At 51.6% G+C, this 141,337-nt stretch overlaps 3 protein-coding genes across 5 annotated transcripts; 1 reads left to right on the forward strand and 2 right to left on the reverse strand.

Moving 5' to 3' along the window:
- Positions 1-17,788: 17,788 nt before the first annotated feature.
- Spesp1 (sperm equatorial segment protein 1) lies at positions 17,789-24,025 on the reverse strand. Of its 2 annotated transcripts, none has more exons than XM_090321595.1 (2): positions 23,823-24,025; positions 17,789-18,897 (listed from the first exon to the last, which is right to left on the reverse strand). In XM_090321595.1, exons 1-2 carry the CDS (start codon positions 23,884-23,886, stop codon positions 17,966-17,968), a joined length of 996 nt encoding a protein of 331 aa, XP_090177721.1. In that variant the 5' UTR covers positions 23,887-24,025; the 3' UTR covers positions 17,789-17,965. The 2 variants fall into 2 exon arrangements, with proteins under 2 accessions (XP_090177721.1, XP_090177720.1); XM_090321594.1 differs by having other exon boundaries at positions 17,789-19,035.
- A 14,274-nt stretch (positions 24,026-38,299) lies between these two features.
- Positions 38,300-61,681, forward strand: Anp32a (acidic nuclear phosphoprotein 32 family member A). Of its 2 annotated transcripts, none has more exons than XM_090321596.1 (7): positions 38,300-38,518; positions 58,316-58,465; positions 58,657-58,779; positions 60,036-60,234; positions 60,731-60,828; positions 61,229-61,292; positions 61,424-61,681. In XM_090321596.1, the coding sequence occupies exons 1-7, from the start codon at positions 38,465-38,467 to the stop codon at positions 61,483-61,485; spliced, it is 750 nt and encodes a 249-aa protein (XP_090177722.1). In that variant the 5' UTR covers positions 38,300-38,464; the 3' UTR covers positions 61,486-61,681. The 2 variants fall into 2 exon arrangements, with proteins under 2 accessions (XP_090177722.1, XP_090177723.1); XM_090321597.1 differs by lacking the exon at positions 38,300-38,518 and adding an exon at positions 57,727-57,756.
- A 13,916-nt stretch (positions 61,682-75,597) lies between these two features.
- Coro2b (coronin 2B) lies at positions 75,598-104,933 on the reverse strand. The gene is made up of 12 exons (XM_090321728.1): positions 104,795-104,933; positions 103,378-103,578; positions 90,681-90,797; positions 84,836-84,985; positions 83,954-84,118; positions 82,376-82,492; positions 81,581-81,685; positions 80,891-80,987; positions 80,280-80,392; positions 79,960-80,050; positions 79,597-79,736; positions 75,598-77,385 (listed from the first exon to the last, which is right to left on the reverse strand). The coding sequence occupies exons 1-12, from the start codon at positions 104,849-104,851 to the stop codon at positions 77,254-77,256; spliced, it is 1,485 nt and encodes a 494-aa protein (XP_090177854.1). The 5' UTR covers positions 104,852-104,933; the 3' UTR covers positions 75,598-77,253.
- Between the last annotated feature and the right edge of the window lie 36,404 nt (positions 104,934-141,337).

Genomic DNA, 141,337 nt, shown 5'->3' on the forward strand with positions numbered 1-141,337 from the left:
CGTATTGTCATGCTCAGATGGGAAACACAGGTTCTAATGGCGGCTGCCTTGTCTGTCCGCCCCCACTCATCTCTGCTACCTGCTTCTAACTCCCTCTGACTCCCCTCCCTGTACCACAAACCAGGCTGTTGTCATGCTCTACTCTGCACAATCCTGGCTTTGTGTTTTATCTAAAGCTTTCCCTGGCGTGATGCCAACTCATCCAACAATGTGGTGCTCTTTGTTTAAGCCCTATCTAGAATCCTACATGCTTTTAACGTCCTCACTTGATCTAACACCGAATGTGATGGAGGCATCTGCACCACATTGGGTGGAGACCCCAGGACCTGGACCTTCTCAGTACCTCAGGTCAGAGCTCAATTACCAATGCCGCCATGCCTGGATTGCAGAAGGCAGCTCTGAACGTGGAGCTGTGCTCACAAAGCAGTGCTCTACCACGCGTGGACTGAGACTCATGGTAGAGTCCTTGGGAAAGCTGGAGGGCAGTGGTTCTCTGGGTGTGGTTTCTGGTCTTGCAGGCCAGCAGGAAAGCAATGGTTGACCCCACCCTGGCCTGAGGATCTGAATAGTGGGCACGGTTATCTGCATTCACGGGCAGTTCCAGGGGTTCCTATATAGGCTTGCATCTGAGTGGTGCTGGTGGCCAGCCAGGCTTCCCTTCCCCCAGGCTTCCTGTGCTTCCAATGAGAGCTAAGCTGAGCCAAGTGAACACCTCTCCGGGGTGCTGGTATTGGTGTCTTTTGGCTACGTGTCCCAGAGTCCCTTGCACCTGCAGATCAGGGGTTCCCAAAGGGGAGAGGCACTAGTCCCCCCCACACACACATGAGAATGGCTCCTAGCACCCCCCCACCCCCACCATGGGATGGCGCCAAAAGTGTGCAGCTCTTACTGGCTCCACTGGCAATGCCCGCAGCCAGGCAGGCTGGCCTCCCTTCTGCTCCGACTCCATTTCTTCCAGCCCCCAGTGAACACGGTGTGGGTATGTGGCCACATGAGCTCCTGCAAGCCTGCTGATTCTGCCACTAGTGCTGCGGGCGGGGGCTCCTAAGAGGCAAAGGGAGGGGGTTCCATGGAGTGACACAGTCTACTCCCCTCCCCTGCAGGGCAAAGTGTAACCTCATTTCCTCCTTGTCCCCGGCCCCCTCCAGTCCCATCTTCTGCTGCACAAACACCTACATGACTCAATCCTTGGTGGACCTGCCCTCTGGGGCTTTCACTAAGGCACTTGACCCAGAACCTGGCTTTCCTCTTGGCCACAGAGGTTTGTTTGCAGACCTTCAGGAGGGTTAATAAATAAATGATGGGCTTCCTTCTGGCCACAGGAAACCATCTCAAGGTCAACAGTGCTACAAAGCAGGACTTTCCAGGGCTTTCGAAGATTAAAATCTCATCAGCTTCCCTAACCCCATCCCCTGTCTTCTGAAACTTTGGGTCTTTACTGCTGGGGGAGGGGGGTGGGAAGAAGAACACAATTAAAGCCTCGATAAAATTTTAATAGCAGGAATTATGCACTCGGCAAGCAGCCTACAATTAGCCGTTGCTATGCTACAGGCAGAATCTAATCACGATAATGAGGCAAACAAAGGGAGGGAATTAATCAGGTCTGTAAGGTTAGAGCACAGTGGTTCTATCTCAGAGCACTGATGTCTGACACACAGCAGTTGGGCCCCTGGGAAATCTCAGGTCTGTGCAAGGTTAGATTAGCTGGTGTATATATGGGGTGTGTGTGTGTGTGTGTGTGTGTGTGTGTGGAGAGATAACACCCTGGAGGAAGGCTGTGTTCAATTCATTCCTATCAACACCCTCTATAAAAGAGATTGCCATGTAGGAGGCGATGCAAATTCTGCCCTGTAAGAATTTGCTGGAACCCTAAGGACTACCTGAAGCTTCATTAGAGCTACATCTCGGGCTCACCTCCAAGCTTCCTGGATTGGTCCCCAATTTTCACCTAATCATCAAGTAGTCTGCACAACCAACTTGACATGTTCTGAAAATCAGCCTACTCGCAGTTTTTTGTTGGTTGGTTGGTTTTTGCTGTTTTTATTAGAACCATTATTTACATCTGCCAGGTGCTGGAAAGGGCTTGTAGCATGGTTGACCATCCCTCTTGGTCTGTAACGTATCTGTAGGAGTTGCCTTTCGTGGACAAGAACCAGGGACCATTCAGAGATGTTGAAGAATTTGCTCAAGGTCACTCAGCTGGTAACAGGAGGATCTGGAATTTCACCATCCCAGTGTTTCTTAGCTTCTCTGCTAGTCTGGAATGGCTCCTAAGACTCTCCGGTCTGGCCACATTCTGATAGAACATCACAAGTAAGTTGACTTTTTGTCAGCGATGGGGGTTTTGAACTCTGGACCTGGGTGTTGCCCCTGAGCCCAAGGCTACCGCCCTACCTCTTGAGCCTTAATATCACTTCCCATTTTCTGGTGTTTCCATTGGAGATAAGAGTCTCATGGACTTTTCTGCCCTGGCTGGCTTAGAACTGCAATCCTCAGACCTTAGCCTTCTGAGTCGCTAGGATGGCAGGCGTGCGCCTTCGTGGTTGTCCACTCTTGCACACTCCAGGCAGACACTGGAGATGGCAGGGATCTCTCCCCTCAGCTCCTGCAGCCCTCCGCACCAACTGAGCCATGAAGGAAGTGACACTAGGCCGCCTCATTCCTTCTTCAAATGAACTCCTGGCTCCAAAGTCTTCCTGTGAGAAGCACACTGGCCACGTGGCTCAGGCTGTTTGGTTCCAATCTCATCTGTCACCTGTCACTTAGGCACACGGCCCAGCTAGATCATCACGGGTCAATCCATCCCTACAGGCTGGGGGGGAGGAGAGGTGCCTTTGTGGTCCCCAGAAGCTGGTGTTATGCAGTCTGCCTGTAGCACCTGGTGACCCCAAAATGGACCCCAGTCCTCTGAACCCCAGTCACCTATGCTCAGCCTCACTGTGTCCTTGCTCCCCAATTTATGGCACCCCCCACACACAAAGCTGGCAGTTGGAGCGATCCACTTAAAATGCAAATGAGATCCAGCCTGACTGTTAAAAGGCCTTCAATAATTTTCCAATTTATCCAGAATGCAATTCACATCTATGCCAGTATCTAGAAGTCACAGTAATGTGGCCTCTGGCACCTCTCCCTCCTCCACCTGCCTCCTTCTAGTCCATGCTAACTAAGCTCCAGACAATACTGGTCTGTTCACTCCACTTTCCCCACACACAAGCTCTTTCTAGCCTCAGGGCCTTGGCACCTGCTCTGGCCTTTGCCCTCCTCACCCTCAGCCTCACCTTCAGATGCTCCTCCCATGCTGTAGCCAAATGGCCGTGGAGTGAAATTTCTGCCAACATGGATCAAAATAAGCCTTTTCTCCTTTTTTGGTTTTGTTTTTCCTAGGGTTTAGAACTCAGGACCTTGCACTTGCTAAGCAGGTGTTCTACCACTTGAGCCACTCCAATAGTGTTCTTTTTTGCTTTGATTATATTCGAGATAGGCTCTTACATTCTGCCCTGGATGGTCTGGCCTTTCATTCATGCCCAACTATTGGTTAAGATGGAGTCTTGCAAACTTTTGTGCCCTAGTCTGGCATTGGAATTTGATCCCCTGATTGCAGAGAATCTACTTGTGAAGTAGATTCCCAGATGCCTAGATTACAGGCTTGAGCCATGTTACCTGGCTCTTTCCTCATTTTGGTTTCCACGGGTGCTTGGTTTCAGCAACAGAAAGCTAATGGAAATCACCAGCTCTTTTTTTTTTTTTTAACCAATCAAGGCTGTCTTTCTAATCCTAGGAACTGGATCCTGGAGAGGAGAGAGAGAAAGGTGGAAGGACTATCAACCTGTCAGGTAGCACTGACACAGGTGCATCTAGATGCCATGAAAAGGAAGTCTGTCTGTGTCCAGGCTTGCTTCTTCCCTTGTCCACTTTCCAGTCCCTGCAGCCTCCGGAGTGGATATTGCTTTTCTGGATAGCTCTCTCTCTCAGGCTCCTCCTTTCTCCTTCCTCATTGTCTACAGAAACTTCTGAGCTAAAACCCATCATGCTTTTAGAGCTTGGCCTGCCAGGTATCTGTTCCCTTTACTTCTGGAAAGAGCTCCGCAATTTATCCCTGGACACCCGCCCTATCCCCATGGACTTAGGCTTGGAGGACTGTGGGGCACATTAGTGGGCGCTCTTCCCAGCCACAGAGGCCGTGAGCCCAGGATCGCTTCACCAAGGCCCAGATCCTGATAGAGAGATGAGACGGAGGGTGGGAATGCAGACAATGTGGTGGCCCAGGACGCTGCCCTGCTTCCTGCCCTTTCGTGCATTTGCAGCCGTCCCCTGTGATATACACTGTGCCCTTTCCATACAGTCTCTCATCCTTAGCCCGGCTGTCTAATTGCCAGTGCTGGCCCCGTTCTCTTGTGTATTTCACTGGGGAAACATGGCCTAGTAAAGAAAAAAAAAAAAGTCCAGCCAACACTAGCACATCGTCCCCCCAGGGCTGTGAGGATTTACAGGCTTTGAACTGTGCATTTGTGAGAGCCTAGAAGGCCCCTCCCCTCCATTTCTCCCCAAGTCCAGGAAAGGAGATGTGGCAAAGCAGGTCCCACAGGGGTTGCTATGGAAACCCCATCCACATGTGCTCAGCAGCTGCTGGAGCCTGGCTGCCATGACTCCGCCTTGCCTAGCTGAAAGCCTCAGCTGCTCCAGGGCCCCACACCCCAATTCAGTTTGGCACCCAACTCTAAGTGGAGGGCGGTTCAGCTTCAGAGACCAGAGAAGGAACTGCTCTGCAGGGCCTTCAGCTTCCTGTCTTGTCTCAGGGGGAAAGCGGGGAGGGAGGAGAAGCAGTAAGTTACTCAGTCCAAGGACCCTCGAAGCCATTTAGCCAATCAATCCCACAACCACCGTTTCAGTGAGCCAGTTCTGGAAGCCAAGAGCTAAACTGGAAGGCAGTGAGGAAAATGAAGAACGGGAAACACTGGGGGACGGCCTTCAGTGAAAATACAGATCTAAATTAAAAGTGAATCCCGGGGCCGGGAGTTTGGCCTAGTGGTTAAAGTGCTTGCCTAGCATGCATGAAGACCCAGGTTCGATTCCTCGGTACCACATACATAGAAAAAAGCCAGAAGTCGTGCTGAGGCTCAAGTGGTAGAGCTCTACCTTGAGAAAGTCCAAGGACAGTGCTCAGGCCCTGAGCTCAAGCCCAGGACTGGCAAAAAAAAAAAAAAAGTGAATCCCACATGGCCATAAAGGAAATGCAAATCCAAAAGACTCCAAGGCTCCTTCTCACTCCAGTCAGAAAGGCAAACATGGAGAAAACAAACAACAATGGCAGGCGACTTTTAAGTGGGAAGTGATGAGGTCAAATTTGCCCGAAGGCAAGATGATCCCAGCCCCAAAAGTCAGACGTGGGGCCAAAACCCACCAGCAGTCCGGCAGCCTATGCTCTCCTCAAAGGAGGTATGGGTGACAGTGAAAGACATTCGGAGGCACCCTTCAGAGATCAGCTCTCATGGCGGTAATTAAGGAGCACACTGTGCCCCTGGCAGAACCCCTGCAGCGTGTGTGGGAAGAGAAATGCCACCATCATCATCCGTATCACCTTGACACATATGCATCCGTCCATCATCCTCCATGCCACCCGCAAGCATGCTCATGTCTGGCTTCCATCACTCTCCATGTTCCATGTGTGCACGCTCATAGCTGGATGCGTCGCCATCCACGTCACATGTATGCATGTCACCTGCGTGCAGGCCATGTCTGATGTGCTTACAGACCTTCCTGTTCTTTCTGGAGTTCAGCATCAGCTTCAGCTTCGCCTGAGGCTCTGCACACTCTGCCCCAGCTGCCACCTCGAGTAGCCTGCAGGTTGAATTGCTCTGCTTCTTGTTGAAAGTCATTAGAAACCTGCACGTTACAAAGGACGCTTTGGGACAAAGTGTGGCTCTTGTGTCTGCCCTGTCACGGCTGCCCTGCCACAGCTGCCCCGTCATGGCTGGTGGACAAGCAGGTAAAGGACGTCTGGGGTCTTGCTGTGGCAGTGGCAGTAACAAGAAGGAGAAGGGGAAATTTGCCTGCCTAAAATGAGCTTTTAGGAGCCCAGAGACATGATAAAGCCTCTGTGGTTAGGCAAAGAGCAATCTGGAAAGAAATACCCAAATGTGGAAAGAGTTAAGTGGCTCTATGGCTTGGGGTTTTTTTTGTTATTGTTGCTGTTTTGTCCTCTGTGTGTGTGTGTGTGTGTGTGTGTGTGTGTGTGTGTGTGTGCGTGTGTGTGTGTGATTATATGCCTGCCGGTACTGGGGCTTGAACTCAGGGCCTAGGTACTATCCCTGAGCTTCTTAGTACTCTATTATTTGGGCCACGGTGCCACTCCCAGATTTTTCTGAGTAGTTTATCGGAGATGAGAGTCTCACAGACTTTCCTTTCCCAGGCTGGCTTTGAATCATAATCCTCACGTCTCAGTCTCCTGTATAGCTAGGATTACAGGCCTGAGCCACGGATACTAGACAGTTTCTGTACTTTTATGGCAAATACTTGCTCTGACCTCTCTCCTGGGTGAACAGAGCCCCCTTCATCTCTGATGAGCTTAGAATTCAGCAGAAAAAAAAGAGAGGAAAGTTTGGTCCTGCCATGGTCCAGCTTGGCCATTCCTGTGTGGGCATCCAGCCAATAATCTCTTACCACCACCTCATCCTAACCCTGAAACAAACCATCTCACCATGTTAGCGCTGTTGAGGAGACAAACCCAGAGAAGCCCCTTGCTTGCCCAAGGCAGAACAGTTTGTTGAGCAGCTCAACATAGTCAGTGTTTGAGTTCCAGGCCCTGGGCCCAGCCGTGCTTCTGAGCACAGGGAAACGGGGGCATTGACATTCACAGAAAGCTTGATTTCAAGCTCAGTTTCACACACTGCGCATCAAATTCTGCTGGTGTCACACCCATTGGTGTACTTCAGTGGCCACAACAGTCACAACAGTTCAGTTAGACACCGGGGAAGGGTCAGTGGACTTTCAGGGATTCAGAACAGTGAGGCAGAGACAAGTCCATTTTAGTTTGGGGGGAGCTGTCTGGCCTCGGGCAACTCTGGGAAAGATGAACCCCCACCGAGGATGTCATGGAACACATCTTCTTCCTCTGATTGCTGATTGGCCATTTCTCAATGTTGATGTGTTTGTTTGGGATAAAGCTCTGCCCACATCCACTCACATCCGCCTAGGCTTCTCTGTGGACCAGTTGAGACCTCAGCACAGAGCCAGCAGGCAACAGAAAGGAACCTGAGCTACAGTGTGATAAGCCCCAGGAAAGCATTGCGACCCGGTCAGCAGCCTGGATGCCAGGTGGGACGGGAAAGGCTAGCTGGGAGGGCTGTGCAGGCGTAGCCTGGCTCTGCTGCTGCTTGCCAAAGTCAGCTGTCACCACATAGGGGTGCAAGGAGGGGCAGACAGCCATGAGCACCCCTAGTTTCTTGTCTCTGCCTGCTAGTACCTCACCAGTGACCCTCTGTCCCCACTCCTGTAACCAGCTTCCCCATCAAACCTTACAGAAGTTCCTCTGTAGAAGTTTTGTGTTTAAAGCTGAGCTAGAAAGCCGAAAGGTCGAATAGTCAGTGCATTTTCCATGCCCAGGGTCTCTCACTGTCTTTGCCTTATAATGAGATGTATAATTGGGGTGCCTCACTCTGCTCCTGAAGTCGTTTGAGGGAGCTGTCCTGTTTCTCTCTCCCTTCTCTCCCATCATCCTGTTTTTTTTTTCTTTCTCTTCTCTCTTCTCCTCCTCTGCTCCCCACCTTGGCTCCTTTCTCCCTCCCCGGTTCCCCCCTATCTTTTCCTTGTTCAAATGGCCATCTAAGTCCCCAGTGACTTGATGGGACTGCTTCCCCTAAGCAGGTGTGCATTCTGTGTAGTCACATTAAAAATAAATCACTTGGCCACACACAGTCAAGGCTTCAATCTGTTACTTCCCTGTGCTTTCCAGGAACAGATTGCTCAAAAAAAGAAAAGAAAAACATCAACTGTGGTTGAGTGAAAGGGAAGAGAGGAGATGCTGTGAAGGTCTCAGCAGCACACCCTCAGGCTTCCGTCTACCCCGAAAGGGGGTGGGGTCTTGTCCAAGGTCATATCAATGTCACCAGATCAGGTTTTGTCCAAGGTAATGCCAATGTCATTAGATCAGGTGTTGGACTAAGGACGGAGCTGTGAGAGGAAGCTGGCTTGGAAAGGGAGAGAAGAGGTTCATAGCTTCGAACACCTGCCGAGAACCAGACCTGGGTCTTCTGTTGCTTCTTCTAAAAAGATCTCAGGATCCTGGCTGAGGGATCCTAACTGGAAGTTAACCTTTCCACAGCCCCGTGTCTAAAGATAAACACAGCAGATCACTTTCTAATACTCGGCACCAACGAGAAGGTCTTGAAGTTAAGACAGATCTCTACACAGAGTACTGACATCTCCCAGCTCCTTTCAAATGAGACCAAATCATGAGGACACCTTTTCAAAATAGACAGCTAAAGCCAAGCACCCGTGGTTCATGCCTGTGTTCCCAGCCACTCTGGAGGCTGAGATCTGAGGCTCCAGGTTCAAAGCCAGCCTAGGCAGGAAAGTCTATGAGACTCCTATCTCCAACAAACTCAGAAAAAAGTCAGAAGTGGTACCCTGGCTCAAGTGGTGGAGTGCTAGCCTTGAGCAAAAAGAAGCTCAGGGACAGTGCCCAGGCACAGAGTGCTTGGTTCGTTGTGAGCAATTCACTGGCTGTCATGAGAGAGGCCGGGAATAGAACTTAATCTGACCATAAAGACTGTGTGGCTTGGGGCCGAGAGTTTGACCTAGTGGTAGAGTGCTTGCCTAGCATGCACGAAGACCCGGGTTTGATTCCTCAGTACCACATACATAGAAAAAGCCTGAAGTGGTGCTGTGTACACATGTGTGTGTGTAGAGATGTGATGATGGCGTGCCCAAGGGTAAGGAGGAGTTGGGGTACACTTCCCAAAAGAGAAGTCTTCCTTCTGCTGAGTTTTGAAGGACAGGGCAGGTGACCCTGCCAAGGATGGCTGGGGTGGGGACACGGATGGCAGCACAGCAGGAAGCTAGGTGTGAGCTAGGTATCAAGAGCCATGAGGGGCTTGCTAAATGGCTCCCAGTCCTGCAGCAAAGGCCTCTGGGAAGCTGGTGGTTTCATAATGTTTTCTTTCTTCTTCCATCTGGTAAAAACAACGTGCTAATGGCTGCACGCATTGCCACGATGGCAATTGCACTGTCTTTTTAGCCGTTGATAGGGGCTGAAGGTGATGAGCGAGTCCATTCTCAGGGGGGCCCCTCCTTTGTCTCCACACCCCCACCCCAAAACACTGAGAGGAGGGGGTGGGGATCAAGGCTCCCCCAAGGAGGAGGAGGCTGACAGGAGCTGACATGAAGGCGGTGGAGGCAGCAGCCGAAATCAGAGCTAATTGGTTGGTAATTAGCAGGTTAATGGCTCACATCTGGGATGATGCAAGGCCATCCCCATATGGCAGGGAGTGACTTTCCAGTGCTCTGCTCTTTGCTTCTCTCTCTTTCCCATGTCTCCTTCAAGGGAAGCCTGGGAGTCAGGTGAAGGCCTGCTATAAGAAGCTCAGATGCAGACAGAAGTGAGACTGCCAGTCCCATGGGGCCGCTGCCCAGGGCAGGAGAAAGCTGACGGTCAAGGTCAGCACCACCTGTCCTCATCTTGATCTATGCTTCTATCCAGCCTCCTCCATTTAAAAATCCTAACAAGCCCTGGTCCTTTTTTCCCCTCATAGTTAACTGAGCTGCTTAATTATAAATTATAAGTAACAGTGGTAGACCACCACCCCAGTGGCTTCTCCTTATGGCGGTTCAAGGCTCACCAACTCACCAGTATTCCTCTCCCTACTATCTCCCGATCTGACCTCAACTGCCCATGATACATAGAACCCACTGTACACATGTCCCCTTCCCCCACTCCGCTGGAGAGTCACATTCCTCTCCAGGACCATAGTGGGGGTCACTGGGGGTCATCAGGGGTCACAAGACCCTGCTGTGACCTTGCTTCCTGCTCCCTCTGCACACAGGACCAGGCTGGATCGTGGTATTGGCTCCTGGGCCTGTGTGTTTCTCTCAATGGGTCTGAGCCAGGCTGGGCTTCCATGTGGTACCGTGAGGTCCTGCTGCCTGGACCACTGCGTGTAAGGCGGGTGAGCCAGTGGGTGAGCTTCCCCTCGTGGGCATCTCAGCCATGGAAGGGGTTGTGGGGCCAGGGAGGTGGAGAGGGGCCTTCCTCTCTGGGACAGGAGCCTCAGCGCAGGGTGGAAGGGGCAGCCCCATGCATTTGGAGTTCTTTCTCCTTCCTGTTCCTGTCCATCTTGGCTCATCCCTAGAGCAGAAATCCTTCAAGTATTTCCTTGTTTTCCTTTCTTTTTTTCTTTTCTTTTTTTTTTTTTTTTGAGACTAGGAGCCAAGCCAGAGCACAGAGTCTGTGAAGTATGGCCTGAATTTGATAAACAGTCAGGAGATTTCAGTGGCTCTCAAGAGAAAAAAAGAGTATACATTGTCCCCAGAATCCATAATCCAAGAGGCCTGGAGTCTGACTCTCCAGCCTCTTGCAACTCCAGATTAGCATTGGCAGAACAAAACTTTCCATTGCATGCCTCAGCCTTCCTAGGGCTGGGATTGCAGGCATGCACTGGAATTGGTGGGGATATGCTAGGATGGCGGGCATGTGCTTGGATTGCAGGCCTGGGCTTGCATTACAGGCATGAGCTGGCATTCAGATCTGTGCTGAGATTACACATGTGTGCTGGTGGTACAGGCGTGGCCTCTGTGTCAAGCTCCTTCATGCTGTTTAACCAGGGTGTCTTGTGAACTTGGTACATCAGATTTAAGTCTTTTTTGTGTTTTTTTTTGCCAGTCATGGGGACTGAACTCAGGGCCTAAGCACTGTCCTTGGGCTTTTTCCTCAAGGCTAGCACTCTGCCACTTGAGCCATAGTACCATTTCTGGCTTTTTCTATGTATGTGGTACCAAGGAATTGAACCTGGGTCTTCTTGCATGCTAGGTAAACACTCTACCACTAGGCCAAACTCCTGGGCCCAATCAGATTTAATTCTTATCCCCAGGTAGACTAGAGCTGCAATTTAGTGAGCAAGGATAAATTATACGTCAAGTCAGTGTAAAGTAAGGGTCAAAGTGTTACAAAAGTGCCCACAGAAGTAAATGTGGCATCCATAATTCCATCATCCATTCAAACCACTCAAGGCACAATCACAGGATGGAGGCCTGAGCTGCAGGGATGAGGATTTCCTGGGCTCCATCTGGTCAGATGGCTCCCCCAGGGTTAAAGCTTGGGCTCTCAGTCTGGCTTTATCTCTCCTCCCTGCTTTTGGCCTGCCCACAGTGGGGTTCCTGGGACTCTGGGCTGTGGAGGGAAGTGGGCCAAGTCTCCTGCTGCCTTGAGCTGGCTTCCCCTTCCAGCAGCCTTCAGTCTCCCTCCCTTCTCTTCCTCCTCCTCTCCCTCATCTCCCTGCCGTCTGAGGCAGTTGGGTTGGGGTTGGGGGGTGTCAGGACCTGTCCTGGTCACTCCCTTGCTAGCGACACACAGGCACTGCCCACTGCGTCCCCACTGGTTGATTGATGGACCGGCTCTTACTCGCAGCCCAGATTGCTCCTCTGAATAATGACTTGGCAAAATGACTCTCTTTTTTCTGCTTTCCTTATTTCTGATTCATTTGCTCTTTCTAAGTCATCCATCTCTTTAGGGTTAGAAGAAGGAAGAGGAGAGGAAGAGGAGGAGGAGGAGGAGGGAAAGGAGAAGGGGGAAAGGGAGAGAAGGAGGGAAAGGAGGAGGAGGAAGAGAAGGAGGAGGAAGAGAAAGAGGAGAAGTGAGAGAGAGGAGAAGGAAGGGGCGAAAGAAGGAGGAAGCAGAAGAGGAGAAAGAGGAAGAAGAAAAGGAGGAAGGGAAGAAAGAAGGAAGAAGGGGAAGAGGAAGAGAGAAAAAGGAAGGGGAGGAAGAGGAAGGGAAGGGAAGAGGAGACACTGAAATTAGGGAACATGACCCCCACCTCCTCATTTTTCAGAGAGGGGTTTCTTCAGCCCCCTCTCTGGCCCAGGAAAGTTGCGGTAAGGGGCACCTCTGCCAGTCACATTAGAAATGGAACCTGATCTCTGGCCAATGGAGGCAGGACAATCTCCATGGCCCAAAGCTGCCTGGGGAAAGACAAGTGCCTGCCTCCCCTCTCCTGTCATGAGACAGGGAGGGGAGGACTTGTCACCCCCACAGGAGGGGTAGGTAGGCAGGAGACGGCATCCCGCTTCTGTGGGTCTAAATAGGACCCAGTCCCTGGAATTCACACACAAGGGGCACAAACACAGTGCCACGTGTATGTTGGGAGAAGCAGGTGCTCACAGTGCAGCTCCTGGACCAGCTGTGGAGTGGACACTGAGAGACACTGGCAGTGAGGCCTTGGCAGCTGGCTGGTGGTGAAGTGGCCAGATATGGGGGGTGAAGGGACTCCCCATGCCAGACTCCACTGAGGCAAAGGCTTGCCAGGGAAAGAGGGAAGCAAGGGCGGTGGTTAGAGAACGGAAACTGAGATGGACCTGGGTGGGTCAGGATGGTTGTCACACTAATCGATCTCAATCAGTGCCTGTGGGGGTGGGAGGGGCAGGAGCTGATCGCTGCAAGCATCAACCAATAGGAAGGCAGCTAGTGTAGGATGCATCAGAGCTGGGCAAGGCTGTGGACCGGAGCCAGCCGACAAGCCACTGTACCACATCCTAGTAGAAAGGCCATTTTAAAGGCAAGGCCATTGGGAAGGGGGTGGGTGTTTGAGATGGCAGAGCTTGGAGATTGGCTGAAGGAGGAGGAAGAGGGAGAGGGAGGTGTCAGGGAAAGCTCTGGTGCCCTCTATAGACATGGGGTCCCAGCAATGGCATAAACCATCATTAGGAGCCTGGTCCATGGAGGTAGCTCTGGGGACACACAAGCCGTTCACTTCCCTTCACCGTGTGCGGTCAAAGTTGGGTGATTCTGGGGCTGACAGTTTCTGGGACAGCACAGGGAAGTCCACTTGGGGCCACCACCGGCCACATGGACATAGAGAACCTGGAACTTCTCTGCGAGTCCAGCCTCTGTCCAGTCATTTCTGTCATCAGCTTGAGTATTTCCTCTCCGGGGAAGGATTTTTTTTTCCTCATAAAAGAAATGTCTTGTCTGAATGAATCTTAATTTTAAAAGGAGAGAGTCATCATAAAGGCAGATCATAAAAGAGCTACATCAACCTGTCGGAAGCCTAGTTGATTGTCTGTTCAGTGCAGATAGAGCCCGGCGTGTCTGGATTTCAGATGGGGCTGGTGGTAGGCTCCCCCACCCTGAGAACAAAATGCCTCATTTCTGCCCTGGTCTCTTGCCAACTCTGTACCAGCCTCAGGCCGTCGTGGGATCTTTTCTTTTTGTTTTTTTTTGGTCGGTCATGGGGCTTGAACTCAGGGCCTGGGCGCTGGGTGATAAAGAACCCAGCAACTGAGAAGAGAAGCAAAAGTTCATTCACAGGTTCCTGTAAGGTGCTGGCCCAGAGCATTCTCCACCGAGTCTCAACCCATCCCCACCCAGAATCCCATCCACAGGCTGGTGACACTTCATAGTATGGCTCGTGCCACCCTCTCACACTGGGTGGGACCCAGCCCAGCCCCACTCAGCTGCTTGGCTCCCTCCAGCATCACAGCTGACACAGAACCATTCAGCCTATGTTTGTGCCTTTGTCTCCAAATCACTGAACGTGACGAGGTCCAGAGCCCTTTCTAGATAATTCCATCTCCTTTATCCCTTGAGTACTCACATCCAATGAACCAGTCTGGACACATTAGTCTCCCCCCTCCCTCTGCCACATCCCAGGGTCACAGGCCTGACCACAGGGTGCTTACAGCTTGATGGGGGTAGAACTGGTGCACAACCCCCAAATCCACCCATCCGTGGTCTGCTGCCAGCTGGTGTGCCTCAGCCTTGTCTGCCTTGGGTCCAGATGTGTCAGCCTTGCTAACATCTGGGGGAGAGAAGATAAGTCGGTCAGCCGTAAGGATGCAGAGTGAGGTCTATCTCTCATCTGGACGCACCAGAGGGCTGGACAGGCACATGGCTGACCCTACTGTGTGAGCCCGCATGGCTTTCTAGGGCCTAGAAACTCCCCCAAGCCAGGCCTGCTGCTGGGCAGAGTAAAGCGGGGGAAGAGACACTGAGGCCCATGGCAGTGAAGGAAGGAGGTGAAAGCTGGGCTGCAGCATGGTGTTGCTGGAGACTGAGCTTGGCGGGTGACTCAGGGTGAGGTGAGAAGGGGTCCAGGGTGATGCGCTGGGGTGTGGCAGGGTATAATGGGGTCCAGTTTCCTTTCACCCTGTCTGCTGGGAAACCAGCCCTCCTGTCTCTCTAGCTGTGCAGCACCCTCTGGTGGACAGCTGACGCCATTGGAGAGAGAAGTGGAAGTTGGTGGCTTGGTCCCAGGTGGGGTGTGGCACTGGCTAGGCATGGGGACTGCTTGTAGATTAGAGTCCAGTCAGTCCACCTGCTGTCCCAGGCGCCCTTGCGAAAACTGGGCACCACCCGCTGGCTGCTTCACACATGCGCAGGAGGCAGTGGGACTGGGCCTGGAGCAAAAGTCTGCTCCGATCTCCAGTGACCACCTAAAAGCCCAACGTGGAACTGTGGCTGAAGTGGTAAAGCGCCAGTATTGAGCAGCTCAGGGTGTTCAAGTCCCAGTGCTAGCACATGTGCACACACACACACACACACACACACACCATTATAAACAAAGACCTCTTTGACACATAAACATCAGAGCCCTGCAATTGAGATGCAGTTGATGAGCAACTTGCAGACATTTGATGTAATGAAGTTATTGACTCCTGCAACTTTGAGGGTGCAAGCCTGGAGTTTAGCTGTTACTATTTGTTTACATAGATTAGGGAAGAGGCAAAGTGCAAATATTTATATACCAGCAACTAGACATCTTTAAATCTAAACTTCTCTGCTAGCTTGTCATTATGACATCGAGTTCCTGATGAATTAACGTACGTAGACAGTCAATATTTGCTGTGATTGCTTTTTCTCATCTCCCAAAGCCATGAGCTTGAACTTCTAAGGCTTTCGATGAATGTTATTATGAGCTACATCTGCATATTTTTTAGGAAAAAAAAAACATGTTTATGTGAACCTTTTTTATTTGCACAAGTACTCTAATGTAATTTTATTGTTATTAAGGTGCTGTTCGAAGGGCTTACCATTTCGTAAGTGAGGTAATGAGTACATTTCTTTTGGGGGGGACATTGTCACTCCTTTTACTTTCCCCCAATTTTCCCTTCTGTCCCTGCCCACAAGTTACATAGTTTATTTTCCACATACTACGACTGCATTTTCTCACCCCTCCTCCCTCTTTGCTTTCCTCAAGAAAGAAACAAAAGCAGAAACAAACTACAACACTGACCTTCTAAATAAATCATGTTTATCAACCAGATTTGAAGGAGATTTGAGTTCACTGTGATCAGCAATGCCCATGTAAGACCTGCTTCCAATGAATTTATTGTGTGAAAAAATCACACCAATTCTCTCTCTCTCTCTCTCTCTCTCTCTCTCTCTCTCTCTCTCTCTCTCTCTCTCTCTCTCTTTCTCTCTTCTCTTTCTCTCTCTCTCTCTCTCCTCTTTCTCTGTTTTCTAACCTGGATTTCTCTTCCAATATGGCTTCCTCCTCTTGACCTGTACCCAAAGCCACTTTTTGTACCTATGCAGGGGCCAGGTTTCAGGGCTTCTATTTCTTGGCTTCATTTATGACCTCACCCACCCACTCCACATATCCGAGGCTCCTAATTGCATTTTCCTGGCATAGCTCTAAGACTTCCCTATTTTTATCCAGTTGCTCTGAAGCTCTAATTGGGTAGAACTTCCTTCAGACTTCCTTGCAGTCCTTCTTCTCTTCCCTGTGAAATCTGCGCAGCATCTCTTTACTTTCAAGTTTGTTTCTATTTCTGCAGATGTGTTTACAGCTAGCTTTCTCAAAAGCACCAGACAAATATATCTAACTGGGATACGGCTCATGGGCATTTAAAATTAAATGTATCAAAAATAACATTTCTTTCTTTTTTTGTAAGTCGTGGGATTTGAACTGAGGGCCAGGACCCTCTCCCTAAGCATTTTTGCTTTATCTTGAGTCTTAATTCCTACACCCAAGAATGCAGGCTTACCAGAATCCACTCAGAATTCAAAGAACGACTCAGCCAGATGGGACAGCAGAAAGCCATCTTATAGGAAAGAAGGAATGAGGGAGGGAGGAAAGTAGGAAGGAAGCAAGAAAGAGGAGGAGGGAGAAGGGAAATGAGGAAAGACAGAGGGAGGGGAGGCAGGAAGGAGGGGAGGAGGAAAGGCCCAGGTGTGACTTTATCCAGCAATCACCTTTCGAAGAAGGGTTATATCATCCAGAAAAGTACGTCAGTGAATGGATACAAGCCCCAAGTATGCCACTCAGACAAGAGAGAGTAATAAAGACTGAAAACTTTACACTCATGTGAAAACTATTTTTCTTTTTGCCAGTCCTGGGCTTGGGCCCAGGGCCTGAGCCCTGTCCTTGGACTTTCTCAAGGCTTGAGCTCTACCATTTGAGCCTCAGCACCACTTCCGGCTTTTTGCTATGTATGTGGTACCGAGGAATTGAACCCAGGTCTTCGTGCATGCTAGGCAAGCACTCTACCACCAGGCCAAACTCCCGGCCCCATGAAAACTATTTCTAACTGGTTGCCTAGAGAGTTCAATCCATGCACCAAGTGATCTGATCAAGTAAAATCAAAGCTTGCCAGGCACTGTGGCTCACAACTATAAACTTAGCTACTGAGGAAGCTGAGACCTGAGGATCACAGTTCGAAGCCAGCTCAAGCAGACAAATCTGAGAGACATTTTATCTCCTATTAATCAACAACAACAACAACAAAAAAAAAAGAAATAGAGGTGAAGTTCAAGCGGTAGAGCACTAGCTTTGAGTGAAACACTAAGGGATAGAACCCAGGTTCTGAGTTTAAGCCCCAGCACACACACACACACACACACACACACACACACACACACACAACCAAAGGTTAACATTCAATCACACATACACATACAAAGACAAACTTAAGACTCACTCTCACATATACACATGCATACATACACACCAAGACAAAGCTTAAGCATCAATCACACACACACACACACACACACACACACACACACACACAACCAAAGGTTAACATTCAATCACACATACACATACAAAGACAAACTTAAGATTCACTTTCACATATACACATGCATCCATACACACCAAGACAAAGCTTAAGAGTCAATCACACAGACACACATACACACACACACACACAACCAAAGGTTAACATTCAATCACACATACACATACAAAGACAAACTTAAGACTCACTCTCACATATACACACGCATACATACACACCAAGACAAAGCTTAAGCGTCAATCACACACACACACACACACACACACAAAGTTTAAGATTATATCTTTTTTTTTTCTGTTTATTGTGGGAGGTTTGGACTCTGGGCCTGGTCAATGTGCCTGAATTTTTCAGCTCAAGGCTACCGCCCTACCCTTGAGCCACAGCACCATTTCTGGTTAATTGGAGATAAGAGTCTCATGGACTTTAGTGCTAGGGCTGGCTTTGAACCTTGATCCTCAGATCTCAGCCTCCTGAGTAGCTAGGATTACAGGCTTGAGCCACTGTGCTTGGCCTCAACTTTTAAAACTAATGAGAAAAAAAAACCAAAAGCACAACAAACTCCTGAAGCAAAATTTTATTTTAAACTATTCTGTTTCTCAGCATGTATGAAAATTTTCATGACACTCGACATACAGAGATGTTAGCACATTGCATTATCCTCAAAACTCTGACGCGCCACTCGTGAAATCACAAATATGCTTATTTTCTTCCCCTGAATGAATTCAGTTTGCTTAAATCAGTGTCGTCCTGGAACATTAAGTAGGTTTAGAATTTTTATATTATTGCTTAATAGTTTCCTAATGAGGGTTTGGCTGTCGGCTTGGCCTGCACACAATATGCTTTTCAGCGTGCTCACCACGGCTGTGGCCTTCCACCGCATCTCTGGGGGTACATACTTCACATCCAGATACTCCCACAGTCTAGGTCTAGAGTTGTACAGCGTGTTGATGACCGTGTCGAGGTCAGCCGCGCCATCGCCAGCCCGTCCTCCTGTGAAGATGGGCGAGCGGTACATTTTCTCCAGCCTGCGTTCTGCAGCTGCAGCCAGGGCCAGGCTGCGCTTCAGGTACTCCCTGGAAGCCCGGATGTACTCCCTGCGCTCAGGGCTGCTGCGGTCACCCAGGGGGATATGCTGCACCAGGTAGCGCATATCTGTTATCTTCCTCAAAATGTCTTCATTCCCCATAATCTGCGGGTGGCTGAGCCTCTCCAAGCCGTACTCCCCTGAGAGCTGGGGGACATCCTCTGGCTCTGGGGTTATCTCCAACTCTGTGTTCCTAGCTGTCGTGGTAAACTGAGTCGTGGTCCACGTGTGCGTGGTTAGGAGTGTGGTTGATGGTGGCTTGCTTTGCCTGGGAGTTGGCTCGAGCTCAACTTCAGGCTGTGGCTGTGGCTGTGGCTGTGGCTGTGGCTGTGGCTGTGGTGGTGATGGCTGCGACTCCGGCTCCGGCTCCTCCTTTTCGATAAAAGGTTCATTTGTCCGTAAGACGACAGAAATATTGTTTGGCTTGATGGACCAGAAGGCTGTGGTTGTGGTGTCAGTCTTCTTCTTCTTCTGGGGGGGTGGTGAGACCCCCCCTGTGGCCAAAGGCACCTTATCCGGGCTCACAGAACCGATGGCAGTGTTTTGCTCAGTTGGAGACTCGGGTGTGCTCGCCTGCTTCGATCCTGTAGAATAAACATTTTGGGGAGACGTTGATTTTGTCTCTGTGTCTGGCTCCCTAGTGGGGACACTTAGTAGCAGGTTCTCTAAGATTTGTACATAATGATGCAAGTTTTGCTCTTCGTCAGGTGACACAGTTAGGCCTTAAAGGGTGTGAGGGGGGAGAAAAACCAAATGAAGAATAAATGACCATTGCTGCAATCATGCCGTGAGGGACTCTACTGACTTAAATGCATCCCCTGGTTATCACTTGGAAGTTGAAATAAAGAACCAAGGAGCAAAGCTTCTTTGACAAAGGATTCCTGATCAATTTAAAAAACAAAACAAAAATAAAACGAAGTTGCAGGGCACCCATGGCTCACACCTGTAATCTCAGCTATTTAGGAGAATGAGATCAGAGGATCGTGGTTCAAAGCCAGCTTGAGCAGGAAAGTCCAAGACTCTTATTGCCAACTCAACACACACACACACACACACACACACACACACACACACACACACACACAAAACAGAAGTGGAGCTGTGGCTCCAGTGGTAGAATGCCAGTCTAAAATGAAAAAAAAAAACCTCAGGGGCAGCGTCTGGGTGCTAAGTTCAAGTTCCAGGACCAATCCAATACACACACACACACACACACACACACACACACACACACACACACACACACAAAACCACCTTGCTATGTATACTTGAATTTACAATGTATGCCGCTCTGAATCTAGAATTTCCAGAAGGAAAATAGTGAGAAAAATGAATAGGTAGCCTTAGCAAAGTAGGTCCAGAATCTCTGAATCATTTACTGATAAAACTATATGATACCTAGAATTTGCTTCTAAATAACCCAAGTCCTATAGATGGGGGTGGAAGGGAGGTAAGGAGAAACAGGGTGTGGGTGGAAGCATAGAGACACAGGATTGTTCCAGAGTTGATTGTGGTTAGAGCTGCTTATAGCTAGATGAGAATTACATGCCATTTTCTACTTGGGTTTGTCTCTACATTTGCCTAAAAGGAAATGTTTGAACAATCTGTTTGGGAAAGTGGTAAGCAAGACTAAAATGTGCAGTCAACATGTAAGAAAATGCTGCCTCTACCTCTCTGGGTCACCTGATTTTCACATCATTTTGTCTTGTTTCTTCAGGGCACCCAGGTTAGTTAAGTCTGGTGTCAAACAGCAGGAAAGGGGTGCTTATGGAGAGTTGCTTTCTTTTATCTCCTTTATTATCCCCCTCTTCGGTTACCCAGCAACACCAGAAAAGTCTGTTCCTGGCTGCCTAGCAACAAGGCAAGTTTCCTCCCACCTTGCTTTTCCTCCCTTCTCAAGGTCCTCTTGGCCTCCATCTTGTTCTGTTCTGAAGTCCATCCTCTCCCATACGCTTCGGCCTCCTACCTTTATCCCCTAGAACAACTGTGAACTTTTTCATGATCTCAGTGCTGCTAAAGGTAGTAAAAATAGCCTTAAATCTGTACTCCTGGCCCTGGCTCCCTCTCTTCAGGAGCTGCTAGAAAGCTGGACAAAATTCAGACACTTACAGACTATCCTGCTAGCAGTGGGTTACTTTTAGGCCACACTAATCCAAGCTCTGTTCTTATACCAGCTAGGGATTCTGGCAAGTGGAGAAGCCCCAGAACCAACTCTGGGAGGAGCCCCAGCCCCACCTCCCAGCTTGGGGCAGAGGCACAGTGCTGTCCTCCTGCACCCCCTGCAGACAGTGCGGTGTGGCCCCGCCTGCACCCATTGCAGTGGTTGCAAGCCTACTTCATGGTGGGCTTGAGGTTTTATTGGAATTGCCTAAACTTGTCTTCTGGAAGCAGGACAAGGAAACCCATTATATGATGGACATGAGACGTAAGAGGAGGGGTTTATGTTTTCTGTTCTGTTTTGTGACATGACTGGGGCTTAAACTTAGGGCCTGGGTGCTGTTCCTTAGTTTTGTTTTTCTTCCCCCCCCCCCCCACTTAAAGCTGGTGCTCTGTCAGTTGAGCCACAACGCCACTTCTAACTTTTTTTGTGATTCATTGGAGATAAGCATCTCATGAATTTTCCCACTTAGACTGGCTTTGAACCACAGTCCCCAGATCTCAGCTTCCTGAGTAGCTGAGATTACAGGTATGAACCATCACCTGGCATTCATTTTATTAAAAGAATTAAACTGTTGTGACTGTAATCCTTGATCTTCAGGAGACTGAGATCTGAGAATCATTGTTCTAAAACCACTGTGAGACAGTCTATGAGATTCTCATCTCCAAAGAATCACCAAAAAGCCACAAGTGGAACTTTGGCTCAAGTGGTAGAGCACTAGCATTGAGAAAAAATAAAATAAAACTCAGGGACAGCATCCAGACCCTGAGATCTAGCCCCAGAACCAACACTCACTCTCACACACACAGACACACACACACATACTACAACTAAAGTTCACATGGAAAATTAAAATCCAAGAAGTATCAGGGTGCCAGTGGCCCCATACCTATAATCCTAGCTACTCAGGAGGCTGAGATCTGGGAATCACAGTTCAAAGCCAACCCCAGGCACAGAAGTCCGTGAGACTCTTACCTCCAATTAACCACCAGAAAGTGGTGCCATGGCTCAAGTGGTAGAGCAATAGCCTTGAGCTGAAAGAGCTCACCGACAGTGCCCAGGCCCAGAGTTCAAGCCTCACAACTGACAAAAAAAGAAAAAAGAAAAAGTACAAGTAGTATGATTAGTAATAAATAAATAAATAAACGAGTATGATTAGTAATATTAAAATATAATTGGAACCAAAAATAAACTATTTGCTTGATGTCTTCTGGGAGTGCACTCAAATTTTAATAAAGGCTATATAGGAAAAACCTACAGCCAACATCATATTAAATGGGGGGAAAACCAAAATCATATCCCCTAAAGTCAAAAATAAGATAAGGATGTCCAGTCTTATTCAGTTTGGTTCCAGAGTTTCTACCCATGGCAATAAAGCAAGAGAAAGAAACTATTCTTACTCAAATAGGACTTCATGAGATCATATCGTTCCTATTTGCCAATGTTATGATCCTATACCTGACTTTACCTACAGACTTTACCAAGAAATCGTCTAGCCCTCATGAACAGCTTTGGCAACATAACAGGGTATAAAATCAACACTCAAAAAGCATGATCAATTATGAATAGGCCAAGCCGGGTGCCAGCGGCTCACACCTGTAATCCTAGCTTCTCAGGAGTATGAATCTGTGGCTCTCGGTTCAAAGCCAGCCAGGGTAGAAAAGTCCCCATGAGATTTTTTTTTTTTGTATCCCCAATAAACCACCCAGAAAACCAGAAGTTTCACTTTGGCTCAAGTGGTAGAGTGCTAGCCAGAGACAATGCCTAGATCTTGAGTTCAAGCCGCACAACTGACAAAATAATGATGATGATGATGATGATGATGATGATGATGATGAAGAAGAAGAAGAATAGGCCAAGAAAGAAATCAAGAGAACAGTTCCATTCACAATTGTCAAAAACAAGAGAAGCTTTAACTTAACCAAGGAGATGAGACATTTTGTCAATAAAAAAAAAAAACTCAAAACCTTGGAGAAAGAAGTTGAAGAAGACCTAAGATGTCGGAAAGACCACCCATGCTCATGAACTGGCAGAAGTTGACGTCATGGAAGTCTCCACAGTGCCAGAAGAGGATCTTCGGATTCAATGCAGTACCCATTCATGTTGTGATGTCATTCTTCCCAAAAATAGGGGGGGAAATGTGTACATGAAAGACATGAGATAGCAAAAGCAATCCCGGGCAAAAGAGCAAGACCGGAGGCAAATCACAGAACCAGACTTCATATTATACTACAGAGCCATAGAAACAAAAACATCCTAGTACTGGCACAAAGCAGACTCGAAAGCCAAAGGCCCAGAAGAAAAGATCCAGGACTAAAATCCTACAGCTACAAACCAGGTAATCTTCAACCAAGGAACAAACAACATGCACTGGAGAAAAGACAGCCTCTTCAACAAACAGTGCTGGGACAACTAACCTATCCACCTATAGGGAGTTTGAAGCTAGCCTTGGCACACAACGCTGAGAGACCCTTTATCTCCAATTAAACATCAAAAATCCAGAAGTGGAGGTGTGGCTCAAGTGGTAGAACACCAGCCATGAGCCATTTGATGATGTGAGACACTTCACTCAGAACTATTTTAACTTTTTCCTATACTTTTCCTGATCATTAGGGTTATGTTGTATTTTCTTCTCTTTTCTTTTGCCAGTCCTGGGCCTTGAACTCAGGACCTGGACACTGTCTTTGGGCTTCCTTAAGGCTAAGACTCTACCAGGTGAGCCACAGCACCACTTCCAGCCTTTTCTGAGTCTGTAGTACCAAGGAATCGAACCTAGGGCTTCATGCGTGCTAGGCAAGCACTCTACCACTAGGCCGCACTCCCAGCCCTTATGTTGTACTTTATTTTTAAAATCTGAATTCTAGCAATTCTGAAACACAGCTCAGTGTAAGTTACAACGCCCTGTGTTACTTTTTCACACGTTCCTACTCAATCTTATTGATCGGCTTGGCTAAACCAATCTCCAACAGCATTCTTTTCCAGTGAGCAACTTCCAACTACGGTTAGGCTGGACAGCAGCCCCTTTGGGAGGTGGAAAGTTGGAGAGTCCCGTCTACCTACCCAGACACAAGGATGCTGTCTGGCCAGCCAGAGTCCTGATCTTGCTTCTCAACCTTCTGACAGATCAAGACCACCCTGTGCCAGCCCTGCGGGGCCCGGAGCCCTGAGCGGTGGGAGCAGGGCGCGTGGCGAGTCCAGCGCGGGAGCCGAAGGCCCCAGGCACGAGGACAAGAGGAAGGGCTGCCCTGTCCTGGGTGCGCCTGGGCCAACACCCCCGATAGTGAGTCTCCCGGGCCCGAAGGGCCCGACCTGGGGCGCCCCGGAGCCCGGGCTCCCCGGCTGGACACTCACTTGAATGGACCGAAAGGGGCGCAGGCCACAGCAACAGCGCGACCAGAAGGACGGCGGGCGTCATGGGAGTCGTCCGCAGCACTCCGCCATGCGACGGAGACGTCCTGGGGCCACCGGGGCGGGTACCCCGGGGCCGGAAGGGGGTGTCAGCGGCCGACAGTCCCACTCAGGGCCCGGGCACCCCGCAACGGTTGTCCCCCGTGGGTGGCGCGGGGCTCGGGTGTTCCACAAGGCGCGCGTGGAATCTGAGTGGGCGCGGGCTCCATGGAGGCGCCCGGCTGCGCTGCAGGCACGCTGGAGGGGTGCACGGTGGCGTTTGGGGGTGCACGGTGGACTGTGGGGTGTGCATTGGAGTTTGGGGTGCACAACTGCTCTCGGGGGTGCGTGGTAGAGTGGGGGGTGCATACTGGAGTTTGGGGGTGCACGGTGGCATTTGGGGGTGCATACTGGAGTTTGGTGAGCACGGTGGAGTTTGGGGTACATACTGGAGTTTAGGGGTACACGGTGGAGTGTGGGGTGCATGCTGGAGTTTGGTGAGCACGGTGGAGTTTGGGGATGCATACTGGAGTTTAGGGGTACGGGTGGAGTTTGAGGGTGACCGGTGGAGTGTGGGGTGTATACTGGAGTTTGGTGAGCACAGTGGAGTGTGGGGTGCATGCTGGAGTTTGGGGGTGCATGGCAGAGTTTGGGGGTGCATACTGGAGTTTAGGGGTGCACGGTGGAGTTTGGGGGTGCACAGTGGAGTGTGGGGTGCACACTGGAGTTTGGTGAGCACCTGTCCCGGTGCCTGGAGAAGCCATTGAAATTCAATATGAACTCAAATTCTTGACCATCCAATTTGTTCACTAAAAGAGAGAACCTCTGCCTGTGGCTCTGTCAGAGGAGGGCTTTGGCCACGAGGCGGCAGCAGAGGCTCACAGATGGCTGGGGGGACTTGGCTAAGGTACGTGGTGTGTTCATTTCACTGGCACACTTGACATAACACAACATACCAAATAGCATGTGCTAGTGTGTAAAATCGCTTAATAAGAATAGTCATTGTGCTCTAAAAGATTTTCTTCCGTGAAGGCCAACTAGAGTCTTTCCCCAGCTCTTGAAGGCCACCCCTATCTAGGTATCTTGCAAATAGTCCCAGACAGAGGTCAGTTTGTAGATCTCGAAGGCCTGCTGTCTCAGAGAGTGCCCTCTTCTAGAAGCTTCTGGCCCACTTCAGGTAGAAAGTGGTTTTTTTCAGCACTAAGGTTTGAACTCCAGGCTTCCTATACTTGGTTGGCCTTTTCACTCAAGGCTGGTGATTCACCGCAGCTCCACTTCCAGCTTTTTGATCATGAATTAGAGATAAGAGTCTCATGGACTTTTCTGTCCAGGCTGGCTTGAAAACCATGATCCTCAGATCGCAGTATCTTGAATAGCAAGCTTGCTAAAGTATTGTTTCTTTTTTCCCTTTCTTTCCTTCCTTCCTTCTCCTTCCCCTTCCCTTTCCCCTCCCCTTCCCCTTCCCTTTTTTCTTCTTCTTCCTCCTCCTCCTCTTCTTCCTCTTCTTCTTCTTCTTCTTCTTCTTCTTCTTCTTCTTCCTCTTCCTTTTCTTCCTCTTCCTCTTCCTCTTCTTCCTCTTCCTCTTCCTCTTCTTGCCAATCAGTCCTGGGGCTTAAACTCAGGGCCTGGGCACTGTCCTTGAGCTTTCCCAAGACAAGCACTCTACCATTTGAGCCACAACACCACTTGTGGCTTTTTCTGTATATATGGTACCTAGAATGGAACCACTAAACCAAACTCCCCACCCAAAGTATTGTTTCTTCATGTGACACAAATCATGTCTGAAAACACTTTGGAAAAAGAAAACTCAATAAAAGGACAACAATTTCTCTTCACTCAACAGTTTCTCTTCCCTCACAACTCCCCACCCTCCAGGTCCTCACCTCTCCCCCAGGCCAGTGGTCAGCTCAGAGTGGGTTCCTGGGATTCCAGTCTGCCGGCTGAATCAGAGAGTTGTGTTCCAACTTTCATGTGAAGCAGAATGCTCTGTCTAAACCTCCTGTCCTCATCTCATACACCTGCCTTCCCCTACCCAACCACCCCCACAAAAAAAATCCAGAACCCCTCTCTTATCTACCTGCAATCTCTCAGATGCCATCAGTACCAAGGTACAGGACAATGACCTTGGCTGACCCGCGGGAGGAGCACAAACTCCACCACAGGCCAGAGGAACGCAGTGGCCTCCTGGATGGGGCTCCTGTCTTCAGTGGCAATTTCAGACAGGGTCTGTTTTTCAAGTTTCAGTTTTAAAGGACACACACACACACACACACACACACACACACACACACAGAGTGCACACATACTTTAGTGCTTTGAACAGCAATTACATAGAAGATCATGATGGTTATATAAATAATGATTCAAAAATAATAAAGATGGGCCGGGAATTTGGCCTAGTGGTAAAGTGCTTGCCTAGCATGCACGAAGACCCAGGTTCGATTCCTCAGTACCACATACATAGAAAAAAAAAAAAGAAGTGGTGCTGTGGCTCAAGTGGATAGAGCTCTAGCCTTGAGAAAGCCCAAGGATAAGTGTTCAGCCCCTGAGTTCAAGCCCTAGGACTGGCAAAAAATAAAAAACTAATAATAAAGATGCCAGGGGCTTGTGGCTCACATCTGTCATCCTATCTACTCAGGAGGCTGAGATCTGAGGATCATGGTTCAAAGCCAGCGTGGGCAAGAAAGTTGGTGAGATTCTTATCTTCAGAAAAAGCTGGAAGTGGTGCTGTGGTTCAAGTGGTAGAGTGGTAGCTTTGAGTCCAAAGAGGCTCAGAGACAGTTGCCAGACCCTGAGTTCAGGACCCTAGGACAGAAATAATAATTATTATTTTTAATATAAAGATTAAATTTCAGGGGCTGGGAAGGTGGCTTAGTGGTAGAGTGCTTGCCTAACATGCATAAAGCCCTGGGTTCGATTCCTCAGTGACACATAAACCAAAGGGGGGAAAAAGGAAAAGATTAGGCTTTGGGTTGCAAGTGAGATGTGCCTCTAACCAGCTTGCCTATTCTCTAGGTTCAGTCAGAGTTTTATTGGCTAGTTTTATCCGGAGTGAGGTACAGAAGGTGGAGGTAATGAATACTCAGATTGGTTGTAAAATGAATTGTTGCTGGGCACCAGTAAGCCTACATACCTGTAGTCCTAGCTACTCAAGAAGCTGAGCGCTGATGATTCTGGTTCAAAGCTGCCTGGGCAGAAAAGGCTGGGGGACTCTTATCTCCAATTAACCAACCAAAAGCAGGAAGTAGAGCTGTGATTCAAGAGTATCAGCCTCAAGTGAAAAAGCTAAGGGGCAATGCCTAGACCCTAAATTCAAGCCCTAGTTCCAGCACCAAAACAACAAAAAAAAGAATAAATAAAAGTTAATTGTTCAATTCTGGAAAGTTACAAATACCAAAACAATTTAAAATATTAATCATTCGCTATCCCCTTTATTAACTCAACAACTTATAATAATTTATAAGACGCTTGGATTACTTTTGGGCCTGTTTACAAATTTAATTTAATGCCATAATTATTTCAAATCAATTTTTGAAAATCAGTGTAGTCAGTATCTTTTTAAAAGTATTTCAATTATCCCATTAACAAAGAAACCCTTTCCAATTATTCCTTAATATTTGCAAATCTAATAAGTTCACCACAAATATGTTTTAAATGCATTTAATTATTCCACTACCATTTATAAAATGAGCAAGATTTAGACAAAATAAAATAAGCTTAAACCAATTATTCACTGACATGGTGTAAGGTAGAATTGTAAGTCAAGCTTAGCCAAGTCCAATAAGCCTTACAAGTTTCAAATGTACATAATACAAATTCATTCATACACACAAATATTAATACTGCTTGCTCAACTTCTATATCAGTATACTTAATTCTCATGTGAGTGTGCGTGTGTGTGCACACCCAGTTCTGGGTCTTTTTTTGCCCCTCAAGGCTGGAGTTCTTCCATTTGAGCCATGGCTCTCCCCTTTCAGCTTTTGGTGATTAATTGAAGATGAGAGTCTCATGGACTTTCCTGCCAAGGCTGACTTTGAATTGCAGTCTTCAGATCTCAGCCTCCTGAATAGCTAGGATTACAGGTACCTAGCATTCTTTGGGTAATTTTTAAAAAAATTATTGGGCTGGGAGTGCAGCCTAGTGGTAGAGTGTTTACCCAGCATGCACAAAGCCCTGGGTTCAATTCCCCCATACTACATAGAAAAAGCGTGAAGTAGTGCTGTGGCTCAAGTGGAAGAGAGCTAGCCTTAAGAATGCCCAAGGACAGGCCCTGAGTTCAAGCTCCAGAACTGGCAAAAAAAAAATTATTTTCTTTGCTTTTCCATTGAAGACAGGGATTTGAACTCGCTGATTCTTTACACTCAGAGACCAGCATCCTACCACCTTCTACATTTCCAACCCCTGTATTTTTTAAGGCCATACAGATAGTATGAAAGCATTTCAACCTGTTCAGCAGAGGCTGGGGAGAAGGAGGGCTGGAGTTTGGGATCACACATCTCTCCTGTGCCAACACTTGCTCACTGCAGGCTGGATTCTAGGATCATTCTGTGTTCAGTTTCTTTATTATTGTTGGTTGGTTTTTTGTTTTGCTAGGTCAAGAGCCCAGACCCAGAGCTCAAGCCCCATGCCCTACAAAAACAAAAACAAAAAACAAATAAAAAACAGAAAAACAACAAAAAAAACCTTCTTTAATCATTTTATACTATTTATCCAAATGGCAATATTTTGACATACTGATGGCATTCTTGAGATAAATAAAATATATAACCAAAACTAATTTGACTTGCTTCCTTTTTTTTTTTTTTTGATCAGTACTGGTACTGGGATTTGAATTCAAGATATCACACTAGACAGGTGTTCTATCACTTGAGCCATGTCCTTAGTCCTTTAATGCTTTGGTTACTTTTTTAAAGCATCGCCTGGTTTTGGCTAAGGCAAGCCTCTAACCCTGATTCTCCTGTGTCTCCTTCACAGCTGAGATTATAGGTAAAAACCATCATATCCATCTTTCTGTTGTTGAGGGGGTGTCTTGCTATTTTTTGTTTTGGGTATCCTAGAACTGGGACTCTTCCACCTCCTGATTAAATGGAATTACAGGAGTCTGCTGCCAGGTCTGACTCTTTTTACACTTACAAGATGACTCGTAAACATCCATGTGTAAAATTATATTTAGGTTCACATTTGGGGCTCACACCTTTCCATTAAACAGGGCCATTTGAAAAACTTGCATTTAGTCTAGGCATATCGTATTCTGCCTATAATCCAGTCCATGTTGTTAACTAGGGAAGGTTTGGCATATCCAGTGATATGAAAGGGGGCTCTGCACATTTCTATCTCCTTATTAGGCTGAAATCTGTGATTCAGAAAGAAATCCCACCAACACATTGAAGTGTGGGCCTTCAAAGACAGTCATGGGATTGAGTTCTCCTCTGTGAGGGGACACAAAGGAGAGTTGCAATCACAATTTCCATGTTCAGCCAGGTGCCAGTGGCCTGTCATCTGAGCTACTCAAGAGCCTGAGATCTGAGGATCGCAGTTCAGAGCCAGCCTGTGCAGGATGGTCCATGAGACCTTCCAGTGAACCACCCGAAAATGGGTAGTGGCTCTGTGGTTCAAAGTGGTAGAGTGCTAGCCTGGAGTGTAAAAGCTCAGGACAGTACCCAGACCCCGAGTTCAAGCCCTATGACTGACAATTTAAAAAAAAAATCAGGACAAAGTTTGGATCATAAATGTTTTACTAAGGCATTTCAAATTAAAGTGCCTGCCTCACAAAGCTTTAATTCATAAGATCCAGAGGCCTTGAACAGGAATTCCTGCCAGTCAGTTGAGAATTGCAAGTGTCTGGTATGGTTTCCATCAAGTAAACATCTTATCCTATAATGAACACAACATAGGCATTTGGGGGTGTTTCCATTATTTTGATTATTCCGAATAATCCTGAAAAGAGTGATATTTTTATTATTTCCTTTAGACAGATTCCAAAACTTGGTATTACTAGTTAAAAATATAGCCCAGTGCCAGTGGCTCATGCTTATAATCCAAGCTGAGATATGAGGATCATGGTTCCTGGACAGAAAAGTCTGTGAGACTCTTATCTCCAATAAACTATTCAGAAAAAGAAGTGCCACTGTGGCTCAAACTGGTAGAGGGCTAGCCTGGAACAAAAGGCTCAGGGACAGAGCCCAGGCCCAGAGTTCAAGCCCCAGGACCTGCAAAATAAAGAAATACATAGATGCATGCATGCATGCATGCATACACACACACACACCCACTACACACCCACTACACATGGTATTGTGATTCGGAAGGTTGGTGCACATTAGCTGTGCTGCTAAGAGGCAAGTGGGTCAAGAATGGGTTAATCCACTGATGTTCTGTTTAAACTGAGTGGTAGGCTAGTATAGGAGGAAACCAAAGAGGAGGAGGAAGGTGAGGAAGAGGAGGGGGATAGAGAAGGAGGAGAGCTTTGACGTCAGAACAATGGGACTGGCTCTAGTGTTGAAGACTTGCCTAGGTGGGAGGAACCCGGAGGATACTTGTGGTCTCCGGAGAGAACTCCCTGGATGAATTTATGGGCTGCGAGGGGGCACTGATTGAAGGCCCAGCTCTGAAGACATGTGATCCTTGCTCCTGGTCCCCTTTCTGTTTCCTGGCTTCCAGGAGGTATTTTGTCACAGTCACAGAAAGCACCTAACACATTCACGGCTAGGTTAAGTACAGCAGCACACACCCCCACGTGTCCTCAACAGGGGCTCATTCTGCCACTCTGGGGGCCGTGAGTGCTGTCACTCCACAGTAAGGTTTGCTGTTTTGATAGGGAAGTGATGTGGAAAAATCTAGGTTTGCTGTTTACTTGCCTGCTGATTAGCTATCTGCCTCTCCTCTGGCTTCCCCTCCCCTCTTCCGTTGGCTTTCTCCTTGTCCTTTTGCTTCCTTTTTCCTTCCTCTTTTCCTTGCTAGAATTCATATCCTGACCTTACAACCCTATTTCACTGTTTTCTAAGTGCTAACTTCCTGTTGGATTTCATTCTGTGTATATTTTATTGTACATTCCAACATTCTTGCCTGGCAAAACCCAACATTGCTACAATCTTTGAACATTTCTTTGCCATTCAGAAAAGGGATAAATCTTAATTTCTATTTTTCTATTAGTTGCCACTTGATTTCATTTACATTTATGGAGTGATTTTACACATTAGCTCTTTGACTCACCTGAACATTTTTGAGTATATAAACAATACTGTCAGAAAAGTGTCTTTTCTATCCAAGTATTTTGCTTCCTTTCTGTTCAATATTGAGACAATAGTTTTTCTGAGGGGTTTCTTTTTCGACTAAATGGCTCAGCCCTTGTTAATTACATTTTAGATATATGCAACCTTTTCCTGAGCACTTTAATGAAGACATCCCGCAAGAAACTCCTTGAATTGTAGTTATATTGTTAATGAAGCCACATACTTTTGCAGATTTTGAACCTGAGCTCAGCCAATGGGAACAGAAGGGTGGGGCCTGCTAGGTTAGTGATAAAAAAAGAGCAGCCTGCCTGCTCTGTGTACTTGGTTGCCAGAATTTTGGCTAATGGCATTCCCTGCATCAGTAAACTTTGCCTTGCCCAGTTCCTTTCAAGTCATTGTCTTTACTGCTATTCAACACCCCAAAATTCTGAGCTGTTTCTAATAATACCCTAACCTGAAAACAACTAGATATTCAAGGACTCTTTGGACAAATCCTTTATGTCATTAAACTTTTAGATCTTTAGCTCTCTTTTCATTACTAAGATATACTTGGTTAAAAAAAATTTAAAAACTTAAGTGGGCTTGCCAGTGACTCATGCCTATAATCCTAGCATTGCAGGAGGTTGAGATGGTTCAAAGCCAGCCATGGCAGGAGAGTCTATGTGATTCTATTTACAACTAATCACCAAAATGCCAAAAGGGGAGCTGTGGCTCAACTGGTAAAGTGCCAGCCTTAAGCAAAAGAAAAACTCAGGGACAATACCCAGGTCCCAAGATCAAGCTTCAGGATCAGCACAAAAATGAATGAATGAATGAATGAATGAATGAATGAATGGAGACATTAATCATTTCCATTTCTGAGTCTCTAACCCTTCCGATGGCAGTAATTTTCCAGTTTCACCTGTGGTTTCATTTTGCTGCACCTGAACTTTATATAAATATGTCATACACAGTAACCCAGCCTTGTCCGACTTCTTTCATTCAATATCAAGTATCTGCGGTTTGAATATCATTCTGGGCACCGGTGGTTTATCCTGTTGCTTGCCAAATAGTATTTCATTGCAAAGATAATCCATTTTATTTACCCATTAACTTATTTATGGACCCTTTGGGTTCTCTCCAGTACATTACCATGTTGAATAAATCTAAAAACACACTGTTTTGTGTGAATTTCTAGGTATGGAATTACTGAGCCACAGGGAAGCAATCTTACCAAAAAGTAGTTGCACAATTTAACTTCTGTTCCAGCGTGTAATAGCAGTTCCACACCTTCAGCAACACAATCAAGTAACCTTTATTGCATACGAATGTTAACATGTTGCCTTTTTGTTTTTAATAACTGAGATAAACGCACAAGTTTAAAGAAAGCTCACCCCAGGCCATTTTGGAAGAAGTTGTCACCCTTGTGTCTTTCTGACCTGTGTGTTTGTACAATGCTCAGGTGCGAGCAGCAGTGGCAAGGCGCTGAGCTGTCAGGCGTAGGAGCTGCTGTGCCAGCTTTGCTGTGCTCAAAAGGGCCAGCATCCCATTTCTGCATGTTTTTTTCTTTTTTTCGGTTGGTTGTGGAACTTAAAACTCAGCCTGGGCGTTGTCCCTGAGCTGTTGAGCTACTGGGCCACTTCCAGTTTTCTGGAGGTCAATTGGGGATGAGTCTCATGGGCTTTAATGCCCAAGCTGGCTTTGAACCATGATCCTCAGATCTCAGCCTCCTGAGTAGCTAGGATGACAGGCGTGAGCCACCGCACCTGGCTATTTTTTTATTTATTTTATTTTTTTGCCAATCCTGGGCTTGAACTCGGGGCCTGAGCACTGCCCTTGGACTTTCTCAAGGCTAGAGCTCTACCACTTGAGCTTCAGCGCCACTTCCAGCTTTTTTCTATGTATGTGGTGCCAAGGAATCGAACCAGGGTCTTTGTGCATGCTAGGCAAGCACTCTACCACTAGGCCAAACTCACGGCCTTATGTTATTCTTTTAGTATTTTATTTATGTGGTCAGAGGACTTGAACTAGGGCCTCATGCATGTTAGGCAAACACTCCACCACTAAGCCACCTTCCCAACCCTGCATGTTGTTATTTAGGGAGTGTTTTCTGCGTGTGTTGGTCATGACAGACTCCTGCTGTCTTCCTCCAAGAATTCTGACCAGCACAAGCAGCCCAAATACCAGTCACATCTACTTCCTACTAAAGACAACGGTTTTTTGAGTGCAAAAATGATTTGACTGAAAAGCTATAAAAATATAGAACAGTGCACCTTGAAAGCAACACACCTATTCTTTCCTAGGGAACCACTGTTAAACAATTCACTTCCGTGCCCCTCCCCCCCATCCTGGGGCTTGAACTTTTGAACTCTGGGCCTGGGCACTGTCCCTGAGCTCCTCAGCTCAAGGCCACTGCCCTATCTCTGGGTCTGAGTGTTGTCCCTAAGCTCTTCAACTCACAGCTACAACCCTATTCCTGGAGTTACAACCCCACTTCCTGTTTTCTAGTGATTAATTGGAGATAAGAGTCTCACCTTCTTTAATATCCGGGTTGACTTTGAACCGAGATCCTCAACTCTCAGCCTCCGGAGTAGCTAGGATTAAACAATTCATTTTTTTTTCTTTTTTTTTTTTTTGCCAGTCCTGGGCTTGAGCTCAGGGCCTGAGCACTGTCCTTGGACTTTCTCAAGGCTAGAGCTCTACCACTTGAGCCTCAGCACCACTTCCGGCTTTTTTTTTGTATGTGGTACCCAGGTCTTCGTGCATGCTAGGCAAGCACTTTAACCACTAGGACAAACTCCCAGCCCTAAACAATTCACTTTTAAACAGGTCTCACTAGCGTTGGTTCAGGCTGCCCTCATATTCCAGATCCTCTTGCTTCCATTTTGGAGTTCTGGGATAACAGAGGTGTACCACACAGCACAGCAAAAAGCAACGGTCAGTCTGCGTGTTCCCCACCTCCCTGGGTTTCTACTGGGCCACATCAATGTCTTTTCTTTCTTTGGCTTTTATAAACAGTGCCAAGATTCCACTGGAAACATCTCCACACACCTTCTGTCCTGAGTTTGTCTCCTACACCTTCTCCATGAGTCCAGCCTAGTGCCTGCCTTTGAATAAATATGTGTGGGCTGACCTCATCCTCCAATACAAGACAGTGCACAGAATGGGTCCAGGTACATTGTGAGGCCCTGCCAGAAAATGGTGCCAATGCCCATTATGGCTACTCCCTTGCTCACATGCAAACTAATTCAAATTTTTTATATTCAACTTACTGGAATCCAAAATTTGAAGAGAAGGTTAAGTATATTTTCCTGAAATAACCAGCCAATAATACAAACAAAATTAACTATCTCAGAAGACATTGACTCCCAATTCAAGGGGATATATATATATATATATATTTATTTAAATAAATACGTTTAAGTGGATCATTAATTGTAAATACAAGTGACTATTGCCACCATAGATCAGAGACTGGGAGGAAACTTTGAATGCTAAAGATTAGGATAGCATTGGTAAAAGAAAGCAGGATTTGAATCCTTTCTTAACGTTTTCATTATATTAAAAAGTATATAGGGCCCAGGAGTTTGGCCTAGTGGTAAGAGTGCTTGCCTAGCATGCACAAAGACCTGGGTTTGATTCCTTGGTACCACATATATAGAAAAAGCCAGAAGTGGCACTATGGCTCAAGAGGTAGGGAGGTAGCCTTGAGAAAGCCCAAGGACAGTGCTCAGGCCCTGAGTTCAAGCCCCAGGACTTGCAAAAAAAAAAAAAAAAAAGTACATATTTTCTTGGTACTGGTCCTGGGACGTGAAGTCAGGGCTTGGCACTGTCCCGGAGCTTTTTCACACAAGGTTTGTACTCCACCACTTGAGTCACACCTCCACGTCTAGCATTTTTGGTGGTTAATTGGAAATGACTCAAGGTTTCCATTCCTAGCTGGCTTTGAACGGAGATCCTCAGATCTTAACTTCCTCAATAGCTAGGATTACAGGCTTGAGCCACCAGAACCCAGCTTTCACCCTTAAGAGTTTTAAAGTCACATACGATTATTTCCATCTACTAGTGCTTTTTCTCCAGGATGGGTCCACAGACTCCGTAACTTTTCACTTAAAAATATTTTTAAAACATTACTTTATTTAGAAAAAAAAGAAACTCAGAAGTTTTAGACCTCAACATTCCTTTGCTATTCAAATCCAAATGCAGTAGTCTCCACATTTGTGTCTGTGGATTTCAAAAGAAGAATCTGCATTTGTAAAAAAAAAAAAAAAGCTATTTATATAGGAAGACAAAAGGGACAGTAATTAAGCTGGAGTCTTTCCAAATCTTTTGTCTCTGGGTAGGTGGAGTGCCTTGGCCAGGTCACAGCTTCAGGCTGGGGAACTAAAAGTTGCACTGAGGACCTAAGAGCATCTAGACCAAGCAAGGGCAAACGCTGGCAGCAAAGGCAAGGGTATTCATAAAGCTGTTCTTCCCTACAATCAGAAGCAAAGGACTCCCATTGCTCATGTCTTTGAGGACAAAGTGAGCTGCTGGAAGGATTCTTGATGGAAGACAATGTGGAGGGCATCTTTAGCTAAGCGTCATCTTTCTCTGTGAGGGTTCAGGTCTTTGCAGCCCATCTCAATTATTCTCAATGGGGACCAAATTCAGTTCCAGGGCCAGGAAACTCCATCTTTCATAATCTTATTCCTATCATAGAGCCCCTCAGCAGTCCACTTATTCCCATTAGGATGGACACAGCCACCCCTCCCTTTCCTCATTCTATTTCCCAAAATACAGATCCTAGAGAGTAAGGGCTCACCACTGCAATGTGCAATAATACGTGATTTAAAAAACAGTGTAAAGTAAGTGCCTTTTTGATGTTTGTCATCTTCTAGGACAAATGGCTCAGCTATCCTATTTTCCTCACATAATAACCCAAAATCATATGTTTATATTTTAAACTTTCTTAGAAATAAAGTACAAGCAGGAGGAAAGCGTTTTTTGATTGAAAAAGGAGGGGCAATGCCAAAAAAAAAAAAAAAAAAAAAAGCAAGCTTTTGGCATTTCCTGTGGAGATGGACGTGGAACAAAGACATCTTTCAATTTACTAACATGTCACACAAAAAGCGGTCAACGAAGTGGTGTCAAGGCAAAAGGGTTCTCAAACCGAGAGGTGGCCAACGTTCAGGACCCCGTGCCCAGGCTGTGATTTTTTTCCCCATTGTAATTTTACTTGTCTCTAGTACTCCGGGTTGTGGCGAGATCTTTCACCTCTGACAACGTATCTGCCCCCAGCAGGGCTTGGAATTTGCAGGGGCTGCGGGGCACAGCTGGACCGCACAGCTGGACAGGACGGCTGGACTGGATTGGCTGGATCGAAGGGTTTACTCTTGTGGAAAGGCACCGCCCCACATCACGTGGCTAGCAAGATGCCTGCAACCGAGGCTGAAACTTCTGAAAAGTTGCAAGAGAGCATTTACCATCTAGAAGCATTTCAGGACCCGTGTGTGACACCCGTTTTTACACCCCGTCTGACAAGGAATCCCGGAGGAACAGCTGCTGCAAAACAACCTTCCATCCCAAATTTGCTCACTGGCACAGGATTTAAAAAACAAAAAACACCAATACAATTGGCGGGGAGGGAGGAGAGAGGAAGAAATTCCAATTATCCAAACACTCTTCATCAAAATTCACAAAGAACTGAGGATGAGATGCTAGCTAAACAGACCTAATGCACACCATTTATATTCAGATTAAATAAAACATCGGTTCATTTTCATTTTCCATCCCCCAGTTACCGAGAGGAAAACATCTATTGGCAGCCAACGTCCATATATTTGCTTTTATTTGAAAAAATAAAAAAAAAGAAACTCTGGAGTAAAACGCTTGTTTTCAAGACTTGAGTTGGGCAGGCCATGAGCTGGCGCTGGCAGCCTCTTACTCCCGGCAAGCATTCCTTTCCTATGTGTGTATTTTATTTAAGTCCTGTAGCTCTTTTATTTTCTCCTAGACTTCGGTGTTATGTAACTGTACTTTAAATTCCTGGTATGCACACAGGTTTATCTTCTAAGTCCTTCAAAAACAAACAAACAAACCCAAAAGAAAAAGAATAGAGAAGAAAGCACCCTGGGGTTGGGGTGGTGTGGAAGAGGGGGTGAGGATGAACCTGACCCCCTTGGGGAGCCCAGCATGCACACGGGGCCCTTTTAAGGCGTCTCACGGCAAAACAAAGCAAGCAAAGCCCCAAACCTGGAGGGAGCTCGGATCGCTCCGAGGGCGCGGACCGGGACAGCCGGGCTCGAGTTCCCCCCGCCTAACGGGCTACAGCAGTCCCGGCCCGCCTCCTTCGTTCCTTTATCCCTAAGCAAGGTGTCGGGGGCCGGTGGACATCGAAGCCTCCGAGTGCCCCGGCGCGGGGGTCCGCAAAGTCCTCCCCCACCCCCCCTTCCCGGAGGAGGCGTCCGGCCCGCGAGGGGCGGCGAAGGGGACCCCGGCCCGGGCGGAGGGAGGACGCGCCCGGCCGCGCGCCCCGGCCCGGGCCCGCGGACCCCCACGCCCTCCATCCCCGCGCCCCTTTCAAGCCCCTGCCCGTGCCCCGCGAGCCCCCCAGTCTCTCCATCCCCGCGGACGCCGTGACCTTCCTCCAGGTCCCCCCATCGCCCCCAGGCCCCGTGAGCCCAGCGGCCTCCCCACCCCCGGGCCTCCTATTCCCTGCGGACCCCACGGACTCCCTCCAAACGCCGCGACCACCCCTACCCCGGGCCTCCATCCCCGGCTCCCGAGAGAGCCCCCTCTCAGGCTCGCATCCTCCGCGACGCCCCCCCACCTCGTGGCGGCCCCCAGCCGCCCGCCCCGCCGGGCGGGGATCCCGACCCGACCCCGCGGCCGCGCCCCTCCCCGCGCACACGCACCTGCGGCCCCGCCCCCGGCCAGACGCCCAGGCGGCGGCGGGCTGGCGGCGGTGCGGTCACCTTCCCTTCCCCCGCCATCCCGCCCACCCCCCTCGCCGGGCCGCGGAGCAGCCGCCGCGCTCCACGGCCGCCCCGAAATCTAAAGGGTCCGTCTCGGGCGCCGCAACCAAATGGCCGAGCCTCCCCGTCCGGCGGCGCAGCCCGCCCATTGGGCCCTTCCCCCCGCCGCGGCCGCCGCCATTGGCTGGCTCCCGGAGACCCTCCGCGCCGATTGGCTGCCGCTGCTGCCACTCGCGCTCGAAGCCGCGGCTCCCGCCTCCCCGGCGATCAGGTTCGTGTGCGCCGCGGTGCTGGGGGCTCGAGGACCGAGCGGAGCTGGTTGAGCCTTCAAAGTCCTAAAACGCGCGGCCGCGGGTTCGGGGTTTATTGATTGAATTCCGCTGGCGCGGGAGCCTCTGCAGAGAGAGAGAGAAATAGAGCGAGCGAGCGAGCGCGGAAGATGGATATAGACAAGCGGATTCATTTAGAGCTGCGGAACAGGACGCCCTCGGATGTGAGCATTTGCCAAAAATACCCCCCGGCGGCCCATTCTCCGTACTTTGTGTGCGTGTGCGTCGCGGGCGGCACTTTTTTATTTTGGAGGGGGCGCCCGGGAGGTGTGGGCTTCGGGGGTCGGGCTGCAAATGAATTGCCAAGCTGTGGGGGCATCGCCGCGCCGCCGAGCGTGTTCGGCCGCCGCCGCTGCCCTTGGTGTGCGGCTACCTGTGCGTGCGCTCCCGCGTGTGCGGGCGCGGGTGCGGTGCGGGGGGCGGGCGGGCGCCCCCCGGGGCCCGCGGCGCACGCGTCCGGGCCCGGAGAGAATGGGGCGACCTCCTCCCCCCACCCCGGAGCTCGCGGCTCCCACGGCCCCGCGGGGAGGGGGAGGATTCACAGGGGACGAAGGGGGGGGCTGCCTCCCTGGTTTCACAACAAAAGGGGGGGCTGCGTTCTAGAAACGGGCGCCCCCCGCCCCCTCCCCCGCCCGCCCGCGCACACAATAAGTTTTGGGCTCCGAGAGTCCACCTTAGTTTCCGATCCATGCGGGCCGCGGCCCCGGGGCCGCGTGGGGAGGGGGCGCCGCGGAGCCCGGCCGGGCTCGGGTCTGAAGTGCGTCTTGGTTTCTGTGCAGAGAGGAGGCGAGGGACGGGGGAGCCATATTTGTAACTTTGTAGTGTTCGTGAACGCGCCCTTTCTCTCCTCCTCCCTCCACGCCACCCTCCTCTGCTCTTCGTCCTCCCTCACTTTGCACCCCACCGGGGGCCACACGCGGTCGTGTGCCCTTCCCCGCGAGGGGAGGCTCTGTACGGGGGGAGGGAGTCTCGAACGTGCGAAGGCCCCGGTGGTCCCCGCGCCTCCCCACCGCCGGCGGCCGCGACTCCAAGTTGCTCCAAGGCTGCGTCCGCCCGGATCCCGGGCCCGGCGCTCTTCCCTGGACGCCGGCCCTAGACCCCGGGGCGCGCGCCCTTCCCGCGGAGGCGCCCCGCGGCCCCTCGGCGCCCAGTGAATACGCGGGCTCGGGGAAACTTTGTCAGGACGCTCGGAGCCGGGGCGCGGCGGGGCCGGCCGCGGCCTCGTCCACGCGGGCGCGGAGGGCGCACAGCCCTGGGGTGAGAGTTCGCCCCGTCGCCGCCGTGGATTGGGCAGCGGCGGGGGCTCGGCTGGAGGAACCCGAGGCGGGGAGCCCCGTGCAGGGAGCGGCGACCGGGACGCCCTTGTTTATCTTTCGCCCCTCGCTTCCAGAAAAGCGGGTGTTTTCCCGCGAGTTGGAGCCGGGCCCGGGGCTGCGCTGGGGTGGGGGCTTGGGCAGCCCCGGGCGCTGACCCGTCGCCCCTGCAGCCCGTTAGACCGAAGCTCCGCGCGGACCGGCCTCGCGTCCCGGTAGTCCGGCTCCTCCCCGAACCCCAACGAGACTTGGGAGGTGGGGGTCCGGCTGCCGCGCCCCACCCCACCCGCCTCAGCCGAGGGCGCGCGGGGCGGGAGAGGCCGGAGCCCGCCGACCTCCGGCGGGGCCTCCCCGCTGGCCGGGAGCGGGGCTGGGGCTCAGGGTGTGGTGGCGCCGCGGTCCGCCAGCTGACTTTCTGGGGGACCCCCGCGTGGAAGGGGCGCCCGCCGGGTACGGGCGGAGGGGGGGTCACCGCTGCCGGTAGAAACGGAGCCGAACGGGCCCCTTAAACTTCCCGGGCGCGGTGGGAGGGGGGTAGCGCCCCACACCGGGAGCGGCTTCTGCCGCCGAGCCCGCGGTCTCCGGGACGGCCCGGTCCGCGGCGGGGCGCGGCGGGCGGGGGAGGGGAGGAGGCCGGCGGCGAGGGACAAAAGGGGCGGGGGAGGAGGGACCGGAGGACGCCCCGCCCGCCCGCCGCGCCCCGCGGGGGCCCCGCGCACCCACCTTCGACACCTCCCGACTCGGGTCCGGGTCGGCGGGTCCCCGCCGGCGCCGCGCTCGGAGGAGCAGCCATGTTTCCCGGGCTCCGCGGCCGCCCGCCCCTCCCCCACGGCGCGGGCCCGGGGCTCCGGGGCCCGGGAGGGCGCGCGGGATCGTGCGGGGGGCCGGCCCTGGCTCCGGACGTTTTCGTTTATTCTTCCGTTTCAGCGGCCAGGCCTGGGGGTGGGGGGGCCGAGCCCCAGGGCGCCCGGGCGCTGCTGGGGGGCGGGGGCCGCGCGCGCCGCTGGCACGACTGCTGGGCACCGGGCTGCCATTTTGTCACCGCGGCCGCCGGCGCTGGGGGTGGGGGAGCGGAGTCTGCGCCATGGCCCCGACGGCCTGGGGCTCGAGGGGCGGCCGGGGGCCCACACCGGTGCCCCGGCCGCGGCGAGGGTCTCCCCCAAGCCCCCCGCGGGTGCCTCGAGCCGAGGCGAGGGTTTCCACCCAGCCTCCCGGGGCGGGGTCCCCCGTGATAGTCCTCCGCCCGGTCCCCCCGTCCCTCCGCCGGTGCGCAGCGCAGCCCCCCGGCTCGGGACGCAGCCCCAGCCCGGAGCCGATCCCGGCGGAAGTGGCGGGGCGAGGGGAAATGGAGCTCGAGGCCTCCCCGGGTTCATCCGGGCCAGCGGGCGGGGCTGGAGCGGGACTTGAGGCCCGGGCCTGGCCGAGGACCGTGGCTTCTGCCCCGGAGGGCCGAGCGGCGGGGTCGCGGCGGGGGAAACGCCCTCCGGGGCAGGGCGCCCCCCGAAGGTAGGTCGGACCCGGTGCCCGGTAGGTGTCGTGGCACCCGCGGGCTGGGAGAGCACCCGTGATCGCAGCCGCCCCCCCACGCCTGCCCACTTCGGATCTGCTGGTTGTTCCTGCTCCTCACCCAGGTGGCCAGGCCCTGGCGAGATCCAGCCGGTCCTCTGACCTTTGCTAGGCATCCATGGCTTCACCAAGTGGACTCAGTGCCAGGTGGACAAGTGGCCTGAGGATGCCAAGCGCAGGTCAGCCGGCCAGACCTCTTTCAGGACTGGTCATAAGTTTGGTGGTTGCCCCTGCCTGCTGTGTGTGGTTTGGGTTCTGGGAGATGGGGGCCAGGGGACGGCTTGGGAACCACATGGGTCTGGGTGTGAGGCCCTGCCATCTGGAACAGGTTACCTTATCTTACCTCACAGGAGCTTTTTTTACTGTTTCCTGTAAACTGGGGACAGTAATCCTGTGTAATCAGTCAGGGACAAAACTGGTTTGATCGGGCCCCTGGTGGGTGCTCAGTGTATGTTCTCAGGACCGTGAGGGGTGGGGGGAGGCCAGCTGGACCCTCTCCTGACTCAGAATAACAACGTGTCTGGCCCAGGCTGAGTGGGTTGCATCACTTGTCCTTTTTTTGCCACACAACAGCACTTGTGACATCACAGGATATTGAGACAGGGAAGGGTTGAGGGCATGACCAGGAAATAGCAGAACCCCTGTGCAAACTCAGCGTTAGCCCTTGGCCTCCCTAATGCACCTGCTTCTGTGAGCATGGCTGAGCTTTTCCGCTCCCTCCCGGCTTTGGGGTGATGTTGCCTCTGAAGAGAAAGATTTCCCTGTTAGCCACAGCTTCCAAGGAAAGCCTGGATAGCCCTTTGGGTGTTTAGGGGTCACATTTTATGTGACCAGACAGTCAGGAGCCATGCCTGGGCCAGGGTTTACATGAAGTTTTGATGTGATATATTCTCTGTATTCTTCTCTGTCTGCAGTCAGAACACTGGCAGAACTGGCATGTCCCCAGTATCTGGGACATAGTATACTAATAACACCTCCTGGGTCACCTCACTTAATCCCCAGCATCTCCTCCAGGGGAGGCCAAGCCATGAGCCCCACTGTCCCTGCTGGGGGTGAGTCAGCCAGGGTCTCACAAGATTGAACCTGTGGTACACAGTGGAGCACCGGAGATGAAAACCGGAAACGTAGACAGTATAGACTGCCAGGATTGTGTTGTCTGTTAGGATCCCTTAGGGCCCTGAGACCTGGGGACCAGATTCCTGGCATCTACTGATGGTCAATCACAAGGTCACTCACCAGCGTATCCCTGAGCTGCCTAAATTTCAGTCCCAATTAAGCAAACTGTTATCTGACCATCCCCACTCCCAACTGGTCTCATTAGCAGATACCTTATAAAAAATAAAATATGCTCTTTTTATTTTGAAGTTCACCAATAAAAGGACTGTGGAAATTTGTTTTCACTCTGTGTTTAAACCACCTGTGGGTAGTTTCAGTTTTGTGTCTTGGTAAAAGTTTGCTGTCTGGCCCTTTAACAGAAGAAAGTTTGTTGCATTGAGGAGGGGCCCGGGATCTGTTGTTTCCTTTCCATAAGTACTGTAGTCTGATGTGCTGCAGATGAAAGTAAGTGGTTTTATTTCAACATATCCTCTTGATCAGTGTCACCCCTTTTGTCATTGTCCCCATTTCTCCCATCCTCCTATTCCCCCGTTATAAAAGTTCAAAGCTGAGACCTGAAGGCAGAACCCAGGTCAAGCTCAGGGCACTGGAGCTTGCTTTGCTTGCATTTTCTCCACTGGCAACCAAGTGGCTTTGGGGGTTTTGAGCCCTTGTTTTCCGTCTAGCCTCTTGTCTCTGAGCTACAGCAGAGAAAGAATGTGAAGAAGAATGGCCAGGCTGAGGGAAGGAAAAGTTCAAGGGGACAAAGTCTAGTCCTCAGAACCCTTAAGGAGAGCACACCACACAGGTCAGGTCTTGGCCTGTGTCCTTTCAACAGCTTCACAGAGTGGCTTACTGTGGGTTTGCAGTGCCATGGGAATAAACCTGGTGGGGATTTCAGGAGTCCAGGTCCCAAGCTTCACTGTCCTAAGGAAGTAAAAAGCTGGGCATGTGAGGACTGTAAGTCAGTTTGGAAAGCAACTGGGAGTGTTATGAGTGGTGATTAGAGCCTGATTGAATGAATTTGGAGCTCCCCCTTTGAAAGGACCCTCCAGAGATGTTTGCCCCAACCCCCTCCTCCCCATCTCAGCCTGTTCCTCTCAGCTCTAACTAGTCATATATAGTCTGAGTAGACCCAGGACTCACTCAGCACCCACAAACAGAGATACAAAGCCCTGACTTTGAATCTTAATTGTATGTTGAGATAGAAAGATATAATAGCAAATGCTAAACACCCAGCAATGATGTTTTCATTAAAGAACTGGAGTCTGGCAGGGGTGGAGATTTGCAAAGGAATCTGTTTTGTTACTCCAAACTCACTGGGTAAGATTGGTAGGAGCTAGGTGAGCCAGGCACCCATGTCTGAAAACCACCTCCCTGCCCCTCCTACAAAACCAGCTCCCCTGACGGTGCTTATGAGTGCAAAATCCTGGGTACGGTGGTGGTATTGGTGGTATTGTGTGCTCCTGAGGCCCCCCCATCAATTTATTTTAATTCCATGCTGCTGTCTACTCCTCTTCACCATCCCTTTACCCAAACTTGCTCCAGGCAGCAGATCTAAAAACTCCCGGGACTGTAACTCTGACAGGATCAAAGTCCCTGTTTGTGTTTCCCAGACGTATTTAAGTTTTGAGATTCCGGTTTGGTGAGGAAATTATCAGAGCACTATTAAAGGCACTATTCTAAGCCATTGCTATTAGCTCAAGTTGGGCAAGTTGTTTGGCCTCTTGTCTTCTTATCTCCAAAGGAGATGTTGATTAGGTCTGTCTTCAGACTCTGATCTTAATGAGCAAGTACATTCCACTTGAGATGCAGGTTCCACTGTATGAACTTCAAAAGAACTGACCACCTGTTCCCTGACGAGGTATAGGATGCTTTTGGATTCATTAAAACAATTCGTTGGCTTGGACTCATGCATTGATTCCAATCCTCATTAATGATGGAAAGATACTAAAAGATGGGAATGAAGGTTCTTTCGTGTTCGGGTGCTTGGCAGTGTGACTTGGGAGTGGGTGTACCTTTCACAACCTCGTGAGGGTGGAAGATGGCCAGGCCACTGCTGGGCCTGGTTTCCAGCTGCTCTGCTTACTCTCAGCTCCTTCTGTCCCAGATATCCCCGCACTGGGCAGCATTGGTATGCTCCCACGCCAGACAAATGCCTTGAAAACGTCCTGGGCGTGCCAGTGGCTCACTGCCACTCCACACTCCCCCCCCCCATGTGCTCACCCTCCCTTCCCCATCCCTCAGTGCTGCACCCACACCTTCCAGCACCAAAGAAGACTTGCTTGGGGGTGCATCTGTCGCCTCCAGCTTCAGCCAGGGCACCCAGGCAAGTCCTTCAGCACACGCACGCGCACACACACACACACATCACAGGACCTAACAACAACTAACAGCAGTGTGCTATACATTGACAATGCAGTCAGTGAGCGAATTCAGCAGCCACAGTTGCTGTTGTGGTGTGTTATGTGAGAGTGTGGGAACAGGAAAAGATTACATTATCAATAGACATTACTTAAAAAAAAAAGTAGCATTGGAAAATGGAAAATGAAGCTGGAAACTTGGGAGAAGTTCAGTAGCCCTGTGCTGTTTGTAGATCTGGGAACAGCTGTAGCAGTCGGCTAGACATTCCCAGTAGACCAGCCCTGCCCTCTCTGTTACTTGCCCCCTTCCCCTCTGGAGAGCTCACCCTAGCCTGGGACGCTGTCACAGAAAATCGGCCTGGTATCCTGAAAAGTTCTACCAAACCTCCTTGCTCTTTCAGACTCAGTGGTCCTTTGCCCCACCCCCACCCCCACCCTTTGTCCCTTCTTCCCTGTGGGTCCCTCGTGAGGGATTCCTCTCCCATCTGGAAGCTGGTGTGGCGACCTGTACATGGAATCCCTGCACACAGAAGGCTGAGGCAGGAGATAGAGTTTGAGACCCTGTCTCAAAACAAAATAGGAAACTCCTTTATTGTCCTGTGTCCCAGCAGTGTTTGGACAGTCTCTCCTCCTCCCCCTCCCTGTCTGCTTGGCTTCCTAAGTGGCTCTGAGAAGGCCAGAGCCTCCTTTCTTCTTACCTAGCTCAGCCCCATGGCTCAGCACCCTTGACCTGAGTGAACTATCTCCTGGATCCTCCCTCCCCAGTCTCTATGCCTATGTCTGGGCTGCCCGGCTTCTGAGGGCTCTTTGCCCTGTGGGCACCCATGAGATTGGGACTCAGGTGAGCTTAAGATCCTTGTAGGTGCTCAGTGTGGTGAGCTGTCTGGGAGGGGATGTTTGCCTCCTGGCTTGACTGCTCCTGTTCATCCCCAGAGCACCCTCACTCAGATCCAGAGGGACCAGGGGCTGCTGCCTTCTGTCCAGGGCTCTTGAAACCAAGCCTGCATTCCGGCCACCATAGGTGAATCTGATCATTGCTCCCAGGATATGAACTCCTTGGTCCGCAGAGCCACGAGGTCCTGCACACCCCAGATGCTTCCTCACCTCTCTTCTTTCCTTCATCCTGCACTCTGGCCTCCCCAGCTATCTTCCATTTACTCCAGTCTACTCCCAGCTGTCCTTTGTATATAATAGTCTGAATTTTGCTTTTATTGGTAAACAAGTTGAACCCAAGCCTATGTCTACTTCTACTTTTTTTTTTTAATTTGGTTAGTCCTTGGGCTTGAACTCAAGACCTGGGCACTGTCCTTGAGCTTATTTTTTTTTCTCAAGGCTCTACCACTTGAGCCACAGTACCACTTCCAGCTTTTTCTATATATGTGGCACTGAGTTGAACCTAGGTCTCTGTGCATGCTAGGCAAGCATCCTACCACTATGCCACACTCCCGGCCCCGGCTCCCTGTGTCTATTTCTTGTTTTGTTTTTTTGTTTGTTTTTGTTTTCGGGGATTTTTCTCTTTTTTTCTTTTTGTTGGTTGTGGGACTTGAACTCTGGGCCTGGATGCTGTCGCTGAGCTTTTCAGCTCAAGGCCACTGCCCTTGAGCCACATGTCATATTCCCCACTGTCTATTTTTTATTTGTTGTTTGGGACAATGCACTTGCCTCCGCTGCTAGTACTGGAACAACAGACACGTGCCCCACCTCTCCTTTGTTTATTTGAGGCTAGACCTTGCTCTGTTGACCAGGCTGGCCTTGAACTCCTGCCTCATCCTTGTGAGTAGCAATAACTATGTGTGTGTACACCACTGTGCCCAGTTATTTGTCCACCTTTGAACGGATGGCCTATGCCGTACACCAACGTGTACACTGGAAAATGTAAATGGAAGAGGTAAGTTAACAAATGATCGAGGTAGTAATTTCTTCTGACACTCAGTGGATTGCCCTGAGCCTTTTAGTCGGGAGACCACTGCTATAAATACTTGTCTTGCTTTTAATTTGGTTGTGAGAATCCATGCTATAAAGGAGAGTCCTCCATATGGTCCAAAACCCTATATCCAGGCGAGGTCTTCACCCTGGCACAGGATGTGTCCAGTCCAGGCCTCCTTTGGTGACCTTTGCCTGTCCAAGGTGACTCCTACAGATGTGTGCACACCCATAAAGTACTGTCAGTTCAGCAGCCATTGCCCGGCTGTGGCCAGGTACCAGTGTCAGGGATATGGCAGGTAGTCAAGCCAGCGCGCTCAAGTGTTTATAGAGGCAAGCTGTGTTCTAAGTGGGTCCTTGCTGGGAGTTGAGGCCACAGGGGGAGCTGTGGGGTTGGTGCCCCAGCTAGGGCAGCCACCAGGGGAACATTGAAGAACTGTGTGTCCTGCGTGGAGAGAGAGTTAAGGCTGCCTGGCCATCTTCAGTCTCCAGGGGACCAAGACCAGGGGATCTTTTGGAAGAATGTGTGGGCCCAGGCTCAAGCCATCAGTGTAGTGGGTAGGGCCTGGGGCAGCTGGATTTGAGAGTACAGCGTGGTGAGTGACAGCGGTGTCACTTTGTCAGGCAGGTTTGTAGACAGACTCTGTAGACTGGACACACCTGCTTGGAAAGGGGCCGGGCCCCTGCGGGCTACGCTGGGGGCCTGGGAGTTGTGAAGATGTGCAGGGAGCTGGCCTTTGCTCTTGAGGGCCTCCTAGGGGACTGTGAAAGTGGAAGACCCTGCCAAGGACAGGACCCCCCCTTCTCCTCCCTGCACTGTGGTTTGTTTCTAGCTTTTGAGACTGGAGGGATCTCAGACAAGCTGAACGCTCCTCCCCTCGCCTTGGAGTAGAACCCTGCTGGCTCTCAGTTCTTCCTTGTCCTCTCAGCGCAGGGCTGGCTGCTGAGCTATGGCTCCCCATCTCCCAGCCTTCCTCCTGCTCACAGCTCCCAAGAGGCCGCAGAGCTCTGTGGAATTCTAGTTGGGGACTCTGGAAGGTGGATAGTGGCAGGCAGTTTCCAGGTATCCTGCGTGGCTGCTGTGGAAGGAGCTGTCCGTCCCTGCACAGAGCCAGAACTGACATCACCCCCAGAAGCTCCTTTCACTTCTGCGTATCTCCCCTGACTGCGGGGATTGGGTGAACCGTGCTGTGTCCTGGGAAGGGTAGGCAGATTGGGCCTGGTGCCCTCCAGCTGTCTCTGCAGAGGTGAGCCTCACCAACACATGCGCTTCTGCTCCTGTGAGTCCCGTGGAAATGGCAACTCTTCAAGAAGCACTTGTGTGTGTCTGGCTGTGTGCTGAGCCCCGTGCCTCCCCTGGAGGAGAGCCCTCAGCCTGTTGGGGGAGACAGCAGGAGCTGAGCTGGGATGCTGGCCATCTTAAAAGCCACAGGGCCCTCGGTTTCTTCAAGGCACTGTCGTCAGCCCCGGTAGCCAGTGTGAGTCATTCGGAGTGGCACGAGACAACTCACATGTGGAATCGACCAGAGGCCAAAGAGTCCAGCAAAGCATGGACACTGGTCTGGGAGACACCCACTGCAGCAGGAAGCTACCTGTACCCAGCAAATACCTTGTTAGCCAGGCAGGCCAGTGCTTGGCCAGCTGTGTCTGCGTTAAACAGGTTTCTAAGGTCATTTTCTGCAGATAGAAAACACTCCAGAGGGGTTGCCTAGCCTGCCCAGAGTCCCTGAGGAGAGGCCTGGCCCACGGAAGCTCAGATGTATCCTTGAGGAGATGAGATGACATGAAGGAAGGGGCAGGCATGGCCTCTGTCCAGTGCCACCCTGAACGGTGTAAACTCGACCATAGACATAGACCTCTGCTTTGTCATCGCAGAGTAACACTTCAATGGCCTTCTCCGGCTCGGCCTTGAGTGACTTGAACTTTTGAATTGTGTCTGTTAACAATGTGGACGTATTTTCTGGACCACAGATCCCGATTGCAGTCCATGCTTCTGAGGTGCTACTGCCCGCATCCTTCTCCGATCTGTCACCTGCTTCCTCTCTGCTCCTCAGGTCTGGGTGCTTGGGGTGGGCTGGGAAACACCCCAGTGCATCTGATGACAGGGTCTACACAGGGCTTAATCGCATCCTGGTTTATTTGAGTGGGGGAGAAGTGGAGATTACAGATTATGACCACTGATCCACTGTCCCAGGCCAGCGGCTGTGATTAGGAGCTTCATTCCTTATCTCCCCCAGTAAGCACAGCACTGCCCAGTGCCATGGGCTTTCCCTTGGAGAGGACAGTGCCCAGGGTAATGGGTGCTGTTTGATCTGATGTCTGCTGGTTGAGTTCCAAATGGAATGTGCTAAAATCCCATTTTTCTATTAAGAGAAAAAGGTAAACTTTTAAAAAGTTTCATTTTTAACTCTTCTGTACCTGTATGCTATACACCATATATTTTTTATTTAAATTGTACAGAAAGCCAGGTATGGTAGGGTACACACACACACACACAAATACACGTAATACAACTCTTGGAAGGCTGGGCTTACCAGGCTCATGAAGTCAGAGCCACACTACATATTGAGACATTATCTCAAAAACAAATAGCCAAGTGTGACGGCCCAAGTCTATAGTCCAGCCTCTTCCAGGAATAGAAATTGGGGGGATTGAAGTTCAAAACCAGCCCCAGTCCCCCCTCCCCCCAAAAAAGTTGCTGTTGTATCACTAAAAACAAGCAGGGAATGAAAGGGCAGGACATGCCTTTAATCCCAGCTAAGGAGATCAGAATCCAAGGTCAGCTGGAGCAAGACACTCAAGAGTGTTATCTGGAAAAATAACTAAAGCAAAAAGAACTGGGGCATTGGCTTTCGTGGTAGAGCACTAGCGTAGGAAAGCGCAGACTCCGGTACTGCTACATTATCTACAAAAGTGCTGCTGAAGGGATTGGGTTATTCCCACTACAGATACGCGCTGAGGCTCAGGAAGGCTGTGCCAGGCATCTGGGACCTTAGCTCTGACCTCTGGTTCCTCCCAGATACTTTGGGGTCCCTGGGAAACAGCTAAGCCTTTCTTTCCTAAATCACAACCTGCTACATTGTCTCCTGGGACATTGAGACCAATTCCACCCATTCCCCCCTCCCCAATTTTGGAATATTTTAGAAAACAAACCAAATGTGAAGTGTGACTTGGATAATACCAGGTGAACTACCAAGGAAATAACTTCCATGTGTTCCCCGGGGCCCTCCCTTGCTGGGGTCCATGTTTGGTTTTAGTTTGTTTTGTTTTGAGATAGGGTCTCACTGTGTGTCTTCAGCTGGACTTGAACTCATGACCCTCCTATAGTACCCTGCCTATTGCTGGGACTCAGGTGTGGCCACCACACCTCCACATGCTAGGCAGGGCTACAGAAAATATCCAAGTTTCTCCTGGGGTTTTCCCTGAACCTCTGACACTCTTGATTTCCTGGCTTTTTTTTTCCTTCCTGCAGGCGAGAAGCAACATGCCTAGAGGTCCCAAATGGGTTTTCCAGCAGATGATAGCAAAATTAGGGGCTTTATGGGAGCCCCACCCCTCACCCCCAGAAAAGGACAGAAATACGCTGCTGCCTTGGTAACCAGTCCACTCCCCGCCTCATTCCCTTCTGGGACAACAGAACCCTGGGCTGGAGTGTGGCCACTCATTTTGAAACATGCTCTGAGCAGTCACATGGTTTTGGGGGTGCACCTAGCTCACAACCCCTACATGTGGCCGCCCTCCCGTTGTGCCTCCCAGATTAGACTGGGACAGGGGGCAGGAGAACCTTTCTCACTGCTGTGTCCCCAGTACCTAGTGTTCAGAGGGTCCTGCTTGGCATTTGTGGGGTGGAGAGAGTAGGGGACTCACTCACAGGGGACCCTGTGAAGGCCTTATAGGACCCCAAGACTGCTGTCTATAACCAGTGGGTCTGGTTTCAGCATGTCTGTCTGGTGCTGGGAGGCTAGCATGGCTATACTGCAGGGTTATTCATTCTGGTAGATTGACGCTCCCCAGATAGACAGCAACAGAAACCGGATTATGGGAAACACTGATTCCTCCCCACCTCCAAGACTGAATACTCCTCAGCCACAAATAAGAAACAAGGGGAGGGGTCTGTGGTACAAAAAAAGGCAAGCGAAGGACAGTGGATGTGCTAGGTGAAGAATGGTGAGTGTATTCATTTGGAGTAAAAAGGAAGAAAAGATTGTGAATCCCTTCATGATAAGGGGAAGCAGAAACTGGACCCACAGAATGGATGAGAGGGAGAGCTGACTGACTACATGTCACGCTGTTGGAACCAGGCTGGTGTGGGACCTTTGGAGAAGATCCGAGCCAGGGAGATTGCAACACCTTAAGTTCAAGTGCCAAGATTGTTTCCCCCACCCACCCACCCACCCCACCAAAAAAATAAAACCATAACTTTTTTTAGCTGGTCCTGGTGGGGATTGAACTCAGGGCCTGGGTACTGTCACTCTTTGTGCTTAAGGCTACCTTTCTACCACTTAAGCCACAATACCACTTCCAACTTTTTCCCAAGTAGTTTATTGGAGTTAAGAGTCTCACAGACTAGCCGGGCACAGTTGCTCACACCTGTATTCCTAGCTACTCAGGAGGCTGAGATCTGATGATCAAGTTCAGAGCCAGCCCCCGGGCACAAAAGGACCTGGGACTCTTATCTCCAGTGAACCTCTAGAAAATGGGAAGTGGGGCCTGGCTTAAGTGTAGGTTAGTAGCCTTGAGCTGAAGAGCTCTGGGGTAGGAGGCAGAGCTCAAGGACAGCACCCAGGCTGAGTTCAAGCTCCGTGACCCACAAAGAAAAAATCTCACGGACTTGCCTGCTTGGGCTGGCTTTGATCCGTGATCCTCAGATCTCAGCCTCCTGAGTAGCTAGGATAATAGGTGCGAACTGCCAGCCCCTGGCTTTCAAATGATAGTATTTTAAGAGATGGAAAGAGCCAGAGCTCATCTTTATACAAGGCTTCATCATATATGGCATTAAATAATCGTGGCCCATTTGAGGCATGGCCCCCAGAGACCCTCTTTGGTTGTCCTATGGACAGAAAGCCCACCACGTCATTCTTGCTGAGCACCAAAGCTAGAGAGAGGTGGCTATGTCATCTCTGCTTCCTACAATTGTTTCACGGCTCCCCACCCTGCTCGCCTTCTTCCAATGTGTCCTTCCTGCCTAGCTTTGGGATTTGAAGATCGGTCCTTGCCAGTGCAGGAACCCATGGTCTGTCTATTTGTTGCCGTCAGTGGGGCCTGGAATGGCCTGGTCTGTGCTAGCTGCTGTGGTGTGCCGCCTTCAGAGTGCTGCCAAAGACTCAGTCAGCTGAGGTTCCTGCCCCGTCCCCCGTCCCCCGTCATCGAGCCCTCTTCCAGAGGCCAGGAGGTTGTCTGGTTTAGGTTTTCAGTATTTTCAAATTTGAGCAGGTGTAGACCTGTGAGCAGTTAACCTGTATTCTATTTTGAAAGCTAATTAAATAGAGGCAAATTGTATTATTGCCAGCTTGGACAGTGAGGATGGACTCTGGATATTACGCCTCATCTACAGAACCTGCGTTTTTTTCCCCTTTTCTCCATATCCCCCCTTGACTGCTGCCTCTGTGTGTGCCCCTCCCCACATTGCTTCCTGGCTTCCCCCAGTCCCTTGCTGCTATGTATCCCTGTCTCCATTAGCAGAAACCTGCAACTCTTCTACTTGTAGCATTTCTTGCCTTCTTTGCCAATAGCTTTACCATCAACACTTTTCTGACTTTATGCAGGAGAAAGAACTGAGATTGACTTGCTTCCTATACCGAATAACCCTGCGCTGGTTTGTAGGGATCTTCTGTCCATTTTTTCACTGGTGATTGGACACCCGCCTGGACTCCCAGGTGGAAGATGATGACTTGTCTGCAAGTCCCTGGTAGAGGCTGAGGTGGGGAAGGGGAGCTGCGTCCCCCCAGATGGTTAGTCTGTCCTTCCTAGGTGGCTGAGAAGCCACCTAGGCCCCTTTATTATTTCCTGTGACTTAGAGTGGGGGCCCTGGGCCCAAGGTTTGACTCCACAGTGGCTGATATTGACATCCAGTGGGCCCATGATTACTTCCACTTTAACTGCCAGAGTTTGAGTTAGACACAGCCTAGGTGGCATTGACAGTGCCCTCTAATTGATTCCTGCCCCTTCCTGAAAGCTGAGGGATAGTAGAGTTTGAACTCACTGAGGCCAGCACTCTACCACTTGAGCCTCGAAGGTATTTTTCTTTTTAATGCCAACCGGAAGTAGGGCAGAGCAGGGTCCTGGCCTGAGCTTGATGGAGAGGAGCCAGGCTGGGACTGGAGAGGCACAGCTCTTGGGTCTCACACCAGGCCGTGTCCTTGGGCTCTGGTGGGATTTCTCCAGCAGACTGCCCCACTGAGCTTAAACCTCCTGTCCGACATCAGCAGCCAGGAGCACCGCTTCAGTCCATGGGGGTTAGAGCTGGCCAGAGGTGGGTGCAGACTGGAGTGGCTGCATGCCAGGAGTGAGAGGGGGCAGCCCTGTAGATGCAGGATCTTTCCCAGCACCGATGCTTACCTGCCCCTGCCCTTTCCTTAGGCCACAGAGGCCTGCGCTCATATAGCCAACTCAGCCAGCATTTGGTGAAACCTCAGACCCGAGGCTGGAGGTGGGAGGGAGATAAAAGGAAGTGGGGGAGTCATTCAGCTGGCAATAGAGGGTTAGAGGGACAGGTGGAAAGGTGAGGGGCAGAATTCCACTCCTGTGTGGTGTAGTGGTGAGGGAGTAAGCAGAGCTGAGAAGGAAGCTGTCTGCCTGGGGTGGGGGCTCTGCGGAGAGTGCTGCTAGATGCTGTGGGTTTATACTTCATCTCTGGCCATTAAAGGCTTTGGGAGCAGGCAGGAGTCCAGGAGTCGTGGAACCCGATGGGATGTGGTCAGAGTTTACCACCTGGCTCTGTGTGCCTCCAGCCACGTTGTCAGGGTCAGCGTGTGGCACTTTCACAAGGTCACCCAGACAGCTGTGGGTTTTACTGTGGACCTCATGAGCTGGAGAGCTTGGGGGTTCCTTGGTGCCCAGGCCGGATATCCATGGGATACTGACTGACCCCCTGGCCTGTGGTCCTGAGGTGTTCACAGGGACTAGCTGATCCGTTTGAGGTCCCTTCTCTTGTCCCAAATTGTCCTCCTGACATCCATCAGTGAGGGTGCTTAGGTCCGTGAAATGGCCCACTGTCTTCAGGGGGATGGTTGAGTTAGACATGGGGTGGACCGCAGGGTCAGGGCTGTATGGTCTGGAAGCGGGCTGCCAGGGAGTGGAGATCCCTCCCTTCCTGCCCCCCACACATGGTGCTGCTTGTGCCCCTTTCCTCTCCCCCTCTGCCCCCACGAGTTGGTGCTCACTGGTGCTCATGGACTCTGGTTCCAGATTTGCCTCTAGGAGCGTTCCAGCGCCACAGGAAATTGGGCCTTACTAGATTTTAGCATGCAGTGTCTCCTGCCAATTCCCAGCCCACAGCAAAGCCAGAGACCCCCTCCCCCTCCCCCCCCCTCTCTCTCTCTCCCTCTCTCCTCTTTGCTGTTCTTCAAATACTTCCCTATAGATGGGGGCCTGGTAATTAGAGAAGGCTGCCTGTAGGAGGGGCAGCTGGCGGGTGGGTGGAGATAAGAATGAGGCTGAAGGGGGATAGAAGGGGACAAGGAGGCTTTGCCGGGCTCACAGATAGGCTACCTATTCTACAAGCCCAAGTTTCCCTGAACTGTCCTTCCTTTCGAGGCACTGCCTGCCCCCTAGCTGGAGGAAGGCTCCTCTGTGGAACCAGCTCCTCTGCCAGGCAAGACCAAGTCTTCCCCATACCCTGGGGAGGAGGTGGAGTCACCGTCGTGTTTCCTCAGCCAGCCTATGAGCCCACAAGGCCGACAACTTAATCAACCGCTGTGCCCTCCCTTTGCCCGCCCTCCCTGTTCTGAAAATAATCAGGATGGCGTCACCGCCTCAATGCCACGCGCTCTTCCTATTGTAGCCGCACACAAGAAATCAGATACACCCATGGCTGCTCCCTTGGACAGACTGTTGAATTGGTTTATTTTTTTGTTTTTTTTAAGTCTGGTGGGCCCTTGCCCCTAGCTACAATTACGACTCCAAAACAGTTTGGAGCCCCAAGCAAGGCTAAGGAATGGCCCCGTTAACGGAGACCTGGAAGCCCCACGGCCAGGCTGTGGAGTCCACTGGAGACTGCATCTCTGGCCCAGGGTGGCCACGTGTGGTGTGGCAAAAAGACAAGGGAAAGAGGAGGGAAGAAAAAAAAAAGAACGCCAGCATTGGGGGAGGGGTTCCTGGCTCTCTGCCCAACTCTGAAGGTTGTTCCTTGCTCTGGAAAGAAGGGGAAAAAAAAAAAGGTTGAACTAGATCAGCATTTTGCAATCCATGGCTCACATTTTTTTTTTTAAAGATGAGTTTTGTTTCAGTTGTGTGTGATCACACAAAAACATGTGCTATAGACATACTTACATGCTTCTTAGAATGAGTATGTATTTCTTCCTCTGTGCAGCCTCGATCGTCCCTAAGGGCCTTGGGGCTTTCAGAATGTCTTAGCTTTTCTCCCAGAGCCTGAGTTCTTCCTCCATGAAACCTGCCTGAGTTTGCTACCTGGATGGGTCATCAAAACTGTGGATTGCACGGTAAAAACAGCAATGTCACAAGCATATTGCCTAAATGCCCTGTCTAAAGCCTGGGTGTCTCCAACAATTTGGCCTTCTAGCTAGAAATGGGATTTGCAACAGGGGATGGCCCATTTAAAAGCTGACCTATTTAAAACCCATGAGCACCAAAAAAACACGGGGTCAGTTTGATTCGAGTCTTCTCTTCCGTGCAAAGACTGGAACCTGAAAACTAAATTGGTCAGGAACTGCCAAGGTTGAGGCCAAAGTTAGAAATATTTATTGAATTCTTACTCAATGAAGGAAAAGAAAAATCAAGGGTGGGGGAGGGGGTGGGTAGAGGTTGGTGTGAACAACAGCCAGACACACTGTCATGTAAAATCCAGAATGACATTTCAACTTAGAGGGCGGGCACTGCTGGCTTTAGGGAGACATGGAAGCCCTCGGGACGTAGTGCGGGGTGGGAGGTAGACAGATTACAGAACTGCCTAGCTGCCTCGGCAGGTCTGCAAGACTGAGAGGACCATTCCCAGCCCCAGTTTCCTTCTTCCGGGTTCCATTCTGGACAGGGTGGCCTTAGGCCCTTTTGGTCAGGGCCAGCCACGAACCATGCACACGTATGTGCTGCTGTCCGCCTTCGACTCTCCACCACATCCTTGTTTCGTGCTGGACCTGGGGGTGTGCCACCACCCCAGTTGTGAGCTGCACCTTCTTCCTCCCTCTCGTTCTGGATCTCTTGTGTCAGCCCACACTGCCTGTCTTATCTGGCTGGAAGCAGCTCCCAGCCTGGGTTCTGCTGCCTGGCACCCTGGGGCAGGACAAGGACCCTGGGCTCCTCTCAGGAGGAGGCCTCCACGGAGAGGCCTGGAAGCTCGTTTTGCAGAGCCCTGGGTTGTGTCGGGAGTGTCAGCCACGAGTTTACACACCCAGTGTTGCTGCCCTTGACCAGTGGTGGGCTTTGGGTGGCTTCTCCCTGCCTCGAATGCCTGGAACATGGGCAGGGTGCCTTAGGTAGCCTGGACTGCTGCTGGTGGTACCCAGTATGGTGCCTGGCTCGGTAAGCAGGACGTTTGCTCTGGAGCCCCATCCCATTACACTGATTATAGGGGACAGTGCTTGACCTCCAAGAGTGTCACATAGCTTAGTAGAGATTAAAGGATTCACTCAGCAGCTGCCCTACCAGCCTGGGATGCTCAGAGCTGGGGGTGGGAAGGCCTGTGGGTGGAGGCAGTGAAACTGATTTGCAGAGGGAAGGGAACACAGGATTTGGGGGAGGGAGAGAGAGATGGGAGGGAAGGAGGGAGGGCAGACCTGGCAGGTCCTGTTTAGAATCTTGACTGCTTAGAAACTTGTTCAGAGGCCCATTCTTTCTAAGGTGCCATTTGAACTTTATGGCTTAACAGTTGTCACCACTTCCATTTTCCAGAGGCAAAAGCCTGGGGTCCCAGGGACAGAGATGGGGCCAGTCACCGTGTCCTTGGCCTCCGTGGTAAGGCTTGTTCCCAGTAGGCCAGGCTCCTCCTAACATCTTGTCCCTGAGACCACAGAGACCTCATTTCCAAGCCAGGGCAAGGCTTGAATGTAACTTGAGGTGACAGGGACCAGGCCGCAGTGTGGGAAATGTAGAGGAGAGGTTAGATCTGAGAAATTTGCCAAGGCAAGGCTTCTTCATAGTTTTGGAAAAAAACAAAACAGTAAGTTGTTCATTAAAGTGGTGTGTGGAGAAGCCTAGCCCAGGGAGGCGGTTTTCAAGAAACGGGGAGCTGGGCTAGCCTGGCTAGTAGGGAGCCCTGATGCCTCCTGCACTGCTCTGGTTAGACTGAGCAATGAGACCACGCTACACTAACCACCACTGGGTATTTCCAAGTGGCCGGTGGAATTAGGGGAGAGCCTGAACCCAAAGTACAAATTTTCAGTTTAATTTTAACCTTGCACTTCGCTCACACCCAGCCTTGGCAGGGGAAATGGGCCTTAATTTTTGTTGTTGTTTGTTTCCTTTTTTTTTTTTTTTTAAGCAGAGTTCACCCCATCTGGGAACGGGCTGTCCTGCCAGGGCCACTGTGCAGAGGAAGTGGGGGGCTGAAATGGCCTGACTGGAGTGGGGGGGGGGGGAGAACAGGATGACTCCCACTCAGGGTGTCAGCAGGGCTGGCGTGGTCAGTTTCTCCGTTTCATTCCACCTCCTCATGGTGACGCCACTTGGTTGGGGCTTTCTGATAGTCTCAGGATCCGTGCTCCCCCTCCCTGTCCTCTAACCCTGCCAGGAAGGGAGTTCAGGAAGAGTGGAGGGTCCTGGAGACCCTGCCTTTCCCTTCAGAAATGTAGGCTTCCCACAAATGGTAGCGCTAAATAGGGGTTCCAGGCCCTCCAAGCCTCTGTTGTCTTGAAATTGTGGCCAAGACAGGGACATGAGACAGAGACCATTGCCCCCACTCTGGAATGTCAGAGAAGTATCCTAGGTCCCTCTGAGGCCTTGTCAAGAGGGGCCATGATTGAACCCCAGGTAGCCCACACGCAGCCAAGGACTAGAAACCCACACCGGGGAGAGGTGTCCTGAAACACGGGGGCCAGGAGGGTTGGGCATCTTTGGAGGCACTGATGTGGCCTTGTCTGCTGATGGCATTGGTGTGGGGTGGGTTGGAGGAGGCCCTGGCCTGCTACCCCACCATGGACAGCTCTGGTGGCTGGCAGGGCTGGTCACAGCATGTGCATATGAGCCCCTTGAGCCAGCTACATGTGGGGAGAGAGAGGAGGGCACGGGCCAAGAGTGGAAGAGGCTGCCTGGGGCATCGAGGATGGGGGTGCACCAGACCCAGAGGTCCCCAACTTTGCTGTGGCTGCATGCTGTTCCCAGCCTCAGACAGAGGCCACAGAACCCGCTGGACTGTCCTCTGTCCAGTCATGGCTGCTCTGGGGTCTGGCATCCGAGTTCCGCACCTGTGCTCCCCTAGCGCATTCTCTATCCTCGACAGACAAGCTCGTCCAGCAGAAGTGACATTTTCCCAGGAGCTTCCTAGAGCCTGTCCCCATGTCTTCTCATGCAGGCGTCTGTCTTTTCCCAGGTGAAAGAGCTCGTCCTGGACAACTGCCGGGCCAACGAAGGCAAAATTGAGGGCCTCACAGACGAGTTCAAAGAACTGGAATTCTTGAGTACCATCAACATAGGCTTATCCTCCCTCGCAAACTTACCAAAGTTAAACAAACTTAAGAAGGTAAGGGAGTGGGGGGAGGGCAGAAAAATGTGCCTGGGTGCCAGGAGCCAGGGAGCAGGGCAGGAGGAGGGGGCTATTTTGTTGAGAGTATGATTAGGGGCATTTCGGGGGGGCTCCCTTCTTGGCTGCCTGGGAAAACAGGCAGTTCCACGTAAAAGCCTTCCTGCCTTTTCTCTCCCTGCCTTATCTAGCTTGAACTAAGCGATAACAGAATCACGGGGGGCCTGGAAGTATTGGCAGAAAAGTGTCCGAACCTTACGCATCTAAATTTAAGTGGCAACAAAATTAAAGACCTCAGCACGATAGAGCCGCTGGTGAGTCACGGGGCGCCTCCACCCCCCACACAGACCGGAGGGGAGGGTGAGGAATTAGCCTCCCCTGTGTCTTCATTTCTTTGACTGTCTTGTGTTTTCATCTCTGCTTAGTCTGTAGAGAAACTGAGGCCCAGAGAAGTTAACAACTTGACCAAGGTCACACACTGTGGAATGGGCCTTTGGTGTACAGGATGGGGGTGGGCCCCAAGCCTTGTATTTTAGCCTCCCCGTTTCTCCTCGTTTCTGCTCAGCTTTGGAGATGGGGTTTCTTGGGGCTGGTGGTGCGGGGTAGCGCCCTGAGATGACAGAGTGCAGTCTCAGGATTAAGTTGACCCTGAAAGTGGGATCACGAAACCCAGCCAGCAGCATCACACAGCCAGGCCTTGGCCTGCATACTCGGGACAGCAGCCCTGGCCTGGGGGTGGCTGGTTCACAGAAATGTGGGGAGTGTGCCCAGCTGCTTTGGCTGCAGTCAGGCACCCCCAGACTTCACTGGGGGTCACCAAGATGCAAATTACTTCTTTCCTTGGATTTCAAGGAAACCAGCTCTTAGGAGGTAATGCTAGTCTGACTAAATAACAGCTCTGGGGACTAGGGGATCCTGCCATCCGCTGGCCTGGTGAGGGTTCCACCTTGGAGTCTCAGGCCAGGTCTTGTGGGACAGCGCAGAAAAATCCCTGAGGCTGTTTTCCCTGCTGTGGACGCCAGGGGAGAGGCCCTGGAGGTTTGGCTCTCCTTGAACACACAGGGTCCTGCTGATAGGGTCCCAAGCTGCTCTGACTCACCTGTTTCCCTTATGCCTCAGTTTCCCATATCGAGATCCTTCTCAGGTCTTCTATTGACTCCCTCCCTGGGAAGAGAGCAAAGCTGGAAGTCTTTGTGTCATCCTTGCATTGCAGAGGGAAAAAAGTCCTCAAGTGTTCAGTGGGGGGAGAGGGGGTACAGGACGGAGTAGGAATCCTGTGAATCCATGTGTATCAGAGATGAGACACAGGCACGTTCCTGCCCCAGCTCACACTGTCACAGGGCACACACACCACATACACACAGAGAACAAGTATTAGTGTCGGATCCGGCTTCACAGACACCAAGGCCTGCAGAGCAGCAGAGGTAGTGTTGGGTCTGGGTGGACCAGGTGGCAGAGCAAGTCCTCTGCTGTCCACCCTGCTTTGAGTTGCCCCACCCCTGTCCCTCCCACCTTTCCCCTGTGGTTCTCACTCATTTGTGGATTCTCACCCCTCCCCCACCCCATGCAGAAGAAGTTAGAGAACCTCAAGAGCTTAGACCTTTTCAACTGCGAGGTGACCAACCTGAACGACTACCGAGAAAGCGTGTTCGAGCTCCTCCCGCAGCTCACGTACCTGGACGGCTACGACCGGGATGACAAGGAGGCCCCCGACTCCGACGCCGAGGGCTACGTGGAGGGCCTGGACGACGATGAGGAAGACGAGGATGGTGGGTGACCCGGGGTGGGGGGGGTGGACGCTGTCTTTTCTCCCGTGCCCAGGCCCCCCTCAGTCTGTTTGATTGTCTGGCCTGAGACAAAGGCCGGAGCCCCAGGGGTACCCTGAGACTCCCCAGGTGATATGACTCTAGACCCAGGAGGTAGGGGAAAGTGGGGTGCCAAGTGCCCTCTGCTGGAGGGGGGCACCCCCTAGTGGCCACAACCTGCAGGATGGGGCCAGGACAGGCCCTCCCTCAGGGTTCCTGAGCCGAAAAGTGGGGGGCTGCAAGAGGCGTGGGGGAGCCCCCTTTCCTCAGTCCTGCCCACCATCCCTCTTCCCCTGTGTGGCGTCCCTGATTGGACAGCCAGGTGAATTTCCACTCAACCTGGGGTTCACTTTGGGGTGTGAGTCGTCGGCCCCTTCAGGCTCTGGCGGGTGGGCCCCACGCTGCAGACGCCCCGCCAGCGCCCGCTCACCAGCCTCGTGTCACTGCTCTGGCCACACAGAGGAGGAGTATGAGGAAGACGCTCAGGTGGTGGAAGATGAGGAGGATGAGGACGAGGAGGAGGAAGGGGAAGAGGAAGATGTGAGTGGAGAGGAGGAGGTGAGTCGTGGTTTCCCCCGAATTCCCTCACAGGTGTCTGTGGTCCGCCATAGCAGCTCAGGCGCCCTCATTGGATGGGGGGGTCGAGGGACCCCCCGCCTCAGCTGCCCCCAAGGGGCCGGGGGTCAGCAAGCCTTCTACATCAGGGGAGCGAGCCCCTCCTGAGTTCCACGCACTAACCATGAGTTGCAGGGCTGGCGGGAGTTCTGGGAGCGTTGGATTAGGAGTGGGAAAGACACCAGTGTCTCACGCCTGCAATCCTCAGTGCTCAGGGGGCTGAGAGCTGAGCATCGCTGTGCGAAGCCAGCCTGCCTGGGAGAGGCCCATGGCCGCTGCAGGGGAAGCCTGCGGGCCCCTCGCCTGGCCTGCTAACCTCCCGCTTGCCTCCCCTGTGTCGTAGGAGGACGAGGAAGGCTACAACGATGGGGAGGTGGACGATGAGGAAGACGAGGAAGACCTCGGTGGTAGGATGGCCTCTCTGCTCCCTTATGGTGGTGGCCTGGGCGCTCGATGGTTTAGGCCGCCCCTCCCTCCACACCCCTCCCCTCAGTGGGGTTTGGGTGTCTAACCAAGTGCCTTTTCTTTACTCTTCCAGAAGAAGAGAAGGGTCAGAAGCGGAAACGAGAGCCGGAGGATGAGGGCGAGGAAGACGACTAAGTGAAATAACCTATTTTGAAAAATTCCTCTTGTGATTTGACTGTTTTTACCCGTGTCCCCTCCCCCCTCCAGATCCTGCCCCCCGAAACTTATTTTTTTCTGATTGTAACATTGCCGTGGGAACGAGAGGGGAAAAGTGTGCTGGGGGCTGGGGAGGGCTGGGAGGGGGTGGAATAAAATACTATTTTTACTGCCACTCTTTATTTTTTTTTTTCCCTCCATTTTCCTTGTGTCTGGTTTGGTCCCTGTACATGCCATAGCTGAGTGTATGCCACGCGAGTGTTTGTCCCCACTCTGAAAGAGGATGGTTTGGAGGAGGTCTTGGGGGTCCCCTTGGAATGTCCCTGGAGCTGACTCGGGACCCGTCCCTGGCAGCCCTGCACCAGCCATGTCCTTGGCTCCTGATTGGGGTCATGTGATTTCTGCATTTCTCTCTGGACCTGCTAGAGGCTGCAGCACCCGGGTTTGTACATAGCAACCTGTAAAGGCAGTCCTAGCTCTGGGTCCAGGACCCCCACAACTCTAGACCCTCCCCCCTCCGTAGATGGCAGAGACCCCACTCCACCAAGGATGTGGGCCTCACTCGACCCTGAGATCTGAAACCCACAGACTTTGAGTTAAAAATCAGATGGGTTCGGTATTTATGATTAAAAGAAGACACCCTCAAACTTCAGGCTCTTTAAACAGAATACAACAACAACAAACTGTCCTAACATGTATAAAATACTAGAAATACTAGAATGCTTGTTATACAAAAGCGACCAGAGGCTTCTCTTTCTCTCGTCTGTCTGTGCTTAGAATGTGTTTTACATACCTAAGCTCTGGACGTCGCTGCATGTCGGCTGGGTTTGGTTTGGTTTGGTTTGGGTTTTGTTTTTTTTTTTTCAGTTTTGGATTATTGTTTGGGGGTTTTTTCTTTTCATATATCCAGCACGGAAAAAAACTTAATGCAAAACTGTATTTTCTTACCTAGTGGAAATCTGAACTGCTCAAATCCCTAGTGAATGTACAGGTGGCTGCCCTGCCCTTTTTCCAGTTTGCTTTAGAAGTGGAGTGTTACTTCCTAACCCACCCCATCTGTATAAAGAGCACCACACCCGCCCTTCTCCTGCCCCTCTGGAGAGCCAAACTTTGCGTTTTATGTCTGTTTGTCATTGATAAAATTTCAATAAATCTTTTTATACAAATGTTGGGGAATGGCTTCTTTTGAGTCCAGTGGGCTTGACCTCAAGATGCACGATCTTTCAATACATCAAAATTTACTTGAAAATAAAAGTAGGGCCGGTCATGGTGGTTTCACTCCTGTAATTCCAGTACCCAGGAGGCAGATGGAGGAGGATCACAATGGATTAAGTAGTGAGTCCCAGACCATCTGGGTTACACAGCAAGATGAGGGTCTCAACCACTGAAAAAGGAAGTTAAAGTACCAAAAAGTCAGGTCAGCCCATTCTTAGAACTTTGTTCTGAAACCTCTCACTTTTTTGTTTTGGGGGCATTTTTTTGTTTGGTTTTTTGGTGCCAATCCTGGGCCTTGAACTCAAGGCCTAAGCACTGTCCTTGGGCTTTCTCTCACTTGAGCCACTGTACCATTTCTCGTTTTTTTTTCTTTGTACATGATACCGAGGAATCGAACCTGGGTCTTCGCGCATGCTAGGCAAGCACTCTACCACTAGGCCAAACTCCCAGCCCTCATTGTTTTCTTTTTATAATGCAAAAGGAATGCATGCTTTCTGGAATGTATAGAACAGTTCAGATTGTGAGGGGTTTTGGGGGGCTTTTTGTTTGTTTTTGTTGTTTTGCCAGTCCCAGGGCTTGAACTCACATCTGAATACTGTCCTTGAGCTTTCTCAAGGCTTAGCTCTCTACCACTTGAGTTACAGCAACTATCTGGCTTTTTCTATGTATGTGGTACCGAGGAATCGAACCTGGGTCTTCAGGTATGCTAGGCCAGCACACTTACCACTAACCCAAACTCCCAGTCCCATGAGAACACCTCATCACGAGTGGGTTAACGTGGGCCATAGGATACCCTTATCACAGCTAAGCACTCCTGTCAACCCCTCAACAAGATCAATCATTCTGGCCATTTTGCACATGAGAAAGACTGAGGCGGACTAACTTGTAAATAAGAAGAGATCTGTCTAGGAGGAAGAGAGGAAGCTCAGCCAAGAACAGAAGCGGGGTGGGGAAGAGCCAGTCTTCAGACCTCAGCCACCTGAGTATCTGAGACTACAGTTGTAAGCCACCAGCACCAGGCTAAGAATGATATTCAGGGCTTGATCTGTGGCCTGAGAGGCTAGTCCACTTACATTGGCAATTGATTGCAGAATCCCACTGGGGATCGGGGGGAGAAAATCATCTGAGACCGCCCTGTGATCCTGCTTCTGCTCTCCGCAGCCCCACGTTACAGGTGAAGGAGCAGACTGTGTCCCACGCAGGAAGGCCTGGGCTGGTATTGGGATGGAGCTTTCTGGTCTGCAGTACACAGGGAGGTCTTTCCTCTATTTTCAACGGTTGTGCAGCCCAGGCTGACTGAACCAAGATTTGTCTCGCCCAAATTTTGACTCATTTCGCACCTTTTCCCAGGACCCTGCTCTCCTGCCAAGCATGCACAGTCTCCCACCCACGCACCTGCAGCTCGCCAACTTCCAAGCAGTGACAGAACCAGGCTCTCCAGAGTCCCTAGGAACAGATGTCTTGCAAGGAAAAAAAAAAAATGTGCTGAACCTCAGGAACAAGGAGAATGAGTCTGCTCCTGGAAGGAGAAGCCCTGGATGCCTTCAAGGGCCAGCAATGCCCCTTCCAACATGTAAGGCACCAGTCCTGAGCCACGGCCATCCCTCTGTGACATGGGCCAGTCATGTCTCAACTGTCCATGTCCTGGAAGCATCAGGAGACCAGAGCGTGTGTGATTCAGGCAGAGGAGGGATTAGAAGGATTGCCAGGATCCTGGAGAAAAATCGGGAGGCATGGATCTCCTACCTGGGCACAGGAGACTGGCATCTGCAGGAAGATGGTTCCAGGGAGATCATCACTTAGGAGAGACTACACTCATCAAGTTCAGTCCTCCAGCGTTATTCCAATTTACCTCCATCATACACACTGCAGGCCTGAGCATTCATGACTTGAAGCTGCTGCCACTGAATGGTCCCTGTGTTTAGCCTCACTGCTCACTCACATTATTATTATTATTACTATTATTATTATTATTATTATTACTGCCAGTCCTAGGGCTTGACTTCAGGGTCTGAGCCCTGTCCTTGGGCTTTCTCAAGACTAGTAAGTGCTCTACTACTTGAGCCACAGCACTACTTCCAGCTTTTTCTATGTATTAGGTACCAAGGAATTGAACCTAGGGCTTCATTTATGCTAGGCAAGCACTCTACCACTAGGCCATGGTCCCAGCTCAATCAAAACTACAGCTTATTTCAGGCTCTTTATGTCAGAGATTTTGAAGGCTTGAGGCACTTTTTCCCCCATAACACCAACTTCTGCAAAAGTCACGCCAGCTCTCAATAAATCTCAGGTTTTCACTTTAGCGCTTCACTTAAGCGCATTGGCTGTTACTTTGCTTTTGCAGCATTAATTGCTGTTTTGGGGGGTGGGGTGGAGGTGAATTTTTCACAAAATAGGGGCAGAGAGACACTTAGCAGACCACACAACGATTTCAACACCACTGGCAATGACAGGACTCGGACTTCTGCAGCAACTGTGCCATGCAATACATGCATGAGAATTTAATTTTTGTTTTGGATAGGTGATGTGGCTTAACATGGCAGAATGAGCTATGGACCAACCAGCGTGAGGCCCTGAGTTCAAGCCCCAGGGCAACCATCACCAACTACAAAAAAAAAACCTTCCAAGTTTTGTTTTGAAAATTTTTCTCAATTTAAAAAAGTATATTGCTGTTCTGGGTTGATTGCACTGGGTCCAAACTGTACAACAAATCTGCAAGCAAGGCAGGTTAGCAGTAGAAGGCTGGTCCTTGGAGACAGGATGCCTCATACCTCAGAGGAGGTATATTAAAGAGAGAGGAAAAGGCTGCAGAGAGAGGAAACCGATTTGTTAGTGAAAGATGAGAAAAAGAGTGCACAGCAAGACACCGGAGAGAGTGAAGAAAAAATGAAATCATGCCATTTGCAGGAAAGCAGATGTTAAACAAGAAAAGCTGGGTTCAAAAAGCCAAATATTAGGGCTGGGAGTTTGGCCTAGTGGTAGAGTGCTTGCCTAGTATGCACGAAGACCCAGGTTCAATTCCTGGTACCACATACGTAGAAAAAAAACTGCAAGTGGTGCTGAGGCTCAAGTGGTAGAGTTCTAGCCTTGAGAAAATCCAAGGACAGTGCTCAGGCTCTGAGCCCAGGACTGGCAAAAAAAAAAAAAAAAAAGCCAAATGTTAGACAGGTACAGGTGGCTATCACTTGTAAGCACAGCTACTCAGGAGGCTGAGATCTGAGTTTCACAGTTCAAAGCCAGCCTGGGCAGGAAAGTCTGTGAGACTCTAATCTCCAATTAGTCACTAAAAAAATGGAAATAGAGCTGCAGTTTAAATGGAATGGACCAACCTTGAGTTGAAAAGCTAAGGGAGACTAGCCAGGCCCTGAGTTCTAGCACCCATACCAAAAAAGAAAAGAAAAAAAAGTCAAGTAGTACATGTGGCTCACTCATGGAATCTAGATTTTAAAGAAATATAATTTCCCTCTCGCCTCATCTCCTTCCTGCCATAGTATGGGCTTATCTTTGAATACTATCCTGCCCCTACTCCATTCTCTATCTCTGTGGTCAGCTGGATAGTTCTGAAATCATAAGCCAAAACAAACCTTTCTTCCTTTTTGCTGGGCCTGGGGCCTGAACACTGTCCCTGAACCTTTTTGTGCTCAAGGCTACCACTTGAGCCACAATGCCACATCTAGCTTTTTCCAAGTAGTCTATTGGATATAAGAGTCCCACAGACAGCCCTGGATAGCTTCAAACTGTAATCCTTAGATCCCAGCCTCCTGAGTAGCTAGGATTATAGGCTTGAGCCACCACACCAATCCCTGGTCCAAACCATTCTTTTTTTTTTTTTGTCTGTCCTGGGGCTCAAACTCAGGGCCTAAGCACTGTCCTTGGGCTTTCTCAAGGCTAGCATTCTACCACTTGAGCCTCAGCTCCACTTCTAGCTTTTTCTGTGTATGCAGTACTGAGGAATTGAACTTGGGTCCTCGTGCATGCTAGGCAGGCATTCTACCACTAGGCCAAACTCCCTGTCCCCCAAATCATTCTTTAACTTGCTGCACTCAGGTTATTTGTCCAAGCAAGGAGAAATCTAACCAGCACAGGTGGTTTTTTTTAAAAAAAATTAGCCATAATTTTAACTCGATAAGATGTTTTATCCTATTTTGTCTTCATATTGTTATTTCATCAGGAAATCTCTCAGACACGCAGAAAACTTGAAAACACATTTAGATTCTATATTTACCATTTTGCTATCTTTAATTTATTACTTGCACACTAATCCATTCTATGTATTTCACTGATTTCCAGAAATCAGTGTACTTACTTTGTCTCTAAATACTTCAGTATACATATCATTAGCCATGGCTCAATATTGATTCATAATTCTTCAGGTTTTCCAGTCAAACAGTGAAATATACCATCTTTTGAGTGTTTGATGAATTTCTGGTAATTCTTATCCCAATGAAGATATAAAATCATTCTACCACTTCCCAATACCACAGAAATAATCATCTGAGTGGAATCATTATGGCATGTTCTCTTGTGCCTGCTCAGCATCATGTGTTGAAAGGTCTGTCTGAGTTCTTACACTGATCAGTACTGTGTTTATGTTTATGGTTGAGTCGTATTCCACTACAGTTTTATTCACTTTTGCCTTCTTGATTTTGCAGCTTTGGGTGGGGGATATAGATGTTTCTGAGTTTTTTCTTCCCATTGGAGAGGTCTGTTGTCATTACCCCATGTCCTCACTGTCTGTGATCCAAGTCTTTGCCTTGAAGTCTACTTTATCGGATGTTGCATAGCCATGCATAGACTACCTGCTTAGGTACGCAAGGTACAACCTTCCATTCACAGCGCTGCAAATAAATAAATTAAATAAATAAAGGCCACTCCTGCTTTATTTTGATTGGTATTTGCATGGTCGTGGGGTTTGAACTCTGGGCCTGGGCACTGTCCCTGAGCTCATCAGCTCAAGTCTAGCACTCTACCACTTGAGCCACAGTGCCATGTCCAGTTTTCTGGTGGTTTATTGGTGATAAGAGTCTCACAGACTTTCATGCTAGGGTTGGCTTTGAACTGCAATCCTCAGATCTCAGCCTCCTGAGTAGCCAGGGTCATAGGGATGAGCCCCTAGTGCCCAACACAGTCACGGGTTTTTGTATGTGAATGTTGCAGCCCACTGTGTTGCCAAAGATGTTTCTCAGGTCTAGGAGATTTGGTGTAGGACTCTCTTATTGGCAAATAGGGTCCCCTCTCTCGTGACACCACCATCTCCATAGCCCCCATGGCTCCCACAGGGTGGCAAAGCCCTGCAGTCATCAGAAGTCACTCATAGCCAGTGAGGCCTCTTCCAGGGCGAGAGGCGCCTTTGCCTAAGGAGGAGCCCTGGCACCTCCCAGGCTGTGTGTGTCTTCATGTGGATGTGAAACTTCATGTCTGCTGTCACTGCCTGTGGGACGTCACTGGCTTCTGACAACACTTCTGGGAGACCCCGTGTGGTCACATGACTTCAGTCTCTGGTCATGCTCCTTCTGTGGTTCCACCTCTGTCTCTCTCGCCATGAACGCAGCGTTCCTTCAGATCACAGAAGCACCTCAGAGTTCTCACCTGGTGGAGGGCTCTCAGCCTTCTGGATTGTTCTTCACTCATGCACTTATATCCTCCCTCTCTCTCTTGCTCTCCCTCCACCCCACCCTGCCTGTCTCTTCGATTCCATACTGTATTAAAGAAAACCATTTTTTAAAAAGTAGAATAGAGGGCCAGGAGTTTGGCCTAGTGGTAGAGTGCTTGCCTAGCATGCACGAAGACCCAGGTTCAATTCCTTGGTACCACATCCATAAAAAAAGCCGGAAGTAGTGCTGAGCTCTACCCTTGAGAAAGCCCAAGGACAGGGCTCTGGCCCTGAGTTCAATCAAGCCCCAGGACTGGTGTCTGTGGGGGGGGCGGGGCGGGGGGGGGGAATTAGAATAAAGAATGCTGCATATCTATTACCCAGTCTAAGAAAGAAAAGCCAATCAGGACCTCTTTGTAATTCACATGCATAATCCTCCACAATCTCAGTGTTCTTAAACTTCATGTTTTTTTTTTCCTTATTGGATATTAGAATATGTTACAGATAACTGTAAAGAATAAAGAGCTATTTCCCAGATAGGTATTTAGAGCCTCTCTTTTGACTTCCCTTCCTTGCCCTTACCTCCTTCTCACAACTCTAAATTTCATGAAGTTTCCTTTGGCATTTTAGAAATGAAGGTTTTAGGGCTGGGAATGTACCGTGGAGGTAGACCGAGTGGGTGCCTTGAATGTATAAGGCATTGCGTTTGATTCTCAGCCCCCTGCCACACACACACACACACACAAAAAGTAGTTCTTACATATGTGTATGCGACATTGCTTGCTATTTGATATTGTTTGGTTAGGAGCGCATACTATACACATGTGAATATCCTGGGCTCTTTTCTTCTCCTTTAATATAATTTCTCTGCTTTTTTCAAGGAGTTACAGATAGCTGTTTTGCACTTCTCTTTCCTGCTGTGTGATATTCCATAATTTACCATTCTTTGGCTATTATATGTTTTTTTTTTCCTAATAGAATCACAGCTTCCATAAACTCTCTTGAATTTGCTCCCTCGTGCAAACATACAAGCGTGATGGAAATTAGACCTGAGGAATGGGTCGATCTAGTATAATTCTCTGGAAGGCCAAGGAAGAAGATAAGGGCCAGGCTGACTGGCTCAGTCCAGGGTCTGTCCTGGTTTTGGGTTTTTTTTTTGTTTTTGCCAGTCCTGGGCTTGAGCTCAGGGCCTGAGCCCTGTCCTTGGACTTTCTCAAGGCTAGAGCTCTACCACTTGAGCCTCAGCACCACTTCCAGCTTTTTTGTATGTATGTGGTACCAAGGAATTGAACCCGGGTCTTCATGCATGCTAGGCAAGCACTCTACCACTAGGCCAAACTCCCAGCCCCCTGTCCTGGTTTTAATTCCTTCTAAAGCAGGTTTCCTGGGTGACTCTTGATTCACATCCAAGTACCAAGAACCCCTGTGTAGTTTAGAAGTGCTGACTTGAACCCGAAGTGACTCACCCTTCAGTAAGTGATGGGACATTTTGTACCCACCCACCACGGATGTGGACAAGAGTTACCATTCGCTTGCATTCCTCACTGTGGAACCTACGCAGGAGATTTCTTGAGTGTCACCATATCTGTGAGTGTGGAATGATACACTGTATCATAAGGCAGACGTGACTAGCTAGCTATTTACCTTCTGTATGCATTGTCTGTGCTAAACCCCTTATCACCAAGCTACCAAATCCCTATTTTTATATTAATTCCTACTTTTTATTTTCCTCTTCCTTCCTTCCTTCCTTCCTTCCTTTATTTTTGTTTTCTTTTTTTTTTACCTGTCCTGGGGCTTGAACTCAGGGCCTGGGTGCTGTCCCTGAGCTTCTTTTGCTCAAGGCTTGCACTTTACCACTTGAGCCACAGTGCCAGTCTCACCTTCTTCTGTTCACGTGATACTGAGAACTCGAACTCAGGGCTTCATGCACGCTAGGCAAGCACCCTACCACTAAACCACATTCCCAGCCCCTAATTCCTACCTCTTTAATGCTGTTATTTAACTTTATATGCATGTCTTGTCTCTCCAATATATGTTACCATAGTTATCTCTGGCTTGATTTTTCTCTCTTTGTGCCTCCATTTACTCATGGCTCACACAAGGAATCCTGGTTTTCTATTTGCAGAGCTATTTGAGAATTTAATATTCAATAGAGAGCTTGCACTAGGACACTGCAACAATAGATTATTATCATAAAGATCTTACCTGTCTGCAGCAAGAACTGCCCTGGGGCCACCAGAAGAGAAAAGGCTGATTGGTGGACCCTTTCCTTTCGGTTGTCTCTAAAGTTCTCTTGTGTTCAGGCACTATTATATCTAGCCAAGAATTGTCCCCAAAGTTAAATGCACCCCCTTCACCTACTTTAAGGGAAAAGAGCACAAGCATTAACCAATTCTCACTGGAGAACTGGGGCATGGGCGACTCTGGAAAGAAGGGGTGGATGGATGGTGCCTTGCTATGTAGTGCAGAGTAGCTTTGAACTTGACCTTTCCCTGCCTGTCTGGGATTACAGGTTTGCATCTCTGCTCTTGAAGAGCTCCTCCAATGTCCTCCTCGCAGGACTTCAGCTTCTGATCTTAACAGCTGGGCTTTCCCCTCCCCTTTCCTTTCCTCCCTAGGCTCTTCCTTTGTCTCACATTCCTGTCCATTTCTTAGACAGAGCTGGAGAAGTGGCTTTGTTTTTTCCTCCCAACTTCTGTGCCCCGCCCCACACTCACCTTCTGGCCCCCAGGAGACTTATCAAGGTATTTTTCTAAACAAAGGCATTTCCTTCCCTAAAGGGAACTCTGCTACCACCTGATAAAAGAGCGACCTGGCTTATCTATGGGGGCAGTGACTCTTTACTTCACTGCTTGCTTGCCTGGAGCCTTCTGGCCGGAGGAAGAGAGAAAAGACCAGGGCTGAGCTGTGAGGTCACCATCTCACAGTGCACTCCTTGGTGTCCTCTGTGTGTGTGTGTGTGTGTGTTTGTGATGTATGTGTCCTATGTGTGTCCTTTGATGTCATGTGTTGTATACATCCTGTGTATGTCTTCTGTGTATCTTATGTGTCATGCATGCAATATGTTGTGTGTGTCTTCTGTGTATGTCATGTCTGATATGTGTCACACATGTGTCATACATGTGTCCAGAGTGTGGTACACGTCATGTTGTGGTATATGTGAATCCTATTTGTGTCCCTATGTGTATCCTGTGTGTGGTGTCAATTCTGTGTGCGATGTGTGTCTTGTGTGTGATATGTTTACTGTGCATGTCCTCTGTGTGATGTATGGTGTGTGTGTGTGTGTGTGTGTGTGTGTGGTGTGTGCATGTGTGTGTATGAAGCTGGGTAGCTCTGCATGGATGACCTTCTGAACAAGAACTTGAACCCAGATCTCTGCTCGTTCAATTATCTCCACTTTGGAACTGAAGATGAATTTGGTGTCTGTTAGAGTGGCTATTGGGCTAACAATGTCTCCACAGAGAAGGTTGAAAAAAAAGACCAGAGTTAGTTTCCCTTTTTTTTTTTGGTTGAGCCCCAAATGTTGCTATCTCCCAGGGCTATCAGCAGGCAGGGAGAGGACCCAGGGCCTCTTCACCCGCTACCCACCCCACCTTTTCAGGCTCACGTTCTCTCCTGACTCTATCTGGGGAAGCTGTCCCTCAGGCCACACCAGGTGGCATTCTCTTTTCTGGGAGCCTGGTGGACTTTTCTGGCCTCCCACCACTGCTGTTCTAGACCCGTGACTTCTAAATGTTCTTCATTATGACCGAGAATCAGAAATATACTTCCACCTCTGCCTTCTTCCCTGTCTCCCTCCTTTCCTCTCCTCTTCCTCTCCTCCGCCCTGTTCCCACCTCATTCTCCTTCTGAGTCCCCCTCTTCTGTCCCCCCTTTTCTTCTCTTCTTCCTCTTCCTCCAGCTTGCCCCCACCCCTCTTTCTTTCCTTCCTTGTGTTTCCCTCCTTTTCCCCTTTCCTTCTTCCTCCTCCATCTTCTTCCAATCTCTCTTCTGTCTCTCTTTGTCTCTGTCTCTTTCATACACACACACACACACACACACACACACACACACACACACACACACTGGAAGATGTTTCAGATTCATTTGCTCAGGTGGATGGAAGCTTTAAAAAACCTCTCCAGGCTTTCTGTGCCTTCTGAACCTGAACATAAAGCCCAGAGCTCAATGGCCACCTGCCAGCCACCCCTGGCTGCAGCATCATAAAGCCTCTATGACCCTCATGGTGCCAACAACTCCTGTCCCCCATGACCTTGAACACATAGAGACCTTGCTCCTTCTCTCTGGGAGGAAGCTTGGGGTCTTCTGCACCCTCTGTCCTGTGGATGGTCGATGCGTGGTGGGAACGATGCAGTATTCCCAGACACACGTCTGTACCCTGTCCATGTGTCTGCGTCCCATCCATGTGCATGCATCCCTCCCACACATCTGCACCCTACCCTCACGTCTGCACCCCTCCCCCACGTCTGCACTCCACCCACACGTCTGCACACCATCCCACAGGTCAGAGATGTGAGGACCTCAGTGGCTCTGCTGACTCCTAACATAGCTGCTCTGAAACAGTAAATGCTAATTGGAAATTAGCAAAAGCTGAGGTCCTAATCAATCGGACCCTTTTGGTGGTCCAACAGAGACCTCCTGGAGACTTCCAGCTGCAGCTGGTGAACCCCAGGCTTGGGTTGGGTGACGAACACTGGGCCTCTGGAGTCTGGGACCTCTCCCCTGCCCTTCTTTCTGGCATTTTCTTCTGCCATCTGCTCAGCCCCCAAGCAACTGCAGGCTCTGCAGGCAGGGAGGACTTCTCTCCATGGAGAAGGCTGGGAAGGAGAGGCGAGCACCCTCCACTGGTCACTCTGCAAAACAGCGACGTACAGGGTGGTGGGAGACTTTGCAGCCCCCCTCCCCCTCCCTCAACACCTGGGCCTTTCAGATCTTGCCTGGTCCTGGGTCTGCTTGGCCACAGGTCTTGGCAAACATGGTTGGGTCATTAATTCTGGAGCAGAGGGAGACTCAACTCAGGACGAATAGGTTTAATAGGAAGGCAATCATCTGCCACCTGCTGGCTAGATTCAAGTTTCTAGCAAATTCTTTCATGGGCTTTGAATCTTGCTTTGATCACCATGACCTTGAAATACAAGATGATCCCCCCTCAGTGTCCCCAACCCCTGCCTCCCACCTACACCCAGTGTGTTAACCCTATCCACGCCAGCAGCCCAGCCCAGGGCAAGGCAGTGCTTAACCATGAGGGTACATGATGGAGGGGGTGTGGGGGGTCCCCACCTCCTAGGCAGTGTTGACCAGCCAGGAGTCAGGGAGGGGCTCACAGACCAAAGCCACTCTTTTGTCCTCACCTCGCTTCTCTCCTTCTCTCTCTCTCTGTGCAAGCCTGGCCCACTTTTGCTTGCTACCAAATTGAAATTCCAAGGGAAGACAAGACAGTCTGCATGTTGTCCCCAAACTGGAAAGACAGAGCCAGCTGAGAGCTCTGCCAACATCCCAGAGCTGGCAGCATGGAGGGTAATGCCTGTTTATGCCCTCTGCTGCAGGCAGACCCAGCACCCGTAACCTCAGTCCTTCCAAAGCTGGAAGACGGGGGAGCCAGGAGGGTGTTTTTTTTTTTTTTTCTCAGTATAGTATGAAGTCATTTCCCACAGTGAGGAAGCAACCACGTTTTGCACGCTCTCACAGTCCACTGGCAGTCTGGGAGGCTTGCCCAGTACCAGGAGAGTCTAAAAATGTCTAGGCCCATCTTAGGGTCTCAGGAGACTGGCTGGAAGACAACCTCAGAGCTAGAAAGCTCCAAATAGCTGCCCACTCCACGCTGAACCCAGCCAAGAGTGATGCCCACCCACGGCAGAGCTCAGTGTCCTACTGATGTCACAAAGGTCAGGCCCCAAGCACTGGGCTTGGTGTGTGTTCAACTGTGACAGAGACCCAATCAGGAGGCAGGGGCGGGGCCAGGAGGCCGACAGGGGGTAGGATCCTCTCCATGGAAGAGGAGGGTCTAGAGTGGAGCTGAAGACATCTTTACGTAGAAAAAGAGGGGGGCACCCAGTGGAAAGCTGGGTGGGCACCAGTTGTGAGGCTCTCATCCGTCTTTAGGTAATTAAAGTTGTGCAGTGGGCTCAGCCAGAATTAGCACAGAGTGGATCATAGTACACGAAGAATTTCCAGGGGAAAGTGAGTTATTTAACAGGTGCACTTGGGGGAGGGGAAACAGGATGAACCCTGGCCTTAGGGGATTTTGTCCATCAGAAGTAGCAATAAGAGTTCTGGGCTGAGGGGCTGGACAGGTCATCTCCTGTCAGCACTCTCCAAATTCCCAGGCCTTGCTGGAAGCCCTCTGTTCTTGACTTCGGATGCTAGACTGGGGGTGGTTTTGAGCATCGCCACCCCCTCTGTGCCACCACGACGGAAGCCTCAGGCCTTCGACCAGGAATGGGCCTAGACTGTCCCTAACCTCACTGTGTAGATGAGAAAATGTCTCTCAAAGAGGAAAAGGGACTCACTTGACTTGGCACAGACAATTTGGGCCAGAGCCAGGATGGCCCAGCTCTGCCCAATGTCTCATTCCTGGGTCCCCCCTCCTTTTCTCTGCCCTTTCCTCTGAGTCTCATGTCCCAGGCTGTCAACTACCTGAGGACTCACTGCCCACTGTCCCCACTCCTGATTGTCTCTCAAAAGAGCAGACTTTGCCCAGCTTGGGCCAGGCTGGAGACAAAGCCTATACCTCCTCTCCCCCTGGTGACTGGATGAAGTGACCTCAAGCAGGTCACCACACAGCCTGACTCCTTTCCTGAGATGGGAGCAGTAATAGAGGTGAGAATTCAGAGCCACTGTGAAGCACAGCACAGGTCACACGCACAGAACCTGCTCTGAACACTGAGATGTGCTGTTCTGAGACACCAGGCCCAGCCCCAGCCCTGGACCAGGTGTAGAGTAGATGTCTTCAGACACCTGCAGGTATGGATCCTCAACCCTGCAATATCCAGGGACATTTGTGTGAGTCTGCCTTGTGGGCAGGGAAGGTCACTGCTGAGGATCTGGCAAGATCCAGGATGGCCCCAGTGCAAAGAACAATGCGTCCCACAACGCTGGACAGTGTGTAAGCTTGTCACTCAGGAAGACCAAGGAATGTGGTGGGAAGCTGGCAACTAAGATGCCATGGTGACTAGAGTGGGAACCCCCTACACACACACACACACACACACACACACACACACACACACACACACATACATACACACACGGAGAGGGCAAGATGACATAGCTGTGCCCAAGTCTGATCCATTGAAAACATTTTAATTCTATCCTTGAGAGGCAGCATAAATAACCACAGAAGACCACACAGGTCAATGGGGAAGGGGGAGAAAAAGCTACATAAGTGTGTGTGAGTGTGTGTGTGAGAGAGCGCGAGAGAGCGAGAGAGAGAGAGAGAGAGAGAGAGAGAGAGAGAGAGAGAGAGAGAGAGAGAGAGAGAGAGAGAGAGAGAGAGGAATGTTGACACTACCGAGCTTGGGGTGAAGTGAGACCTTGATCCTGCAGCCTGGGGGTGCAGAGGGACTTTGGGAAAGCTGAGTCTAGGCTGTCCCCTCCCAGCCTTGTGCAGAATGGACGGGCAGGGTGTCATGAGACAGGCAGGTGTGGCATGTTCTAGGCTGGAGAGCCCAGCCAATGGGAGAGATGGAATACCCATGCTCTCATCCTTAGGTCTCTTACCCCGAATGGTGCTTTGGGCTCCGAGTAGTAGGCAATAGAAAGGAGGAAGAGAAAAAAGAGATATGGCCTCTGAGAGTCGGGCACCCTTGGGCTCCGATCTGTTGCTTCGTCTACAGTACAGATGGATGGATGTAAGAGCCTCCGGGGGCCTACATGTCAAGAACTACGTGACTATGTGAACCTTAAAGTGCTCTGTGGATGCGAGGGCTGTGGTCATTCTGCGTGCAGTAAGGCTGAAAGTGGCTGAGACCCCTGGTCTGCCAGCCCCCTCTCCCCAGTGGACCTCCACCCTTCTCAGCCCAGGCTTCCAGAAGAAAAGGCCTCATCCCAGCTGGAGTCCCAGGAGGGTGAGTGTGGAGGGTGCAGGCTTAGGGGTTTCAGGGGCGCCTAGGCCGGGCAGTGTGGCATATGGGCAGACTGTGGATGAAACTTCCAGTTCTTATCGTGGGGATGCCCCACACAGGTATTGGGTTATAGCCAGGGGGGAGAGCCTTGGAGCTCGGACCCCAAGTCCTGGACCTCTGTGTGACCCCCCCCCACCTCCAGGTGACCAGGGGAGGTGACTGCAGTCCTGTCACCCGAAAAATAAGACACAGACCCCTCCCCTGCCTGGCTTACAAAGCACTGTGCAAGAGCTCTGGAGAGGGATGAGGTTGGGGTCATGTGGTCCCCAGAACCCCCTCTTCTTCCCTGAAGACAAGGGCAGCAGGAGGGGCGTGTGGGAAGCTGGGCTGCTCGCTGCCCTTGAGTGACTCAGGTGCCCAGCCTGCAGAAGAGAGCAGGTAGAAGGGGCTGGGCAGTCCAGCCTGCAGTCTGCCCCTTATCCCCAGGAAGGAGCTGAGCTCCAGGTCCAGTGGGGCAGGTCTTGGCAGCCCCAAGGAAAGGAAGTTTGAGGTCTAAGTCCAGCTAGGTGCTGTTCCCTGTCCACAGAGGGTCCCCCCCCCCACCCCAGGAGTCTGACAGCTGGGTAGCAGGTAAGGGGGCTGCCAGCAGGGACAGGTTTGGCATGAGGTCAGGAGGTCAGGGTCTGTTGTTGAGGTGGCAGGTGGGTGTTCAGGGTGGCCCCCAGCTCCAGTCTGGGCTCGGTCCCTGGGGTCACGGGAGAAGAAGCAGTTAGGGAGAAGTAGAAACAACGGAGATCGAGATGGCTTCCACAAGATCCGGGGGGGTAGGGGGCAGCCGTTCCTGGGGTGTGGCCAGTAAGTCGGGGGGTGGGGGGGCTAGCAGTTCTTAGGGCTGTTGCGCAGGTTGTTGAGTTCTAGTTGGAGCTGCCGAAGGCGGATGTCCTTCTGGGCCAGCTCCTCTTTCAGCCTCCGGATCTCATCCTGCTGCCGGAAGAACATTCTGAGCAGCTAGGGAGGGGTAGGGGGGAGACAAGAAGCAGCCCGGAGGCCAGGAATGCAGGTGAGGAGGAGTGGTCATCGGATTTCCATACCCCCCCAGGCCTATCCGCCTGCCTAGGGCCCCAGGCCCCCTATTGCTGGCCTGCGGCAGCTGGCAACCCCTCAGCCCCTCCTGGCTTATCCAACACAAATCACAGCCCAGCTTTCCAAACAGCCCAAGCGCACCCCTCAGTGGGCCCTTGGGGTGGCAGGGGGGACAAGGAAAGAGAAAGCAATACTGGAGGTTATTCTGATTCAAACATAATACATGCATGTCTGAAATACCACGGAAAACTCTTGGGACGATTAATACATGCTAAAAGGAATGAACCATGAATGAATAAATGAATGAATGAATGGGCAGAAAAGTAAAGCAAGCTCTGGGAGAGAGGCATCAGCATATGGGGATAGGGCTAATATTTCTGAGTGAGCGGGGCTTGAACTCTGAGCCCCGGCTCTGTCCCTGAGCTCTTCAGCTCAAGGCTAGCGTTCTACTACTTAAGCCACAGCATCACTTCCCATTTTCTGGTGGTTAACTAGAGATAAGAGTCTCCTGGTGTTGGGGCCTAGCCTCCATCTCTGAGGCCTGATTCTGGCTCAGCTGCAATTAAAGGGCTTTGGCCAGGCATTCGCTCCTTGCATACCTCTCTTAAGGCATCTCTGTGTACATGACTCGACTGAACCCCCCGCAGCTTCGAGAGTCTCGCAGCAGCGAAAGTCTCGCGAGCTTTCCCGCACCTGTCCTGCCCAGTACCTGAAAGCCCCACCCAGACCCTTAGTGGTAGCACAGAGGCCCTCTTCCTATTGGCTAGCTTCCCAGTGCCCACCTTCTCCTACCCTAACAGTATATAACTAATTGTCTGACGCAATAAAGGCATGAGAGCATCAGAGAACATGAGATCAGCAGAGATCAGCAGAGAGATCTGATGCGCTTTCATGGTTAACACTGCTTCTGACTCAGCGTGGTTTTTTCTTCCCCGGTAATTGGGGGAGGGCTGGGTCATCGACACTTACCATCCCCCTCGGCTCCCGGGGGACTACAGGCTGGCCCTGTGTGTCCCTCCCAGAAAGGAGCAACATCCTGAACTTTCCTGCCTGGGCTGGCTTTGAACCACCCTTCTCAGATCTCAGCCTCCTGAATAGCTAGGATGACAGGCATGAGTCACCAGAGCCCAGCACTTCTTCCATTTCTATAACCAGAAAATGTTATGTCACTTCATCACTGTTTATCTGACACAGTGTCTTGATCCGTAACCCAGGCTGGCCTCAAACTTGTGACCCTCCTGCCTCAGCTTCCCAAGTGCTGGGATTACAGGAATGCAAATCACATGTGGAAACCTGTGAACCTTCTTGCTTCATCTCCTCTCCCTCCCAATGGCGCAAAACACATTTCATGGCAGGTATTGGGTTGCCTATCAGTATCTCCTTTAAGACCATCAGATCCCCAGGCTCAGTGCTGGTCTGGTTTTCCTCTGATCTTGTGGGACGGGCTGCTTCTAAGATGGTCCCTGGGGGACGGCAGCCCCCTGAGAAACCTAAGCTCAGAAACTGGGAGGATGTAAACTTAATATTAAGTCTTGGGGTGATGTGGCACACATCGACAGATAGCCAATAACGGCTGTCTCCTCTGAGAACTTGGAGCTGGCAGGAAACATGCTCTGATGCCCACAGTATTTCCTGTCCCCGTTTTCCCACGAGTCAGAAAAGCCAGGGACCTCGCTCAGCCTCACCAGCATGGCTGTTCTGCTTCCCTGAGCACAGAGCTTGGGTGTCTCCTGGCTGAGAGGAGCTGTGTGGGGAGCTGGGGCTGCAGTAGAGATGGATGGAGCTGCCCAGGTACCAGCTCTGCTCCCATTCTGAATGGTGCCAAGAGGTTTTCACACAGAGCCAGCAGGAAGTATGACCCCATGCTGGGCCAAAGGCTGGGCCATGATGCCCAGGACCCAGCTATAGGGCATTTACCAAGGCCCCAGGACACAGCAGGGTGCAGATAACAGGAGATGCCCAGCACTGGGCGTTACTCAGAGGGGTGGCATCTTCCAGATACCCCAGCCAATAGAGGCAACAGCAAGCTATGTGTGGTCTTCCTCACAGAAAGAAAAAAACGCCTTGGATTCGCAGCTGCTTTGTGAGCCGGAGCCATAACTGAGATGGCCCGGTAATAACTCAATGCGCCCTCACCTCGTTCTCTGTCCTGGGCGGGACGTTCTCCAGTAAATCTATTCCGTTGACCACGACGCTCTTCTTGTCCCTGATGGGAGCTTTGAACACCACTTTCGAGGACTTCTTGTAGCCTTCCTTCAAAGACATCAACACAGGGTCTGCAGAGGGAGGCAGGGGAGGCTCAAGGAAAACTGACTGCGCTGAACGGTAGGGCGTTGGCTGCACCCTGCTGAATAATGGGGTGTCTGCTGCCCCCTGAGTGGCCCTGAGTGGAGGCTGGGAGAGCGCCCATTCTTCAGGTTATGCCGGGGGAACCCGCCAAGCTGGCCAGGAGGGGAGAGGCCTGAGGCCACTTGCCCACTGCTCTACCCACAGCTGTACCTCGGTTCATGCCTCCCAGCCATTCGTCCGGGGTCAGCGCTGGCTCGGTGCCCGGTGTCATGGGGTAAATGTCTTCCTGGTAGGAATCGGACTGGAGGGGAGGGGAAGGAGGAGGGAATGGCAAAGGCCCAAGCCACATTGCCCGCTTCCCAGCTCCTGGTGTCCCCACACCCCCACTTGTGAACCTCACATTCACGGTGGCCTCCGTCTCCACTCCAGAGCGAGCCTGGACCTCGCCCACAGCCCCCTCCTCACCTGGGCTCGGCCAGGCTATGAGCGGTAGGATTGGATTCCAGGCCTTTCCAGCCAGCCCCACTCACCCTCCTGGGTACAATCATGGAGATGGGCTCAATCAGGCCCTTTAGAGTCACCAGCTTGTAGAAACGGAACACCTCGCAGGCCGACACATCCAGCCCGTGTTTGGGCATGACCCCTGTGGAAAGGTGGGTGGTTCTGTGGGGTTCCCGTCCTACCTTCTCAGTGTCTGTGCCCACTCCTGGCCGTCCCCAGCCAGGGCAGCCTGTGCTCTGCAGGCCATGACCCCGGGTGGAGCGGGTGGGGGGGATGTGGCATCCATGCAGTCCCTGCCTCTGACTGCCACTTCTCCAAGGTCCTCCTCGCCTGGGCCTTCACCACAGATGGCTTCACCACTGTGCACACTTTGGAGATGGGCCTGTTCAGGTGTGCTTGCTGGCACACACCTGCAATCTCTGTTAGTTTGGGGATCACTGTTTAAATTCAAGAGAGACCATCCCAACCAGGACGGCTGGGCACAAAGGCCCAGCTCTGGGGACGCACAATGGCTGGGCACAATGGTGTGTGCCTATTATCGAGAGAAGCACAGGGAAGGCTAACGCATAACACGTAACCAACAGCAGTAAGGGCGGGAGGCATGTCTCATGTGGACAGGACACGCGGCTCTGGACCTTACCTAGGCCTTTCTGGGGAGCCGGGGAGCGGAACTCCATGAGGTAACTCAGGTAGGGCTTCTCCGTGCTGAGCTCATAGTAACGGATGTTCCCATCACCCTGGGGGCAGGAGGGAGAAGGTGAGGAGGGTGGGGCCAAGGGGAGGGACAAGGCAGAGGGGAGGGGTCAAAGCAGAGCAGGGAGGAGCCTCTGAGATGGTTAGAGACGGGAAAGGCCCAGAGGCATTTAGCATCCTCACGGTTCCATCATGGAGGTCTTTCCAGTGGGATGGGAGGGTCAACAGCAGGTGTGTGTGTGCATGTGCATGCATGCACGGACATACACGTGTGTGTATGCCCCGATTGCGCAAGCACACACATGTACATGAACATGTGACGACGGTCTTTTTGACAAAGCCATATGCACCCAAGATGATCTGGCTGGTGTCTCAAATTCCATCAGTGTCACAGTACTTGAGGCTGAGATTTTTATTTCCATGTAAGTCCCCCCTCCCCCATCTTGCCATTTAATAAATTCTGTCACTCACACTTCAGTAAGAACCAATGTCAGACTTGAAAATAGGGGCAGAGAGGGGAAAAGGTGAGACCCGGAGCCCTGGGTTGGTTCACGGTTGGCTCTTCCGAGGGGTGGGACAGAAGCAGCAGGGGCAGGGGTCTCCTCTAGTCCCCAGTCCCTCCCCCACCTTCTACTACCTTTCCAGCAAGGTAGAGCATGTGGGTGTCAGCGTCATAGAAGGGGAACAGGAGGCCGGAGAGCCCATCAATCTCCTCTTCAATCAGCGGCATGGAGAGGTCCTCCTGTAGGGTGGGGTGGGGGCTCAGCTAACGTCCGGGCAGACCTGCATGTCACCCTGCAAACCCCAGTGAGGCCAGGCTACAAGGCCCAATCACAGAGGTCTGGGGGGGCTGAGCCTCCCTTCTGATCACACAGAGGCCCAGCGCGCTGCCCACACTGGCCGCTGGCCTGCAGAGCCCAGCTGTGCCGTTGCTCTGGGCGAGGTGGTGAAAGAGAACAGGGAAGCTCTGGACAGCTAGGACCCCCGGACCCCCCAGAGGTGGCCAGGCGGATGCAGACAGATGGATGCAGTGCAAGGGCAGAGGAGCCAAGTTCAGCTCTGGCACGCTACTCCTTATGAAAATGCTCAGCCTGGACTTTGGGGGAGAGGGTGGAATCCCCCCAAAAGGGGTCTGAAGCCGTCCTGGCCCGAGCAGGTCCTCTAACCCACTCTAGTTGGAGCTCCAGTGGGCAGTGTATGCCTGTGTCAGGGTAGTCCATCAGACCAGCATTCCAGGGGCCTTTTTCAGCCCTGTCCCTTGTCTGGTCCCCTTCTAACTAGAACAGAGGCCTAGGGACCCAGACCACAGACCTCACCTGAGGAGACCCCACCCCCGGCCACCCACCAGAGCTCCCATCTAGACTGCTCACTCCCTCTCTCCCAGACCCCTTCCTCTCCCCCTCCCCGCCTCCATGGACTGCCCAGAGCTGACCTGGTCCCAGAGTGCTATCTGTCTGGTATTCCACCTGGAGACCCCTGTGGTGAGCAGCCGCTTCATGTTTCCCAGGAAGACCACCCTGTTCACCCTGTGGTTCTTGCAGTTTGCCTCCTAGGGACAGAGAGAGGGGGTGAGCCAGCGCCCCAGCACTGAGTACTGTCCTGAGCTGAATTGTTCTATATTCTGATCCCGGGAGGCCAAGGCAAGGATCCTGGGAGAGGTGACACAGTCAAAGATCCCGGGATGAAGAGGTGACACTAGGTCACGCAGGTAGTCCTCAAATGCTGCCACCAGTGTCCTCCTGGCAGGGAGGTGTTCATCAGGGAACTGCAGCATCACTCTCCTCCACCCTCCACCATCCTTCCTACAGCACTGTGGAATCAGGGTTCCATCCTAGCTCTCTATCCAGAAGTGCTTGTCATGAATTCTACCCCAGTGTCCTTATCATGGGGACAGTCATCACAGGGGACAGTTGTCATAAGGCGCCTTGTCCTGGGGAATCCTTCTTGCTTCCCTGACCTCCCTGCCCTCTGAGCAAAACTTCTCAGAAACAGGAGCCAGGGCTCTCGGCTGTGGAGTCAGAAGTGCCAGGCGCCTCGTGCCGTCTGTGGTCTGAACGGTTCCCAAATCCTACCGGAGGATCTTCGGTGTCTACACACAGCAGATTAGCAGCAAAGACGAATGAAACTATGACATTTGCAAGAACACAGAGGAACTGAAGATGATCAATCAGCTGAAGGCAAATAAGCCAGGTTCAGAAAGACAAGTAGCATGTTTTTCTCTCACTTGCAAGAAGCGAGGCCTAAAGTGTGTGTGTGTGTGTGTGTGTGTGTGTGTGTGTGCGCGCGCACGCGCACACACAATTGTGGGGCTGTCTGGTAGGGGAGGGTGGCACAGGAAGGAGGGATGAGAGGGACAGAGAATGCTTAGGACGAATGATGCTCAAGTCCATTCTGCCTGTGTATAAAGATGGCATAATGAAACCCAGTAAAAACTGTTAGATAGATAGATAGACAGACAGATAGATAGATAAAACAGGGAGGGGACAAATAAAAGAGCAATAGAGGAGTCAATCAGATCAAAGCATTAATGGTGACATGCCCTGGCACAATTAATACACACTTGTTGAAATCACAGAATCCCTTAAGAAACAGATGTTCACTGGTCATTCCCAAATGGCATGGGATTCTTCCTCACATGGGAGGAAAACCCATGGGAGCTCCAGACCCAAACGGAAGCTCAGCTCCCACTTGAAGCCCCCAGCCCATTCCACACCAGTGCCCGGTGCATCCAGCCCGCTCCTGGGTCGCAGTTAATGCCTGCAACTGGCATGCTGACGGAGGCTCCAGGGCAAGGATCCCATCTGGAGGGGGCAGAAAAGGGTCCTGGGTCCCTTTTCCCCTCAGAACAAAGCAGGGCTCCATGGACTTGGAGGGCAGACAGGCACCAGCCTTCAGGTGAGATTCACAGATAAGGAGGGAGGCCTGCCATAGCCTTTTCCTCTAGGCCTGGCTCACGGCTGAGCCCGGGGGCCCCATTATTTCCTCCCCTCCACTCTGGGTAGGGCTCCACCTGCAGAACTCGGCCGGAGCGGGGCTCGATCACACGCAGCTTCTTGTCCTTGCAGGTGGTGGTGAGCAGGCTGCCATCCGTGTTGAAGGACATGCACAGAACCACATCGGTGTGGCAGTCAATCATCTTCACCGGCTCGCCCACGTCCAGGTTCCAGATGAGGACCTGCAGGGGAGGATGCAGGGGAGGATGCGGGGGGAGGCAGGGGCAAGGGCTCAGCTGCCACCACCACCAACAAATGATGCTACTGGGTTCTATGGAGAAAGACCCATACAGCTCATTTCTCAGGCCCTAGCAGATGCCCTTCCCAAGGTCGTAGGCCCGGCCTGGCCTCAGCTTCTGCAACCAGCAAGGAGAAGAAATGTCACTTGCTGGTTCCCAGGCTGTAGCATCTCTCTCTGTTTTGTGGGTTATGGGGCTTGAACTCTGGGCCTGGGTGATATCTCTGAGCTTTTCAGCTCAAGGCTACCACCCTATCCCTGGAGCCACAGCCCGCTCTTCCCGTTTTCTAGTGATTCATTGGAGATGAGAGTCTCACATTCTTTAATGCCCGGGCTGGCTTTGAACTGTGATCCTCAGATCTCAGCCTCCTGAGTAGCTAGGATTACAGGTGTGAGCCACCCATCACGCCTGGCTTGCAGATCTCTTCTGAGGACAGAGAAGGGCCAGGGCTCCACTCCCTTGCATTCAGGTGAGCACTGGCATTCTCCCCAGCCCATGCACCAGAAGCAGTAGGGTGCATGGGGTGTCTGTTCAGGTATGTGCAAGAGCTAGAAACCAGAGCAGTCTGTGTGCTGGGAAACGCCCTTTTCTGATAACTCCCAGGCGGCCCTGCTCTCTCCCTTCCATCCCTGCCAGCATCCCATCCCCGCAGCTACGCACCTTGTAGTCATAGCCAGCACTGAATAGGATGTTGTTGGTGGTGGGGTGCCACTCCACCAGCCCCACGCGCCGGCTGTGCCCGTGCAGCTCCAGCCGTGCCACGGTCATGTTCCTCTTCAGGCCGCCCTCTGGGATCTCCCAGATCCTCACCTGCCATGGAATGCGAAGGCTGTGGCAGGGCAGCACCGACAGGAGGCGCTGTGGAGAGCCTGCTTCCCAGGGGAGCATTTGGCTTTCCCAACTGGTTGGGTGTGGCACGTGCCGCTCTGGGTGGGAGGTGGAGCAGCCTGGGGCTTGGGTGGTAGGCTGCTCCCCTTTGCTTCTCTACACGAGGAGGTCACGACACGCAGGCTAAATGAGCCACTCCCAGGATACCGATCCTACTGTGGGCAAGCCAAGCTTGAGGAAGCCACAGGGGATTTTAGCCAGTGTCTAATTGAAAAACCCACCTTCCCTTCCCCGCCCTCCTGAGAATCTGCCTTCTGTCTGCTCTTCTCAGCACAGCTCCTGTGGGCACTCCCTGGCACACAGGACCGTGCCCCTCAGACTGTCTCTGGTGCCAGAGATGAGGAAGGGAGGTGCATCTCAGAGGTGGCCCAGAGGTGCCAGACTCAGGGGTAGACTGCAATAGGAGGCTGGGCCGAGGGGAAAGGCCGGGGAGGGCCTGGATAGAGCTGCTACCTTCATCTTGTGATACAGACCAGGATGAAAATGAGAGAAGGTGGGCACACATGGGGAGTGGTGAGGCACAGAATAGGCACTGTAGCCAGGCATCCCTTTAGGACTTTCAGCAGGGTTGGAAAGGTCTGGAACTCAAGCCAGTCAATCTGCAGTCTCCACTGAGCCATCTGGGGAGGGGGACACTTGTCTTGCCTGCCGTACTGGCAGAATAAAATGAGAAGAGAGGGGCCAGTTTGCAATTCTACAGAATTCTGTTATCACCACTAATATCATTTATTAGAGTCCAAGAGGGTGAAAGAGGATTAAAGCACACATGAACTACAACTTAGAACCGCTCTTTAAGACCACCCTTTTGAAAAGTGGAATTCCACCCTTGTTAGTGATAAGAAAACAGTGAAAAATAGCCTTGTGATAACATTTATAATTTGCTAAAATAGCCAACTTGGAAAAAAATAAAAAAGCCAGCGTTGGCAAGATTGCTTCTTCATTTTTTTTTTTTTTTGGTAATACTTGGAATTGAACCCAGGTCCTCAGGATTGCTAGGCAGCCATAACTTCTGACAATGATTCATCCCTTAAAACTCAATTCAAGAAGCTGGGCGCAGGTGGCTCATGCCTATAAACCTGGATACTCTGAAGGCTAAGATTTGAGCATTACAGTTCAAAGCTAGTGCAGGCAGAAAAGACTGCAAGACTCCATCTCCAATAAACCAGGAAAAGAGCTTAGAGTGAAGGCATGGTTCAAGTGGCAGAGAACCTTCTATAAGCAAGAAACTGAGCAAAGCATGAGGCCCTACGTTCAAACTCTGATACTGGCACAAAAACAAAAGCAAACAAACAAATACAATACAAGGACCTCTCTAGGCATTACAATGTTTATTGCAGCATAAACAGAAAAGGTAAGTGATTAATGTCAAGGGAGCAATGCATGCAAAAATAAAAATCACAGAAATGAGTATTTCCCTTGTGTTCCTAAAGGACCCCCAAAGCTGGGAGTTTGGAGTGAGAAAGGCAGTTTCTAGTCTGCTAAGGATTTGTTTATCACCTATCTATTTATCTCTGTATGAATCCATCATCTATTTCTATGTCTGTCCATCTATATCTATCTGTTTAATCTATCTAGCTCATGTTTAATCTATCATATCTCTCCAATCTAACATCTATCTATATCTATTTCTGTCCACCTATATCTATTTATCTCTATCATGTATAATCTATTTTCTGTCTACCTACCTACCTACCTGGGATATGTCTATCTATCTATTTCATCTCTCTAGAGACCTATCTAGAATCAATTTAACATCTATTTCTATTTCTGTCCATCTCTATCATCTATAATCTGTCTTCTCTGTCTACCAACCTACCCACTTAGGTAGGATCTGCCTATCTCTATCTATCTATCTATCTATTTATCTATCTATCTATCTATCTATCTATCTATCTATCTATCTATCTATCTATCTATCTTCTGTGCAGTCATGGACCTTGAACTCAGTGACTGGGCTCTGTCCTTGCGTTTATTTGCTCAAGGCCAGTGCTCTACCACTTGAGCCACAGAAAATCTTGCTGACCAATTGGAAAGAAGAGTCTCATCAACTGTTCTGCCCAAGCTGGCTGAATCTCAATCCTCAGATCCCAGCCTCCTGAGTAGCTAGGATTATATGCATGAGCCATTGGTGCCTGGCTGCTTTATTTTTGTAAATGGCCAGAGAGACATCTGTTGTCCAACTATCCCAAGATGAACTGGACCCTGGGTTTCTGCTCTTTCGGGATGCCAGATCATTCTGGAAAGATTGTCACACAAGTGTGTGCTCTCGAAGGACAGAGGGGAGGCGTGGGTCACCTTTTTAAAAGTTGGGAGCTTAGCTCAGTGGTAGATCATTTGCCTGGCAGCTTAGCACTGCAAATACACATGTGCACACACACACACACACACACACACACACTCACTTTTATCCACCCCCCCAAAAAAAAACAGGCAGGTGAGAAAAGCAGCTTGGGGCAGCATCGGTGCCCTGCCCAGGTATTCTGGAAAGAGCTACACCGCTCTGAGGAAGGACAGCAGAGCTTGACTCGAAGGCAAAAGAACTGATGCTGGGCTTGGCCTGCCAGGGAGAGACGGCCTGCTTCCTTTCTCCTGGGTATGAGAGCTTTCTCTCTGAAGCCCCTACCCGCCTCCAGCTGCTGCTCTCCCCTCCACCCACCCCACCCCAAGACTTGGAGCAAGAGGCTTGGAAAGAGATGGCGCCCTTCCCTTGCCTGCCTGCTGCCTGCTGCCCTCCCTGGCTGCGGCAGAAGCTATAAAAAGCACAGCCAGGCAACAATAGGTGACATCATCTGGCTGGGAAGGGCTGGACTCTGACACACACACACACACACACACACACACACACACACACACCCCAGAGAGACTTATAGCCCCAAGTAACCCTCCGGGCCCCTGGAGAAAGGGGCTCAGGCAAGTAAGCTGGGCCGTGAGTGGGGGGTGGAGCATGTCACCCAGGGAGAGGTGATGGGGAGGAAAGACACCTCAGTGTCTTCTGCAGGCTCAGTGAGGGGCAGGTTCTGGGATAGGGAGAGGGGAGTCTCTGGGTTCCTTTGCTCTGTGTCCTCCCGACCTGGCATTCGAGGCACGGTGCCTGGAACATCTGGATAATATGTGGTACCATGTGGGATGCTGGACTGGGTCCAGGGAGGGAGCCCTGGAAGCCTAAATCTCAAGACAGAAAGGCCAGTAGAGGCCCCCTGCCCACCCTCTCCTAGGTCCCATCCCCCTTCAGCGACAATGTGGTGTACGTACTGAGTGAGGAATCTGGACGGGCGCCTTGGGCCTCGGTTTCCCCCTCTGTATAACCAGGGCTGCTGGGAGTTACCTAAGTCACTCTCTAAGTGATTTCACCTTTCCAGAACAGCTGGGCTCTGGCCTTGGGGACTGCCGGCTTCCTTGTCAAGGCCCTAGGCCTTCTGGGCAGGAGCAGAGCAGACACCTGAGGCTCCAGTGGGGATTTGGGCCCGGGCTTCTGGAGCAGCTGGCCTGGCAGGTGTGGGGAGAGCTTAGCTGCTCCCTGAGCCAGCCTTAATCTCCTCTCTGGATCAGCAGCTCTAGCACCTCCTGCCCTGAGCCAGTCCTTCTCCTCCCTTTCTCCAAGCCACGCCCTCCCCTGGGAGCTACCCCCTCCCAGAGGGCCTGGCCCCCTCTCTCCCTTCTGATGCAGATTCCAGTCCCTCTCCAGAGCACTCCAGCAAGCTCAGGTCCCGTCTACCCCGCAAAGAGTTCTACCACTTAAGCCTCAATACCACTTCCAGCATTTTTGAGGCATCAGGCAGAGAGCTAAGGACAATTCTCATTATTACTGCTTCAGAGAGAACAAAATCAAGGGCCAGAGAGGTTAGGTCACACGCCCTCAGCCACCCAGCTGGGAAGCTTCCAGATTCTGCAGTTGAGCTCCTTCTGGACTCCAGCAGTCAGGAGGGCACCGAGCAGTGTGTGCAACACAAGGGACTTGCTTAGCCCCCGTGAACAGGGCAGAGCCTTACGCCTGTGTGAGCACATATGCCCTCGACAGCTTGCTCATTCCCTGGGGTCCCAAATTTCCAGGCTCCCCTCAAATAAAAGAAGGGTCTATTGAGAACCAGGTAAGTCCATTATGAATTGTGACTTGAGGAGGAGACAAGGGAAACAGCAACCCCAAGGGCTGTACCCTAAACTCTTCCAGAGGGACCTGCTCTTTTCTTCCCCAGCTAGGACACCTGCTGGCCCCGCAAGGACCCAGAGAGGAGGAGCAGCCAAGAACCCAAGTCCATGGGAAACACAAATTCTTCTCTGGTCCAATGGTAAGACAGGCCTGCTTCTAACCCTTGATGGGGCCTCCTGGTCACCAGTCCTCTAGGGGCCTAAGTGAGTCCTGAGTTTCAAGGGTGTTTGCTGCCTGCTGGCAGGTGACAGTGCTTCACAGCTCCGTGAACCGGATGGAGAAATCTGTGCTGCACCCCTGGGCTCCTTGCAGCTGGAGAGGAAGGTGGGTCGTGCCTCACCTCTCTTCTCTCCAGTTGAGTCCTGTCCTTTTCTGAGCTCACCGCTGGGCTCTTCAGCCCACACCACTTGTCTGTCTCTTTCCCAGCTCCATCATTTTGGCCTAGTACCTATTCTCCAATCATGATTCTCCAACCTGAATAGCTGGGATCACAGACTTGCACCAGACCCTGCCCCGAGGGAGACTCCACTGTCAGTCTCTTTCAATTATTGACTCACTCATCCTTTCATGTTTATCAACCCATCTACCAACAAATCTAGTTACCTTTCCTTTTATTCACCATCATCTATACATCCATTAATCCATCCATCCATTCACTCATCCATCCACCCATCCATCCATTCTCCCACCATTCATCCATCCATTCATCCATCAATTCATCTATCCACCATCCATTAATCTACCCTATTCATCCATCCATCCATCCATCCATCCATCCATCCATCCATCCATCCATCCACATATCTATATATCCATCCATTAATCTACCCTCTACCCTATTTACCCATCCATCTATCCGTTAATTTACCCTCTACCTATTTACCCCTCCATCCATGCATTAATCTACCCTCTACCCATCTAGCCATCAATCCATTAATCTACCTATGCTCATCCATCCATCCATCCACCTACCCATCAATCTATCCACATATTCGTCCATTCATCTACCCTTTAACTATTTATCCATCCATCCATCCATTAATTTACCCTCTACCTACTTACCCCTCCCTCTATCCATTAATCTATTGGAAGTTTGGCCAGAAACCTGGTGGCTACCGAAGCTTTGCTGACCTGCAACCCCCCAATCCTTGAATAACCATGAGAGCCAGTGGTGCCTAAGGGAGGGACAGACCCTGCCCGATGCCCTCTGCTTCCTTCCCTTCCTCCCCCCACCCTCCCTCTGCCCTGAGTCACTGATCACAGCCAGGCCTGAATCACACACCTGAGGCTTTTTTGGTTGTAATTCTCACCTTCACTGTCACACTTCTAAACCCAAGCACACCAAAAACACCAGGTGTGCCCAGTGCTTCATAGGTTGATTTCTCTTCCCATCCTCCCACAGGCTAACTGGGAGGGCAAAGGAGAGGATGGAGCAGGGCGGAGAGGAGGGGCGTGCAGGTCCTCACTCACCGACGTGTCCTCAGAGCAGGAGGCGATGATGTTGTCAATAAAGGGGTTCCACTTGACATCCAGCACATTCCCCTGGTGGCCACACACCTTGGGGTAGTTGGGCTCGATCCTGCCTGTCTGCCAAGTAGAAAAAGGGGGAGAGGGGGAGAGGCGGGGTTGAAAAACGGCCTCAGAATGGCCCTGCAAGGGTAAGCTTTTCCCTGGGCTTTGCAGATGGGGTAGGGTCCGCCTGTAGCCTCCCTTTCTTTCTGTGTCCTGAAAAGAAATATCACAGGGTGCCCTGGCTGCTTCTGGACCCTGTTCCCTGGTGCCCCAGTGGACCTTGGGTGTTTACAGCCTCATAAACATGCGGAAGTCCTGCCTAAACACCAAAAGAAACCGCCGCCATCCTGAGTTCCTCACACCCCAGCCTGCCCCTGAGATTCACATGCACAGCTACATCTTCCTGTGGTATCACCCCCAGTATCTCTTGAGCTGCGGGAATCACACGTCCACCTTGTAGCCTTGGGGAAATGTCAACAAACTTCTTGGAAGTGTTTCCTCATTTCTCTTTTCTTTTTTCTTTTCCTTCTTCTTCTTGTTGGTTGTGGGGCTTGGTTGGGCCCTGTCCCTGAGCTCTGCAGCTCAAGGCTAGCACTCTACCACGTTGAGCCTCAGAGCATTTTCTGTTTTTTCTGATGGTTAATTGGATTCCTGAATAGTTCTAAGATGCTTCTCTCCAAGAAACACTCACCAACAAAGCACATCCATCCTAACGCTGGTAAACTTGAAAAAAAAATGCCATGTTTATAGTTTTGTCTTGTTTTGTTTTTGGTGTGTATGTATGTATGTATGCCAGTTCTAGGGCTTGAACTCAGGACCTAGACCCTGTCTTGAAGTTCTTCTGCTAATACTTGAGCCACAGCTCCACTTCTGGCTTTTCAGTTGTTAATTATCGAGCAAGAGTCTCACTGACATTCTCACCCAGACCGGCTCTGAACTGTGATCCTCAGATCTCAGACTCCTGAACAGCTAGGACTACAGGCGTGAACCAGGGGTACTCTGCTATAATTATGCTGGATGTAAAAATGAAAGAAGAAGCAAGGAAAATCCCCATGTCAGATGTTCTAAAAGAAGCTTATCTTGGGTTAGTAAAATACATGAGGTCCAAGCCAAGAGAAAAGATCTGTGCAAGTGAATGAAACTGTCTCACTGCAAGCAGGGTCGAACTATGGGCCTGAGGTTGGCAAGTGTAGGGTACAGCTGCCTTGATGTAGTGGGTCGGGGCTCTGAACCCTAACCAGGGTTTATCTACACCCACAGAACCTTTGGAAGATGAGCCTGTTTCCAAACAACCCACACTGCAGTTTCTGCTTCCTAGAATTCTACCATGCCTGCAGAACTGATTTTGTGCACAGAAGCAAAACCTCCTCTTACCTGGAGAAACAGCTTTGCACGGCAGAAAACACATGCCAAGCAGGAGGCAGGGTCCTGAGCTCACCAGCTGGGTGACCTTGAACATAGCCCTGGGCTATGTTCTCTGGGTTTCCCAGACCCCTAGGCCCTGATCCGATGCCTCTTGTGACTGCCCTGTGTGGGGTACATGAGACTCACCGTTCCCAGGAGGACCCCAGGACCCACAGATTCCCTGAGAGAAAGACCAGATCATAAGCCCGGCAGTAGCTAGGAGCAAGGGAACAGTGGAGATCAGAGATGCCCGACTAGAGCTTAGAGCACTCCCTGAGCTGGTCCTGCAGGACGGGGGTGAGACTGCAGGCCGATCCGGGGATGGAGTCCAACAACCCAAGTGGGACCTCCCACGAGGCAGGGGGCAGCTGGGATGGCAAGTCTTTTAACTTCCTGTCTCTCCTCCCTGGCCCCCTGCTCTCCCTTCTTGGCCAAGCCCTAAGTAAAGTGAGGTGCGTCAGTTTGTTAACACACTCAGAACCTTGACAACCCCTCAGTGAGTCCTGAGCTGCACAGGAGGAAAAGGAGGCCCAGGGAAGTTCTGGGGTTTGTGTGACATCACCAGGCAGAAAGCTGCCCTCGGATCTTCCCTGTCTCCACCCATCTGGCAGGGCTGGCAACCTTCCATCGCCTAATCTGCTCCTGATAATGCCAATCCCCCAGGCAGGCCCCCCTTCCCCACCTGGTTCTCCAGCACGACAGGTTGGCAGCCAAGGGGAGCACTTCCCTGCTTGACTGGTGACAGATCTGAGTCCTAGATCCAGTGACTGCCAGGCCCGAGGCCACACTACATAGCACAGAGGGGATCACATTGTGCCAGGCCCTGGAAGGGGTGCAGGTTACACCAAGTGCGTGAGGACCCCTGCATCCTGAGCTGAAGACCCCAGGACATGGATGGCCAGGCCTGTTCTCAGGCTGTCCCTCACTTCTGGAAGAACCATGAACTCCTGCAGACCCGGTGTCCCTGCATGGAGGGGGGCTCCCAAGCCCACAGCCCCATGACACAGAGCGGCTCTGGCTCTCTGCTGCCTTCATGCTGCTGTTGAGGACAAATGTGGCTGTCATGTGCAGGGGTCCAAAGCCAAGTGCTGGTTCACTCAGTGACCCCGGTCTCGCAGGGAGGCATGTCGTACCCTGTCCCTCCTATACACACCAACGTGGAGCCAACCAGGTCAGTGAACCAAGGAGCAAAGGTGGAACTCCAGCTCTGTCTTATTTGTGAATGAGAATGTGCACTGGGAAGGAAGCGGGGGAGAGGGGGGGCTGGCCTCCGGGGAGGCCTGACCTCTGCCTGGGAAAGGCAGGAAGCCCAGCCCAGCCTTGTCTGCCACAGCTGTGGAGAAATCAGAGCCAGTTGAGCCAAGGGTCATGCTCTGCCCCCACTCAACCACAGAGGGGATCAGAAGGAGTAAAGGAAAGGAGGGGGAAATGCCAGCAAGCAGAGACAGAAGACACTCTACAGAGCAGGGCTGTGTCATGAACAAGAGGGCAGGGGATGGCCCAGAGAGGACAGCTTCCCAGCCCCAAGCCACGGTGATTTCCTTCCTGCCTGAAGACTTTGAAGGTGGCTCCCAAATGAGCTTTTCTCTCCACGCACATCCTAGAGGTTGGGGTAGAGCAGAGCATTCTTCTGCCATCTGCCAGCTCCTCCTCCACCTGCCAACTCCTCCTCCATCCTCCAGCTCCCCCTCCTCCCATCCTCCTTCATCACTGGCTCCTCTTCCACCCACCAGGTCCTCCTCCCTGTCCTCCCCATGCCCCACCCCCCAGCTCTTTCTCCACCACTAGCTCTTCCTCCATCCTCCAGCTCCTCCCATACCCACCAGCTCCTCCTCCTCCATCAGTTCCTCCACCAGCTTTCCCAGAATAGCTGCCTCCTGCCAGGGAGGAAATGATTGCTCTGTGAGGCCAGTACAGGCCAGCTAGGGCGCAACCTCCCACCCTCGGCCATTACAGGCCAGGCAGGACTCAGCACCTGGGCCCACTGAGCCACACTCCTGCCATCCATGGGCTTTATGTTGGCACCAGAAGCCTTGGCAACCTGGCATTTGGCTAACTGGGAGCAAACAGGGCACCTGTAAGTGCAGCCATTTGCAGTGAAGGGAGGCTGTGGAGGTACAATAGCTATCCTGGGGAGACAGGAGGGGCCTGGGATCACAGTCCTACAGGCTCTGTTAAAAACATAGCTGTTAGGCTACCTCCACGCCCACAGGGGTTCTCAAGATCCCTGGCCAGCATAAGGCGTCTGCCAGCATGGGGACCAGCTTGAGTGTTAGGGGCCTAAGTTCCTGCCCTGCCTGCTGCACAGGGACCACGTGTGGAGGCGTCTAGTGCAGGGTTCATGGGCAGTGCTGGTTCTGCTGGCCATTAAAACTGGCCTCTCGCCTTTGCCACACAGTCCTGACAGCTTAGGAAAAAGACACTAGAAAGTTGAAAGCCAAGATGGGAAGAGGGAGGAGGAGACAAAAAGGACAAGGAAGAAGAAGCCCAGCTCAAAGTCAAGGCTCTTGGTGGGTTCGTGTAGCTCATGTGGATCACGGAACTGTGTGTGTGTGCGCAATGCTGATTGGACCAGAAAAAAGCATCTAATTCAAGCTGAGCCAATCAGATTCCCAGATCTGTCGCTGCTCCACATTCTTACTCATACGCACAGCTGATTGGACGAGGGCAAACATTTAACTGAAACTGAGCCAATCCGCTCGCTCACCACCCTATTTAAAGTTCTGCTGCTCCTCTATCCTCCCACACCCTATCCTGCTTTATTTCTCCTCTTAGCATGAACTGGCCTTCTATTAGGGTTTGAGGTAGCAGCTGATTTATTATTAGGATGTGGCCAGGAACACTAGGGTAGACAGAGCATGGCACTTGGTAAATATCTAGGGTCACCATGTGAGCTTCATAGCAAGATATGCATAGCAGCTAGCATTTACAGAGAATCTGCTAGGTGTTGCAATGTTCTGCATATGTCACCTCATCCCCTTTCTTTCTGTCTCTCAGTACTTCTGTCTCTGTTTCTTTGTCTCTCTCTTCTTACAAGGGCTTGAATTCAGAGACTTGCACTTGCTTGGCTTTCTTTCTCAGCTCTGCTTTTTTGCTGGTTATTCTGAAGACAAAATCTTAAAGGACTTTTCTGGCTAAGCTGGCTTTGAACTCTGATCCTCTAGATCTCAGCCTCCTGAGTAGCTAGGAATACAAACATGGGCCACCAGCACCTGGTTTCTTGTCTCTGTTAGGGATGACTGGCTCAAACTCAGGAGCAGCAGGGAGAATTCATAGTTAAGGTCACACAGGGCTGAGTAGGTCCTGGTTTTATGGTTTATAGACATACTTACTGAGTGGGGTTATTTGTGCCTCATATCCCCTTGGGGAGGCATTCTCTTATTATTTGTTTATATTATAATTATTTCAATTTTAAACCTGAGGCAGGCTCAGAAAGATTGCGAACTTGGTCAACATCGCACAGCAAACAAAAAGGCAGAGCTAAGACTAGACTGTACTGCTGAATCCCTCAGTTGCTTACAGACACCAGAGATGACAGGAACAGTCCTGTCCTTGGAAGTTTGCTCTCCCTAGGAAGGGCTGGGAGAAGGGCAGATCCAAGGGCCTGAGTAGCTGCTGACCTGGGTGGGAGACAGGAAGTGAACACTGGCCCTTCCCAGCCCTGGCATTCCTGTGAAGTCTCTACAAGCCATCGCGGAGGGCACCCGGGACTTGCTGCAGGGGTACAAACACCCGTTCATGCTAGACTGGAGGCTCTTCCACTGCGGCCGCTTTCCTCGCATTACCTTCTGCTCTATTTCCCAATTAAAGCGTGGCTCACAGAGCTGAGGACAGTGTAAGTTCTTCCAGCCCTTGGGGGGTGACGGCATGAAAGGCACAGGGCAGGCCCTGGATTTCCTCCTTCTTCTCCTTCACTGACCTTTACGAAGGGTTCCATCTCTCCCCACTATAAACAAACACTGTGAAAGAGCCTTTCCTTTGGTGTTCCACCTTGCTGCTTGTCACGTGCAGAGCAGAGAGGGCACAAGGAAGACAGTCTTGGTTGTCGTCAGTTATTCCCAGGGGGCTCCAGGACTTCAATAATGGCAGAACTCAACCAGGTGGCTCACCATCCTAGCCACTCAGGAGGCTGAGATGTGAGGATCTCGGTTCAAAACCATCCCATATGGGAAAGCCCATGAGAGTCTTATCTCCAATTGACCATCAGAAAACCAGAAGTAGCCGGGCGTGGTGGTTCACACCTGTAATCCTAGCTACTCAGGAGGCTGAGATCTGAGGATCACCGTTCAAAGTCAGCCCGGGCACTAAAGACTGTGAGACTCTTATCTCTGATTAACCACTAGAAAACCAGAAGTGGTGCTGTGGCTCAAGGGATAGGATGGTGGCCTTGAGCTGAAGAGCTCAGGGACAGTGCCCAGGCCCAGAGTTCCAGCTCCACGACCAACAAAAAAAGAAAGAAAAAGAACACCAGAAGTGGTGTTGTGCTTCAATGTAGTTGAGCACTGGTCTTGAGCAAAAGAGCTCAGGTATAGCACCCAGGCCCTGAGTTCAAGCCCCATGACCAATAACAACAACAATATTAACAATAATAACAGGTCTTAAGAGAAAGAACATGCCTGATGGAGGAGAGAGAAGAAACGGGATAAAGGCCAGGCACTCAGGAGGCTGAGACCTAGAGGATGGAGGCCTGAAGTCTGCAGAAAAATCAATGAGACTCCATCCCTAACTAGCAAAATGCCAGCTGAAGGCATGGCTCAAGTAGTAGAACACCAGCAAAGCTTGCTCACTCAAGCTGCATAAGTGCCAGACCCATGAAACAGAATGAAGTAGCTGGGATATAAACTCCCAAACTTAAAAAATTGTCAGTCCTGGGCCTTGAACTCAGGGCCTGAGCACTGTCCTTAGGCTTTCTCAAGGCTAGAGCTCTACCACTTGAGCCATAGCACCACTTCTGTTTTGTTTTTTTTTTCTATGTAGGTGGTACCGAGGAATCTGGGTCTTTGTGCATGCTAGGCAAGCACTCTACCACGAGACTAAACTCCCAGCCCCCTCCCAATATTTTGTGTGTTGGTTTTTATTTATTTTTTGAGATAAGGTCTCACTATGCAGCCCAATCTGACCTTAAACTCTGATCCTTCAGCCTCAGTCTCCCGAGTACAGCAATTATAGAGGTGCACAACTATTCCTGAGGCTAACCACATTGCTATTCTTATTATTGATGTTATTCTTATCATTAACATGTATTATTCTGTGGTGCCACAGGAGGTTGGGCTGGGTCTCTTGCCAGGCAAGCCCTCCATCACGAAGCCACACCCCAGCCCTCAGGGCCAGCTCTGACCTTGGACTTGACCCTCTCTGGAAGTCCGTGTTCTTCATGCTGCACCTGAGTGGCCTCCACCAGGAGCCCCTCGAGTAGTCCAGCCCCTCATCAGCACAGCAGGGCAGGCAGACACCAGTGTACAATCCCTCGGTCAACATGGCCCAGCGGTCAGGCTGGCAGCTCCTGCTCACAGGAGGGTGGGTAGTCCCAGAGGACTCCTCCCACCCCATTACGGATCCACCCACCTTCCTGGAAGTGTGTCAACCCTACCCAGAGCCCCAGCAGAGCAGCCTGTGCTGGCATCCACAGGGAGGCTGCACTGCTCACCTCTACCAGCAGAGGGAGGCAGTGTGCCAGTCAGTTACAGGGGACTTGTAGGTGGAGGAAATTTCACAGTCAAACTTCCCAGGGCTGAGCAGCCAGAGGCAGCGTCTCCTGGGGCAGGGTTGCCAGGGGCAGAGGCTCTTGAGCACTCTGAGTTAGCAGGCTCACAGCTGTGCCCAACGCATGCAGGGTTGTTTTGGTCTGGTCTTTTTTTTCAGTACTTAGAACACAGATCCTCCAGGCTCTGGTAGTCAAGCCAAGCCTTCCCGTCCTTTTAACTTTCAGCTACTTTGGAAGATAGGGTTTCCTGCTAATCTTGTCCAGCAGCTTTAAATGACAATCCTCCTACCTCCACCTCCGGACTGGTTGAGATTTCAGGCCTGCGCTACCTGGCTTGACAAGATAAGTCTTTATACTGAGATGAAACTTTGCCTTACACTAAGACCCAGCTACCTTCTCCCCTTAATTTTCTTTCTGCCTGTCCTGTGTTTCTGGGGTCGCTTTTTGAAGCCCTCCCGCCCCCGGCTCTGAGGAGTGGCTGCCCCTTCTGTTCTGGGTAGGAGGTCTTGTTTCTTATTATGGGAGGATGGGCAGGATCTTGGCAGATACTCAGGCTGACACTCCAAGTGGCCTCCTTCACAGCCCCTGTGGAGGGCACACGTAGTGGTGGGGGTGGGGAAACATGCACCTCGCCTCTGGTGGCATTTTCGGGATTCCTGGACCTCCTTCCTCAGGTCGTGGCCACAACCTGGTCACTGGGACCTCTTTCCCTGCAGAGGCTTCAGGACTCAGGTGGGGGCAGGGAGATGAGTGGACAGTCAGTAGGCTTTTCCTGGCCAATCCCTTCCCCCAGGTGGCTGCCTGGTCTGGGCCTCTTCCACGGCCCCCCCCCTCCCCCCCCCCCCCCCCCCCCCCCCCCCGTGGGCTCCAGCCTGTGAAGGCAGGAAGGAGGCACAGATGGCAGGCGGGAACCCAGCCCCCAGCCAGGCTCACCCAGCTGTCGCTTTGGAAAGTGCACTGCATGGCGGCTCCCTAGCTCCTTGAAGACTGGGAGCAGGCCAGCCTGGTCCCAGCTGTTCCGGCTCGCTGGTCCAAGGCGCCTGAAGGCCCAGCTCCCGGGGGAGGAGGCCCACAGACCCCAGAATGTCAGTGCCCGCGAGGCCAGGCCAATGGCTCCTTTTACAGATGGGCAAAGTGAGGCTCAGAAGAGTAGAGGCACCTGCCTGATGTCACAGTGAATTTACAATTTGGGGGTGCTCAAGCCAGCTGCACAGCCCCTCTCAGCCAGCCTGCAGCCCATGCTGATTTTACCTCTGGTTCTGCCTTTGATTTTGGATGTGGGGTCTTGACCCTGAGGGTTTTTTTTCAGATCTGCAGCACAAAGGAAGAAATTTGCAACATTGTCACACCAGCCTTAAGTGACATCTCATAGAACCTGCAACATCTTCATCAATAGACCTTGGGCTCCGGGAAGTTTTGAGTTCTCTTCTGTTGTGGCATCCTCAAAAGTACTACTTATATTCAGAAAATTAATTATTTGTGAGAGCCCCACTTGATTATGCTACCCACTGCACTAAAGCAAAGGCACTTATGATATTAGTACAATCGCAGTCCACTTCCTGATAATTGAATTTCAACACAATCAGGCTCTTTTGTTCATATATTTGATTTCTGTACTTACAAACTTTATAAAGGGGCCAATGGGCCAGGTACATTGGGTTTTACCTATAAGCCTAGTTACGAGGGAAGTCACAGGCAGGAGAATTGTGGTCCGGGTTCTTGCTTTCTTTGGTTCTCCATATCTCCTTCTGTAAATTTCTGAGTTCTGAGCACTGTTTCCTCTCCCTGAGTACCTGACGACCCACTTAGAAACTTAGGCACAGGTTGCTTAGCAACTAAAAATCAAGGTCTGGGCTGAGAATGGAGCACAGAGAGGCCTGGCGATGCCACAGAGCAGCTCTTGTTTCCTGAGGCCCTGGAAACTCTGAACAATCCTCCCCCCATCCCCATCACAGGCCACCAGCCTCCCCCTTCCACTCCCCTTTAAGCACCAAAGGGTGGGATAGGGGTTGGGACAAGCGGAGGCCATCAGAAATGGCAGTGGCACTGCAGGACTGGACCAAGCCTGGGGTTTCTCAGGCCAGACACATAGGAAGCCATTGTTGTAGAAGCTGTTGGAAAAGGACCTGGGTAGGGGTCGTTCTGAGCCAAGGCCTCAGACACTATCCGGACTAGGAGATGCTCTGTTTCAAGACAGGTGATTAAGTCCCAGTCTTTTTTTTTTTTTTCCTTTTTTTCCATATATATTTTTTTGTAATTAATAGAAAGGTTACATTATAGTCACCAGATAGGAGGTGCATTACTTCACAAACATTGATACCCTTTCTCGTGTCTTGGTCCCCATTTCCTCCCCCCACCCCCACCCTAAGTCCCAGTCTTAATGTCCCTCAGGTACCCTATGTCATGTCTGTGCCCTGGAGCACTGGGGTCAGGGCCCATGTAGGGCAGGGGTCCCTAGCGCGGGCCCCGTGGGGTTCCAGAGTGTCTGCCGTCTGTCTCCCAGGCCTGGGGTGACAGGCCCCACTCTGCATTGAAGTTCCATGAGCAATGCAGGGGTCTCCTCAGACCTGGCTGTGAAGCTAACCCAGGGCAGGGAGCATTGACGACAGGGGTTCTGCTCTCCGAAATGGAAGCGTGGCATTCCTAGAAGGAGCCAGCAAGTGCACAGCAAGCAAGCTGGCCTGGCATCCGTCTCCTTTCACAGGCCAGGATTTGTCCTGGTACAACCAGGTGATGTAGATACAGCTGGCCCTCCCTGATAACTATGTCCCCAGCAGAAACATTCCAATCTCCATTCTGCTGGAAAGTGGCTGGGTGAGGCTATCTGCTGGAAGGTGGGTTTCAGGCTGTGCCAGGCTGTCTCTCAGTGCTTTCACATACAGCACCTTAGTTAATCACTGGAGAACGCTGAGAAAAAGCACTCTGATTATTTTGCAAATGGGGAAACTGAGGCACAGGGTGGTTTGAGACTTTAGAAGGAAAAGGGGGAGAAGATGGAAGGGACTGGCTAACTGCTTATGTCCAGGCTGGAGTCTGGGACAGCATCAGGATACAGCCCGGATTTAGAGTTCTAAGCTCCCAGGCTGGCTTTTCTAGAAGGAGAGGAATGCAGACTGTTGCTGAGGGGAAGGTTGGCTGTCCAGGCTTCCTTGGTACCCATTAGCTAATACTGCATCCCTAGCCCTGGGACCCCCAAATCAGGGGAAGCCGGACCCCATGCAATGGAAGTAAAACAAGGGAATCACGCTTGATTTCTGCTGAACCATCTGCCTTTGCTTTTCTCAAAAAAATAAGCAGCCATTCTTCCAAAAAAGGGAAAAAGCACAGAGCAAGGCTGTCAATCAGCTTGTCTCAGACAAACTGAATAAAGTAGTCCTGACTTTCTCTCACTCTCTTTCTCTCTCTACTCTCCCTCTCCGCGGCCCCCCCCCCCCGTCACTTACTGTACTGCCTGTCACTGGCTTTGAGATGCAAATTACACCAAGCGGAAGGCAGCTTGCAGAACAAAGAGCAATTGAAGAAAGATCTGAAAAATGGATTTAGGAAAGACTGAATTCCCTGTGAGAGGGGAGAGCTGGGGCTTTTTAGGATGGGGGGAAGCAGAGAAGGCACTCATGGCTGTTGAGGAGGGCTGAAGGCCCGAATGGGAGTGAAAGTTCCGGATGGAAGGAAGTCCAGTTTTGTGACATCCTGGGTACGGAGCGGGGCTATCTCTCACCCTTCTTCTTAGTGTGGAGCCTCGGCCACACTGGGAGATGGAGGCCACTGGCTTCCAGATGTGACTCCACAGTGAGAAAAGCTGAGACAGCAGGCCATAATGACTCCTGGGCTTGGGTCACAGCCATGCGGCTGGCACATCCAAGGGTCAAGGTCACTGACCCTAAAGAAGTGTGCCCACCCCACTGGGAAGTGGGCAGGTGAACAGCTAGGAGAGTCCCGAATTCTACTTCTCCTCTGTCAATCATGGGCTGTGCAGCTTCTAAGAAGTCTTGACTTCTCTGAGCCTCTCATTCTTGCCCCCACACCCATCAGTACTCCCTCTCCGGTCTTCTCAGCCTGGCGCTAGAGCCTCAGGCTGCAGGAATAGGGCAGAGTACCCAGGGAAACCTGTAGCTAACGAGGCCTCTGGGCATGGTGCCTGGCATCTCACACCTTCCTCTGGCCCCTTCAGCTGTGCCAGGAAATCAGGGTGCTGATTGCACCCCATCTGTAGCTTAATGTTCTCTCCAGAGAGGCAGAGCCCAGAGCTGAATGCTAACTAGGAAAAAACCAGGCTCCAGCCTTCACAGCAGCAGCCTGAACAAGCACTGAAGACAAGCTCCCTCCTTCAGGATCAGCTGCTGGCAGCCGGACTGAGGTACCAGCCGGATTCCTGAAATGAAAGGCCAACAGTCCAGCTCCTGCACTGACCAGTGAACTGACCTCAGATCTAGATCCTGCATGCCTCTGCAGCCTCCATTTCTCCCAGTGGAGGAGGGAGGATCAGAGGATGGGGGGGGATGGATGGCTGGACTGGGGGGAGTGTCCCCAGACCTCTGGGTAGGGCTGTGCCCTAGAGACTTCAAAATCCTACAAGCTGGAGTCCTAGCAAACTGGCTTTGAGGGAATCAGGGGTGGGGTGGGGAGGGGTTCCTGAAAAAGTCTAGGTCTCTTAGAATGTGAGGCCTTGGGCAGGGGTGACGGGCAGGAAAGGAAGAGAGGAGTAGGGAGGGATTTTATGGTTGTTGTTGGGATTTTGTTGTTGTTGTTTGTTTGTTTTGCCAGTCCTGGGGATTGAACTCAGGGCCTGGGCACTGTCCCTGAGCTTTCTTAAGGCTAACGTTCTACTGCTTCAGCCACAGCACCACTTCTAACTTTTTCTGTGTATGTGTGAGGAGTCAAACACTGGGCTTTGTGCATGCCAGGCAAGCACTCTACCACTAGGCCACACTCCGGGCCCTGTTGTTGCTGTTTGTTTGTTTTTGTTCTTGTTTTTTTAAAGAACACCAAAGGAGACATTTTCCTGCCGGTTGCCGAGGGCAGAGTGTGAGGCTGGAGAGAATTATCGCCCATTCACCACTCCTCACCAACGAACGAGGCCCGATCAAGGACGCTTCGAGAAGTGGCCAATGTCTTTTTAGTGTGTTCACCAAGGCACAAAACTCTTACAGGGAGATTTCTGTCAGATGGCGGGAAACTGAAGATAAAAATGACCTCCCCCTTCCTAGAAACGGACCTCCAGCGGGGGGCGGAGGGGGGGGCAGCTCCTTCCTCCTCCTGCTGGATAAACAGAGAGCCAGAACACGGCAGCCATGGTGTCTTAACCTTGCCCCTTCTTGACCGCTCTGTGGGGTGTTAGCGCAAGCAGGACTCCCAACAGCCTTGGCCTTCTCCTTCCTACACCCATGCCCTCACCAGCCATGCCAGGTCTTGTCCTCAGGGTCAGCTATGCCCTCTGGTCGGGAGGAGACTGCAGATCCTGGGGCAGAGACTGTCCCTGGAACCCCCGGGGACGCTGTGGAGAGCTGTGCCCAGCTCCTGGCTCTCAGCGGAGCTCAGGCCTCCTACCTGCTCCAGCGGAATAACCAGGAAGGAGCCGCCCCCTGCGCTCTCCGTGACAATAGCCAGGAAGCGGGCGTTGACGGCACAGAAGTGGTTGTCGTGCACGTTCTTGGTGATGGGGACGCCATCGAAGCAGTGCTCCCGGTTGGCCACCTTCCCGTAGACATTCCGGAACTTGGAGCTGCGGTACTGCGGACGCCAGGACATCTGTGAGGGGTGAGGGAGACATGCGTCAGGCCAGCCACCGCACTGGGCACTGAGGCCAGGGATGCAGAGGTGAGCCGGGTGTGCCCAGGACATGGCAGGGACAGGCCTTCTGCAGGACGTAGGAGGGAAGCACATTTATACATTTCCTGCTTTAGGTCCACACGCTCAGCTACCTTCCAGAAAGTGTGTGGTCCTAACGTGCCTTTTAACAGAAAAACTACAGGACACCTGCAGGACAAACAGGTGACCCATGTAGGGCACACATGACATATGCGCGACACGTGTACGATGCATGGGATAACACGTGTGACACACTGGGGCAAATATATGACACGTGTAGGTCACATTTAGGACATTTTGCCCCAACACCTCGCCCAGGTCGAGGTGGCTCTCGGAGCCTCTCAGACCAGTGAGTACCAGATTGGGACACAGTTGTGCTCCCTACGAAGAAGGGAACACTGGTTGGAGCATCTGAGACAGAAAAGGAAGCTTCCATGGAAGGCTGTGAGCTTACCCCCCGCCCCAGAAAGGGTCAAGGGCACCTAGAACAATGAGTGGAACTACATGGCTGGAGCAAGAGAACAGATCTGGACAGAGATGTTGGATTCCCAAACTACCCCTGGACCTGCCACTCTCGCTGAAAGTGTACTGCCATCGTCCCTCCTTGTTCTGTAGGGTAGAGTCCTAACCTCAGATAACCGAGGAGTCACCTGGACACAGGGAGAGGGCTGTGCTGGGCTGTGCTGGGCTGGGCTGGGTCTCAGCAGCAGGAAGGGGCAGCAAGAGGCTCTGGCTTCTCTCTCTGGCTGTGGGTACAGTTCCTGGCATTCTCTGGCTAGGCCCTGGGCCACGTGGGTCTCCCTCTGAGAAAGGAGGCCTGGAAGGAAGCAGCTGCTATTTTATAGCTGAGGATCGTGGTGGCCTCTCAAGAAAAGGAAGTTGGCCTTTTCTTTCCTCTGGGATAATAACTATGTCTGTCCCACAAGGAAGTAAATTGCACCCTGTCCTCAGCGAGCAGAAATGGCCTATTGTATCCAGTATGTGATGACGAAATTTGCTTCTATAGAGGAATCACACAGGAAGAAAGCACACAAGCAGGGTTGCTTTTCTGGGGCTCAGGTGTGGGGAGCTCGTTTGTGGTTGTGTCCACACACAGGGGCTCGGGTACAGGGTGCTCATTCATGGCTGTGTCCACATGCAGGGGCTGGGAAGACACCTTGGCTGCCTGGCAGGTGTGGGCACGAATCCCAGGGGCTAACCCATCAGGGCACATGAAGCTCTCAGAGGAAGACTGGTACACTCCATTGCTTGGCGATGAGCTCTGGGCTGTGAGCCATGGAGGCCACCATCTGCCTTCTCCAGTCTCAAGGGCCTCTACATGTGAATCAGTGCTCCAGGTCTAGAATCCACAAGAGGTCAGGATGAGTGGGTGGGCCCGGGGCCTGTGCACCACATAAGACACCGGATAAACGTAAGTCTCCATGAGAGATGATTCCATCTCAGTCACCCACAGACGGACAAGAACTAGTCACTGGGACATCCTCCTTCTCTAAGCCAGCTTGGCTTTCCCACACCCAGGAAATCTAGATCTGCAGGAGAGACACAAACCCCGCAGCCCCCAGGGCCCAGTGAGTCCTCTGTAAATGGAGGGGTCTGACCTCCATTCCTCAGCAGACAAGCCCTGCCTATAAATACCTGGCCTCTGAGGAGGAATCTGCTCTTCAGACATCAGTGTGGCCTCCCAAGGTCAAATCTTGCTTTACCATTGTGCATGGGGCAAGGTGGGTGGGGGAGAGTTCACCAGTCTTCCTTGTTCTCCCCTCTCTCCCCACACTGGAATTAATATGCGGTCTAATAAAGGGTGACCCTCACCACAGGAGAGGGTCACCGCCTATTGACAGGTTATGAAATCAGAAATGAAGGCTGCCACAGCATTTAAAAATGATAATAATAATAATAACAATAAGAGGAGGAGGAGGAAGGCTTGACATGGCATCTGATACAGTCCTGGGGCTTGAATTCAGGGCCTTGGCACTGTCCCTGTGCTTCTTTCGCTCAAGGCTAGCCACTTGAGCCACAGCATCACTTCTAGATTTTTCTTTTTTTTGCCAGTCCATGGCTTGGGCTCAGGGCCTGAGCACTGTCCTTGGACTTTCTCAAGGCTTAGCACTCTACCACTTGAGCCTCAGCACCACTTCCAGCTTTTTTCAATGTATGTGGTACCGAGGAATCGAACCCGGGTCTTCATGCATGCTAGGCAAGCACTCTACCACTAGGCCAAACTCCCGGCCCCACTTCTAGATTTTTCTGTGTGTGTGGTATCGAGGAATAGAACCCAGGGCTTCACGTATGCTAGCCAGGCACTCACCACTAGGCCACACTCCCAGCCCTGACTTGGTTTTATAAAATACAACACATTGTGTGTGTGTGTGTATGTGTGTGTGTACAAGTGTACACTTGCTCGATGTAGCAAATGACATTTCTTCCCTCCCTCCCTCCCCCGTCTTTCTTTTAAAAGATGCGACTTGCTTGTCTTAGGTTGGGTGGATCGCTGACTCTGCCTTACCCGTCATGGGGAACTTCTTCAGATCAAGCTGAAGGCCCTGTCTTAGGTTGGTCAGAGAGCGTCCCCTCTTATCCCATCCTTGACTGCGATTCCTCTCGGGGGGGAATTCATCCATCTGGGGCTTAGATCTGCGGAGTTGTTCGATTGGTGACTGTTGCAGATGTGACCATTGGACGGCTACTGGCCATAGGTGTTGATTTGTTCCCAACCATAGCTTCAGTTGTCACTTTACTTAGAGTAGAAACAACAGCAGTTGGCTTGATATTGGCTGTTGGTGGATCTGAAGTGCTGGCAATTCCTCATTCTTCAGAAGCTGCAGTCGTTTTCAACGTGATCAGTCTCTGCTGTTCTGGGACCTTACTAGTAGGTTCTTGAGGCTCTTTTCTCTGCTCCAAGTGCCTCCCTTTATGATCTCGGAGTTCTCTCTCCAATCTACTGATTCGACCTTCTTAATGGGACTTAAGAGCTGTCATACAATCATCAAGTTCATTTTTTTTTGATCTAACATTCCATTCTCCCCCCTCTTTAAAACAATGCAATAATTCAAACCTAAATGATTTTCTTGATTAAACCTTGAACATGTTCACTCACTCATTCACACACATTCATACTCAAAGATTTTAAAGTGCACAAAATTAATATTGGCCATTCATTTTCCGGAAGTTTGTGTCAAGAGAGCTTTGCCAATTTTACTCTTGCAGGTGAGAACCAGGTTCAAAACAAAACTTTAGAAAAAACATAAGGATCCATATTTAAAACTGGTACCAATTTCAAAGACAAAACTGGACAAGAAAAAATATGTAACATGAACAAGACAAAGAAACAGAGACTTTTACACTTAACACAAAAACATGAATTCAGGTCTTTTCTGCATTACTGGATGCATTACTGGAGGGTTAGGGGTGAAGGTCCAGTGGGTCGCTGCTTGGATGACCACTGTCACTCTCCACGATCCGAACGCAGCGTTCAGGCAGCCAGCGGGCGTCATTTTCTCCTTGTGAAAAAACACATACATGCCCTCGACCCCAGGTTAGAACAGGATCGGGTCCATGCCAAGCACCAGTTAGGGGATCCTTCCACTTTACTAAGGCAAAAGCACGCTGCTCTCTTTTTTCCCAGAATCGCTGAGCAGCAGATAAATTATTTGAATCCAGATTCAAAAAATTTAAAACAAATAAAGCATGATTAAGTATATTCACAGGGGTAGCGGGATACGACTCTCCTTTCTGTATTTTAGCAATTTGATGTTTTAATAATCCATTAGCTCTCTCCACGATGCCTTGACCTTGAGGATTGTAAGGAATGCCTGTAATATGAGTGATATTATAAGAATGGCAGAAGGACTGAAATGCTTGGCCTGCATAGCCAGGGCCATTATCTGTTTTTATTTGCGAGGGAATCCCCATCACAGCAAAACATCGAATGCAGTGAGAAATACAATGTTTAGTAGCTTCCCCAGCAAGGGGGGTGGCTAGGATAAAATTAGAATAAGTATCTACAGTAACATGAACATATTTTAATCGGCCAAATGATGGAACATGTGTGACATCCATCTGCCAAATGTGATTAGAAAGCAGTCCTCGTGGATTTATACCTAAATGAGGAGCTGGTGAGAAGGGCACACAGTTGGAGCAAGTTTTAACTATTTGACGTGCCGCTTCTCTAGATAATTTAAACTGTCGGCGCAAGGCTCGGCTGTTTTGATGATGGATGGCATGTGACTGCTTAGCAAGTTCAACTTGAGTTAAATAAACTCTGGTGGAAGAATCAGTAACTGCGTTACCCTCACTTAAAGGGCCAGGAAGATTAGTGTGAGCTCGAATGAAGCCAAAAAAACAGGGGTGGTTGCGAGAACAAAGCAAAGTTTGTACTTGGCGAAATTGGGTCTGGATATTGGAGTTAGTAGTTCCAATAAAGGGAACAGTTTCTATGACTTGAAGAGCACGAATTACATATTGGCTGTCTGAGTATAAGTTAAAGGGCTCATCTTGTAACAGGACGAGTGCTTGTAAAACAGCCTCTAACTCTACCTCTTGGGCGGAGGTAAAACCCGTAACCCAAGATTGAGTTTTCCCATTAATGGTCAAAGCAGCCGTTCCATTAGAGGATCCGTCTGTAAATACTAAAGCGGCAGAAGATAAAGGCGAGGCCCGTACTATGGAAGGAAATAGGAACGTATGACACGCAGCAAATTGGAGGAGTTTGTTAGATGGGTAGTGATGCAAAATTTTTCCCGTATAATTGGCCCAAGCAATGGCCCAAGAATCGCAATGGGCGAATAGCCAATCTTGTTGTTGTGAATTATATGGGACACAGATAAAATGAGGTTCCTGACCTAAATATTTACGGGAATCCACTCGGCACATATGTATCAGATTAGCTACCAATTCGTAGTAGGGGGTCAGCACTTTGCCAGGTGTTGATGGTAGATAAAGCCATAAAAGTGGGCCATCCTGCCACAATACAGCAGTTGGGGAGTGAGAAGTAGCTAAAATGTAAACTCCCCATGGTTTAGAGTAGTCACAATAGTTCACTTGTTGCTGGGAAATTGCCTTTTCTACGATTTGGATGGCCCTCTCGGCGTCAGGATTTAAATTGCGCAAGGATGTAGGGTTGGTATCTCCTTTTAAGAGATCAAAGAGGGGTTTTAACTCTCCAGTGGACAGCTTTAAATAAGGCCGAAGCCAATTTATATCTCCTAAAAATTGCTGAAAATCATGAAGAGTTCTTAAGTGTGAAGTTTTTAATTGTATTTTTTGGCTTTTAAAATAGTGTGGGCCTAATATATGGCCTAAATACGTAAAAGGGGGATGTTCCTGAACCTTTTCAGCTGCTATTATAAGGCCAAAGCGGCTCAGATCTTGCTTTAGTTGTCCAAAGGCTTGTCGTACAACGATAGGGTCAGAACAAGCCAACAAGATGTCGTCCATATAATGAACAATATAAACAGAAGAAAATTTTTCACGGGTGGAAGAAATGGCTCTAGCTACAAAACTTTGACATAAAGTTGGGCTATTTGCCATGCCCTGTGGGAGCACAAGCCAATGATATCGCTTCATGGGTTCTTTAAAATTAACAGAGGGGACGCTGAAGGCAAAGCGCTTACAGTCTTGAGGCGCCAGGGGTATAGTATAGAAACAATCCTTCAAATCTATAATAATCTTATAAGTATCCTTTGGGATTGCCATGGGGGAAGGCAAGCCGGGCTGTAAGGCTCCCATCAGTTCCATTGTGGCATTTATTTTTCTCAGATCCTGTAACAGCCTCCATTTACCTGACTTTTTCTTTATAACAAAAATTGGAGAATTCCATGGAGAGTTAGAAGGGGCCACATGTCCCAAGTCTAGTTGTTCCTGTACCAGCTGCTGAACTGCAATGATCTTTTCTAGAGAAAGAGGCCACTGTTCGACCCATACCGGTTCTTCCGAGAGCCAATTTATGGGATCAGCATGAGGGGCAGGACAAACAACAGCCCCCGTTAAAGAATACCCTAATCCTTGTCTCGTAGGGTGAGACTGGGGTTGGAGTGGCTCTAGCTCCCCCTGTGCTGCTCGGCCTAGTCCCCTAAAGGGGAGGAGGCCTTGATCAAGTAACTGCTTAGTGACCGCAGCACTAGGACTAAACATATACACTCCCATTTTTTCCATGATATCACGACCCCATAAATTAATTGGCAGATGATCCAAGACAAATGGCTGAAAATGACCAGAGTGCCCTTCTTCATCTCTCCAAACAAGGATCGCACTGCTCTGCTGTGGGTCAGTTGCTTGCCCAATCCCCTGTAGGGAAGTCATAGAGGTTGTCAGGGGCCATTGGGCTGGCCAATGCTTTTTAGATATTACAGACACATCCGCTCCTGTGTCTAATATTCCTTTAAAGGGTTTTTCTTGTATAAATATAGTCATCTCAGGCCTCTCTTGTTTTATGCTTTGTACCCAATAGATATCAGAGGATCCAAATCCTCTCTGTCCGCATGGGGCAGAAGAATTAGCAGTCTCCCCATGAGATAAAGGGACAAGTATTAGTTGTGCTAATTTTTGACCGGCTGGGATTGATACTACGTGTTTCGGGGCAGAGGCCATAACTTTGATTTCTCCAGTGAAATCCTGGTCAATTTTGCCAGGTGTAATCTGTATCCCTTTAAGGGCTGAGCTACTTCGCCCTAACAGCAATCCAGCCACTCCCGGGGGAAGGGGACCGAAGACCCCCGTGGGGAGAGCTTGTGTCCCCATCTCTGGGGTCAATACTGAGCAGGTGGAGGAACAGAGGTCCAATCCTGCGCTGCCTCGGGTGGCACGGAAGAGGCTGGAGACTGATTTTGGGGGGTTGTTAGAAGATTTACTTGTGGCCGAGAAGAGGGAGGGACTGCCCCATGGTTTTGCGGGGCCAGAGGCTGGCCCCTTCTCCAGTTTCCCGAAAGCGGGCGGCCATTGCGATCTGTTCTTGACCTGCAATCTTTAGCCCAGTGCTTCCCTTTACCACAGCGTGGACATGTGCCAGGTAATTTTTCTCTCTTTAACCTGGCCTGGCGTGGGCATTGCGTCATCCAATGTCCTATTTGTCCACAAGAGAAGCAACGCCCTGGGGGTCTAGCAGCCCGGGCCTCTGGCCTCTGGCCTCTATATTTTAGAAATTCAGTAGCAGTCTTTCCTTGAGGAGCGGCGGCTAAAGTAAGGCCTTGTACATGGGAGGGTCCAATATCAGCACATAGTGAAATAAAGTCATTGATTCCTCCCTTATTCCTATGGGGTCTGATAGCCGCCTGACAGGCGGCGTTGGCATTTTCATAGGCTATGTGTCTAACTATAATATTCCTTGCGTTCTCATCTTGTACTAGGTGGTCTGCAGTCTCCATTAATCGAGACAAAAATTCTAGATAAGGTTCATTCGGTCCCTGTTTAACTTCTACTAAATTTTTTGTACGATTGGAATTACGTAACCTTTTCCAAGCCTCTTTCGCCGCAGCATTTATTTGTAAATAGGCTTCCTTTGCATAACCCAATTGATCTTCGGTGTTTTTATAGATTCCCTCTCCTAACAACTGATCAACAGTGTAAGGCAGGTTCTTAGACCTATTTGTTTCAATTTTAGCCCGACACTGTGCAGTGAACTCTGTCTCCCATAATAAGTACTCTCCCGCATTAAGGCATGCTCTGGCAAGCCGCTTCCAGTCATTTGGGCATACAATACCAGCACACGCGGCCTCTAATATTACTTGAGTAAAAGGGGCAGTTGGCCCATATTGGGAGCAGGCACTCTTTAAATCCTGCAATAGTTTAACAGTAACAGGTTGATGGTATACTTGTTCATCCTGATCAACTAAACTAGGGAAGCATCGAGGCTCTGAAATATCTTCCCTCTCTCTAGCAGCCTGAGCCAGGTTTAATTGCGATGCACTGTGCCTGGTTGTAGTGCCTGTTAAAAGGGACTTATTGCTAGGGCCTTTAGGCTTGAAAGGTTGGAAAAGGGATTGAGGCCGTAAGGCTGCAGCCGGAGGCGGTGGGTGTGAGGGATAGGATTTAGAATCAGAAACCATAGTGGCCTGAGGGTCATATCTCCTTCCTACTTCTGGAGGGGCTCTCTGCTCTATCCCCATTTTAGATAGTAGATGTAGCATTTCTTCTAACCTCTTTTCTATTGTAGCTATCCGGTCCTCCATCGGCTCATCATAACTTTCCTCCCTCATATTAAAATTTGAATTCTGATACTCAATATCTACTGGTTGTTGTTCCCTTTTCAAGATCTCACTTAGACTCTCTTGGGCTGCGGCATATGGCTCAGTTTCAGGTTTTTCAGAAGGGTCCTTTAATTCATAAAGTTCCCTTAATTCAAATTCAGCATTCTCATGTTCAGGATCTATGCCTTCACTTACTAAATTATATACATCAATAGCCTCTACTGGGGTCTTTTCGGGGCCATATACATTATAATAATCTTTAATTCTTTTTCCTATCCCCTGCCAGGCTTTTTGGAATTCCTCCTCTATAGACCTCGGGCATGCCTCCTCGAGAAACTGTAGGAAGCTCTGAAGTGCCCCTTTTTCCACCCACATTCCATGGGCTTCAAGTAGGCCTGTTAAGATCGGTAAATATGACATATAGCTATTAACTTGACCCATAATTTTTTCTCCTGACTATACACTCTCCTAATAGTCCTACGACGTGTTACTCACCACAGGGGGGGGTCCTTCACCTTGTCCCAGATTTTCAGGTCCCTGTTCGGGCGCCAGTTGCCGGGGCCAGCCGGCAGCAAACCAGGGTTCGCGGATTGGGATTCCTGAAATAGGGGCAAGGACTAGGAAAAAATAGAAGAGAGACAAACAGATGGAGTTCGGGAGGACTACAGCCCAAGTCAGCAGTCCAAGAAGACTGTGAGCTCCAGACTGCCGCTTAAGACTGTCCCGTTTATTTTAAGTTCCGACCTTAAAAACTCTTCTTAAAACTAGGGAGTTGCCAGAGGCTACATTCATACAAAATAGTAAACAAATCACATATAGGATAATTGAGAAAGGATTAACATTGCTTAAAGTCATCATGATAAGAACTGATTGACATAGCTTAAAGTCATCATGATAAGATCAGATTGACATTGCTTAAAGTCATCATGATAAGAACTGATTGACATAGCTTAAAGTCATCCTGATAAGAGTTACTTCCTTGTGTATACCGTTGTGTAGGTCCAAGGTCAGGTCCAAGGTCATTGACCCCACAGTCGGTCCCCAACACCTCCCTTCCTCCTTTTCTTCTCTCTCTCCCTTCCTTCCCCCTTTCTCCCCTTCATCTCTTCATTCCTGTCTCTCACCCTCCCTCTCTTCTGTCCTTGTTCTTCCTCTCCCCTGCCCTTCCGCTGCAGCTCAGTCTGACTACCCTCGTGCCATTTTTACAGGCTCCCTGGGTAACCAGGGCTGTTATTCTGCTCTTCTTCAGGTACTGGGAGAAAGAACTGCCAACAGGGAAGCTAAAGATCGGGGAGGTTTTGCAGATATGAATGTCCCTTCCTTTTACCTTTGCAATCCTTTATTCTTCCAAATCAAATCAAGAGCACCCTTTCCATACCTTTGTCTCTCAACACCTCCCGTGCCCTACACCGGAAAGATGAGGCCCAAATTCCCCAATTGCTGGTTGGATTGACCCGGCTTCTGACCCGGCTGGCTCTCTTCTGCCTGCATGGTGGGCAGTGAGGCAGAGTTGGCAGAGGCAGCGTGCACACCCCCCATCATGCACTCCCCACACCCACCACAACCTCACTTTCCGCATCTGCGTCACTGGCATTGGTCTGGTTGCTTTTTCCCAGAACGAAACGCAGTTAGGGACACGGTATACAGTTCCACTCCTGCCTTCTCCTCCACGCAAGCCGGGCCCTGGCCCCTGGCATGCCAAGGCCTCAGATGAGGGAATTGTTGCAGGTGATGGCTGTCCAGGCTGCTCATGTGTACTGAGTACCACGGAAGGACACAAAGACTCATGACCTGTCATTCAGTGAAGCAGGATCCGGAAAACACTCGCTTGCCCACAGTACACAATCACGCAGTGTGCTGAGTCTGCATCCAGGCACCACCAACCAGCCCAGAGGGAATTCAGCCGACCAGGCCTCGAGAGACCCTAGGGCCCAGCGTGACTTTGAGTGAGGCCTTGTATCTTCTGTGGAAGGCATAGAAGGATCTGAAAATCTATAAATAAGACTGAGAAGAAGGCTAGAACTCTCCAGTGAAGGAAATAGGCCAGCTAGGGAGGACAGCAGCGTCTTTGAGCCATCTGTATTCTGCCTGAGATTTTTTTTTTTGTTCTTTTTTCAGTGCTAGGGATTCAACCCCTAGCCTCCCACAAGGCTACAACCTTTATTTCTAGGTTTTGTTTGAGACAGAGACTTGGTATGCAATCCTGCTTCAGCTTCGGGAGTACAGGGATTACAGGTGTATGGCACCCCTAAGATAGGCATGTGTGTGTGTGTGTGTGTGTGTGTGTGTGTGTGTGTGTGTGTGTCCTGAGACTTTTGGGCGCAAGGCTAGCACTCTACCACTTGAGCCACAGTTCCACTTTTGGCTTTTAGGTGGTTCACTGGTGAGGCGTGGAGGCACCCAGCCTCAGCCCATACCCAGATCTCCATGGCCGCCTCCTTGCCTCTCCTCATTCGGGTCTTCCTTCTAGCAGTCAGTCCACATCCAGTCTGGTAGGCAGTCCTGGTCTTCTCTAAGTCCATTCAGTTGTTCTAATGAAGCACCAGCACAGTTGGGGCAGACTTGGTATACCCAGTGAGGGCCTGCTTGCCGTGCCCAGATAGAACCTTCCAGCTATATCCTCACACAGAGGACAGGGCGAGGGTCTTCTAAGGAGACTCAGTCTTCGAAGGGTACTGATGCCACTCACAAAGGCGTCTCCCTGTGAAGACGCCATCTCCTTGAAAGTTCCAGCCTCTTCTCCAAGCCCATACCTGGCACCTGGCAGGAGTGCTTGTAGATTCCATCTACACACCCTGGGACCCGAGCCAGGGCACCCAGAGAGGCTCCTGGTCCACAGTGAAGGGCAGCCTGTCTCTTGGGAACTCAGGTCCCTGAGGGGGACAAATTATAGGCACCCTAAGGAATTCCTGCCTGGCTGGGGCAGGGGGCAGAGCCCCAGGAGAGCCCACGCAGGGCGTTCTGAGCAGACTTGTGACGGGAGGAACTGCATGCCAGACTGCCCTGCACTTGAACAAAGCCAGCACCCTCCACGACCCCCTCACCCCACTCCTCTCAGGGTCCCCATTGAGGAGCCCCACCATGCCATGCCCTGGCCTTCCCGTGCCTGGTAAACAGGCCTGGGTGGAGAGCAGGACCCAGCCCCACCCGGCTCTCACACACAGCAGCTTTGTCTCCATGGCGGCTGCCGTCACACATGGGCACAAGCTCGGGCCAGCCTCGGGCTCACACACAGGCGCAGGCCCATCCCAAGAGACTGTGAGGGCCCCAGTCAGGACACAAAGCGCCCAGTGACTGCAGAAAGGGCCCCTCCCCCGTGCAGGGAAGAAGAGGCCAGTGTCCAGAGGCCCCTCACATCCTTCAGTCTCGCTCCAGCTCCAGTACTTGACCTCAAGGCATGCATGTTTTCTCCTCGTAGTGAAGGGTCATTCAGAACCGCCTTCACTGGGCCCTCATTCCTTCTTCGGCAGGGTTACTGCCCCATCTTGGTGTCTTGGGTGTTGTAAGGCAACGTAGTCACAAGAAACCCAGAAGCCACATTTTGAGAGCTTGAATTGGGAGTCTTTACTGGAAAGCAGGTGGCTGCAGGGGAATTCTTGTCACAAAGACCCAGAGCCTTTCAAATACACTTATCACTGCCACGTGAGCAGGAGAGAAAAGAGCAGAAAAATAGTACAATGAACCAACAAATCTGCTCAACTCCAGTGGAGAGCTGAAGTGGGATGCCATAGTGACCAGAAGAGAGCCAGGTGCCAGGAGACCTGAGAACAGGAGGCGTGGTGTAATGGCGCCTGAGCTGGTCTGGTCCTAAGTAGGGTCAGGTCAGAAGGAGCTTGAGAATTCATGACCCAAAACTAGCAGGTCCAGTAACCTATTGTCAGAGTCCCTGCCCCTGTCTCTAGTCCATCACCTGGGAGGTGGGACTTCACCCTTCCTCCATCATGAAGACACAATGGCACCAGTTAAGCCCAATTCTTTACCCATCCCGTGGCCAAAATGGCACCAACTAGACTCAGCCTTCCTATTTCATGGGGAGTGGTTTCTGAGCTCTTCTGGCCTACACCCATGTTCCTGCACCCATGTATCCGTGGGAAAACAGAGTAGGGACAAAGCAAAAGGGACAGTAAGACTCCCTACTGTGTGCTCCCCACAAAACACTATAGCATCCTTTCTCTTGCAAGGATTTAAGTAGAAATGAAACCACACAAGCTCATCCCCACAGATGCAGAATCGATGGAGCATCTAGAGGAAAAGGAGAGGCTGTGTCAGAGAGCCAGGGTAAGTCTATGTTGATGAGCCCCAATTTGGGGGGGATAAAAAAAACAACCAACTTTTAATAAGCCTCTGCCAGCATCACACAGCTGTTGGGAGGCCTGAAGTGCTGACTGGGAAGATCCAGCTTTTCGCTGAGACTGCTTGTTTCTGTTCTATTCTTCTCTCGTGAGTAGTTAGTCTTAAAGTTTTTGTTTTTTTACAGCAGGGGAAAAAAATACTACATTTCCCAAGCACCTTTGCAAGCTAGTCTGTGGTCACATGGCAAAGTTCTGGCCAATCAGGTGTGAATAATAGTAGCAGCTCCTAGTCAAAGGATGAAAAGGGAGGGAAGCCCTCTTCCTCTTCTCTTCCCCTTCCCACAGGAGGGCAGGTGGTAGCTAGCATGGGGGGGGGGGGAACGTCACACAAGACAGAGGAAGTCAGGCCTATAGCACTTTGGAAAAGGAGAGATGCTTTAAGGGCGCGGGCACATACAACTAGACTGTAATGTGAGAGAGAAAGGGACATCAGTTTTGTTTATGCAGACAGAAGATCATCATCACTGTTGCCAACTGCCCTGAGCTTTTGGGAGGAGCCAGTGTGGGGCAGGAAAAGCCCATGAGACGCATATCTCCAAGGAAGCACCAAAAAGCTAGATGTGAAGCAGAGGCTCAAATGATAGAGCACTAGCCTTGAGCAAAAAAAGCTGAGGACAGTGGCTTGGCCCTGAGTTCAGGCTTCCAGGTTCCAGGACCAGCAAACACACACACACACACACACACACACACACACACACACACACACACACACACACACACACACACACACACACACACACACACACACACACCCAGAAAGTAGAAAACACTAAATGTCTAACAATAGGAGGCTGGGAAATAAAACACACCTGTGTTCATCTGATACAGAATCACATAGGCTTAAAATGAGGCTTTTGAGCCCATACTATATTTCAACCGATCTAATTCAATCAATTGTAGAACTTTCCATTATTTTATTCTCCTCTGGGAAGGAAATAAAAACATAAAAGTAATTTACATGCCACCAATGGAAGATAGAGCGCAATTTCAGAAATCACAAAATGTGAACTACTACAACGGAAGAGACGAGGAATAAATAATACCACGGAGCTGGCCCGGGGGCAGCGCACAGGCAGAGTGAAAATGACGGTGACAATGGTGTTGATGCCACCACGGGAATTCTAAACTTGGAGGCTGAGGTATACAAACATAAACACACAGGAAAAGGAAGACACAGGACCCCAGGGTGGTATCCGGGGGAACAGAATAAAGGGTGACATTTCCGTGTCATCTCTAGACTTCTCTGATTTTCCAAGTTTTCTAGAATTTTCATCATCATCATCATCATATTATTATTATTATTATTTCATTAATTTTTGCCGGGCTTGGGGCTTGAACTCAGGGTGCTGTCCCTGAGTCTCCTCATGCTTAAGGCTCTACCATTTGAGCCACAACGCCACTTCCAGTGTTCTGGTGGTTAACTGGAGATAAGAGTCTCACAGACTTTCGTGCCCCAGCTAGCTTTGGACCTCGACCCTCAGATCTCAGCCTCCTGAGCAGCTAGGATTACAAGTGTGAGCCACTAACACCTAGGAATCTTTTTGATCTTACTTTATTTTTGAGAAAAGATCTATCTTGGCCTGGGATCATGGTTCAAGACCGGCATAGGCAAAAAGGTACTAAGCCCCTATATCTCAACTAATATGAAATAAAACTAATAATAACTGGGCATGGTGGCAGTACCTGTCTACTTCACCTTACAAGGTACAGGCAGGAAGATCCCAGTCTGAAGCCAGTCTCAGACTAAATTTCAAAACCCTATCTGAAAAATTACTAAAGTGAGAAAAAAGCCCTGGAGATGGGAAGAAGCTTGGCTCAAGTACTGGAGCCCTGCATCACAGGCTCTCAGTCTAGAGAAAAGGGCCAGGATCTGGGTCTGATGGTCTAACCCTCGGGGCCAGCTCTTATGTCAAATCTCCGGGTGTCAAAACTCTAGGAGAGAGCCCCCAGGGGGCACCCCCATCTTCCACATTCTGCAGGTTTATGCCTGCCACCCTCCCCCGATTCTGTCTCCTTGGCCTCCCATCTCAGACTAGCATTCCCAATGGCACCGTCCATCCTAGCTGCCAAGAGAACGCTGGGCTGGGCTCCTCCAGGGAAGCCGCTCATTCTTCCTGGAGGCTGCATGGCCAGGATGGCCTCTCTCCCTGGCTGGTGAGGTCACTGTGTCCTCACCCCACCTCTCCTCTTTGCACGCGTTTCTTTCTTTTCTTATAAGCACACAGTCCTGTGGGTATCAGGGCTCCACCTTCGGTGACCTCACTTAGCCCTGATGACTTCATAGTGTGCGTCATCTCCAAATGCACGGGGGAGGAGGGCTGGGCCATGAACTTGGTGGCTCTGCCACCAGCCAGCCCCTCTTGTCCATGTCTGCAGCCTGTCCTCCGGCTGAAACAGACAGGTGTATGTCTCCAGTGACTGAGTACCGGGCAGCTCTCACGCCTCCATCGTGCCTTCTAACCCACCCATGCCAGGCTCCAAACAGTTCCTGTAATATCGGCGATGTAATGCACGGCAGATTATCCCGAGCCCTAATTCTATCCAACCCCGCAGCCTCTCGCTGCCTCTAGTTCTGCCTAATCTGGATGCCAATCCTAATCTGGGAAGCCCTCTGTGGGAAGGGGGTTCTGACATCTCCTGCCCCAGGGAGACAAGTGCCAGTTCTTTTTGCGTAAGGGATTGCAAATCTCTTGGAAAATAAGCTGATCCAATGCCAGGAGGAGACTGTGCCTGCAGGGTTCGTGCAAGCAACGACCCTTTTCTTTGCCCATGAAACAGACTTACTTCCGTGCCATGCTGCCACAGGCAGGCACAGGGACTCCTGGTGGGCACAACTGACCAGCCTCCTGGAGCCTCCTCCTCTGAAGCAGAGGCTCTGATTTCTCACCCCCCAAAAGACAAGAGGACAGGCAACACTACATCTTCCTTCCCAGCCCCACAGAGGCCCCAGAAGACTGGCACTCCGGGAAACCTGAGGCTCACCGCTGGCTGTCACTTAGCCTGGCATAAGATGGGAGGGCAGCATAAAGCCCAGCCTCAGGCCTTTCTGCTCCTCTCTCTGAATCAGGACATCATGATAAAAATGCATGTTCAAAACCTGCCCGTACTCCACACAGGTCCTAATACCCTAACTGCAAAAAAGCAGGCCCCCACTCACTGTCAGTCCCCACCCAACATGCCAGTAGCCCTGGAGGCCAGGCACAAGGCTTACACGTCTGTGTGCCATGCCCAAGGCTAGTGATGGCCGGGCGGGCCTCTAGGACAAGTCTGGGTTTTTGGAAAGACGATCGGATCTCGGCCTGACAGCCACCCACATTCCCAAGCACCCCTAAAGCCCCTTGATAGAGGTACAAGCCCAGGGAGGCCACAGCTGCAAGGAGTCGCTCGGAGGCATCCTGTCCGTTTTATTTAAGACCAAGACAGTCTCCTCCACACTCCTTCCTGGCCTGGCCATCTCTAAAGCCCACGAATCAGCAGGACAGCCGAGGGGAGTAGGGTGGAGGCTGTGGAGAAATTGCTGGGTTTGCATCTCTCCTGCCCACCTCACCCACACTGCAGGGTCTCCCCCAGTGAGCAGCCATAGGTTGCATGGCCCAGGGAGCCACGTGCAGGAGGCAGGAACTGGGCTGGGGCAGCGCCCTACTGATGTCCTTTCTCTGGTTTGGCTCCTCTTCTCCACTCCTTCCTCTGGGGCCTGGTTTAGGCCCCCCTTCTTCCCTCAGAGACCCCCCCTCAAATACCACCACCATCACAGGAGACCTCCAGAGCCATGTCCACAGCAGGCCCAACCCCAGGAGGAAGGGGCTGCTAACAAAGACCCCCTCCCCTGCTCCTGAAGCCCAGAATGAGGCCCCAAGGATCCAGGACGGGGGCTCCAGAGAGGATGCAGGAGATGGCATGCCTGTCACTTCGTGGGAAGACAGCAATGTACATTCAGTGACACCCACTGAATGTGGTGGTGTGTGAAACACAAGCTAACCAAGTACAACCTTAGAATGAGGGCCAGGAGTTTGGCCTAGCGGTAGAGTGCTTACCTAGCATGCATGAAGACCCGGGTTCAATTCCTCAGTACCACATACATAGAAAAGCCGGAAGTGGTGCTGTGGCTCAAGTGGTAGGGCACTAGCCTTGAGAAAGCCCAAGGACATGCTCAGAGTTCAGTTCCTAGGACTGGCAAAAAAAAATGTGCTGGAGTGCCTATGACAGGTAGGTGACACCCACATTTCAACACCTGCATCCTGGTGTGTTGTGTGTGTGTGCGTGTGGGCACATATGTCTCCAGGTGTCCACATATGTGTGCGTGTACATGTGCATATATATGCATGTATGCATGCACTGCATCACACATGTTCATGTGTGTGCAAACGCACACATTTCTGCATATGCATGAGTCATGTGCACATTGTGTGGCATGCATACACACATGTGTATGTGTGTGGATGCATCTGTATTGCAGGTGTCTGCATGTGTACATGTAAGAGTGTGGACACATCTGTGTGCACGCATGCTGCACACATGTGTGTTGCCATATGTGATTTTTCTTAGCTGAACAGATTTTGTTGGTAGGCTGTGAAAATCCTTGGCTGGTAATGGCTATGGGATCATTTGTATCTCTGAATTGAGTCTGCCTCCCTGCCCTCTCCTCAGCCCTAGGTCCATCCCCCTGGCCCCAGGGCCTTGTGATGCAGCAGCTGCAGCAGCGAGAGTAACCCTCATGAAGAGGCAAGGAGGGGACCCCCCCCGCCCCCAAGGATTCAGATCATTAGGACGCATCTTCTGTTGCCAAGGAGACTCCAGGCCCATGGGGCCTGACTAATAGCCTCTGGATTCACTCAGGCCTGCAGCAACAATTAGTCAAGATGAATTTTTGAGTTGGAATTGGAGCATAACGAGACCCGGATGTCCGGAAAGCATATGGCAGCTTCTCGAGGGAGACAGAGCCTGGGAGGGGGGGTGCTACTGCCAAATGGCTGCGGGGGTGCTGCCTCTCCAGGGAAGGAGGTCTAAGAGGCTCTGGAGAATATTTCCCTTCCTTTAGAATTCTTTCAGGGCAGCTCAGCCTCTCTGTGCCCAGCTGGGGTTGGGGAGTGAGGAAGAGCCAGCCCTCCCAGCCTTGGTCTCCTCAGGCACTGCCAGAGACAAAGATCAGAGGGGCCTCAGTGGAGAGCTGGTGGAGAGGTCAAAGGAGCCCTCAGGTTAAAATCAAATGTGAGAAGAGGGAGGAGGGGTGCAACTGGAAAGTGGGCCCTAGGATAGGAAAGGGCCGCCAGGGAGAATACAGGCCACCTCTCCACAGAAAGCTAAATTGCTAGCCTTGGATTGATATTTTTTCCCTAGGAGGTAGCTGTGATTAGCAAAAAGAAAATTAAAAAAAAAATCACTGACAATGCATGACAGTGGAAGAAAAATGGCCTCACTTCCAGACTTCTCGCATGGCCACCCTGCATCTCCAGTCCTTGCAGCCTCTGCTGACCAGTGAGGGCCTCGCCTGGACCATGAGGTCCCCAGCATTGATCCCAGACCCACCAAGAGCCCCAGAACTAACTTTGCAAGACCAGGAGAGGGGTAGGAGAGGGGCAGGAGAGGGGCAGGAGAGGGGCAGGAGAGGGGCAGGAGAGGGGCTACAGCCTCCATTCTCTTACCTCCTCTCCACCTGATTGCACCACAGTGAGCTCCATAGCAACGGAGGAGCGCCTCTCTCTCTCTCTCTCTCTCTCTCTCTCTCTCTCTCTCTCTCTCTCTCTCTCTCTCTCTCTCTCTCTCTGTACAATGATTAGTGAAAGCATGACTTGTGAGAAGCAAGCACCAGAGAATTAAGGGGTACAGGCTCGAGAACAGCCTGGGGACACCAACCTGATGCTACCTCAGTCTGCGAGTTGTGTGACCTTGGGCTTGTTTTCTCCATCTCCTCACCCTCACCCATCTCCCTGTGCCCACAGGGTGTACAGGGAGCTCTGGGTACAGGCCTCTGAGCCTGGTAAACGCCAAGGAAGCACTGGTAAGTTGAGATCCATGATTAGCTTTTACCATCAGTGCAGGATTTCAAATCCACGGCCTACCTCTCCCCTGCTCCCTCTCCTCCCCACACGAAGCTGGCCCAGAAAAGCTGTGCCCCACGACCAGCCAAACGGCCGCTCCTGCTCCTGTGTCTTTTCTCCTTGACCCACAAGGCTGTGTCTCTTAATTGCTCTTTGGCTTTACTCAAATTTGAAATGAGCAGGGCTCTAATTCCCTGCGGGGGGAACAAAATATGCTTCTGCTCCAAGTATTAATGAGATATGCCTGGCAGAGGCGGGGGACCCCAAGCTGTACACCAAACTGGGCAGGCCTTGCAGTCTGGCAGCCTGAGAGGTTCTAGGTTCACTCCAGGGGTTCCAGGTTAGGGTGAGGGTACAGGACCCCAACAATGCCAAGCCGCCATCCTTGCACAGCTGGGGCTCCCGCTCTTCAGGGCGAGGGGATATGGCTGTCCTGTGTGAGCTTTCTCCTCCTACACTGCCTCCTCAACCAACTCATCTCGCGTGTCCATGTCCTCTTGTGTCCACAGCTCTGTCCACTCCTTCCTCTTGCCTGGCCATCTCTAAAGACCGGGAATCAGCAGGACAGCCGAGGTGGGGTGGGGTGTAGAGGCACTGTGGCTCAAATGGTAGAGTGCTAGCCTTGAGCAAAACAAGTTCAGGGCCAGCCTCCGGGCCCAGAATTCAAGCCCCAGGACTGGCAAATCTTTGAGGTTTGGTTGCTCTGGGTAAAGCCATTTTATCTGTGTCCCATATAAAACATATGGGGGTCAGGACAGGCCTCAGGCCTGGAGAGGTCTGGGATAGGATGGAGGGGTGGTTCTCATCCTAGAGGGGACAACAGGCCAGCAAAGGTCTGACCTGGTGAGCCTGGAGAGCTGGGCTTCCAGGTCTAAAGACCAAGCTGAGCCCACCACCGAGAGGAAATGCTCCCTGGCTGTTTATGCCTGCAACTCGAGAGACATAAAGTGGACGCCACGTCCCTTCCTGGGAGGAAGCCAGGCTGGGGTTTAGAGCAGGGGATTCTGGGGCCTCGCTAGAGGAGGAAGAATGAAGGAGCACCCTAATTCAGCCCCCAGGTCCACAGAATGCACCCCAGCCTGACTCCAAGGGGATCTGGTGGTGAACAGTGCCTGTGGGGGCTCTGTGGCCAGTACAGTGGCTCCTCACCCAGTTCACCAGCGTAGGGCCAACTGGCCCCAGCATGGCAGCCCTCCACACACCATCAGAGGCCACACCAAACTGGACGGGTCACTCCCTTCTCAGAGTTGGAAGTAACCACCAGAGAGGGTAAACAGAGACTCCAGTTCACATGTGCAGGTCCTGAAAGGCTTTGTGGGGACCGCAGGCTGGGGGGAATAGAGGGACGCCCCAACCTCTCCAGAAACCCCACCTCCCCCTTCCTCAAGTGCAGAGGATTCTGCCTCCCCCCCCTCCTTCAACCCCCAGAAATCCTGTCTGCCGAGGAGCCTTCCCATCCAGCCCTATCCTTTCCCTGGAGAATGGGCTACATAAACAGCTCCTTCTCCTCTTCCTGTAAATACTTCAGGGGACACAAACAAGCCGATGAGCTTTTGATCTGCTGCTGCCACCTCAGAAAGCAGGCTCCCCTCTCCCAGCAGGGCCCCCACCCCAGGACTGTGGAGTCCACTGGGCGTGGGAGATGCTGGATGGCAGGGTGGGGTCCTTCCTGAGGGGCTGAGCACAGGACCCTGCCTGCCTCACCGCTGCTGTCCCTCACTCCTGCCTCCGCCCCATTCCTACAAGTGGTTAGAAATGCTCCCCCACCTCCTGGGGACCACACTGCAAGGAACTAGGGTCCCCCATGCCCCCTTCCTCCCCCAAGACCCACAGAAGACTTGCAGAGCCTCAGGAGCTCTGGCTACAAGCCCCAGGAAGGACAAGATGGAAACCTCCAATCCCCTGTTGTTTATGCCACTCGAACATCCACAGACCCCGATATTCTTGGATCTGGAACCTTCAAAATGCCCCCCACCCCCAGTGCCGACAGGACTATGATTCTCAGACAGCCATTTCCTGTCCTTCCTTGTCCTGCCCCACCCGTGCTTCCAAAGGCTGAGCTCACTTGCTGGAGCCTCACTGTCTTCCTCCCCTAAAAGAACCCTTCCCATTTGGGAGTGTGTTCTTGCTCGGTCCTGCCTCCTCTGCCTGCCCAAGACAGGTCCCAGGCCACCTCCTCCAGGAAGTCTTCCTGGGCTTCCTGTCCTACACTGCTCCCACCAGCCACCCCCCCCCCAACACACACTTCTGTATCTCTGGCTGTTCTAGGCTGAGGGTCACTCTGCACCCAGTTTCCCAGAAAGGAGCTTGAGGAAATACTGCAGCTCAGGCCCAACCTCCCAGGCAGGCTGTAAGTCCATCTTATTTGGAGGCAAGGGACAAACGTAGATTTCCAGGGACCCTGTTTCCAATAGTGGAGGGGTGGGGTTGGGAGAAATTGGGGAGGACATGTTTCTTATTCACAAACGGACACACTGGATTGAGACCCCTTTGTACAACTGCTTCAGCATAATTTTCAAAAACAATGCACACAGCATTTCAAAACAGCGAGTGGAGAACATTAGGTCAAGGTTAGATCAAGCAGACGTAGGCCCCTAAAGCGGCCCCCGGAGACGGGTGCCTTCTTTAACCTGGACAAGGGTTCTGCAGCCAGAGTGAGAAGCAGCGTCCACAGGAGGGGCGAAGCCATTGCAGGGGCCTGTATTTCGTAGGTTCACAAGAACCCATCCCTTCCAGTGCCTTGCCTGGGTGCAAAACACAACGTGCCCAGGTGCAAGACTGAAAGTCAGCATGGCAGGAGTTCACCCAGACGAACATACCTGGCACTGCCCAGAGGGCTCCCTTGTGCGCTATCTCAGTGAACGTGACACCCCACAACTCACCTTGGCCCACCACACACAGGGCAGAATCTCACCACAGGAGGGGCTTTCCCGTCCCAGGAGACGGAGCCAGGCAGGTGGGCACATCCAAGAGACACGGGCTGGGAAAATGCCTATGTGTGCCACAGCTTGGTAACTGCAACCAGATGCCAGGGAAAGAAACACCCAGTTTTCAAAGAGGTGAGGGATTTCCTAGAATCACATGAGCTTTTCCTGAGTGTGTGTGTGTGTGTGTGTGTGTGTGTGTGTGTGTGTGTGTGTGTCTGGCACAGACCAGGGGTGCAAAAAAAATCTTGAGGCTGGGCAGAAACAGTGCTGATGTTCAGAACTGTTCTCAGCCTCTAGCCAAGTGATACACTGTCTATGATGTTGGGGAAACCGAGGCCAGGACAAAGCCATGCAGGGACTATCCAAGGATCACCTGGACACGGGTATGAGGGCTTGGGCAGGAGCTTCTGTGAGCCCGGATGTGCAGTGTGTGGGTCCAGAGCGGCCCCATCCTCTTGGCTTTCTGAAGCCAAGGCCCACACGGCCTGGAGGCCTCAGGACTGTGGTCCTCAGGGGACTTGACTTGTCTTTCCTCAGCCTCCCCTCACCCCACCGCCCCTCCAGCCAGCCTCCCCTCCCTCCCTTCAAGACACAGTTCCAGGGAGGAAGAACTTGGCCCGGAGGTCTGGTCAGGGGAAAGCTCTTGGCAACCCAGGCTCCCAGCCCCTAGGCCTCCTCGGGGCCTCACAGATGAAAAGGAGGAGAGGCTACCATGGCTCACTGTGCCAGGAGGCCCGCTTCCAGGGGGCAGACCCAGCTCAAGGGCCAGGCCACGGTGGCAGCCCGCACGTACAGCCAGTGGCTGCCAGATCTCGGCAATCACAGCCTAGAACTAGAGCCCAGAAGTTGCTTCTCTGGCCTCTGCCATTTCCCTCTCCCTACCTTTGCCACCCACCATCCACCACCTCGACCCCAGCACCTCGGACAGGCCATGCATGGCCAAACCTCCCCATTCAGGGCCCCCTCCCATCCAGAAGAGTTCTCAAGGTCTCCGTTCTAGAATGTTTCCTTGGCCTGCACTTTTGAGTCAGTCCTTGGCCTGCCAACACTGGGTGATTACTGGAAGCCTAGAAAATCCACTGGCTTGGGGCCCCTCACCCCACTGAGTCTCAACCTTCTCGTGTATTCAGGCTAAGCTCCGGGCCTCTGTTTCCCCTCTGGGGAATGGGGGCGCCACCCCACACATCCTCAGAGCTCCCTGGCTAGAAAAGTCACAGATCTCTAGGACTGAGGTCTGCTTTGTTCAGCAGGACTCATGGGTGTTTCAGCCTGGTGCCAAGTCCTGCCAACCCATGGGTGTCTGCGGACAGTAATCCAAAAATGAAACACCTTCACTGTGTGCACAGCTCTTCAATGAGTGCCCGGAGAGGCACTAAAGAAATCAGATGTAACCTCAGGGCACTCGTGCCAGGAGCAAACTTGTCAAGCCAACAGGTGCCAGGCTGTGCCAGGCCTCTATCAGCTCACGGAGACACAGGCGGTTCCTGGAGCTTTCGTGGTTGAGAATAACTGGAGCCTCCCAGGAGATAGGATGATAACCAAAGCAAGAAGGGATATGGCAACGGAGCTAAGGCAGGTCTCGACAGGCCCGGGAGAGATGCAAATCTCCTTCCTCAGAATTCCCCAGAATGTCAAACTTCTGGGAACCCCCCCAATTCCCGGTGCTCACGTTCCTGCAAGCCACCACTCATGCTCCTGGAGGTCAGCTGGGGTGGCGGGGACAGGACGAACATTTTCTTCAGGAGCTAACCACCCAAAAAGCTCAGGAACTAAAACTTCCCGTCACCTCCCACGATTACCTTTCACTCACAACCTAGAAATGCCACCAGATTCCAGAGCGCACGGCACTGATTCCCTCTCACAAAGCCAAAGCTGAGAACTCTGAAATCAAACTCAATGGTTTCCTGCAAGTACACAGGCCAAGAGAGGACCCCGTTTGTACCTACCAAGAAGAGTCAGGCTGACCTGGGTGTCATTCGGGTTTAAGGTCATCAACCTGGGGTCTGCAGAGCCCAGGCAGGGCGGCACTGGAGTCCTCTCTCCTCCTCACGTGCTTTAATTAGCTCACTCTTCAAATAAAAGCAGGGCACCGCATTTCCACAGATCATTTATCCATCCCAGCTCATGACAGCCAAAAGAAATAATGGGGATAAAGGACATGGATCTCTCATCCACACCAAACTAGAAGGCTGCTTCTGGCCAGAGCTGCAGAACCTGCATTCTCTGATAGAGCTGGTGTCACAGACCTCTCGTCATGCCTCCTCTCCCCCCCGCATCCCGGCCCCCAGGACTGGCAGCTGGATGTCAGACACTGTGCACATAACATCCTTTTCCCAACCTCCACTAAGTAGCACAAGTAGCTCTGAGCAGGATGTGTCCTCGGTATCTCTCCTCTTCCCAGGCCCCAAACAGTAACCCCTTGCCTCAGAGGGAGGTGGGAGCAAAGAAGGACCAGGTGCTGGGATGTGAAGGGAGATGAGTAGCTCTCTGGAGTCAAGACAAGAACCCAGGGTGGGACTCCTGCTCCCTGGCCACTAAACTGGATCCTGAGCCACAGCCTTCCTTCACTCCCAGTTTCTGCCTATGGAAAAATGGGGGCGGTTACAGACTCTAAGAGTCAAGGTAGCATCTGTGCCAACCTAACCACCATCAGTGCCTGGCTGGTGCTTGGGCCACCAGGGACAATGGCTGCCAGTTAGAAACGGGCATACATCCAGCCTCAGGCCAACACGGGCTCTGTGACCAGGGTATCACAGAGCGTGCCCCCCTCGGCTTATTCCTCACAGTGGGGTGTGGAAGGATCCATGTGCTAACCCAGGAAAACCTGGAGCCTCAGGCGCTTCCTTAATTAATTAGGAGGGTGCCAGCCAGAAAGCAATTACAGAGTCCCCCTAGGGGCCTTCGATGGCAGCTCCTCCCTCTCTCCTCCCCTGCACACCCTCCTGGGCCCCCTCCCCAGCAAATGTCCCACACTCCAGTCCCACAAAGGAAACACACTTGCTGAACAGCTTCTTTTCATGTGGAAGCCACCGGATTTGCATCTGTCCCTCCCTGGCAGGGACTCATGCTGTGCCAGCTGCTGCCAGCCAGGCCTTCTGGGGCCACAGAACAAGAAGGAGAGCCAAGGGAGAAGAAGGGAGGAGGACAGTGGAGCACGAGGAGGAGTCTGGTCCCTGGACAAGCTCTGTGGCCCAGCCTTACACATCCATCTCTGGTTTTGTAGTGTCAGGAGCTGAGACTCTACTACCACCACTCCTGTGCCGGTAGAGGCCACGTCTGCTCCAGCTGCTGGCTGAAGAGAAGTGGAAAATCTCACTCCATGGCTGGGCTGCCAGCATCCATGTTCCCTATTGGACAAGCTCATGTGGGCACGACTGATTTCATACTTCACCCCAGCTTTCTCCGAGGTGGGGAGGGGGTACCAGTGTTCAGGAATAAGGGACACTAGACCTCTGGGAACAAGGGAAGCGGTGGCTTTTCTAGAGAGTTTCGGAGCCCAGAGGCAGAGACAGTAAGAGAAAAACAAGCCAGTGTTCCTAGAGCACTCTCAGCTTGTGGGTGACACCCAGGCCACACCTGTAGACTTGGACTCCTAACATTCCCTAACATCCCCTTCCACCTATCTCCTCTAAGATTCTGCCTCACAGAGGCTGGGCTCATGCATTCTGGGTTCCTAATATCTAGCATAAAGCCTAGCCTACCATGGAGATTTTGAGGTAGCCCACTAAAATACATACACGTATTGAATCACCACAACAGATGCCATGGGCCAGCACGGCACAGTCCCAACTCGCACAGTGGTGTCTGGATGCCAGCGAGAGTCCAAAACCTTCTTGAAGCCCAGGGATCCTCACAAGGGAAGAGGCCAGGGTGTGTTTGAAAGAACAGTGGATGGGAACCCGGGGCTCGGCCACTCGTGAAGCTGCCACTGAGGATCTAGCCAGCGCTCTGAACACTCTGCTCTTGCAATCTCCACTGAGCCTGGCCCACAGGAGTCGGAATCCAGGGAGAGGCGGCCTGTGCCTGCCAGTGTAGCAGCCAGAACTCATCCTCTTCCTCCTCACTCCTCTTCCCTCCCACGGCAACCCACCCCTCACGTCCTTTAGTGTTTCTCTTCACATCTGTGGGGTAACTAGATGCCCCCCCCCACACCCGACAATCAAGAACCCCAGGGTACCTTGCTAGAGCTGAAGCAGTTTTCAGGTTAAGCAACAGGAACCCCAGGAATCATTGGACCCCATTTCTGCATTTTATAGATGGAAAAAACAGAGGTCTGAGGACAGAAAACTAAGTTCACAAAGCCTGCGGGAGGCTGAATTTAGGACTCTCTTGAGGCCAGGCCTTTACATTCAGGGCAGAGGACATAGAGGAGCCTCTTTTAGCAGGCCTGCAAGCGGCATGATAGTCTCAGCTCTGGCCTGCATCTCTCCTGTCCCTCAGTGTCCCAAAGGAACAGAGCTGGTTTGGGAGTGACCCAAGAGGGGTTAACGTGGGGATTTGATTTAATCCTTTGGCTGACTTAAGCTGAGGCCACACTGGTCTGAGCAGGGACACAGGGGTTTGCAGGGGTTGCACACAGTGAGACAACAGTGAAGAATCCCAGGACAACAGCAGAAGAACTTCTGGAATCTTCCAGATCAGCCCCCTTCGGGAACCCCACCCACCCCGTTCCTCATCCATGCCTAGCATCTGGGTCTCCAAGCAGTGCCCCTCACCATGGAGAGAACCTTGCCAGACCTTAGTCTTGCCACACACTTGCTGTGTGACCTTAAGCCAGTCACTGCCTCCCTGAGCCTCAGTCTCCTCTCAGTTAAGAACTGAGTGCACCTGGCCTCTGAGGACAGAGGCTGCAGGAATTTAGGAATAGAGGGGGCCTGGGGAAGGTCCTTCAAGTCAGTCCTTCTCAAAGATGGTACACTTTTTCTTTCCCCATCCAGACCCATCAGGGGCTCTTCTGTCCCAGCCTGCTCGTGTGTCTTTGGCATCAATAATCTTCATGATAAAATCCCGTTCCCCATTCCCCAGTGGTGTATCATCTAAGTCATTTCAAAACACCAAGCCTCGGTGGGTTACAGCTGTCCTCCCAGAAGTGACCAAGCAGAGGCAGACTCTTGAGTCCCGAGTTCACACTCTCACAATGCCCCCAAGCCCCAGAGCCAGGACAATGGCAGCATCTGGAGCTGAGCCAAGGAGCCTGGAATCAGCATGCCACCTCGTGATAGAGCCATTGGCACTGCCCTTCGGCTACCACTGGCACCCCCTGACCCTCCATCTGGCTCCAGGCTCTGACCTCAAGCCGTCTGGTGGTCCTGCTTTGGCCTCCAACTCCCCCATGGCTGGAAAAAAAAAAAGGAAGTCTGGCGTTGGCCAGGTGAGAGTGGCTCCTCACCCTAAATCTTATTGGTTCCTCAACTCAGCACCATCACCCCCATCCTCACATCACCCAGGAGGAAACTGAGGCCCAAAGTAGAAGCCACCTCCACAGATCACCCACCCAAGAGATCATGGCAGAGCCCAGCCCAGGAACCCCCTGGTCCCTGGCCCGTGGGAACTTTTTCCCTACCATCTAACCATTCTTTCTTAACTCTGTCCTTACAACCAACTGAACCGCCCTCAAAGTTCTCAGATAAACCTAAGCCTCTGTTTGAAGTCTGAGGACCCTCCTCTAACAGGGCAGCCCCAGGCTGTCCACCTGCCACCTGCCGGTCACACATCCCCCTTCCCCCACATCATATTCCGGCCAGGCGCGGCAGGGCCTTTGGCATCTCCGGCCGAGACCCACAGCGCCTCCAGCACCGAGTGACTAAACAGGGACGCGTTCTGGGGATGCGATGGGCCGGCAGGTGGGTGTCGCTCCCAGCCGCGGGACGCCGGCCCCGCGCCGCCGTGCGCCCCAGGCCCCACCGTGCGCTCCGCTGGGGACCACGGAGTCCGACCCGGCTCTCCAGGGGTTAAAAATGCAGCATCCTCCCCCCCCCCCCACCGCCCCTCCACCCCCACCACCCCCACCCGGGTTAGAACCGCAGTCCGGGCTGGGCCGGCCTCCCGGGGCGATCGGGGCGCAGCGGAGGCGCGCGCCGCCCCCTTCCTCCCGGCCGCCCGCGCCCCCGCGCACCCCGCCGCCCGGGCCGGGGGGCTGCCGCGCGGGCGGGCGGGTCGAGCTGCGGCGGCGGGCGGCGCTTACCTTTGTGACCGTCATGCAGAAAGGCGGCGGCGGCGGCGGCGGCGCGGGGGCCGGGGCCGGGATCGGGCGCGGAGGCCGGGCGCGGAGGTCGGGCCGGGCTGGGGCCGGGCCCCGCGCGCTCCCCGCAGTCCTGGGCGGAGCTGGAGCCGCGCTGCGGGCGGGCCGCGCGCGGGGGCCGCCCGCGGGCGCTCGGTCGCGGCAGTCAGTGGGGACGGCGCATCTATAATGGATGAGCCGGGGCGCCGCAGGAAGGCGAGGCAGGAAGAAAGGGAGCGCGGCGCGGGCCGGCGGGGGGCGGGGAGGAGGCGCCGGCGCGCGCTACGAAGACGGAGGGGGAGGGAAGGGGACCCTGGGAGAGGCGGGGGAGGGCGGCCCGCCGCGCCCGGACCAGGCCCCCGGGGACCCCCGCGGCCCTCCCGGCACCGGCCACCCCCGGGTCCGGGGCGGACGTCTGGCCGCCACGCTGCGAGTCCGAGCGAACTTGAGTCCTGGTGCCTGCTGGCCCGGGCTCGGGTGGCCGGGACGCGGCGAAGTCACGCTCGGGCCGGCGCGGAGGGCGCAGGGGCGTGGCGGCCCCCCGAGCCCGGGTGCGGAGCCTGCCCGGAGTGAGAGGGCGGGGCGGGAGCCGAGCCAGGGCGGCTGGCCCCGGGCCACCACCCGTCACCCCGCTCTTTCCGCGTGGCCGCCACCCAGCCCCCAGGAGCCCGATTTCAGGGCGGGGCGGCCGGGCCACTGCCCGAGTGCAGGTGTGCGCGGAGGGGGGGGGGGGGCGCGCGGGCCCAACTTGGCCACTCGGGCACTGCGGGGACCCCGGGGACACGAGGGTGGCAGCGTCACAGGCGAAGGAAAAGCCTCCTCCTCCAGGCAGGGCTGGACTTGGCCGGCCCCGAGCGAGTGTGCAAGACGGGGGAGGGAGGGGCTGGGCGCGCCGCCCTCCCTCCTGGCCAGCTGGGATGGAAGTGTACTTCTTGCTTTGCCACCATGCACCATGCAGTCCACCAGGACAACGCTGTCCCGTCTACCTGTGAGCACCTCATGGAGGGAGGAGGGACAGCGGGGAGGTCTTCTTGCCATCAAGGGCAAGCTGCCCCAGCTGCACTCATGCACAGGGCCTGGCAGATGTGCACATCCTCAGCTTTGGACTTTCTTGGGTAGCCCTAAATGCAAGTCTCTGGAACCATCTGCACCTTTAGGGAGGGAGGCACTTGCACACGTGACTGACGGGGTGGGACTTGAACCTCAGTCCTCCCCAGTCTAGCCCAGCGTGTTCTGTGGGCCTATGAACGCCCTACCTCCCTCAAACCTACCTGGCGGCCATCTGTGAAATCCTGTGGGTAGGGAGCCTCAGACATCGAGTTCTGGGCCCAGCCTCTTTCCAGATTGGAACGCATGCTTTTGCTCACATTGCTTCCGGTCAAGAATGCTGTCCTCTTCTCCACGCCAACCCCTCTGCACCCCACCTCTTGACAGTCCACCTCCCCTGACACCCCAGCCCCACAGCTCTGCGCTATTACATTTAGCCCTGAGTGTCTGGTCTTGCCTCTATGTGATGCTGACGTCTACCAGTGGGCTCAGGGCCTGTCTCTGGGCTCAGCAGGTCCTCAGCAAGTACTTAAAGCAACCAAGAACAAATCTACCACAGGTCACAGGTAGATCACTTGCCCCTTAAACACCAGGCCCTGGATTCCATTTCTGACACCCCACCCATGAGGGGAGGAGCTAACACACATCAAGCAAAAACAAACCAATCAGCAGATGAAATGCAAATTAAGCCCCTGGCAACATTTTTCTCTCTACCCATTGTCCAACATCAGAAGTGGTGGTCTGGCCTGGATCTGGGTTGAGATTGTCCTGGGTAGGTCACCTCAAGATGGGAGGAGGCATTCGGGACCTGTCCAGGAGTCTCCCCATTCTAGACCCCCATGGAAAGCCACTGCAGAGCCAGCCAGGAACACATGTCCTCTGTACCACTTTTATGTCTTGTGGATATTTCACATCCCAGATTGCCATCCCCAGTTACCCAGCATGCCTCTTGGCACCATCCCCACCATGTGACACCCACTGCTGTCACAGGCTTGGGGAAATGAGACAAATACTTTATATCAGCTTGAGCCAAGAGTAATTAGGATCATCAATCTGCTGCCCCCAGGCCACGTGACAGGGAGCAATGGCAGAGAAAATACTTCAGACCCTTCATATACTGCTGGCTCCCTCCTCATGCTGGGTCCCAACAGTCAGAAGGGAGATATAGACAGGCGCCCATCATACCCAAACGAAGGCTTGGCTCCCCCAACAATAGCTCCAAAATGTGTGTTCCCGTGGTGCCTTCCTGATTCCAGACACAGCCCATCAGAGCTCAAAGTCTCCCAAACGCAGCCTAAGAGAGGGAAAATGGACAAAGAGGATCTAACCAAAGAGTGGGAGACAGACGTGGCTGGATTGAGTAAGAAAAGACAACTTATCACTGTGTCTCTGAATAACCAACTTGAATCATGTCAAAGAAATATATTTGGGGCCGGGTATTTCTGTCTTCCACATTGCCAGCTGGCAAGTGTCACGACATTATCCGTGTCTCTGCAGAGAGACCTGCTGCAAGCCGCCAGCAGGGTGCCAGCAGCCCCTGGCATGGTGGGCAGATTTCTACCCCCTGTTCCTTTGGGATTGAAATATTGTTCACACCTAGATGGAGTCTCAAAGCATGAGCACCAGCCAGCATCAGGTTGTCAGAAATGCAAGCTTCTGGGCCCCCATGGATCCACCAACCAGAAGGACACACACACACACACACACACACACACACACACACACACACACCCCTCTCATTCCAGTGGGCCCTCTTCTCCACTCCTCAGCCCTGCTTTGCATCATCAGGTGTGATGAGAGCTCTACCCATACAAAGCAGGAGTGAAGGGATTGGTTTCACTGTCTCCCGGGCAGCATGGTTTGATTATTTCAGCCTTGTTCAATGTCTAGATTGGAGTTTTCTCCCATCTTCCCACGGGAGGCAAAGGGAGAGAGAGGCCTTGCAACCCCAGCAGGAAACCAGAATCATGGTGTTTCTGCATGCAAACCAGGGCTCCAGGTACCAACACAGGGAATGACATTTGTTCTTCTGAGACTGAACCAGAGACCCTAGAGGTGGCAATTAAATGTAGTTTATTGGAAATAAGAGTCTCATGCACTTTTCTGCCTGGGTTGACTTTGAACCTCTATCCTCAGATCTCAGCCTCCTGAGATCTTATTGGGGATTCAGTACATCACCCCAAAATATCACTATGGGAGACTAGAATATGCCTTCCTGAAATATATTCTCTTGCCATATTTTGAGCTGACTACTCTGAGAAACTGCAGCCACAGAGAGGCTCTGGGAAAGAATCTTCGTAGAAAAGATCCACATTTGTAAAGAGATGCGTTAGTAAATTCTATAAGGAGAGAGCCACTGCCCACGGCCTTGTCACCAAGAGACCTGCCCTGCATCACAAGGCAGCCTAATTTACTGTGGGAATCCTGCTCCCCCTGTGTTACTTATCCCAGGTTCCTGTGTAGTTCAGGGAAAGTGCCAGCTTAGGGTATCATGTAGGAGTCCTTGATAAAAAGTGTAATTGAATATGTTTTGCTCCTGTTAAACGTATGTCAATTTAGTTCCTATGTCAGCCTGAGATCTTAGAAGGGTGAGAAAGCCATTTTTACTCTGTGTGCTGCTGCTTGTGTCTGCAGCTTTTCCTCTCTGGAGGCAGCCTGGACGCCCCAGGTGCCACCTGGGGCTGGTTCCTGTGTTGTTTAGACATGCATGCCACTTTCCTGTCAGTTAAGCCCAGAGCACTGTATAGCTCTGTTGTGGTCAATCAAGGGAACCAACAGCTGCATCAGAAAGTCTATAGGTTCAAGTTCATATCCTGGACTCCATCTCCTGACTGCAGTTCAAGTTCATACTCTGACTCCACCTCCACCACTAAGGCCTTGTGCCCAGGTGACACATCAGAGTAAGCTCTCTACATGTGAAATTCTCCCCCGCCCCACCCCGCCCCTGCAACCAAAGCCAGCTGGAAAGGCCACAAGACAACCCCCCTCCACAAACGGCTAGGCCTAAAGGCACACAGTGAGGACTCTTTGAGTGGAAAGAGGGTGGGAGAGGGAAGTTATCTGTTACTGGGTGCCTCAGACTCCTCAGTGAAAAGTGAGGACAAAAATACAAAAATACAGACAGCTCAGAAGCACAAAGCAACCAGCCACTAGAGCAGCATGGCAGATTCCCTTTTCCAGCATGGTCGTTCACTCCAGTGACTTAAAAACTCATGTCCACGATGTTTCTGAGGGCTCTGCTGGGGACTGCTAAGACTGGAAAGCAAGTGGCTGTTCCTCCGGTGAATGGATGGGTACAGGGCAGGTGTGCGGATAGTGGGTTGTTATTTACTGTGAACAAGAAATGAGCTATCAAGCCACCAAAAAGACATGGAGGAACGTTAAGTGCACATTGCTAAGGGAGAGGAGCCAATCTGAAAAAGCTACGCACGGAGCGATGCCAGTGATGGCATTCTGGGAAAAGCAGACTAGGGAAACAGTAAAGAGAGCAGTGGGTACTCAGACCAGGGAAAAGGGGAGCAGGGGCAAAGCAGGGAGCAGGGGTGTGCAGGGGGAAAGAGCAGGGGGCGACTCAGAGGGCTTCTAAGGCAGTGAAAGCATACTGCCCCCCATGACAGTGGATTTATGTCACTGTGCATTAGCCATCACCCGAGGGAAGCAAGATGGCAGACATGAATCCCAACATGCACTCCCCATAGACAATGCAGTCCACACAGGTGCCATTCTGCTGGAGTGTTAATGAAAAAGTTTTATTTGTTAAAATAGGGATAAAAATGCCCCAAGTCTTGGCCTCAGGCAAAGGAAGGAATACCCCAGTAAGCTCAGAGACAGCAAGTCACTTTATTGACCCAAGGCTGGTTGTTGTGTTTTGAGTCCCCGGCACCACAGCTGGCTCACACCTTGCTCTACTACCTGAGCCATGCCTCCCGTCCACATTTGAAAAGGACCCGGTAGAACTGGAATGCTATTCTTAACACCATTGTCTTCCTTGCTCTCTGCCTGTCTCCAAAGGGGAAGAGACTGTAGAGATGGGGTCCTTCTCTGCCACCCCAAGGCAGCCTTTCTAGCCTGTCTAGAAAGTTCCAGAAGATACACATGACTATCTGGCTTGCCTACACAAATACCCCTCTAAGGCAGTGGCATTCAAGTGGGACTTTGCCCCACTGATAGACAAATACCACATGAAGCTAGCCCTCAGTGGACTGTCCCTCCCCCCGACACAGCGGACACCCAGGGTCGGGCCGTACCTCTAACCAAAAACCACTCAAAGAGCCCCTTTCGCAAGGCTAGCACTCTACCACTTGAGCCACAGCACCACTTCCAGCTTTTTCTGTATATGTGGTACCAAGGAATTGAACCCACGACTTTGTGCATGCTAGGCAAGCACTCTACTGCTAGGCCACACTCCCAGCCCTAATATATACATATATGGTTGGTAGGTATGTATATGTATCTTCTGGATAGATGAAATCCCATTTTGAATACATGTCCTGTGTTGTCTCTTGTAACAATTTCTCATTTAAAGTCTCTTTTCCTGATATTAGAATAGCTAGTCCAGCTCTGCTTCAGTTATTGTCACATGAAGTCTCACTCTTAGCCTATCTGTGTCTCCCTCTGGAGTTTCCAGGATAGGGTCATCAAATTAAATAAATAGAAACACAGGATGCCCACTTACATTTGAATGTCAAGGAACAATGAATGTCTTTTTAGTGTAACTATTTGGGGATCCTTATACTGTTGTTGTTGTTTTTTAAATCTGAAATCCAAACGTCGCTGAGCTTTCCCTATTTTCTTTGGGATCCTATTCCAATAAGAAAACAGACATGGCCCTGCCCTGTACTCTGGGAATTTCTGATTTAAGGAGGATCAGGACCCACCCCAGAGAGTGTCTTGGTTGGGGGGGGTCTCCAGGCCCAGGACAAGGGGAAGAGGAGGAGTTTTACCATGAGGTGGGGAGGTGGGGCAGTTAGCCAGTCCTTGTCAATCAAGGTCATCTGACCTTCTCTCAGTGGCCAGCACTGCTGTGCAATCCTGGGGATCAGCCAGTCCCTTCCACACTGTTCTTATAGATGGCACAAGATCATGAGAATGGACAGCTGGAGGATAAAATAGGGATTCTCCTGAATCCCTGAGCCCCAGTCTCCAGAAGGCTTCCTCCATGCTGTGTGTGTGTGTGTGTGTGTGTGTGTGTGTGTGTGTGTGTGTGTGTTCCTCTGCACATTCTCCCATTCTCTGTATCAGAATGGCTGCACCCTCTGGCCAGCCGCCTTTCCCAGCAGGAAAGCTGCAAGAAGCTGGTAGGCCTGGTCTCCATGACAACCAAGCACCCATCCCACTGGGCCCAGTTGGCAGGAAGAGGAAAGTGCTAGGGACGGAGTGAGTGTTGCTCAGTTCTTTGCTTGGAGTGGAGCTGGGCATGAGGAGTGGGGAGTGGAGAGGAAGGCATGGGAACTGGGAGGAGGGGGGCTGTGAATGGTGTGTGCTTCCAGTGGGGTGGTAGGGTAGGTAGGGTAGGGCAACTATTTCTATGGACAGTGTGTGTGTGTGTGTGTGTGTGTGTGTGTGTGTGTGTGTGTGTGTGTGTCTGTGTGTCTGTGTGTCTCTGTGTGTGTGTGTAGGGGGTACCAGTCTCCTGTAGGAAGTCTCAACAGGGGAGAAGCCAGTGGCTGCCTGTGTCATGTTAGTTTCCTTGAGGTGCAAAACAGAGGTCTGCATGAGAATCTTCCCTGGCTCAAGGGACAAAGTGGCAGCTGCCTTCCCTGAGGAAGGGAGTTTGATGACAAGGCCACAGAACAGGGAGGAGACTGGGTCTGAAGTACCCAGCATGGAGCTCAGACCTTCTCTGTGGGCCAGTACTGCAAGCCCAGTCCACGATATGCCCTGCAGGCAGCTTCCTTTGGCAAAATGCTCTCCAATCAGACATCCTGGGACACAGGGCCCCCAACACCAACGCTAGACTAAGGCCTGGGAATCCAGCCACTGGCTCAGGGTGCAGAGCTGGAAGTATAGCAAGTGTGAATTCAAGCCGCAGTTCTGCCTAAGTAAATAGTAAGAAGGAACATGCTTCTTCCAATCTGCGCCTGCCTTCTCCGAGACGACATGGTCACAGGGCTCTGCCTGGGAGCTCAGCAGAGCTCTGCTGGGCTTTCTGCCCAGACTCACCCCACCCGCCTCAACTTCTGAGGTGGAAACCCCAGGGTTTCTTCCCATAGTGGCTCGTCCTCCTGCTTCCCAAAGACGGTCGATGGCACCACCTACTGGCAGAGGCCAGCCTTGGCATTACCTGAGGGTTTTCTCTGTGCTCCACCATAGTCTAGTTAGAACCAGCCTAGCCCGGCCCCGCCCTGCAGAGCCTGGTCCAGTGCCAGCTGTGCCTGCACCTGCCCACTCTCCAACCTGCCACTGCTTCACCTGCACAGCCTCCCGTTTGGCCTCACCGTCCATGCCTGCCTTCTGTAACCTTTCCTCTCATCTGAAGCCAGGAACCTGTCTAAGGTTCAGTATGACAGAGCCACCACTTGCGTATGACCTTGAATGACCCCTTACCAAATATGCACTCAAGGGGCACAACAGTGCCAAGGAGTGGTTTGGCTTCTGGCTTTGGACAAGCCAGTTCCTGTCCTTGCATACATTCAGTCCCATCTGTGCGTTTCAGTTCTGCTGGACATCCCCTCGTATTGGTTTCCTGTGACTGTTCTAACAACCCACCACAGGTCTGGTGATTTGAAAAATTAGTTTTCTTGAAATCTTGCAGGTCAGAATTCCAAAGCAAATTGTAAAGCCAGTACTAGGGCAACTATGGAAACCACCGTGTCCCCCTTGACCTTGGGAGAGACAGGAACCCCAGGCCACCACCGGGCTGAGGGAACTGCTGGGGCCCAGGGCTGGGCGCAGGTCTCAGACAAGGACCACTGGGATAGCCGAAGCAAGCCGCTCTGTGATGAGGAGTAATGGAAAGGGGGGGACTCGAAGCAGGATAGGGTCTCCATCACATTTGGGGGCCTCGCATTTATGCAGGAGGAAATAGGCACTGGGGATAAGGTGGCTTTGGACAGCTGGTGCAAAAGCCCAGAGCCTGGAGACTCACAGGCACACACTGTACTCAGTCTCCCTCTGATGGGGCTGTCACCGAGGCAACAGAGGAAGCTGGTTGCCAGGCAACCGTGCCCTGCCCCCTATTCCTCCTATGGCCATTTCTGCCCCCTCGGGAGCCATGTGCCCTTCTGAGGTCGTGCCAGTGCTTGCATGGAACGAGACGCCTCTGTGTCTATCATGCCAAGGGCAGCAGATGTGTGTGTGATGTCGTGGGTTAGGCCTTGGAATAAAGGAGGGCAGAGGTGGCCTTGGGCAGGAGGAGGGACAGAGGTGACTTGACCTAAATCTCCCCTGGCTATGTTCATTTCCATTTGTACTAAGGGGGCGGCGGGGCAGCAGCAGCCTTGGCGAGCTGGGTAGTAGGGCGGGGGTGGGGTGGGGAGGGGAGGGAGACCAGGGACTTTGGACTTGTGTGTGAACACTTTGCACACCTCAGAGTGGCCTCAACCTCTGCACAGCGGAGCTCACAAACCTTCCAGGCCCATCCTGGAAGGGGATGAGAGGCAGAGCGGGATGGGGATAAGGCCAGGGCCTCCTCTGGGAGGCAGGTGGACTGGGATCCCCAGAGCCTCTACCTGCAGAAACCCCTCCCCAGAAGCCAGGGGATTGATTCTGACATACTGCCACCTGCTGGCCATTTGGGAAGAGGCCCCGCCCAACAGATGAAGAACGCTGAGACGATTTAATAGTCAATTGTTCCATGTACCTTTGCACCTGGATTGTTTCACTAATTAAAAAAACGAATTGCTATTACACAGGTGTTGTATAGAGGGGTGACAGTTACATAAGTCAGGTAAAGAGTACATTTCTTTTGGGACAATGTCACCCTTCTCCTCGCGCTTTCCCAGCTTCATTCATTTCTTTTTTTAAGGGACGGGGGGAGAACTATGTAAGAGCTAAGGTTGCAGGGTTAACCTTGCTTCCACTGGCCAAGGTGGAGCTAAAACCTGGTGCCCTCATTTTGACTCCAGGGCCCCTCACATAGCCAAGCAGCCCCCCTGGGCTTTGATCAAGGCCTTGAGGACAGGGTAACCTGTACTGACCCTAGGAGCATGGTCAGAAGGAACACTGGACATCAGGGTCCTCCCAGCCCAGCCACAAAAGTCCATGAGACTCTTATCTCCAATTCACCCGAAAACCAGAAGTGGCAGAACCCTAACACCAGCCATTTGTAGCAAAGCTTCAAGCACCCTCCACCTGAAGCTTCTTCCCTTTCAAAAGGGACAGTGCGCGATTCTCCCATCAGGGTGTGGGAAGAGGGACATCTTGCCATCCCAGAAGAGAGTGGTTTCTATTCAGGAAAGAGCCAGGCACTACTCTCCATTCTCCACCATTGCTGCCTGCAGTTGGCAAAGAGGAGAAGCAGACTGGGGCCTAGGGACACTATGCAGAGGATGGGAGGCCTCACAGGCAATGCCAAGTCTCTGGTGGCCTTGGCTTCGAAGCACGTTTGGCCCTGGCATGGCTCTCTGCCACTTTGTTACATCCGCACCCTCGGGCTGGGATACTGGCCTACCTCCCGTGAACACACAGCAGCTCCTGTAGGGGATGAGAGCCTCCAGATTCACCTTTTCCCAGCCTCCCCACCTCTCCTCAACTGCTGAGATTCATTCACAGACTTTATCCACTTAAGAGATCTGAGCTGGGAATGTGGCCTAGTGGTACAGTGCTTGCCTAGCATGCACGAAGCCCTGGGTTTGATTCCTCGGTACCACACACACAGAAAAAGCTGGAAGTAGTACTGTGGCTCAAGTGGAAGAGCATTAGCCTTGAGCAAAAGTTTTCAAGGACAGTGCTCAGGCCCTGAGTTCAAGCCCCAGGACTGGCAAAACAATAC

The sequence above is a fragment of the Megascapheus bottae genome, chromosome 30 (genome assembly GCF_031878675.1).
Source record: "Megascapheus bottae isolate mThoBot1 chromosome 30, mThoBot2.hap1, whole genome shotgun sequence".
Taxonomy (NCBI): Eukaryota; Metazoa; Chordata; class Mammalia; order Rodentia; family Geomyidae; genus Megascapheus; species Megascapheus bottae.

Excerpts from the sequence above, each read along its gene's own strand:
- Spesp1 (XM_090321594.1), bottom strand. The coding sequence starts at position 23,886 with ATGACGCCCGCCGTCCTTCTGGTCGCGCTGTTGCTGTGGCCTGCGCCC. Across the intron at positions 19,036-23,822 it reads GCCCCTTTCGGTCCATTCAA|GCCTAACTGTGTCACCTGAC; the intron begins GTGAGTGTCCAG and ends ACACCCTTTAAG.
- Coro2b (XM_090321728.1), bottom strand. The coding sequence starts at position 104,851 with ATGTGCCCTGATGGGTTAGCCCCTGGGATTCGTGCCCACACCTGCCAG. Across the intron at positions 84,986-90,680 it reads CCTGCTCTGAGGACACGTCG|GTGAGGATCTGGGAGATCCC; the intron begins GTGAGTGAGGAC and ends ATTCCATGGCAG. Across the intron at positions 80,988-81,580 it reads TGCTCTACCTTGCTGGAAAG|GGTGATGGGAACATCCGTTA; the intron begins GTAGTAGAAGGT and ends TCCTGCCCCCAG.
- Anp32a (XM_090321596.1), top strand. The coding sequence starts at position 38,465 with ATGGATATAGACAAGCGGATTCATTTAGAGCTGCGGAACAGGACGCCC. Across the intron at positions 38,519-58,315 it reads GGAACAGGACGCCCTCGGAT|GTGAAAGAGCTCGTCCTGGA; the intron begins GTGAGCATTTGC and ends GTCTTTTCCCAG. Across the intron at positions 61,293-61,423 it reads AGACGAGGAAGACCTCGGTG|AAGAAGAGAAGGGTCAGAAG; the intron begins GTAGGATGGCCT and ends TTACTCTTCCAG.